General features: G+C 40.4%; 3 protein-coding genes and 2 long non-coding RNA genes across 7 annotated transcripts; 3 read left to right on the top strand and 2 right to left on the bottom strand.

The window, feature by feature from the left end:
- Positions 1–10,947: 10,947 nt before the first annotated feature.
- LOC144589354 (uncharacterized) lies at positions 10,948–12,300 on the top strand. The gene is made up of 2 exons (XR_013545445.1): positions 10,948–11,170; positions 11,955–12,300. It is a non-coding gene; the product is annotated as an uncharacterized LOC144589354 (long non-coding RNA).
- A 70,114-nt stretch (positions 12,301–82,414) lies between these two features.
- On the bottom strand, positions 82,415–95,911 carry XKR9 (XK related 9). The gene is made up of 3 exons (XM_072999028.2): positions 95,543–95,911; positions 85,398–85,627; positions 82,415–83,666 (listed from the first exon to the last, which is right to left on the bottom strand). The coding sequence occupies exons 1-3, from the start codon at positions 95,803–95,805 to the stop codon at positions 83,038–83,040; spliced, it is 1,122 nt and encodes a 373-aa protein (XP_072855129.2). The 5' UTR covers positions 95,806–95,911; the 3' UTR covers positions 82,415–83,037.
- A 2,049-nt stretch (positions 95,912–97,960) lies between these two features.
- Positions 97,961–99,210, bottom strand: LOC144589353 (uncharacterized). Its single transcript, XR_013545444.1, has 2 exons — positions 99,087–99,210; positions 97,961–98,096 (listed from the first exon to the last, which is right to left on the bottom strand). It is a non-coding gene; the product is annotated as an uncharacterized LOC144589353 (long non-coding RNA).
- Positions 99,211–105,012: 5,802 nt separating this feature from the next.
- LACTB2 (lactamase beta 2) lies at positions 105,013–117,763 on the top strand. Of its 3 annotated transcripts, none has more exons than XM_072999024.2 (7): positions 105,013–105,228; positions 106,798–106,961; positions 108,537–108,663; positions 111,768–111,946; positions 113,172–113,320; positions 114,673–114,754; positions 117,176–117,763. In XM_072999024.2, the coding sequence occupies exons 1-7, from the start codon at positions 105,107–105,109 to the stop codon at positions 117,217–117,219; spliced, it is 867 nt and encodes a 288-aa protein (XP_072855125.2). In that variant the 5' UTR covers positions 105,013–105,106; the 3' UTR covers positions 117,220–117,763. The 3 variants fall into 3 exon arrangements, with proteins under 3 accessions (XP_072855125.2, XP_072855126.2, XP_072855127.2); XM_072999025.2 differs by lacking the exon at positions 117,176–117,763 and adding an exon at positions 115,746–116,995 and having other exon boundaries at positions 105,044–105,228; XM_072999026.2 differs by lacking the exon at positions 105,013–105,228 and adding an exon at positions 105,269–106,009.
- Positions 117,764–122,684: 4,921 nt separating this feature from the next.
- TRAM1 (translocation associated membrane protein 1) lies at positions 122,685–140,921 on the top strand. Its single transcript, XM_020812612.3, has 11 exons — positions 122,685–122,937; positions 126,455–126,518; positions 128,041–128,162; positions 128,467–128,583; positions 129,600–129,658; positions 130,001–130,085; positions 132,424–132,494; positions 134,472–134,576; positions 135,857–136,000; positions 139,243–139,400; positions 140,359–140,921. Exons 1-11 carry the CDS (start codon positions 122,815–122,817, stop codon positions 140,430–140,432), a joined length of 1,122 nt encoding a protein of 373 aa, XP_020668271.3. The 5' UTR covers positions 122,685–122,814; the 3' UTR covers positions 140,433–140,921.
- The last annotated feature ends 3,258 nt before the right edge of the window (positions 140,922–144,179 follow it).

Genomic DNA, 144,179 nt, shown 5'->3' with positions numbered 1-144,179 from the left:
ATTTCAGCTCGTTCCAGAACTACTCTATTTGGAACTTTGTCTTGCCAGGTGATACCAAAAATGCACCAGTGACAACACATATGGAAAGTGTTCAACTTCCTCTCCTGCCATGCACAAATGGTCCATCACTTCAGTACAGGAGTGTACTCAGGACACAGGCTCTATAAACCTACTACTGTATACCTGTTCAGTCTTTTACTAACTATACTGTCATGAACTTTAACATTAAAATGCTAACTAAGGTGTGAGATATAATTATTTAGTTTTTTGCAGTTTTTCTGACCATTGCACGGTCTGACCTTGGAGTGAACTTGCTTGGATCTCTCCACTCCTGGGAAGATTGGCAACTGCCTTGAATATTTTTCATTTGTGAATAATCTTCTTCACTGTAGAATGATGGACTCTAAATTGTTTGGAAATGGCTTTATAACCCTTCCCAGATTGATAGACAGCAACAATTGTTTCTCTATGCTCATTGCTGAAGTGTTTCCTCATTGGCATTGTGTTAACACACACCTGAAAGCTCAATATCAGCAAACTGCTAAAACTTTGGACTTTATAGAAATTGTCACACTTGGTAATGATCAATTACTCGAGGACATTTGTTTATCAGCACCTAGCTGCTACTTAGTCTTTTAATTCCTATGCAGGCAGTATGGGCGTACTTAGTTTTTCACACATGGCTTCTCAATTTTGGCTTTATTTTTGCTAAGTAAATAATGACATGGTGTCATATGTCATGTGCTGTTTATCTGAGATTGTATTTACCTAATTTACCTGCTAAGGACCAGATGATTTTTATTTTCTCTCAATAAATAAAACTATAGGATTAGTAGATGCCATCTGGTTTTTTTTAGAGTTACTGCAATTGGTTTTAATATTTTTAATTTTATTTTTCTTTTCTATTTTATGAGTTGTAACCTGCCCAGAGTAGTGCTGTGACACTATTGGGAGCAGGATACAAATTCAATCAATCAATTCAAAAATGGTGTAATTTCTTTTTCACGTGACTATAAGTGGGTTTGGGTTTGTATCCTTACTTCATGTATTTGTTTAGTGAGATACTTCTGTTTTGCTGTACAGAGCTCTAGAACCAAACTTCAGAGGTATGTACCAGAGCTCTCCAGCTGATAATTCACTACAACAGAAATACAGTGGTGCCTCTCATTACAACGTTAATTCGTTCCAGCGAAATCACTATAGAACGAAAATGTCATAATGCGAAATTAAAAAGCCCATAGAAATGCATTAAAACCCGATTAATGCATTCCTATGGGCTTGAAGGGGATGTGGTGGCGCTGCGGGCTAAACCGCAGAAGCCTGTGCTGCAGGGTCAGAAGACCAAGCAGTCGTAGGATTGAATCCACGCAACGGAGTGAGCTCCCATCGCTTGTCCCAGCTCCCGCCAAACTAGCGGTTCGAAAGCATGCAAATGCAAGTAGATAAATAGGGACCACTTTGGTGGGAAGGTAACAGCATTCTGTGTCTTAGTCACACTGGCCATGTGACCACGGAAGATTGTCTTCGGACAAACGCTGGCTCTATGGCTTGGAAACGAGGATGAGCACCGCCCCCTAGAGTCGAACATGACTGGACAAAAATTGTCAAGGGGAACTTTTACCTTTACCTTATGGGCTTGAAACTCACCATCCAGCGAAGATCCTCCATAGCACGGCCATTTTCGCTGCCCGTGCAGTGAGGAATCCATCCCAGAAAAGAGCGGGGAGCCATTTTTTTACCCGGCGGCCATTTTGAAACCGTTGATCAGCTGGCCGAAAATCATCATTTTGCGAGAATCAGTTCCCAAAGCAGGGAACTGATCATCACAAAGCGAAAAAAACCCATTTAAAATATCGTAAAGCGAGTGCTATTGCGACTGCAAAAAGTTCGTTGTGATGCGATTTCGTCGTTAAACGGGGCGCTCGTCTTGCGAGGCACCACTGTATTTCATTAAACTAGAAATCCCAGAATTCTATTAAATGGAACCACAGTAGTTAAAATTGCATTGCTGTAAGAGTTTTGAATTTTGCTTAAGTCCCTCTAGCTGCACAGCAGAAGTGCTGGGACTCAGAGAACAGAATAGCTTCAATTTCCCCACAGTAGTCCACCCCTTTTTCTCATCAACTGCATTTACAGTCTCGATGACTCACTCTGAGACATTAGTAGTAAAACAAATAAAAGCATTTGCTTACAGTGAACAGATAACAGCAAGCTGAAAAACAAAGAGACCTCAACAAAACAACTGACTTCCAACAGACTGGCTAACTCCAACAGACAAAAAAGAGGGGAAAACATGTTTAGTAGAGAGGCCTGGCCCTCTTGACTTCAGAAGCAGGGAAGGAACTATTTATTGGTTAGTGCTGGATAGATGGATAGTCACCCGAGCCCAGGAAGGTTCCTCCCAGCCGCATCCACTTGCAAAACTCCAATAGTAAATGGGTAGAAGAGATACACCCTCTGTTCTAGAAAAAAAATCTGGATTAACAATACATTACATATCCCTTCTTCCACCCTAATGATGTTTCTAGGAAGCTCCAGCAAATCTGCACACAAAACAGAAAAAAGAAGATAAAAAAATGAAAATAGGTTTCTGAAGGTATTTCCAAACATGATCTACAAAAAGAAAAAAATTACTTTTTTCCTTGTGTTTATAAAGCTAGGGAACTATATACCGAGCTTTTGAAATATAGGGGCACTTTAGTATATATTTGCATGCCCTAATGTCTAAAGTCAGAAATGGTACCCTCTTTTTTTCTTTTAAAACTAGTGCACAGGTAGTGTTGGGTGGGAAGGATGGAGGAGCCAGGTAAGAGCCATGAATACAATGACTCCCACATCTCTAATTCCTGTATGCTGGGAACTTTGTAGGTGAGAGGAAGTACGCAGCCAGTGAGTAGAGATGGAAAAGCTTTAGCCAAGAGGAGAGGAGGAGTTTGCTTCTTGATGGGCAATGGAGAGGGCCTCCTCAGTGGAGGTTCTCTATCAACAGCCTGTGAAACAGAAGGCCATAAAAAGAGGAAGCATTACCACCTTGAGGATGTGGCTATCTTTAATGTATACAACAGCTCTTTCAAGATGCAAGTCCTTTTGCATGCAACTTCAAACGAGATTGTACCTTTCTCTAAAAATAATGCACGAATTAGGCGGCACAATGGCTTCGCTACACTTTGGACTGGCATATAATATTACATTTGAAATCTTTCATCCTACTCATGTTAATATGTATTCCTTTGTAGCTGATTAATAAAACCAATGGCTTCCCTTGCTGGTTTTAATAGATTTTTACAAAAATGATTGCAATAAGACTCACTTTAAGATTTACGGGTGGAAATTCCCTTGCCTTCCATTGTTGCTGTTTAGTTTCCCACCATCTTTGCTAGAAACAAATGAATGCTCTCCAATGAAAGCTAGTATTTCACTTCTCTAAAGCAATTCACTTGCTTCAGATACGTTCTGGTTTGCTGCCTCAGCTCCACACCAGGTGTTTTCAATCTGTGAGCAGAACTGCAGAAATTGAGTTCTAGCTTTCTAGTAGGCTGCTGAGTGGTAGAGAGCTCTGTTGACAGGACTGGTATCTGCTGGAAACCCTCATCCATCAGTCTGCCAAGACAGCATCTTTTGTCACTGTAACATTTATAGAGGAACATAGTTCTGAGGGATGAGAATTTCTAGCGGAAATGATTATTTCAGCATTTAATTTGCTACTTTATTATTAATCTGGATCAGGTAAAAAGGCAATCCTATGGCTAAATCAGTGCATGGTGACATATGTCCCACTAGCCTTCTGTCAGAAAAACAGAAAGAAAAGAGAACATTTGCCACATCTTTTTGTTCTAATTTTTCCCTTCCAAAACACATAAATACTTTATTTCCCAGTATAAAAATGATGATATAGAATTCAGTATAGTGGGCAGAGTGATGGATTAGGACTTAGGAGACCTGGGTTTGAATCCTTACTCACCCATGGAAACTCACTATGAGTGGAACCAGGAAAACACTCCTCAAATATTTTACTTAAATATTTCACTGAAAACCCTATTAGAGTTGCTATAAGTAGGTTCCAACTTGGTGGCACACAACAACAAGATAAAGACAGTACATATGCACAAACAAATGATTTAACTGCAAGAAATGCAAGAGAAATATTTATATTAATTCTTGAGTGCGTTCTGTTCTGTCAAGTTGGGAAGAACTCATAGTGATCCTAGTGAGATATCAGTGAGATATTTAGAGAGTGATTTTACCAGTTTCATCCTCTATGTCAATTTCCATGGCTGAATGGGGATTTGAAACATGAACTCCTGAGTCCTAGTCCATCTTTCTGTCTTTCCTCCTCATAAGGCTTGGTTTCCAATATGCCAGCAAGTTTGGAAAACCCAACAGTGGCCAGAGGATTGGAAAAGATCAGTCTACATCCCAATCCCAAAGAAGGGCAGTGCCAAAGAATGCTCCAACTACTGTACAATTGCACTCATTTCACACACTGGCAAGTTTATGCTCAAAATCCTGCAAGGTAGGCTTCAGCAGTATGTGGACCGAGAACTGCCAGAAGTACAAGCTAGATTCCGAAGGGGCTGAGGAACTAGAGACCAAATTGCTAACATGCACTGGGTTATGGAGAAAGCCAGAGAGTTCCAGAAAAACATCTACCTCTGCTTCATTGACTACTTTGCACTTATCCCTGCTGAATTTCATTCTATTGCTTTCAGCCCAGTGCTCCATCCTGTCAAGGTCACTTTGAATATTGTTTCTGTCTTCTATGGTATTAGCTATTCCATTCAATTTTGTATCATCTGTGAATTTGACAAGCATTCCCTTCACTCCTTCATCCAAGTCATTAATAAAAATATTGAAGAGCACCAGCCCCAGGACTGAGCCTTGGGGTACCCACCAGTTACTTTATTACTTTTACTTTATTACTTTTATTAGACTTTTACCCCGCCCCCCTAGACAAAGTCTACTCAGGGCGGCTTACATACATAATAAAACACAACAGTATACGAAGCATAATAAAATCCTTCAAAGCTAAAAACTTAACACTTATTTCTAAAAGCATTACCAAGATGGACTAGTTAAAGAAACAGAAAAAGAATCAGTTAATTGACTGGAGGGACGGCCTGCCTAAAGAGCCAGGTTTTTAAATGGCTTTTGAAAACACCCAGTGAGGGAGCCAGACAGATTTCAGTTGGGAGGCTATTCCATAGCTGAGGGGCCACTGCCGAGAAGGCCCAGTTTCTTGTTCTTTCTTTCCGGGCCTCTCTCGGCGTTAGTGCAGGGAAATCGCCCCAGAGGGAGATCACAGCTGCAATACAAGGACATCTGCAAGCGGGATCTGAAGGCCTTAGGAACAGACCTCAACAGATGGGAAATCTTGACATCTGATCGTTCAGCCTGGAGGCAGGCGGTGCATCACAGCCTCTCCCAATTTGAAGAGACCATTATCCAGCAGACCGAGGCAGAGGCAGTCCCGGAAGCAGCAAAATCAGGGAGCTGGACAGGGGACAGATTGGATTTGTCTTCAGTGTGGAAGGGATTGTCACTCTCAAACTGGCCTTTTCAGCCACACTAGACGCTGTTCCAAGTCCTTGATACAGAGCACATTACCATAGTCTCTCGAGACTGAAGGATGCCTAAGAAGAAGAAGAACTAAATAGGAATTGAGCACTTCTGCCTTTTCTTTGTCCTCTGTTATCATTTTTCTATTTCCATTACAGAGCTGTGTCACTATGTTTTTTGTTTTTTGCTATCCACATACCTAATCGTTGGAGCCCAAATACCCCTGACATTAAAAATGTTGTTTGCAGTGATGTATGGAAAAAAGCATGTGGGATAATGGTCTGAATTAGGGCCACCATGCATTGGAGACTTAATATGATGAAATAGGGGAGGGGAATCCTCTGTGTGTGTGTGTGTGTGTGTGTGTGTGTGTGTGTGTGTGTGTGTGTGTGTGTGTGTGTGTGTGTGTGTGTGTGTGTGTGTGTGTGTGTGAGACTCTTTATATTAACTGTACAGTGCCAAGCACTAGACAGACAGCTTTTTGAAAAGGAATCTCAGTAGAGCCAATTCAAAATACATACTTGTTCTCTTTCCTGTTTTCAAATATGTGGCTACATAAATCTCATTTTGTCCATGGAAAACCTATTATATTTGTAGGATGAGCATGCCTGATGTAAGGCTTTGATCATACTGATCAAACACAGACCAGCGATCAGCCTTATTTAGCACCACTACTGTTAATGTATGCTCCCAATATTTTTGCCATAATCGCTACCAGTCATACAAGTTGAGAAAAAGACAAGGATTGTAACAATTAAACATATGGATTGGAGCCAGACATTTAAATCGCATCATTATTTGCAGTGTGCATGTGTGTGTGTCCATGTGTGTCCATGAGTGTGTGTGCATGTGCATGTCCATATACATGTAAGCATGTGTATGTGTGGGTGCATGTTTCTGCATGTACCCACAAAACAAAAGTGTTTAATTTTTCCCCCAGGAGTGCAATGGAATGCTAAGTGAAAAAATGACAATTTCCATGCTAATTCACCTCATATATTGCACAGACTGAAAAGTACATCTGTTGCTGATTGTCCAGGTTCTGTGCTTCTTGAGCTTAAATATGAAAATCAAGAAGATAAAAAGGCAAACAATTCTGCCAAAAGTTGAGAACAGAATTTCCCCCTCCCCAACCATTCAAAAATTATGGTGGTGATGGTGATGGTGAAAGACAGACCATAGCTCTTGGGCAGTATCACCAAATGTTTACAATGTTGTAGGGTTTTGAATCTCTGGTAAAATTAATTTTGCTACACACTAGAAGTACAGAAATTCACAAAGGACATTAGCTGCAAGTTCCCCAGATAGCCCACCCCTTTCTCATTATCTGGCATTTACAGTCTCAATAACTCACTCTGAAACTTAGTAGGAGAAAAAATAAAAATGTTTCATTACTTACAGTTGTGAAAAAATCAACATCAAACAAACAAACTGCTTCCAACAGACTAAAGAAAGGGGGAAAGAACACTCAAAAAAGAGGCAAGGCTTTTTTTGAATCCAGAGGTGGAAGAGAACAATTGGTTAGTGCTGAATAGATTGAAAGCCCCCTCAGCAAAAAAAAAATGTCCCTTCCAGTCAGTCAAACCACAGGCAGCATGAGAGGCTGCAAAAATTCCAACATCTTGTTCCTCTGGATTTATATTAGAATGAAGGCCCCTGCATTGCTAAAATTTTCTAGATCCCTGCCCTCTTTTTCGTATAGCTCTGGCTGACACAGAGGAGATAGCCTTGTTTAGAAGGGTCTCACTTCTTCACATTCTTGTTCCTGTCAATCCAATCCAGACATGACACTTCTCCTCCAGGAGGAAGCAGCAAAACCACAGCTGCATCCATGTCAAGAAACACAGTGCCTCTTTTCCAAAAGCAACATGAAGAATTGACCATTAGCTTGTGAGAGGAACAGATGGATTGCTCATGGCTAGCTAAAGGTATTTTATTGTCTCGGCCAATGACAAAGACTTACACCCCAACTGGACTAAACATCTTGAATTGATTTCTGATTGGTTAGTCAACATTTATGGAAATCCTCTTGATCTAGTTGGAGCTATCAGTTATATTTCAATCAGGATATCTCCATGTTCCATATACAGGACAGAAGAAAAATGAATCGGGTTCAAGAGGCAAGAGGACAGCACCCTCATGTCAAACCTGAGGAAAATAAGTTTGCATGAAAAGCAGATACACACATCCTTCTAGCCTACCAACATATAGAAAACAAAATCCCATTGCATGTTTATTCATGAGCCAGCTCTGTTCAGCAGTTTCCTGCTGCACTACCCCTTTAATTAGCAGCTTCCTCTTTGCCGCTTCTTTCTAAAGCAAGGGTTATATTGCTTCCTGTTCATTTCTTTTATCTGCAGAATTCCTCACTTGCATGTAATGTGATAGTTTCTGTCCTTGGAGCTGCCTCTTAACAAGAACTGATTACTAAATTATTGATTTTAAATTATTATCACAACTGCACAAGTATCTCATGACTGTAACTGTAAAATTGCTATCATAAAAATAAAATAACAGTGATTCATGTGTAATTATTCTGATTGCAAAGAGGAAACTGGTGACTGAAGTCATTATTCTTTGAAGGCATGAAGGTGTTAAGATATATATTTTTTCCAAAGCTAGACCAACTATTTGTTCATATTTTTAATTTCATTTTTATGGATGTAAATCCATATTTACAATGATTAAAAACTCAAATAAAAAATGAACAATTGCTCCAGCTGCAAACAAACACATATAAATAATTATAGCTGCTTTCCAAATTAATTAATTAAGATTTGTTTTGGAGTACCATAGACAATGCAGGAAATGATTACATAAGTGTTTTGAAATAAAGGGGGCATGGTAGAAACAACTACTTCAAGGTTCATTTATTAAAAAGAGACTACAGAAAAGAAGGTTTTTTTTAAAAAAAAAAAAGTGAGACTGGCATGAGAGTTTGGGGGAAAAAAATTAAGGGATCATATCATTGCCTGCTGGCAATTTTTAAAAAGTGACTTGTTAATATAGATGTAAATCTTCACATATTTTATTATTGTATACAAGAATGAAACATTTGAAAAGTTCCTTCCCCAATTGCACTAGATGTTTCTTTTGTTCTGTTGATGCATTTTTCATATTTTGTTACTTTTTGTGAAAAACTGCACAAATGTTTTTTGAACAGCCTAAGGATGCTAGAAATTACTTTAGACTATCCTCACCATGACCTAATTTTATGCCAGGATAACAGTGGCAACCCCGAGCAAGAGGATATTTGAATCTGGCATAATCCAGCTCCTTTTTTACGCTGCCTCTTCACAAAGAATACAGTACACTGATAGCCCACATATTCTTTCATCCACCTCTAACTGTCTGAGAGCTGTGGCTCTTGAATTACATGTATGTTCCAGACTTCTCTTGCAAATAGCACAACTCATCTTTTAAGACCCTGCAAACTTTTTGAATCTCTCTGTCTTCTTCTTGGGAGGTGGCAGAACAGGAAGCCACTCTTTGTACTATGTAGCGACAGTTCTACTAGGAGACCAAGACATAAGTCCCACATAAAACCAGCGCAACAAAAAAAAATTATTGGCTACAAAGCCAAAAGTTGCATTATTTTTTCCACAGGATGCTCGGTGATAAGCAATCAATATCAGGACCATACACATGACATCACAATGAATACCAACACAGATAAAGGGGACGTAATTCAAGTGATTTTTCCCCCTGATTGCTGCCTTCATAAAAGTGGCCGTCTAATAATAACCATACATCACATAGCCGCAAACTAAAGGCTTTCCCTAGTACAGATCAAAAGCATGCCTTAAGGCAACACAGCATCCTCTAATACTGTTAGTACAATAGTATAGTCACTTGTGGGATCTTGATGTTAGACTTCTTGGCAACCCTGAATGGATTTATTTAATCACTAATGCTTAGAAATTTAGTCTCAGCTCAGTTCCCACTGCCCTTCTTCAAGCCCAGTCGCCACATCTTCATAGTAGAGTCTCTGCAGTAGAGAGGCTGAGGACTAGATGTGCGAGTCAGTTCAATCCTCTGATTTCAGTCGCAAAGAATTATGAAATTGTAGATTTAGGAAGATCTCCGTGGATCAAGTCCAACCTGGTTCTGATGCAGGAAATCCACAGCTAAATCCTTGACAAAGAGTTATCCAACCTCTGTTTAAAAACCCCCCAAGGAAGCGGTTCTGCCACCTTCTAAGGTAGATCATTCCACTCATGGTATCCTTCCATCATTGGAGGGATACTCCCAGTGGTGGGATTCAAATAAATTAACAACAGGTTCTATGTCCTAATGATAAATAAATAAATAAATAAATAAATAAATAAATAAATAAATAAATAAATAAGTAAATAAGTAAATAAGTAAATAAGTAAATAAATAAATAAATCAATAAGTCAATATGTAAATATGTAAATATGTAAATATGTAAATAAATATGTAAATAAATATGTAAATAAGTAAGTAAATGCCCAGGACAGTAGGATCTGATGAGGATTTCTTCCACAGTGGTCTCCCTACTGCCTATTATCACAACTACTTCTCACATAATTAAGACATCTGGATAAGTGCATCTGTTTGGGCATACTGCTGCTGTTACCCTCATCATGGGCATGTGCCAAAAACACACACACAAACACACACCTCACAGTGGGTGCTTATGACCAAGTTTGACAGAGAACTGACACATCTCTCCTTCCCTTTACCTCCTATTTTGCCCTATAGCTCACCAGTAAAAATTGCTTCCCTCCCCTTTCCTGCTCCTGAAATTACTGATAGCCCTGTTTGTTGTTACCTGGAGGCAGCCTTTGCGCACCTGTTGTGGAGTTCTTCTCCCCCCCCGCTTCCTTCTGGCTTGGAAGGTATGTTCCCTTTTCAGTCTGTCGCCACTCCACCTCACCCCCACCACCTCAATCGGTCCTTCAGTTACTGACTCCTCTGAGGTCTCCTCCTCCTCCATCTTTCCCCTCCACCCCGCACCCACCGCTTCTCCTCGTCAGTCGCTTTGGGGGTGTTGGTGTTGTTGGCGGCGCTGGTAGTGATGATGGCTTCCCTCAGAGCCCTGGCAGCTGCTTCCTCTTCTCATATTCCACTTTTCCTTCATGCCACAGTTTCACCAAAAACATAAGACTCCCCCCCTCCACTGTCTTCCCCAAATTTCCACCTTCCATTTTCATCTCCTCTGTCCTCCTCTGCTGCCCCTTTTCTCCTTCAGCCCCACACAAGTCCTCAGGGAAGAGTCCTAAAATACAAGCCTTAGTTTTCAAGGAGAGTGCTGTGTAACCCCATGCAGTGCAGGTTTAATCTCTATTCCCTGCTCTGGGGAAACAAGGAAGGTAGTTGTGTGGGAAGAAGGGAAGGAAGAAGAAGGAGAACCTCACTTGCCATTAGGGTCATCTTGAATGGCACATAACACACATGTAAAGCGAAGATGAACTTGAGAATAACTCTCAAATTCTCTGACCCCTTCTGAAAAAAAAAGTTCTTACCACAGAGCAACAGTAATAGTAATAATGAAGCTTTTTCTGTAGCACAAGCAAGAGAGGGCTGCCACCCTGGGATGTGAACTGGTCTCTGAACAATGCCACAATCATTTAATCCCTCCCCATTCCAGGTTCTGTGGAAAAGTCCTACTTCGGGCACATCATGAGAAGGCAGGCATAGATTGAAAAAGATCATAATACTGGGAAAGATAGAAGGCAGCAGGGAAAGAGGAAGGCCAAATGCAAGATAGACCTACTCCCTAAGAAAACCACAAGCTTGAGTTTGCAATAGATGGGCAGGGCTGTTGAGGCCAGGCCATGTTGGAGATTGCTCATTCCTAGGGGCACCCTAAGTAGGGGGGAATTTGATGATACATAACAATAACAGCAACCTCAGGTTTTGTATGTATTTAACTGCCAGTTCCAAAAAGTTGAAAGGTTATTCCCTTAATTGGTTGTTGTGGGTTATTCAGGCTCTTTGGCCGTGTTCTGAAGGTTGTTCTTCCTAACATTTCTTCCAGTCTCTGTGGTGAGACGTTAGGAAGAACAACCTTCAGAACACGGCCAACGAGCCCAAAAAACCCACAACAACCATCAGACCCCAGCCGTGAAAGCTTTGCAAATAAATGCCCTTAATGGGGGACTACAACTCCCAGAATCCTGCACCAACCACAAAGACAGGGTTACGATCTCCCTCAAAACAGTGGCCAGAGAAACCCATTGGCCAGTTATTTATTTATGAAATGTATGCTTTTTTTGCAGCTTGTGGGTTCTGCTCTTTTCGTCTTGTTTTCAAATGAGTCACTTTTTCTTACAAAATAATTGTAAAAACATGTTGACTCAATACTAGGCTGCCACGCAAGCATCTCCCGCCCACTCCCCAATTCACCAACATTTAATCCCTCCCCATTCCAGGTTCTGTAGAAAAGTTGGAGGCAACAGGAAAAGAGGAAAACCAAATGTGAGATGGATTGACACCATCAAAGAACCCACAAGGTTGAGTTTGCACCAGCTGTGCAGGGCTGTTGAGGACAGCGCAAAGGGGCAACGTTGCAAAAACAGAAGCTTAAAACAGCATGCTGACATGTGGCTCTTCAAAGAGGACTGTCCCAATTAACAAAAATTCAATCATCTTTGCAGACACCCTTGGCCTGATCGGATCGTATGGCAGATACCCTGGACTGCCAAAAAATATGAGTAACTGGGTTCTAGATCCAATTAAGCCTAAATTATCTCCAGAGGCAAAAAAAACACACAAAAACCTGAGGCTGTACTACTTTGGGCACATCATGAGAAGGCAGGCATAGATTGAAAAAGACCATAATACTTGGTAATGTGGAAGGCAGCAGGAAAAGAGGAAGGCTAAATGCAAGATGGACCTACTTCCTAATGAAACCACAAGCTTGAGTTTGCAATAGATGGGCAGGGCTGTTGAGGCCAAGCCATGTTGGAGATTGCTCATTCCTAGGGGCACCCTAAGTAGGGGGGAATTTGACGACACATAACAATAACAGCAACAACAGGTTTTTTATGCATCTAACTGCCAGTTCCAGAAAGTTGAAAGGTTATTCCCTTAATTGTTTGTTGTGGGTTTTTTTCGGGCTCTTTGGCCGTGTTCTGAAAATTGTTCTTCCTGAAAAACCCACAACAACCATCAGATCCCAGCTGTGAAAGCCTTTGCAAATAGATGCCCTTAGCCACTTTTAAATTTTTTACAATCATAATAAAATATAATACCTGATAGAGCCTGGTTCCCCATTAGTTTTTCCATAGATCCTAAATACTAGATTTCCGCATACCAATGGAAAAAGTGGCATGTTCCCTCCCTGAAAATCTAAATAACTAATTAATCACCAACAGGCTTCTGACCTTTTTTCTCCAAAGTTCAGGTATTTATTTCTTTCAAAAAATAGAAGTATCAGTTTTTTTAAAACCCTGGCGCCTTGGGTTGTTTGTTTGTTTATTTTTATTTTTAACCCATCTTTCTCCCTGCAGAGTGTCTCCAGTGGTTCACAAACCCTGACACAATGATAAATATTTTTTTTTACATCCCACTATAAGGCAGCATAAAGATGCAATAATACATAAATGCTAAAAGGTTCTAAAGGGAATCCTGTTGAAATAATTTTGAAAATATATTTTACATGATAAAAATTTTAAAAAGCAATCCCATTTCATTTCCCTCCCTCCATTTCTCCACAGCAGTTTACATGTTAAAAAAGCCGACCACAAATGTCTTTGCCTGCCAGAGTCAAGACTGCATGGCAAACAGCTAAGGCAGGGAAATATTTAATAAAAAGCCAGCTTTATGCTCAAACATAGTTTGCCTTTTATGTATTATACTTACTTACTTGAATAATCTCAAAAATGAAAGCTTGAAACTTAAACCTATCTCAACACAGTCCTCTTGAAGATGCTGGTCACAAATCCTTGATTAGTATGCTTTAGTCCTCCTCCTCCTCCTCCTCCTCCTCCTCCTCCTCCTCCTCCTCCTCCTCCTCCTCCTCCTCCTCCTCGCAGTCCCTCCAGCCCCCAGCCTGAATGTCTGGATAGTTTCGATTCCGCTTTGATATGTTGATCTGCTTTCTTCAACCCTGGCCTGATGGTAAATCTTACTAGTGTTAAAAAACTGATAGCTGTCTTCCTGTTTTTGAGTAAGCCTGCCATTTGTCTCCTCAAATTGTCAGAGCAACAGCCTTAGTTGTCTTTAACTTGAAAAAAAACACATAGCCCCCCTCCCTCCCCCGCTCGTCGCTGGTCACCTGGCTCCTCCGGCTTCATTCATCTCAGGCCAGTAACCGGATCTCCGAACTAAAATAAAAAATAACAACCACCTCTATGGAACCGGTGCGAACCGGGTCAATCCCACCTCTGGATACTCCTCGAATTCAGGGCTGCAAAGGCCAGATGGCATAAAGGAGTGGGCAGCCTCTGCATTTGTGGGTGAGTACTCCTGTTGCACTGGTTCCTTTTTGTCTTTCCTTATCAATTGGTGAGTTCCTATACCACTGTCCCAGTTTCTGCTCCAGTACTGATGTACACTCCAGCAATGAACTTACTAACCAACTATTGTTCCACAGGCACTCTTTACAAAAAATATATAACCGTTAACAGCCTTACAAGCCTTTGGTAAGGTTTGGGAGATACTACGTTAAGCAAAACCTTGTTCTTACCTTTACTGTGTGAAGAAAAACATTAATAAAGAAAATGACCCAGAGTGTAGATATGGGAGAGAGATCTTGCATCCACACTAGCTTCTGATATATACATGCTGTGTGTGTGTGTGTGTGTGTGTGTGTGTGTGTGTGTCTGTGTGTCTGTGTGTCTGTGTGTCTGTGTGTCTGTGTCTGTGTCTGTGTGTGTGTGTATCTGTGTTTGTGTGACCCAATTGTTTAAGAACTGGTTTCCTTTTAGCCCTCTATTACTTTGAAAAGCTTGAAAAAGTGAATATTGTTGCCTAAGGCCATTATCAACACCACAAATGTGAAACAGTCATTCATTTTGCAGAAACAATCTCAGTTCTGGAGTTTTTGTGATGGGGCATTTTTGTATACAGTTCTCAATATTCTCATTAGGGGGTGCATTTCAGAATTGTCTTAAAAGTTCAAAAATGAGACTGTGCAAGGGTGTTTGGGCAGTTCCTTAGACATCTGCATACCCTCTTCCCATATAACTCTGGTCAGCCTGATCATCCAGTGCTCCAGGACACACTAATGTCCATCAAAAATACTTTCCCTTGTTTTTCCAAACCTTAAGTTGTGCATCAGGATTGAATTAGAGGGTTAAGTACATTAAGTACTGCTGCATAGTGTGCATAATTCATTCCGAATGCGTAGAATTTGTGTTTTCTTTTTGGCTGCAAGATTTGGCTTGTACTACAGAAAACTGGACTCTAGCTGCTGAAATACATCAAACCTCATGAACCGAGTCTGCAAATTAGGATGGCCACCCATTCATAATTTGTTCATATTATAGATTGTCTGTGCGCAGGGGGGCAGGGCAGTGTTGAAGGCAGCATATGAAGTCTTCATTTTGTTCCCTTCATGTATTAGTAACTTAACAGTCCATAATTGGCCAGATTGAAAGAAATAAAAATTTGCTGCTGTTAGGTCAATGCTGCCCCTACGAATAAGCAAAATGGCTGTCATATCTGGTCTCTTTTTTGTTGATCTTTCTCATAATGGCTGACATAAGGAAACACAGCAACCAAGGCCTGTACTGAAACAGCTACTCCACTGATGGTCCCAGGGTCCCACTGCTATTTATTGTCTCTGCCTATTAATTATCTTGAATGAGAACTGAGGAAACAAAATAGGGGAAAAATAGATACAACTCAATTAGAAGCAGAGCTGACTTAACCAACAAAGAACATGTAACTATGCTCTATTGGCAAAAATCTGATTGCCAATTTATGTTTGTGTAAGTGAAAGGGTGTTAAACTGTGGCAACAAATTAGCAACAATGTGCTGGTTGCTTTCCTGGACACATGCCTAACCCTGCAATTGTGTGCATGCAACCAGCACCTGATTAATTAGCAGCAGTTGGCTGTAATTTATGCCATTGCTTTTGCCCATTGTCTTTGACAGTTCTACAAGCTGAAAATAAATTACTAATTTATTAGGTGATTGTTCATTTAGACAAAACAGCAAGCCCTGTCTGCCTGTTGATTGTGCAAATGCAGCAGCTGTAAAATTATGGCTGCCTCATACTTCCAAATTGGGAAGCTGTCCTGAAATTTGAATCCTGAAAGAGAAGACATTGCCTGCATATGCCGTGTCCTCTTCCTTCTTAAAGGTGCTCAGGGCTAATAGGAAGGGTCACTATGGTTGCTTGGGCTACAGGCAAGAGCTTACATTACAGCAGGGAGACCATTGGCAGGAGCCCGCAGATGTGATTCTCCTCTTCAGCACTGCAACCTGCTTGCTTTATTCTCTTGATCTGGTCAGATGTTGATGGAGTGAAAGAAAATGTCACTCCTATTCCTCTTTGGCTCTGTTTGGCAAAAAAAGAGATGCAGGAATGCTGAAGAAGAGAATCCAATATTATTATTATTATTATTATTATTATTATTATTATTATTATTATTATTATTATTATTATTATTATTATTATTATTATTATTATTATTATTATTATTATTATTATTATTGCTGCTCCAATCCGGCAATCCTAAAAAGCACATATCAGCATTCTGCTTCTTTTTTATCCAGCCATTAAATTAATGTACTAGACTAGTCCTCCGTTCAACCTAACCCTGTTGATTTGATAAGCAAAGTATTTATGGCCTCCACCAGAGTATTGTAGATTTATGTCAGCAGTAGTCCTGCAGGTGAAAATAGAAACCACATTTGAAAAAAGAAGGCTTTGGGACAGATTGGGCTGTGAGGATAACAGCACACCAGCAACATGGCTGACAATAAAGAGCAGAACAGAAACAAAATTCACCCCTGAAAGATTTGTAAAGTGACACAGAAGCAGCACATATTTAGTTGATCATCTGGTCTGGGGATCTGAAGCTCAAGACATCTGCATTCAGCTTTCTCATTTAAATCGTTTTCCACAGAAGCAAAACATAACACACGGAGTGAACAAAGTGCTGGCAGCTGATTAACATCTGTTGGTTTGATTAAGATTGTATAGATGGCGGATTTTCAGGATCCAATAATTCTCTGGCTTGCCTTTTGCAACAAAGGGACACATTGTGTAGAAGGCTTGCTGTGGCTGTAAAGGCTCATATGCTTTACATTCCCGTTTCACACCTGTAGCTGGGGCAGAAGCCAGGCTGCCTGAATAGCTTGTGTAAATTCCCTTTTATGTTAGACCAATAAAATATATTAACAGGCATTCCAGCTACTGTCGTTATTGCATAATAATGGAGTGGAAATTGTAGACCAGCATACCTCAGCTGATAGATTGGATTGTGAGTTCAGCATAGGCAGACAAGATTTATTTGGGAGATGGGTAGATTTCGTCTTCTTCTGAAAACTATAGTCTGTCCTCTTCACCTGCTTAAGGACTGATCCTGGGATCTTAAGGCTTAAAAAGAAAGAGTAATTTCTTCTCTTGGTTGTTGTGGGTTTTCGGGCTCTTAGGCCGTGTTCTGAAGGTTGTTCTTCCTGACGTTTCGCCAGTCTCTACGGTCGACATCTTCAGAGGACAGCACTCTCTGCTCTGGTGCAGTTTGTTTGGGAGTTGAATATTTATGGCTGTGAGATCAGCTTTTGTCCTTTTTGGGAGATGGGTGATTATGGTGATCAGTGTGTTTTTGTTGTGGGTGTATTGTTGTGATAAGGAGGAGAGATTATCTGTCACTGCGATTGATGGGTGTCATTAGCTGGTCTTTTGTGTGTAGTGATCACCGGCCCTTGTGGCTGGGTAGTTTGTTGACCCTTTATAAATAAATACTCAACTCCCAAACAAACTGCAGCAGAGCACAGAGTGCTGTCCTCGAAGATGCCAGCCACAGAGACTGGCAAAACGTCAGGAAGAACAACCTTCAGAACACTGCCTAAGAGCCTGAAAAACCCACAACAAGCATTAGATCCCGGCCATGAAAGCCTTTGCAAATACAATTTCTTCTCTATTTGTTATAATTATATTTACAATAATGTGCATGAAATGTTTTATGTAGATTTTCCATTGACACAGGTACACAGTTAAACTGTGAAACTCACTACTACAAGATATAGTGATAGCTACCAACCCGTATAGCTTTAAAAGCAAATTAAACAGATTTATGGAGAATGAGGCAGTCTACAGCTACAAGTCACGGTTGTTGTATATTGTCTCCAATTTAAGTATCAGAATATATCTGAATATAATTTGTTAAGGAACATGAGTGGGAGCATGCTATTCTATTCAGGTCTTGTTTATGGGCATCCCTGAGGTAGCTCCTTAGACACTGCAGGAATAAAATGCTGAGCTTAATAGTCCTGGCATGGTCTTTTTTTAAAAAAAAAAAACCTTTTAGCACCAATTGGATCATGTTACTTCCCTTCCCCCCATTTTTTGCTTATAAGTAATGCTATACATTGCTCTTCATCAAATAGATTCTAGAGCAGCAAGCAGCAAGTATATCATAAGACATTAAATATATAATAAAACCATAAGATTACTTTATACTAATTGTTTTTAATACGTGTTTGTGAGCCGCCCAGAGTCTAAATGGGTGGCATATAAGCTCAATCAATCAATCAATCAATCAATCAATCAATCAATCAATCAATCAATCAATCAATCAATCAATCAATCAATCAATCAATCAATCAATCAATAAGATTAACAATAAAATGAGGCTAATAGCAAATGACAGGCTGAGGCATTTCTCTGATTAAAATGTCTAAGAACATTCAGATATCTTAAGCTGGCACTGAAAAGAATCTAAGTGAAAGAGAGTGAAATATCACTGAACTGACAAGTAAGCATTTGAATTACAGCTATATTAATTTGGTGCTACAGCACTAAACTGTGAGAAAAATTATTTTTATAAAACACAATTTGCAAATCTCAGGCAGACAAAAGGAGTAGGGTTCACTCCCAAATCCCACTCTGAGCATCATCAATGATGTCATCTAGACATGCCCAGCAGCTGCCCCAAAGGAACAATATAGGCAACTGCAGAAGTCAAAAGTAAGTCAAAATAATGTGAGTGGAAAAGTTACAGAAAAATACAATTCCTGGCCTATACCATTTACTCCTATCAAAAGTTCAAATATACTTGCAGTGAACATTGAGGAATGGGACATATTATATCATCCGCTTATCACCCACAGACAAATGGGTTGGTTGAGAAGTTTAACGGGGCTCTAATGAGAATGATTCGTGCATATACAGCAGAGAATCCAAATGACTGGGACCATAAACTACAACCATTATTATATGCCTATATGTCTGTGCCCCAAGAAAGTACAGGATTTAGCCCTTTTGAATTGTTATTTGGACGGAAAGTTAGAGGACCCCTAGATCTACTCTGCCAAAACTGGGAGGAACATAGGGAGGAGGATCTTGAATTAGTGGTCCAATACATAGATGCATTGATGAACTCCTTACACCAATCTCTTGAGTTAGCAGCCGAAAATTTAAAAAACAAGCAAACCAAACAAAAACAATGGTACGATGAAAGAGCCAGGTAAAGAGTGTTTAACCCTGGAGATGAAGTGTTAATGTTAAGACCCATAAAAGGGAATAAACTTCAACTAGCATGGATGGGTCTATTTCGAGTAATTGATAAAATGAAGGACATAAACTATATAATTCAGGAGGAAGAATTAGTGAACCTGAATATCATAGAGGGGGATAAATTGCATTTGGCAGGAGCAGTATTTGTGAGTTTAGTGCAGCAGCAATGGAGGGATAAGAAACCTATTCACTCTGCAGAGATAACAGCACTTAGAACCTTGAAAGACAAACCCCAACCTAGTAAAGCAAATGAGAATCTCAGAGTATCAAAAATAGACCTAGTGACTAAGAAAGTACTCCAAAGAAACTTGCCAGTAAATACAGAGATGACCTGCGATAGTAGTTCCACTCATAGGGAGACCATCTTAACAAAAATACTTATAAGTGAATTGCTAGATGAGGAGGAAAGCTTAAGCTATAAAAACACAAAGAAAAATACAGCCACAGCCATATATGGTCTAGAGAAGGGGAAGAAACTACCTGTTCTTTCCTCAATTAATAAAGTAAAGCCACAAGTCATAAAGAAAACAGGCTTTATTAGGAAACAGAGACTAGTAGAGGTCGGATGGACATCAAAGTGCCCAGTGATTGATGAGCCTTGGAGGAGAGCGCGGACATCAGGATCTGTCCTTGTGATGTCAGAATACATCTGAGAATTCATTGTGAACATTGAGATGTCACGCGGGGAGTCGAGAACTGTGCTGTGCCAAGTGGAGGACAGAGGGAACCTGTACCATGGGACTCTGATCAACAAGAAAGATCGAGCAAGTGAGAGACATTTATTTGACAACTTGAAGGTGAGATTATCGATTGATTGGACATTGCAAAGACTGAAACTCTATGTGAGGTTACAAACTGTGAAATTCAAAAACAACAAACTTGCAAGAGGGGCACAAAATCTGAAAGACCAATTGTGAGACCCAACAGAAAGACTCAAAATAAGATTGCAGATGCCTGGTCTCGAAGACCCAATAGATAACAGAAAGTAACGAGATGCGTTATCTCAAAGAGCAGGAGACTGAAGAGTGAAGGAGAAAAACATGTCATGACTGATATTAAAAGTAATACTGTATCACATATTCTGGTTATGTTCACATGTTGAAATATAAAGTAATGCAATGCCATGTTAAAATTAATGGTAAGTAGCAAATAAATGAAAAAGTAATGTAATTTGAAGTAATTAATGAAAAGGGTTATAAGTAGAATAAATGCTTAAATGTGTAAAGTAATAAGTTTAATTTAATCAAAAGAGAAATAGATAACAGGCTATATGAATATATGCTATATAAAGGAAATATATGTATGTAAAATTTTGATAACAGAATATATGAATACATGCTATATAAAAGAAATATATGCATGTAATATTTAACATAAAAGAGTGAAAATGTGCTATTGCATTGTTCATGAGGGTAAACAATAAGGTTTCCCCCATGAAACAAACATTTCCAAGGGGGAGGTATGTGACAGATGCCCAGGTTGCTACTGTCAATCACAGTGGAACCTCATGTGCATAAGCCAATGAGAGGACAGGAGAGGCAGCGCAGAGGTTTGTCAGTTAGTCAGTTGAAGAGTTAGAGAGAAGGACTGAGGTTTGCAGGGAGAGGGAGAGAGAGATAGTCAGAGACAGAGAGAGAATTGTTACTAATAAATATAAACTGGTTAACTTGAAAATAAGTAAACAAGAAGTGATCTAGTGTGGAAGGTAAAATATAATATTTCAGTGATCGTGATCTAATGAAAATGAATAAAGACCATCAGTGATTCTGAGTTACCCTTTCATACCATTTAATAAAACTAATTCTTTTGTTGGCAGCAAGTCTCAGAGTAAAGTTCTTTATAGTGTGGATAAAAGAAATCCACTGGTGGCAGCAAGAGAGAAAGAAGGAACGTCGTCAGCATGGACCCTTGGGTTGAAGGAAACAAACAGGGGCGCGGGGTGTACGTCACAGGCAGTTTTCCATTTTTCCATGTTTTCCTTGAAAAACCTCTGAATATTTTTACTGATCCCCCCCCAAAATTAAGCAGGTGTTAAACCATCTGTGTGGCAATGAGTCAAGTGCCTTTTTGTAGTCTATGTTAAAGTCATGTTAAGATTTGTTTTTTGTCTTTCTGCATTCTTTTGTATCATTTCACTAATAAACAGCTGATCTTTTGTGTTGTTTGACTTTTAAAGTTTATTTTCTGTTCAGTTTGTTATAGGGAGTTTTCAATTAAGTAGTTATATACTGTATTGATCTTGCAAGTTCTCTTGTGAGGAGCTTGAACATTGTTGGAAGGCAAGTGATTGGTTGATAATTACTGGGTTCATTGCTCTTTTGATCTTTTATTATCAGAAACGTGCAGCCTGTTGTCATCCAATCTTCAGTTGTAGAATTTTGAACTAAGTGATTAAACTGCACTGCTATATGTTGATGGATACTTGTTGAATACTTTAACCAAAATCTATGCACCTCATCTGAACTAGGTGCATTCCAATTTTTCACAGCCTTTACTTGCCTCTTAATCATTTCACTTGTTATTACAGTATTATCCATGTTTTCCTTGAGTTTCTTTACTTTTTTTTTATTATTATTATTATTATTATTAGTAGTAGTAGTAGTAGTAGTAGTAGTAGTAGTAGTACAACATAAGACCTATCTGATTTTTAAAAGTAAAAAGCAAAGCGTGCTGCTTATATACCACCCCATAGTGCTTCAAGCACTCTCTAGGGGGTTTACAAGTTAATTATGCAGGCTACACATTGCCCCCCCCATCGACCTGGGTACTCATTTTACCCACTGGTTCTTAACCTTGGGTTACTCAGAAGTTTTGGACTGCAACTCCCAGACAGCCTTCACTACCAGCTGTCCTGACTGGGGTTTCTGGGAGTTGCAGTTCAAAAGCATTCGAGTAACAAAGGTTAAGAACCACTGATTTTACCGACCTCAGAAGGATAGAAGGCTGAGTCAACCTTGAGCCACTACCTGGGATTGAACCCCAGATTGTGAGCACAGTTTTGGCTGCAGTTCAGCGGTTTAACCACTGCGCCACGAGCAATGCTTTTCTCCATGAACACACTACCAACCTCTATCATTCTTCTTATAGTAGTTTCACAAGAAGATCTCTGCAGCAGTATAGTCTGAAGAATCCCAGATGGTACTGTTCAAACACAATTGGACACAGTCTTTATAGTAATTGCTGAACCTACGTTTGCCTAATTTATTTGATTCTGGAGGGTTTACTTTTGTTGTTCTTTCAGACTTCTAAAGTCAAACAGCATCTGTTTTTTACAACAACATATCACTTTGAAAAAGAGCCAGGGTAGCCTAAAAAAGATACTATGGATCTGGAATTACTGCTGTAACTTCCTTTGCTCTTCAGAGCCACAGGGTGAAACTTACAAGAGTCATCCATGTGTGAGGAAGAGACCCACCATATAGCTTATAGTCATCAGTGGGCTTTGGGACTCTGTGCGTGTTTGTGTGAAACTTTTGTAATGATATGAAACAAGCAGGCTGTAGTGTATTATTAGAACATCCTTCTGAGGAAGGAGATATCAAACAAATTGATTATTATTATTATTATTATTATTATTATTATTATTATTATTATTATTATTATTATTATTATTATTATTATTATTATTATTATTATTATTATTATTATTATTATTATTATTATTATTCTTTATTACAGTCTCAGACCAGCAAGATTATAAAAAGACAGAACATACAGAAAACTCCTCTATGGAGTATATGAATCCTTCTTTCAAGGTGATTGCAACATTTTCTCTCTAGTTCTCATAGCAATCAATAAAAATTTAGACACCCTGTCAGTAGTATAAGTGGACGCACTCTCTAAACAGGACAGTAACAAATCTGTAGGGCTACCATGGAGAGATATGCCTATTAGTAGCGATATTAACTTATTTCTGAAATACAAATTGATTATTGCTGTTATGTGCTATCAAGTCACCTCCTACTCACAGTGAACCTATAAATGAGCTTTCTCCAAAACATTCTATCCTTGACCACCCTGCTCAGGTCTTGCAACCTGAAACCCATGGTCTCTTTCAGAGAGTCAGTCCCTCTCATATTTGGTCTTCCTCTCTTCCTGCTGCCATCTATCTTTCCCATCATTATTATCTTATTGTCTTTTCCAGGGAATCCTATATCCACTTGAATATGTGTCTCTGTGTGCTAACAAATCACATCCAATGCACAGCAATTCAAATAGCATTTTCAAGATAAATAATATATTTGAGTGCTTTGCTAGTACGACACTCCTGTGAGTTTCCATGGCCAAGTGGGAATTCAGACCCAGATCTCCTAAGTCTTAGGTCATCACTAGGTATGGCGGTAGGGCATTCTGCGAGTTATAGTTCAGAAAAGTAACTTTTCCAGGCTCTGACTGGAGCATATGCATAGCCCTTAGAACAAACAGATCCTAATACAGAACATATTGCTAAGCACAACAGCAAAACAAATGTAGTGAACCAAATGCCACACCAAACAGAAGCAAGCTAATCTCCAGTGCAGACAAAGCTGTGGCCCAGAAAGGAATAAAAAAGGAACAAACAAGATCTCAACACAGCACTCTCTCTCTCTAAAGGAATGAAAATGGAGAATTTAACGAGGGCACTGTTGAAAACAGACCATCAGGCATGGGTGAAGCTGACAAGGTAAAGTAAGGGTCATCTCCAATTCAATCTGCATCACCTTAAATGCTTTTGAAGGCAGCTGTAGGACTGTGCCAGAAAACCAACTGAGCAAGAAGCAGAATGCATAAACAATTGGAAACTAATCAGCAGAGGCTTTCCACTTTCACAGGTGATTTCTTCCAGTTGCATTATGCCAACAACGTCTGAAAATTAAACATTTTCAACTGATCAAAATGAGCTCTTCAACAAAATACACTTAGTAACATCTGCTATCTAACTATTTACATATTTGATTGATTGATTGATTGATTGATTGATTGATTGATTGATTGATTGATTGATTGATTGATTGATTGATAACCTGACTTTATTTTAGAAACAAAACTTTAAAAACATAAAAAATAAAGATGCAAATAGTTTTTTTTAAAAAAAATTGGGTAGAGCAAAACTGTACAGTGCAGTTAAATTAACTCTAATGCTAAAACACAATTAAACTGAAAACAGTTTTATAACGCAATAAATTTTAAATGTAGTTTTTGATTGTTGTCAAATACAGGACAGATGGCTGACTCTGGTTCTTTAGTCTCTTCAGTTTGATCAATTAATGACTGGTAGTTATTTTCTTGTCAATTTTAACACTTCTTACGCTGTACTAACAAAATATAACTTACAAGGCTATAATCTTCTTATTTTAAATGTGTTGGAAAGGGGACATGTTTTGAGCATGGAAAAGTGATCTTGGTATTAAAAAATATGTTTATTCTGTAAAATGCAAAGGACAATGCAAATATGTATATGTCTAAGACAGCAAGTCCTATGGACTGTGGGGGACTCCTCTGCCCTCATATGTTGGTCTCCTGATGAATAGGCTTGTGATGACTAAAATATTGGATAGCCAGGTGATGTAAGTCTCTGACTGCAGAGCCAGAAGTTGGGAGCTTAATTGCTCATTTACCTCCTTGACAGGGGCTGGACTGGATGATCCACAGGGACCCTTCTAGCTCTGAAGTTCTAACATTATTATTATTATATGCCATAATAGACTGTACAGCATTTTGGCTGGTATATGTGTTTGTTGTCTCTCTTCCATTACTTCACAGTAATGGAAGTAATGGAATTACTTGTTCACAGCTGTACTTGGTGAGAGCTGTGAACAACTCTCAAAACCTGTCCTTAGATTCCTTTTTGCTCAACCATAGTTTTGAATATAACATGGCAGCCCTCTCTTCCTGGGTCGAGTTTACCATAGAAAAATTCATTTTCTCAGGCATGAAGCAGATCACATGACTGAGCTCAACCGGCTTGCTGATGGTGGTGTTTGGTGACTGTCTGAGGAAGACAGCGATGCTCACAGCCAGTTCCAACTTCAACCACACATTTCAGAATGAAAAGTCAGAAATGCACACCCTGGTGACGAGAGGCATCCATGGCTGGTTCCATCACCCGTCCTACATGGGGTGGTTTTACTGGAGTATTGGAACCCAGGTGCGACGAAACCCACATATAGTTCTTTCGTGTGTGCATGTTCGTTTGTGTGTTCATGTGTGGAGTGGTGTTCCAACCTCAGAGACCAATACATGAATGCTACACATGGTTACAGTAAGCCAATAGCCTATTGTAGCAATGTGTTTTAGGCATTTGTTGAACACTTCCTGGTCTACTTGGGCTTTTCCTCTGCCATGAGGCAATCCTGGGTAGATGGGGCTCATTAACCTTGGAAGGCAGCCCATCTAGGAGAAGGAAAACTCCAATTTCAAGCCGCCACTGCTTTGTGACTATATCCATCAATGGAAAAGGCTTCAGGAGTAAACATCAAGGCAAAATCCAGAGCTGGAGTCCCGGAGACAGTTTGTGACTGTGTACAGTCATGCTCTGGCAACTCCTGCAACATTGCTAGAACCAGTTGTATTGGCTCTTGCCTTTCCATTGGACTATTTCAGTGACGTGGAGGGGGGGATTTGATGCTTGGGAGAGGCGGTGCAGCATGGCCTCTCCCAATTTGAAGAGACACTTGTCCAGCAGGCCAGGGCAAAGAGGCCGTCCCGAGACCAGCAAAATCAGGGAGCTGCCAGGGGACAACTTCGATTTGTCTTCAGTGTGGAAAGGATTGTCACTTTCAAATTGGCTTTCTCAGCCAAACTGTTCCAAGTCCTCTATTCAGAGCATGTTACCACAGTCTCTCAAGTCTGAAGGATGCCTACTAATAGACTGTGCTTTCTTTTTTAACATGCAAGTTGCCCATCTCCTGGAAGGGAGATTTGGAAAGGATTGTCACTCTTGAATTGGCCTTCTCAGCCACACTAGCCATTGTTCCAAGACCTCTATTCAGAGCATGTTATCATAGTCTCTGGAGACTGAAGGATGCCTACAAGTAAGCAAGTACTACAAGATGCCCATCTCCTTTGAATACAGTGTCATACATTTGTTGGAAAGTATACAATTTGAAGCAACCCTAAACAGAAAGAATCACTGTGACATCCTGCCCTTGAAGTAAACAGCTGAGCAACAATAGGATTGCTACTAAATTCCTTACATTAGGGAATCTCCATGTTGTGGAGGAAATGAAGAAATAGTGGTGAAGGCTTGGAAAAGTGGCAAGCACCAGTATGAAAACCAAGCACCACTGTATAGCTCACTTCTTTCAAAAAGAAAACAAAACAAGCTGGCAACACAAATAAACCAGTTTAAACCTCTATGGGTAGTCTGTTATGGGTCACTGGGTGGCTATCATAAATAAAGGGGGGATTACAAAGGGAGAGTGGAAAGGGAGAAATCAGAAGCGGGTGACATACATAAATTCCAGTGTTTCTCTAATGGCTTAAATAAAGACCAATGCTTCTTAGCACACTACATATATTAATAAGCTTGCTTTCTGTAATATCTCATTACATAAAACCAGTGTATCCTTCAACATACTGCAAACTAAGTAGCAAATCTTTGCATTTGAATTGACAACCAAACCTTCCTAGCAGAGAGCCAAGGATCTCCAGCTATGGCCTAAATTTTAAGTACTTAACCTCTTAAAAATCCTATTTCTAACAATACATTGTCACTCTATCTGATGTCTGTACTCTCACTCAATCAATACTCCCAACAGCTTGGGGTTACGTAGTAACACAGATAGTATATGTATTCCATATCTTTGAGGAATTGGATTTAGATCTAGAAAAGTTTACACTAAAATAAATTGGTTAGTCTTGAAGGTACCACAGTATTTGGTCCCTTGCTTCCCACCCTTTTTGTTTTTATTCCCCTCTCCCTTTGTTTTTCTCAACAAATCAAGAAGAAAAACAAAAACACTGGAGCTCCAGAAAAGAAAGAATACCAAACATGACAGGAATAGGGCAACAGTAACCCTTTCCAAGAGGAGGATGGCAGAAGACGAGATGGTTGGACGGTGTCATCGCAACTACCAACATGAATTTGACCAAACAAAACAGACAGTGGAAGACAGGAGGACCTGGCGTGCTCTGGTCCATGGGGTCACGAAGAGTCGGACATGACTTAACGGCTAAACAACAACAAAAAACTTTCCCTCCTTTCTCACCTATCCATCAGTTAAGCACAAATTTGTTTCCTTCACATTTTAGTAGTAGTTTAGCTAATTTCACACTTTCAAGACAATTAACAAACTGAAATGGTGAAACTTGTACTTCTCCAAGTCTGCTACCGAGTTACCTGGTTTTACGTTGAAGAAAGGGGCAGACAAATGTAAGTACATTTGCACAAGAAATTCAAAAATTATATGCAAAATTATGTCTATTAGATAAGATAGCACATGTACATGTATTAGGAGAAACGGGCTCCAAATCTTTATGAATTTTAATGGACAATGTTTTAAGAATTTCAGTATTCAGAACAAACCTGATCTGAGTTTTAAAAAAGGAGGCATGGAGAAAACTAAATCCGGTTTGAGCCTCAGCCAGAATACACCCATTGCATCTATTGTTAAATGGTATATCAAAACGCTTTTGATTCTAAGAATCTACTCTACTTGGGATGAGCTTGCAAACTGAGATCAGAATGCTGGACAGCATAGGGCTTTGGTTTGATTGGGCATCACTCTTCCCATGTCCATTTAGCCAAATATTGGCCCTAATCCTGAAGCCATGCACTGTTACAGATAATGTGTAAAGTAATAGATTAGTTAAATAGACGTTGTCTAGAGGGGTGGGGTAAAAATTGAATAAATAAATAAATAAATAAATAATTTAAATGAGCAGGAAGAGAACTTGCAGAATGATCATGGGGCAGAAATGGATTCTGAACTCCTGCTTCTCATTCATTGTAGTGAGTGTTCAAAAGGCAAGACTCCACTAGGCCTGTTAGAAACCCCATACAGCAATTAAAACCCTGCAATTGGTATATTTCATAATTAAGAAGTTTGCAATATACTACAACAATTTATAACTTCACTGTACGAAGTGTTAGGCTGAATATACAGGCACATTGACAGAGCCTTCCACCTCAATAAGGTTGTAGCAATTATATGATCTTGTGCTATGCAGACAGAGTGTAGATTTCAGTCTGGACGGTTATATTACATCCAGCCCAATTTGTGCCAAGAACTTAACTGAACTTTTATCAAAATTAGTGCCATATAGTGACTGGCTACAAACCTGAAAACTTTACAAAGTTAAAAAACAGTTACATCTAGGAAAAGTGTCAAAAATACACATAAATTGGATGAAAAGATCAGAATGTAGAAAAACCAACCTTGATCCTGCAGGAGATCCTGAAATGTCCCTCTGGTCTACACACGATTTGACTTGGTTACAGTTCAAACTGCAGTCCCAATGTGCTCTACTAAACTAACAAATAAATTAAAATCTGTGTTCCTGAAGGCATGTATATATTTATACTCAGCACATTAAACATGCAACATGGCACATGGCTGCAAACATGACTATTCTTCCATTGAAATAGAACCTGCAGTTGTAAATTCATTTACCTGTAGGTAAACTCCAGGGAACTTAATAAATTTAGTCATGAGTAGATATATAGTTGATTGCTGACCATAGTCATATTCTCTGCCTGAATATGCCTGCATAAAGTGGGACAGCGAAAAGAAGGGCCTCCATTATATTGTGGGGGGAAAGAATGAAATTATATAATCCAAAAATATAAACTGTTAAGTAGAATTTGTGCTTTGTTTCTTTGGAAACAGAAAACATACATTGTGACAAAATTTAAGCCTATGACTGCAATATTACGCAGGGCCCCTTGGCAGTAAATCCCGCCAAAACTTTGAGATTTACTTCCAACTTAACCTAAATCAGATCAGTTGCAACCCTGCAGTTATTCAAGAATAACTTCAAAATAAAAGTAAGGAATAAGCTGGAATGATTATATGGCACATACACATTTACTAAGTTCCCTGGACCCTTTGTGCATGGTACAAGAGGAAGTTGAATATGTTCCATACGCGTTGTCTCTGACACATTTTTTGGTATCACCTGGCAGGACAAAGTTTCAAGTAGAGTAGTCCTAGAACGAGCTGGAATTTTTAGCATGTATACATTACTGAAACAGCGATGTCTACGTTGGCTTGGGCATGTTGTGAGAATGGCCAATGGTCGGATTCCAAACGATCTCCTGTATGAAGTGTTAGTGCAGGGAAAGCGCCCCAGCGGGAGACCACAGCTGTGATACAAGGATATCTGCAAGTGGGATCTGAAGGCCTTAAGAATGGACCTCAACAGATGGGAAACTTTGACACCTGAGCATTCAGCCTGGAGGCAGGCGGTGCAGCATGGCCTCTCCCAATTTGAAGAGGCACTTGTTCAGCAGGCCGAGGCAAAGAGGCAGTCCTAAAACAAGCAAAATCAGGGAGCTGGACTGGGGACAGATTGTATTTGTCTTCAGTGTGGAAGGGTTTGTCACTCTCGAATTGGCCTTCTCAGCCACACTAGACACTGTTCCAAGACCTCTGTTCAGAGCACATTACCATAGTCTCTTGAGACAGAAGGATGCCCACTAGAGGACATGTACAGTCATCTACACAACATGGTCGTTTTTACACAATCTTAGATAAGCAGTGGAATGTGCATTTATTTCAGAATTCTGTGAATAATGTAAGACCTACTTAGAATTAAACATGCTTAGGACTGCACTGTAGATAAAAACTGAAACTGAACACTGAAAGTATCATTGCTAGACAGCCCCTTGGTATACTAGTGAATCATCAGGTCTGCATTCTCCATCTTGGGACTTAACTCATTTTATGTGTTAAAAAAATATTTTGACTTCCAAGCTTCTTTCCCCTTGTCCCTTCCTTTCCTTTCCTTTCCTTCATCAGGAGCTCTTAAGAAAGTGAAAGTCTGCACAATTGAACCAACCATAATTCCACAAGAGTGCAAGCTTTCTTTCTAAAAAAGGGGCAATCCAGCCATGGATTTTAGAGTCTGTTTTGCTCTCATAGACCAATAAAGCTTCTGTTGTTTAGTTTGTTTGGGGAAAATATTCCATTTATCTCAACAGCTCATAATGTACCACTGAAGAGAAATGGCCCGCTACCACTGAAAGAGGAACTATATTAACCAGTAGGCATACCTTCAGTTTGGCATCAGCCAACTCTTAACCTGATGCATCTAAAAGATACCTTCCACCTTTACTTATCCATGGACAATGCTGGCTATTGTACTTTGTCTGTGTAACTTACAACAAACCTGTGTTTTTCACCTAAGACAAGAGATACGTCTCTAGGTTTCATAAAGCTCTGCAGTGGGGATTCCCCCTCCCCCCATTTTCTCTTCACTTTCTCCCCATTCTTCTCACTATTGCTAGGTATAAAATTATCTGTCTCATTAGTTTCTTGGCTAAAGCGTCAGCCATATTTTTTTTCTTCTTCTTCCTTATTGTTTTTACCCTCTTGTCTGGTCAAATGTTCTGGAGAACTCAAAAGCCTGTCCACTGTTGTGGAATTAGAGTAAATCCTCATGGTAATACTGTTTGCCTGCAGCCTTTGGCTTTTGTTTTGCCAGATTTAGTCGTTTAAAGGCTGCTGTTCAACACAAGAAAAAAAGCGATACAAAAAAGTATAATCAGCTGCTCCCCGAGCTTGAAAATGTTTCTTCTTTTGGATCACAACTCTTAGAATTCCCAGCCACTATGGCTGTAACTATGCTGTCTGGGGATGCTGTGAACTGTTGTCAAAAAATCAGCTTATCCAAGATCCGATTGCTCCCAGAGAATGTTAGACTAATCAAGAGTTGGTGTCCATCTAACCCAATATGGTCGATTTTGAACAGCAGCAGCAGTTTTCAGTGTTCTCAAGCAATGATCTTTCCTAACCCATCTATGGTATTTGGGATCCTTTGGAGCTGGAGAACCAAAGGACTAAAGATGGCACTTAAAAGGAAGTGCTCTTCTGATGAATTTGGCCTCTTCCTGGAAAGTGGAAATAAAATTCTTTTTTCTTAATAATCCTCCTATACAAACTTAGTTGTTCCACTGTTGATCCTTACGTAGCTAGCCAAAATAGTGCCGTCCAAATACAAGAAAGCTCCGACAGGTCTAGCGGACTGTCATGTTTTCAGAAATGAAAAATTCGGACGTAAAAATAAATAATTAAAAGGGGACGCTCCTCCCTTTTTGATTGCAGGTTCCACAACTTTGAAATCTTTTTACAACCTCTGTATTACCCATACTCAGAAGATCAGGGTTATATCTTGTGCAACATCTCTATACACCTTGGGTCCAGGCTACCTGAAGGACAGTATCCCCCTATATGTTCCTTCTCGGTGATTAAGATCAGCAGAGGAGACCCATTGCCAGCACATGCACAGCTGATGGGGACACGGGAGAGGGCCTTCTCTGTGGCAGCTCCCAAGCTATGGAAAGCTCTTCCTCGGGAGATCAGGATGGCCCCTTCCCTTTTATCCTTTTGAGAAAAGCTAAAGACCCATCTCTTCAAGTGGGCTTTTAACAGTTATAACTGAATCCCTGAACCCCATTTTAGCAGATAACTTTAATCTTTTTTTATGCTTTCATATTTTAATCTTTTAATTGTATTTTAAAGCACATATTGTTTAATTTATCTTTCAATATTTAAGTTATTGTGTTTTAAAATTGTATGAATTTTAATAATGTTGTGAGCTGCTTTGAGTCCCTTGTTGGGAGAAATGCTGCATCATCATCATCATCATCATCATCATCATCATCATCATCATCATCATCATCATCATCATCATCATCATCATCTTCTCTATTACCAGGTTATTTTGTCTCCAATAATGGTAAAAGTGAATAAGAACATGAGAAGAGCTCTGCTGGATCAGGCCAAGGGCCCATCTAGTCCACCTTCCTATATCTCACAGTAGATCGTTAGTCAATATTTTGTATTGTTTTGTATTTATGTATTTGTTTTGAAAAATAATAATTTAAATTTTTTTAAAAATGAAAAGGAGCAGAAGGAAAAGGGCATGGTTCTGGGGTTATAAGGAATCTGAGGCAAAAATAATGGTGTGTTGTATATATTGGGGGGACACAGTGTGGTGCACTGGATAGAATGATGGACTAGGGCTCTGAAGGCCAGGGTTCAAATCTCCACTTGGCCATGGAAACTCACTGGTGGTGTGGAACTGATAAAGCCACTCCTTAAATATCTCTCTTACCTTAAAAGCCCCATTAGAGTTGCTATACGTTGGTTCTGACTTGAAAGCGCAGAAAGCAAAGTATATTTTTTGGCTTTACATGACTCAAGTGAGCACCTTCTCCAAGACATTCTAGATGCGGTGTGTATGTTTTGCCTTCTAAAACGTCCCACGTTTTGATGCTCCCAGATGTTTTAAGTGATAGCTCCCATCATCAACAACAACCAGGTGTGCTCATGAGATTTGTATACTACATCGTTTGGAGAATATCCAGTTTGGGAAGGCTGTAATCAGTCATAACTCTATCCCTTGGCTAGCACAAATCATCTCTCAGCAAAGTGAAACACACACATTTAAAACTTTTCATGTTATATCCTCCTGGGATCACATGCCCACTTCTATGCAGCTTGTTTTACAACACAGCCCTCTAACCAAGTGCTTGTCTGAAGATAAACTTCTCTTTGCATTTTACACAGTAGCTTCAAAGAAGATGAAGATCCCCAGGCAGGCTCTCCTCCCCTCCTCACAGGATGACTGTAGCAAGGTAACCCAGTATTCTTTGAGTTGTGCATTTTAATGCTAAACCACAGACATCTAAAATCTCTCAAGGTGATTTTTAAAAAGTAAAGGGGGCAGAGAATGGAAGGTGGACAATAGCCCCACCGGGGAAAAAAGCCACCCTAAAAGAAAGAGGACTCATCCAGCCGAAGGCTGGAGTACTGCTTTCAAGAGGAAACATTAAAGAGGAACTTTGACAAAGTCTTCAGCTATCAGGTGAGTGAGGGGGGAAGGTAGTATAAAAGTGGTCTGTGCAGCTTTTGATGTGGAGAGCTGACATGCATCCTGGAATCAGTTCTAATTTAATAATGGAGTTTGTACTCATGATTCACATGTCATTGCCTCCTCTTCCTCCTCCACCTCCTCCTCCCCCCCCCATCTCCTGTTGAGCCTTGTCAATATAAAAGAAGATAGACCCCGAACTGTATGTCAGCTCATCAACTATTGACAATGGAAAAGTCTGATTAAAAGCCTTTGGGGCTTGCTACGCTGCTGATCTCACAGAGTGCTCATAAACTTATGCATCTTTGGAAAACTATCATGTGTTTTTAACTTCCTGGAGAATTCTTGTAAAATATAACTTAACCACATTACCCTTTGTCCTGTGCTTTTATTCCACTAATGGACAAATTGGGAGGAGGCTGAGAACAAATGTGCTATTAATTACCCAGATGGCTTTTTAATAGAACCTTGGATTATTGCTCAGCCACGAAACATTGTCCAGAAATTTCTTAATAATGCCGGTGAGTGCTGCATTCCTTCCAAGAGAATAAAGCTGCCATTGACCAGGAGGCAAGGCTATGTCAGGTTAGTTTAAGAGATAGCAGACAAAAAGAGAGTATTGTATAGGTGGAATGACAAGCCATATCCTAGCTGTCCAGCTTCTCCTGCAATGACAGATTTTCTAATTCACTGCAGATTCTCAGAAAAGTGGGTGGTCAGCTCAGGGGAAGCCAACAGTGCTTCTATTGATACTGGGTGGGAGAGACATAATTCTGAATTGACCTGGATTGATTTAATGCAGCACAGAGTCTTAGTATCAGGATAAAATTAGTATTAATGCATTAAATGTTAGGTCAGGATGTTAAGTCTCATTGTTGAAAGACCTACACGCACTAAGTCAAGGCTTAATGCAAACAGGTAATTTACTTTAAGTTAATTATTGGTGCATTTGTAATGCCTGAAGAGAAGAGGAGAGGAGAGGAGAGATATATTGTTTTTAGTTTTTTACTTCTAAAGTGATATACATAAAAGTTGGGGAAAGAGACTGCAATGAAACATAAGCAAAAAGTTTCGGGGTCTTTCTGCTGATTTGCTGTTTGTCATACTTTGTTTTTAGTCATATATTTTTGGAAGGTTACAGGTGAAATTTTGCAGCCCACAGGATGATGATGACAGCAACAACAATATCTCCCTTCTTTTCTAGTTTTCCTGGAACAATCCTGTCAGAGGGAGACAGTGCCATCTTTTCCAAATAAAATCCTCTTGAATGTTTCCAGTGCATCCTAACAGCTTGTTGTTAATTTCATTATAAGGTATATGGGAAACCACCACTTTCACTGTATTGTGTATTCAAGTCAGAATTCTTGTTTCATTTTATTACACTGTTCTACTGCAGGATTCTTTGTGAATCTTAAATTTAAGCCAACTGACCCCTTGGGAAGAGCCATAGTTTGGAGATAAAGCTTCCATTCCTGACAGTCCTAGGTTCAATTCCTGGCAACTTGAAGTCTGATTTTGAAAAAGCCCCCTCTGTCCTACATCCAAAAATTCTGTGACAGTTAATAGTTCCCAATACTTAGATGACAGATGGCAATAGATACCAAGTGCTCGTCATCCACAGCCAACATGGCCTATGTATAAGTATAATAGGAGATGAACGCCAACATCATCCAGAAAGTGAATACTGGCAACTGCAATGTGGAGGTAAATTGATCAATTGACCTTATTTAGTAGAAAGTAGCTTCTCTCTTGTCTTCTTGGGCTCAACCCAACCCAATAAACTTGGTACCAAAACTGTTAAATTATTAAAAGGAAAGGCATTTGATATAGGGCTTCAAAGTGGTCAGACTCAGGCTGTACAGAAGCCAGGTTTAGTTTCTCCTTCAAGAAATGAGGAGGGTAAACAGGAAAACTGATTGCATTGGATTTAACCAAGGAGGGAATTTTAAAAAAACGAATGTGACTTCTGGTCATTTGCAGTTTTAAAGAATCCTCCGGCCTAAAACAGGTCAGGCGAACATAAACTAGAAGATGTGAGAAGCTTTTCTTAAAATGGGGATGTTGTGAAGCATGGGGGACACAGTAGACCATATAAGGTCCAAGGAGGACATGTGTATCCCACAGATATTTGGAATTTGCCTACACCTAACTGCTGCATATAAGGACATCTAGTTGTTTAGATGCAACCATCAGCTTCAACATGCCAGGTGAAAAGTTTTGATTCTTCCTTCCTTCCTTCCTTCCTTCCTTCCTTCCTTCCTTCCTTCCTTCCTTCCTTCCTTCCTTCCTTCCTTCCTTCCTTCCTTCCTTCCTCAAAACCCAACTCAGGCTATACTCAAAGCTGCTTTTGAAAGTCCCCTCAGTATTCAGAGCCATTTCCAATATGACAGTGTGGAATGTAGTTCATTACAATATTAAAAATCCCTAGTTATAAACTTTTTTGGCTGTGGGTGGCACTTCAGCTACAGAATGCCCTGTGGTGGGAAAATTTACTTTTATGGACTGGATCTCCCAGAATCCTATAGCCACAAGCTTCTGGGAGATGTCCAAAAGACATGGGCCCATCTCTTGATGGATTTACTACACACTGAATAACAATCATGCAAACTGCTTTTTTCACACACAGCTGGTCACGTGATTGGCTGCACAACTACTACTTAGCCTGACATGCAGTGAACAACCCACAAAATGCAATGAAAAACTACTTACACGATCACTGTTCCATGTGTTCCATTGTTCCAAATCCAACTGGCCAGACTTTTTCTCACCTAACTTTTTCTGTCTCTGTTCCATGCACAGATGTTGGTGCCAAGCAAATACTTCATACTCACCAAGACATTGGAAGGATTATTCATTTGTGAGTTTCTTCTGTTTTTATCTCCATGTTCTCATTTTATTGGAGTTGGATTTCTAATTATTGGCCAATATCCTGTTGCTTAGCATAAACCAAATTATAGCTTCTTGTCCTTTCCTCCTTGGTAAACAACTGTTTCCTGCCATGATTATTGGGCCATGTGAACTCATGTACCAAGGCAGTGTGCATCTGCATCCCAGGGAGTTGTAGTAGGGAAGGTTCATTTACTGGGAAGGAAGCGAATGGAAGTTATGATTTCCCTTACATGAAGCAAGAGGATCTTGACCAATGTGTTACTGGAAATCACTGTGGAATAAATTTTGATAGTGTATGGTATAAAATAATTTAGGAAGATAAAATATATGGGCACAATCCTTTGAATCCGGTTGAGGTGTCTGAGTAAGATGTGCGTAATGTGTTTCATTACAGATGTTAGATGTTGGAGATAGGTTCTTTTCTTATGTCCTCTAGGCTTTAAAAAACAAATTTGGTCCTCAGCACTAAGATATTAATAACACAGTCCTATATATGTTTACTTGAAATTATGCCACATTTCACTCAGTTGATCTTGATTCTGAGAAGAGATATGTAAGATTTCACTATAACACTTCCTGCTGAAGATTTCCTCTTCTTTTCCTTAATGTTTTGCTGTCTGAAATCTTTATCTCTTGCTCCCAGTGCTCATAATGAGTTAATATGAAGGATGTGTTTTTAGAAAGACACAGAGATCAACAGCAAAAGGAAAAGGCTCCAGTTGTGGAGGTGGGCTGGAACATCGTTGTTGTCATTTAGTTGTGTCAAATTCATGTTGGTTGCTTCGATGATATTGTCCAACCATCTCATCCTCTGTCATCCCCTTCTCCTCTTGCCTTCACACTTTCCCAACATCAGGGTCTTTTCCAGGGAGTCTACTCTTCTCATGAGATGGCCAAAGCATTGGAGCCTCGGCTTCAGGATCTGTCCTTCCAGTGAGCACTCAGGGTTGATTTCCTTTAGAATTGATAGGTTTGTTTTCCTTGCAAGGGCTGGAACAACAGATGGTAAATACTAAAGTACCTAAAACATTGTTTAAATGCTACTTTTTGGCTGGAAATGCCCAAGGGTCATTTGTGATGCATCCACAATATATGCAGTCATATTTTAATTTACGTGAAATAACAGGAAATGGCTTGAAAACAGTACAGACTATGGTTTTGTATATCAAGTGAACTGTGCCAATGCTTGCCATATCTGCTCAGTAAATTAGGGGAAATAACACAAAGTAATATTTCAGAGGGTAAAATTGTTGCCCCAAACAAACAGAGAGAAAGTTGCCTAGGTTTTAATAGTCTGTCAGTTGGATAGCTCAGTGAATTAGGTCCCTGTCTGCGGAGCCAGAGGCCGGGAGTTTGTTTCCTACTCTGCATCCCAGAAGAGCAGCCTGTGTGACTTTGGACAACCTATACAGCCCCAGAGCACCCCCAGAAAAGGCCATGGTAAACCACCTCTGAGTACTGCCCACCCAGAAAACCCTGAAAACATCACCACAAATCAGAGATGACTTAATAGCACACATTTACATTTTTAGTAGCCTAATCTTAACTGCCTATAGAAATAGCTAGGGTCTCTCCCTTAGACCAGTTTGCCATGTAGTTTGCCATGTAGACCAGCCGCCTAGAGTGGTCATAAGACCAAATAGGCAGGATATAAATAGAATAATTAATTAATTAATTAGTTTACAGTCATCTCAGTTTAACTACTTGCCTAGAGATCCATATGTATTTGTTGTTACATGCTGTCAGGTCAATTCCAATTAATGGCAACTGTTATAAGATTTTTGGGATGTGTGAAATGTTTGAAGGGTTGCTTACCATGAGCTTTTGGGGCTGAGTGTGGATTTGGCCCCAGGACTCTTGAGCCCTAGTCTAACACCCTATCCATTACATCACACTGGCTGCCCATGCCTAGCTTTATACAGTGGATCCTCAACTTACAGACGACTCGACTTACAGACTTTTCGAGTTACAGACTTCTCTGGCTGCAAAATTTAGGTTCGACTTGCAGCCGGAGAATCGACCTACAGACCAGAAAAAAGCCAAAATGGAACAAAAATGGGGGAAAAAAACGGCCAGTTAGAGGGTTAATCAGTTTTCAATGCATTGTAGGTCAATGGAGCCTCGACCTACAGACTTTTCGACCTGCAGCCACTGTTCCAATACGGATTAATTCCGTAAGTCGAGGGTCCACTTTACACTATTAGTTAAAAACAAAACCAGGTACTGGTGTTGGACCTTGGCTGAGGAAAACCAGGGGAAGGCTTTAGAATGGTAAGCCACAGATGGCAGGACAGTTTATGTCTCCCCCAAATACATGCTAATTTACTATAAATACTGTATTCAATAAGCCTTGAGATGGATGCCCAGAATTCAATTTGCTTTTTGTTCTAACATTTTGGGCAAACAACAAAATTTTAAAAAATTGAAAAAACAACAACAAAATGCTTCTGAGCCATAAAATTTTCCTCACCATGCAGTTCCTCACCATGCATTCCTCACTATTGTTAAATCCACTCAGTTTTATGGCTGTTCTCTAATAAATGCTGCCTCCCATATATTTCTACACCCCTGCCCTAAGATCATATATAGTTGCCCTCACCCGAGTGCCCCTTCATTGTAAGGTTCAGAGGGTGGTTGCTATAGAGACTCTTTCTTGATTGTTTTCCCCTATCATACAGCACTGTCTCCAGAGAAATCCACCTGGTGTGGCCCTTTTCTGTTTTCTGGATTGTTATAGAACTTTGTTATTTTAATCTCCCTTGTAGATTGATGGTTTTAACATCTTTGTTATTCTCTGGTTTTATTTCCTGATTTTTATTTTCATTTTAAAATGTTGATTTGATATTATTATCATGCTGTCTTTGTATTTGCCTTTGTATCTTTGTCCTGTTGCTACTGCATAGGGTTTTTAAAGGTTTTGCTGTTATTTTAATATATTATTCCGTATTAATAGTTTAATGATAGCATGTTTAGAGAAAGTGTTTTATAGCAACCAAATAAATAAATAAATAAATACTATGTGTATGAGGACATTTAAGTCTGTAAAAGAAGAAAGAAAGAAGCCATATAATCCATAGTGCTATGGGTTCAGTACAAAATTGTAATTATTATTGTTATGAGTCAAGATTAATTTCATCTATTTGAAGCTTACCCTAACTGTAATGAAAGAGTGGTTGCTTACATACATGTCCTCCATACCTATCCTCTGTATTATCCTTGGGATTTTCTCCCACTCTACACTAACTCTGGGTCATTAACATTCCAAGAAGGATCTCATTTATTCAGTTTGCCTTATTCAGGTCTTCAACTTTTGGCACCAGCCAGTATTCTTTAGACTAAACCATGTGTTTCTCCCTTTGGGCCAGTGATCATATTTAACAATGTGAGATGGGGTATCATTTACTTGTAAAACACAGATTTATTATTTTTTTCACACTTACGTAACAGCCCTATTCGGCGTAATATAGACAAGGCAAGCGGACATAGTTGAGGAAGCTCACCTTGAGGAAATACACCCTTGTGATCAGGGCACTCTTCTAATACGGCTGTTGTATATGTGCTGAAAGCATGAATAGGGCCCTCAGAGGTATATTCTACAAAGATGGTCTGCTTATGCACCGAGTTGTTCGAGGTTAACAGTGGCTTGCTTGTTGGGAAAACGAAGCCTCAAAAAGTATAATTTTTTTGGTCAAAAATTAAATAATTGCAGTTCAAAAAAAGCAACATTCCTAAATTCTACATATAAATACTTTTCTCATGCTCACAATACAGTGGGTGTTGTTGTTGTCATTGTCGTCATCATCATCTTGCCAAAAATTCAAAAATTCCTAAGGTTTGCCCATATTTGGAAAAACAAAGTATGTGAAGTTTGGAAATTCAGAGACAATCAGTAGCACATTTGCTAGGACTGAAATAATTGAGGATCAAACTGGTTTATAGATGTACTACATTTTTGGCAGAGGTGCTCCCCAGAGGTGAATTACATCTGTTTGCCATAGCATGTGCTTTCCCTCACCTATACATCTTGCATTCAACATGCACTTTTTTCTTTTCTTTTCTTTTCTTCTTTTTTGTGACTGGCCATTCAAGTTAAATAGAGGCTTAATTTGCTGATCAGACTGCTGAGGCATTTACCTCTGAAAACATCCTGTTGTGAGAAGGAAGTGGGTTGATTTCATTGGCAATTTGCATTCCCATTAATGTGTAGATTGTCTCACAGCTTGCTAAGAATGAAGAGATTGTTTCCTACACTTTTCTTTGCTATCCTGTTCATGAGCCAGTAAGAATATGTCAGGCTTCCAGGGCCAAGTCACACCAATTCATTACTGTGATCAGCAAGCATTTCCTGGACCAAAGAAAGAAATCTTTATAGCTCTGCTACCCTTGAACTAGAGACTAAACCTGGAAGGTACATCTGCATACAAAGCAAATCCTGTAAAAGTTAAGGCAGTCTATGGACCAAGTGGGTGGGGACCCCATCTGGAAGCTGCTGGGTGTGACACTCTCCTCTGCTCAGACCATAAGCCCCTGATGTCTAGTATACAGCTTTATGTCCTCCTCCCAGAAGGTCCTCTGATATCTGAGTCATGTCAAACAGTTGAGGAACCCCCCCCCCCGGTCTTGAGTCAGCAGCATACAAACATTTAATGGCTGCAAAGAGCATGGGGTGGATCCTTCACTGATGTGGAAAATGTTCTTCGTAGCGACATTTGGAAGATGGCACTGAACTCCCTATGCATCATAAATTGTTTGTTTGTTTTTGTTTGTTTGTTTAAAACATTTATACCTGCCTTTTTCCTCAAGAGGACTCAAGGTGGCTTACACTATTAAAACTAAGATTCATTTTTTTTAAAGCAAGCAAACAAGCTATGTAGTACCTCGGGCAGCTGGCCACTGAGGGAAAAGCCTGCCTGAAAAGAAACATCTTTGCCTGTTTGCAGAAGGACAATAAATAGGGGTTCTGTCTGGCCTCTGATAAGAGGGAGTCCCACAGCTTGGGAGCAGTGACAAGGAAGGCCCTCTTCTGTGACCTCATGAAACACACCTGTGAAAATGATGGGACAGAGATAATGACCGCCCTGATGAGTTAAAAACCTGTGCAGGCTTATAAAGGGAGACACAATTTTTCGGGGAGCTTGGACCTGGGTTGTTTAGCACGTCATAGATCACAACCAGCACTTTGAATTGTGCTCAGAAAGAGGCTGGCAGCCGACAGAGCTGTTCTAACAGGAAACTTATGTGTTTTCTGTAACCAGCTCCAGTTAATAATCTGGCAGCTTCATTATGGATCCACTAAAGTTTCTGAACACTTTCCAAAGGCAGACCCATGTACAGCACATTACAGTAATCAAAACAGGATGTAACTACAGTGGGGTCTTGACTTAAGAACGGCTCGAGTTAAGAACATTTTGACTTAAGAACCAGTCTCATAGGAAAATATTGACTTTCCTATGGGAAATGCAGATTTGACCTGAGAACTTTTTGACTTGAGAACCGCCTTCCAATACAGATTAAGTTCTCAAGTCAAGACCCCGCTGTATAGTAATTTCACCATCATCATAATCCAAGGTCAACATTATTTAAATTTTACACATACGTGTAAAAGATACCCATACCTGTCTGCCCAACACTGTGTGTGAGATAATATTAGTATCTTTCAGAGGGCTGCTGTGGACCTTTTTACTCTGGAGTCATCCTCTTAATGGCTATAGTACCTCCTTGCAGAAAGATGTTCTAAAAAAACTACCCTCCCTCAATTGTTTCATATGCCTATTTATAGCAAATCCATATGCATTTTATAAACTAGTCTTTATGACTGGCAAAAGATATGTACTGATGTTGCTTTTTCTTAGGTTAGATTATGTTCTTTTCATATGTTTTTTAACAACAGCTAGGTTTTTTCAAAAAAAGTTTTTTTAGAAAAAAAACTCACTGGATAATAGTTATAACTGCCTTTGAATATAAATGAATTCCAGTCAATTGTGTCTATCTGCAGTGTTGATGCTTTTTTTGAGAGAAACAGGAGATTGTTTTCAGTCCACCACCCCCACCTGCCCACCCTCCCTTGAAGGCAGTGACAGAAAGCAAGTTAAATGATGGATGCCCACTTTAAAGTATTCAGTATATAGAGTTTCTTCTCAGGCTCATACCTTGACTCTCTCTTTGAACCCAAAGCAAATGCTAGGAAATCAAGCAGAAAATAAACCTTTGCAAGAACACAGAGGGACTCAAAAGAAAGAAAGAAAGAAAGAAAGAAAGAAAGAAAGAAAGAAAGAAAGAAAGAAAGAAAGAAAGAAAGAAAGAAAGAAAGAAAGAAAGAAAGAAAGAAAGAAAGAAAGAAAGAGAAAAAATTGACTACAACTTCTAGACTCTTGAGTGGCCAAAAAGTAATTTTCTCAAGGTGTTTCCTAAAAGCAGTTGCAATGCAGCAGATTGGTGATTTGGAAGAAGACTATGACATCATGTGTTCGGTTTGGGGGACAACACATATTTGGGTGTCTTCTTGTCTTGATTCATGAGTCATATCAGTCCTTCAGAGGCCTCAAAGCCACAAAAGGGCAAGGGCATTTACTTTCTTCCTATTACATGGTGCATGCTTAATTGAAAGCTTTCTGAGGAGCATCTTTTTAAAAAAAAAATCTCATCACAGATCTCATCCTGTTGTAATTCTGAAATGACAGCATGTAACAACATTTTAAAAAAAATCTTTGAGTTGCACTGTGGTGTAGAGCTCAATGGTATATGGGTAGTGCTACGGTGTCCCTTAAAGTCCCTTCCACCAAACCTGCTCTTCCTCTGACTAAAACTGTTAAGGATTTATTCCAGCACAACTGTAATTGCATGAACTGTGGCTGAGAATTACCAGTGAATAACAAGTTGCTACTCACATTCCTGCTTGCATGCCAGTTGGGCAACTTATTGCTCAACCAGAAATGCAAGTAGCAAATCCTTAATTAGTAGCAATTTTCCAGTATGACTTGGACAATTACACTAGCATAAATCCCAAATGGGATTCTGACTCATCTTTTTAGATTCAGGCCTACCTATAAACCTAAAACCTTTTAACATGGATATGTGACAAATGTGTTTCATGTGACATATAGTGATACTTTCTTCTTGGAGCAAGGATCCTTGCTAGGTGTCTGCTGAACAGACAAATCCATATTTGGCTCTGACTGATGTGGGAAGAAGCTCCTGGTGCATTAAGCAAAGACTTTTCCAAGGCACGTCATTTATTATACTGTGCCTGCAATTCATGTGAGTGAAGCCATGAATATTGCATGGGCCCTCCTATGTTGAGAAGCCCTTTGTTGTTTTTCATAAACAGCAGTGCCAAACTACTATACAGTCATAGCTATTTTATCTCTCACACATGCACACACAGGGTTGTGCACCCATGCAGTCTCCGCCATGCACACATTGAGAATAAAAACAACTTTCTACACATTGAACATATTTTTTTCTCAGGAAAAAGACTTGCTTGTGTAATAAGCCAGCAGCAAACCTGGTTTTTTGTCTGCCTCCTACTAGGAAATACCTGTCCCCGTATACTCACATTTTTTCTTGTTTGGTTTTCTTAACTTCCCCCTCCCCCACCTCTCCACCCACCCGCCCTTCTGACTTTTGGACATATTTGTGTAATTGCTTGTCTTCAGGTACAAAGATGCTTGCAGGAAGTCATTAATCTTTCATGAGCCTATTCTGCCATTTCTTAATTCCTAACGATTAAAAAAAAGGCTCCGAGGGGCACGCATACTCATGTCAGTGTGTGTTTCAAGGGAAAAAGATGTTTTAGGGCAAGACAAATCTGATCAAACGATAGGGGAGAGATAATGAAATGGTTGTACTAAAGAGAGCAGAGCAACAAAGCACAGGAGGGAGAAAAGCGGGGGGGGGGATGGAGAAGGACACCTCGGCTCCATTTTTTTCTTCCCCTAACCCCCAAGTATGGGAGCAGATCAGACTCTGAAAACATGACAGATGTAGTATGATTGCACCAGTCTTGGTCTCATGTGTTTACGCATGCATGCATATGTGCATGCATGTGTACACATACACATACACAGTGGGAAAACCCTGCCCCTGTGTAGATAAAAAGGCTCTCTTTGTTTGCTCTATAAAGCAGGTGTGACAGGACTAAATGGAGAGAAGAGATCCAGCTGGAGTGGCCCATCAGCCAGCTGCTCATGGAAGGCAGCTTAGAGAGGTGCCACCTGTTACTGAACACAGGGAGGAAGGCGGAGAACAATAGCCACATCACAAAACTCAGCTCATTTTTTCCCTATTGTTTTGCTTCTGGGTGGATTAGCTCCCCATCCAACATGAGTTTAAGAGGAACTAGCCCATGCAGTTTGCCCGATCTAGTGGCAGACCAAGAGAAAGGAGAAAACTAGGGGAAGAGGCTAACTTGTCTTCATCACAGAAGCATATGCAGGAGTATGGGCTGTCAAAAGACCGCAGCAAACTCTAGAGTCAATATTTTAGCATTCAGAACCAAGGTGTGGATCCATGCCCATGCAGGATCCAGTGAAAGAGTCTGACAAAATTAGGAACGATGTATCTTTAGCACAGTTCAGCACCACTCCTGAAATACTACGAGCATATCATTGCTATGAGAGACTCCAGATGTTAACAGAAGGGAGGATGGATTGCAATCTGGACCAATTGTGGAGTGACATTTTCCTGTGATTGCATGACATACAGGAAAATGCACTCCAACACAACCCGAGGAATCCTGATTAGCACAGCTAGTGGTGAAGGCTTTTGGCAGTTTTAGTCCAAGAACATCTTGTGGATTCAAGATTGGGAAACCACTGCTTTAATGATTTGTAGGGACATGCTGCAAACCAACCTGATGGCAACTGGGTGCTTCCCAAACATGATTGCTACAGACCTTCATGACCAAGAAATGATACTTACATTCAAATGGCTAATCACTAAACAATGCAAACCAATTTGCAGCCAATGAGATGTGGCAAACAGATATTTTCAGCACTTCGAAAGTTTTGTCTGCTAATACCAAGCTATCTGTAATGTATAGTTTGGCCCTCTGGGTAACCTTTCAATGGTAAGTCTTGGAGAGAGAGTTTTTACAGTTGTGCCTCACTCCAAGATTTGGAATGATTTTCCTAGGAGAACTAATCCAGCACCCATATCTTTATACAGTAGAAAGAGGCTACGGCTTTTCTGTTCTATCAGACATTTTAAGCACCTTTGTATTATAATACTTAGCATCCTATTTATATCATTCTGGTTTGTTTTCCAGCTTTTGTGCCTAATGGTGATTTTAGCTTTTGTAGTCTGTACTATATTTTTCAATGCTGTACTGGTACATAATATTTTTGCAGCAATACATTTTATTGCATTATTATCTTCTAATGTATCATTATAGTTTTGATTTTGGAATGCTTATGAAAATGCTTCTTAAAATCATAAATATTTTATTATAATACATGTTTATTGTAATAGTTATTGAAAGTTACACCCAATTGCTGGTGTAAGATATTTCATTAGGAGGCTCTTATCTTGCATTTTAAAAATAATGGCATCATTGAACAAGAGCAGCTTGCCAAGTTCTGCAGAAGGAAACTCCTGTAAAATTCATATATTTCATGGGAAAGTTGGGGCAGTGAATGGGCATGTAGAACCTTCTGACTAGTTAGAGCCTGGATGACAAGAAGCTCATTAATTTGCAGTCTGAGATCTTTTGCGCTGCAATTCCATATATGTCTACTCAGAACTCCTGTTGAGCTCAGTGGAACATAGAGTGTTGTGCTGCTTATGTACTGCTTCATGGTGTTTAAAGCTCTCTCTGGGTGGTTTGCAATTTAATTATGCAGGCTGCATATTGCTCCCCCTGTGAGTTGGGTACTCAATTAACTGGATGCACTGTTGAGTCAACCTTGAGCTGGCTACCTGCGGCTGGGACTGGACTCAGATCATGAGCAGAGTACTTCACTACAGTGCTATGCCCATTCACCTTGGACTAAATAAGTCCCATTAAATTCATCTGAGTAAACATGATAGGGTTGCATTGTCATTGTCAGGCATGTATATATAGGATTTCAGCCCAGGTTTCCATACCAGCACCAGTCTACTCGGCACTAACCTTGGTTGATCTCCAAGGGATTTATTTCTAAATAGGCATCGGTTTTGTTACCAATATAATTTTGGGAGCCTTTTTTGATTGTGCATGTATATGATTAAAGAAACTGGCATCAAACAGAAAAAAATAATTAATAAATACAATTGTGTTTTTAACATGTTCATACTGTGTTTGCAGGAGGCTAGGCATTGAGGCCAGCCCTCATGATTCACAAACTTTTCTTCCCTCTTTACAGGAGCTAGGATTTCACTCAATATGACATAGAAAGATTATTTCCAAACAGACTGTCTTTTTGTGTTTTCTAGAAGTCATCAGGGCTTCTTTAAAATAAAAGTGTCTGCCAAGAGCCATCAAGCTTTGAACATATTTTTGGCTTTCTTGAAAGTAATTGGCATGCTTCAGCTGCTGTATTTGAAACAGGCCTAGCTTTGAGTGAAGGAACGAGAAAGACAAAATAAACCCTCACCCTAATAAAAACAAGCAAATGAAGGTTACAGTCCCATGTCGCTCACTAGGGTAGTAAGTCCAACGGAACGTAATCAGAATGACATCCAAGTTGATGTGCATACGATTGTGTTGTTAAAAGTTATGCAGGCTTTACAAGTGACACTGAATAAAATAAAATGAATGGCTTTATTTTATAATTGTGTACAGCCTGACCTCCATCTTGTCTGAACTCATCTTCTTCATGATGAAGTGTGCATAATGATCATCTTGGCAGAGAAACACAGTACCAAACTTTCTGGTTGCTGATATGGGAGAGGCAGCAGTCACCTCTGAGAGTGCTGTTCCATTAGTGGTTGTCAAGTTATCTCTGACTTACAGCGACCCTATGAATGAGTGATCTCCAAAATGTCCTGTCCTCAACTGCCCTGCTTAGCTCTTGTAAACTCAAGTCTGTTGTTCCTTTAGGGAGTCAGTTTGTCTCGTATTTGGTCTTCCTGTTTTCCTGCTGCCTTCCACCTTTCCCAACATTATTGTCTTTTCCAGGGAACCTTGCTTTCTCATGATGTGCCCAAAGTAAGACAACCTTACTGTCAACATTTTTGCCTCTCCAGATTGTTGAGGCATGATTTGCTCTAGGACCCACTGGGTCATCTTTCTGGCATGTGTGGAGGGGAGGGGAATATCTGAACCTCCCATGGGAAGGAATCCAGCCTATTGAGGTTCTAAATACGGTCTCTCCCTGAAGTCCTTGTCCCTCAAGATGGGAATTTGCTCTTCTTCATCCTTTCGTGGATCAGAGATTATATGATCCCAGTCTCCTGAATTCCCAGTGAAGAACATGGGGAGGAGTTGATTATATTTTCTATGTAGAGAGAGGTATGAGGGGGTACCTAAAATGGGGAGAGGCAAATAAAGTTAACAAAACCAATCCCCCCCCCACACACACACACGCTTGCTTTAGTGGAAAACCTCTTCTACAAACTGTTAAAAGTTGAAGGACCTTAACTTTTTCTTTAAATCTGGCAACCTTATTATGAAATCTGTTTTTAAAGCCTGTTTCTTTTAGGTGAGAGAGTTTTTAAATGTATTCTTATTAGCAGCTCTCTTCTCTGTAGAAAATGCTATGCCAACCTACAAGGTTTTTATTTGCCTTAGTCAATGCTGAAATTCTTGTATTCAAACAATACTTACAAATAAATTGTCTTGTACTATGCTAGTCTTTCTGCGGGAAAGGAACAAAACTCCTTAATGTTTCTTTATGTATTCTTCTCTATGCCACCTTTCTCCCACTGCAGACACCAAGGCTCTCACAAAGAAATACAAGTTAGGTTCTGGTCCAGTCTATATCCGGGTTCAAGTCTTGATAGGCACTGTTTTCTGGTTCAGGTCAAATTCTACCTTCTGCTGGAAATCCAGTAATATAAAGTCTGATGATGTCATCTGTCACAGCCACATTTTTTGTTCAAGGGAAGCCTTTGGAAAAAGTAGGATGGATCTTTAATGTCTGCAAATCACTGCCACAGCTCATGTTGAAGCTGCCGGGAGCAGCAGTGGCTATTTTCAGATGTTTGAAACTTCCCACTTCAGTCCTGCTGTTCTGAAAGCATCCCCAGAACCAAAGGGACCCTAGGAGCCTTTGAGGTGGACAGGAAATAATTAGTCACCAAAATGTGGCCATAGCCACATATAGGCAGATTTAGGCAGCCTAACTTTTATATTACTCGATATCAGCCACTCAGTGACTATAAGAATATGAATCCAGGGATGAGTGTCATTTATTTTTTCTGATGATTGCCAGGTTCTCCCCATGAGGAAGCAAACAATACACTGTACTGGTAGACTTCTGAGTTCCTCTGTTAAATAAGGCTGCGTGATCTTTAGTAAAGATGTTATTCTGGCACATAATGATAGAGAAAGGTGAAATGTGTCCAGCACAAGCCAGGGTAATCCATTCCAGACATATGTGTAATGCAGGGGAGAAAACAGGTGCAAACAATTGAGCCAGCTGTCAGTAAGCTCTAGTGATTGCTTTTGATAGCTTAATCGTTAGTTGATCCATGTGCAACACTGGCAACATCACTGTCATAGTTGACTGCCTCTACAGATCTGTAACCTTTTCTAGGTGCTTCTTGATAGGAGTGGAGAGTCCACCATGTCCTGACATCATGGTAAGCTAAATTAGTCATGATTGCTGTCATTTCTGTTTTCCTGCTACAAAACACAGAAAGCTGACAAATGTCAATAACAGCTAATAAGTCATGAGCCACTACTGTTTGCCACCTGCCATGCAAGGCATATAGAAAGATCTGTGCATTCCAGTAAACATCTGTCATAATGGAGAAGTTCAGGAATGCATGTGCTGATAAAGAAAACATTCTCCTTCAGTTCCATCCATTGACAAGGATTTCCATGTGAACACATTTTCTGCTCTACTTAACTTAGAATGGTTTCAAGTGAGATCCTTCTCACACCAATACTCTGCCTCAGTCACTGAATTTTAGGGAGCTTCACATGAAGTCATTGTCTATTCCTAATCCTTCCTTGATTTTCTACCACTTACTCCCTATTGTAGAAAATTCATTCAGGAGGAAAAAATGGACTAGTTAACTGGGGGGGGGGGAGTGCCTGAAAACACTCATTGTCTAACTGTATCACTTCTTGACTGTTATTGTTACATGCCATCAAGTCACCTCAGAATTGTCGAGCCTATGAATGAATAACCTCTAAAATGTCCTGTCATTAACAGTCTTGAGTAGCTCTTGCCAAATTCAAGGCTGTGGCTTCCTTTATTGAGACAATTCATCTCATATTTGGTATTCATCTTTTCCTGTTGCCTTCAACTTCTCCCAAAGTTATTGCTTTCTCCCACCAAATCTTGTCTTCTCATGATATGACAGCCTCATATTCTCAAAATATGACAGCCTCAGTTTGGTCAATTTTGCTTTTAAGGAGTGTTCAGGCTTGATTTTATTTAGTAGCCATGTATTTGTCCTTCTAGTAGTCCATGAAGCTTTCTTTGAATGATATTTTTCAAAGGCACCAAATTTTTCCTGTCAGCTTTCTTCACTGTCCAGCTTTCGCATCTGTATATAATAACTGGGAATGATCTTGGATAACATTGGTCTTGGTCTACGTTGAGAAGTCCTTGCATGATGGTCTTAAGTTCCTTCATAGTAGCTCTTTTGATTCTCAGTTTTCTTAGCTGCAGTCCCTATTTGGACTGGAAGACTGAAGTGGGGAACAGAAAATCTTTAACAATTTCAATTTCTTCACTATCAACATTAAAGTTATGCAATTTTTGTGTGACAATTCTTCTTAACATTCAACTGTAATTCTGCTTTTGCACTCAGTTTTTTCACTTTCATTGAGAATTGCTTCAAGTCACTGCTATTTTTGAACAGTTATATGGTGTCATCTACATATGTTGAATGATTGATGCTCTTCCAGAACAATTTACCGGTAACTTCTCCTGGATTGCAGCTAGACATATGTATACTGTTAGAGATCACATTCTTATCAAGGCAAAAAGCTAAGAGTTGAAACACAATTTCCACATCCCAGAGTTTTGCACATAATGCTCAGGCACTGAATGTAATCATCATCATCATGTACCATCAAGTCCATTCAGACTTATCACAACCCCTTTCAGGGTTTTCCAGCTAGAGAATACTCAGAGGTAGTTTATCATTCCCTTCATCTGTGGGTATTATGAGACTGTGCAGCTTGCCCAAGGCCACACAGACTGGCTCTAATAACAGGGGACACAGTGAGGAATCAAACTCCCAACCTCTTGCTCTGCAGTCAGATACCTAAACCACTGAGCTTCAGATACCTAAACCACAAGGAAAATTTTATTTTCCTTGTAACTGTGTGTAACAGTTTGACTACACTTGGATGAAAATTTAATAGATCAAATCAAATTGTTTGAAGGTAGAGCTTCAAGTAGCATCTTTGTTCACTTCAGATTTTGTTCAATTTTGTTGTTGTTGTTATTTTGGATTTAAAAGATTATAAGAGCTACATTAGAGCAGAAGGAAAATCACTGTCTCTGAAAGATTCCAGAAGAAGCAGTTCCCCCTTTTTGCTACACACAAAAATCAGTGAGTGCTTCTGATGGCCTTGGGGGTTGAGAATTGCCCTGGGCAGCCTGTGAGCCATAGGAATCCCATACCTAATTTGTCTGATATTTTATATACTGTAATAGATTTACTTGTTTCTCGATCCTAGTATCTCATAGCAGGATATATTGTTCTTTTTCAAGTCCACTGATCTCTGTCTAAGAGTTTACAATTAAAGAGTTTCTTGAGAGATATAAGAGGCCACTTTACAGCTACTATGATGGTGAAGGCCTCTTTCCCAGGAATCCTTGGATAGATCATCTAACACTGTAAGACTTGCTTCTAAGGAAACATGCACTCTCAGCCATTAGTCCTGATCATATTTTCCCTCACACACATATGTAAACCATAACATCACATGCTGATAAGAAAAAAGAAAAGAAAACAGGACAATTGCAGCACATGGTAAATTATCTTTCTCTCTTCCATTCATATCTGGCAATATTCAGATCTATCCCACCCAGCGGTATACAATATTAAGAAAGGGAATGCCACTCTCCTGATGAAAGAAATCTGTAGTCAAACAGAATTCTGCAGGCACTGGACTATTGCTTCACAAATGGGAGCCTACCACGTTTCATAATAAACCATGTGGAAGCTGAGAGGAGATTCAAAGGCACTTTGATATGATACAGCACCATATGCAACTTTGTATAAAGAGGCTAGATAATATAGCTTTTGGGGCTTAGCAACTATAGCTTAACCAGTTTATGGGTTTTGTGTTTAAGCACATATGGCATATACTGTTTAAAGCTATTTTAAACAGTTTAAAATGGCCATAAACCTTCTACATTGTCATTACATATATTTTAAATAGTTGCAATCACCTAGTGGCATTTTATTGCTTGTACTCTGCCATGATATTCATGGGCTATATGGGGTGTAATATACATAGTTTAATTAACTTGATCAATTGATCTGTCAATCAATTAAATGTGTTGTTATTTTGCAGGAAGTCATGTCCTACTCATAGTAACCCCAATAGGGATTTCAAGATATTTAAGGAGTGGTTTTACAGTCATTTCCCCCCCCCCTCATGAGTTTGCTGTTGCAAAGTTTTGAATTTTTGGTTAAATTCCATTAGCTGCCCAGCAAAAATGCAGGAATTCACAAGGAAGAGTGAATAGAAATTTCAAATTGGCTGCTAACCACCAAGTAATAGCCTGGCTAGTACCACTCAGCTCCTTCATGGTCTCCAACAGTAGTCACTCTACCTAGCCATTCTGGTATGTGAATGTAACCTCAAAGTGCCTTCCTTCTCCAGCCTCCCATCATCATTTCTGTCTTCCTTCATTTTGTGTCACTAAGCCATCCTGAATATTCTGCTCGCTCTCTCTCTCTCTCTCTCTCTCTCTCTCTCTCTCTCCTTTTCTTTTCTTTTCTTTTCTCTCTTTTTTATGAACATGTTTTTAATGATGTAACTCCTTGGGTCCTTTGTAAGAAAAGCAGAGTAAAATATTTTAAATAAATAAATAAATAAATAAATAAATAAATAAATAAATAAATAAATAAATAAATAAATAAATAAATAAATAATACATACATACATACATACATACATACATACATACATACATACATACATACATACATACATACATACATACATAAGTTTCAAATGCTTAATAATAATGATAATTAATAACATTGTGAAATAATCAATGCAATTCTTCAGTGTATTTCCTATAATATTCCCGCCTGGCAGCACCCCTATTTTTCATCGGTAGGAATCTTCAGGATAATCTCTTTATCCCTGTGTTCACAATCATTGCCACTGTAGTAGCAGCTGCCCTCCTGAAGAAATCATGGATTCAGTTAAATTCTCTCCAGGCATCCCGAGGCCTTTAGGCATGTGCTGTAAATTTAAACTTCTAATTATAGCCATGAGCAGCAGGAATTACAGTCATGAAAAGCAGGAACAAATGGGAGAATCGTTCACCAACTGAAAGAGATCAGTTTTGCCCTTCCCCCCCTCCCCTCAGGCATATCCTCTCTCTAGGGTCTCGTGATGATACATCTGCCACCCCCTAACAACGTGAACCCTCCTGCCGTCAACCAGCAGCTTAACTTGTAACCCTTCCTAACCTGAGAAGGGACGGGCCTTTGATACATAGCGTCTGCTTGCCACTGTTATCTGTCTTGTGAAAAAAGTAAATATAAAAGTGACATCAAGAAGCCCTACCCATTTCTGGTAAGAATTATTCACAGTAGATATTAGTTTCCTGTCATGGCACGGAAAGAATACAAAACAAAACCTTTTGAGATTGGTAGATGAAGATAGTCTAAATTGTAGTTTATTTTTAAAATATCAGTTGAATATCAAGTTTGTTAGACAAGTTTAATGCTAGCCTGGGTTAAATTTTTATGATCCAATATAGTTATAGTCTGACCAGGCCATCGTGAGTGCAATGTGGGAAGCAATGTGGTTTCCAGAGACCATAAAGGTTAATCTAAATTATCCTGGAGATTAGCTCTGAGACAGTGCACGGTTCCACAAACATGACTGCCTGGTGTCCTGACCAGTGATCTGATACGCTTTGCTTTTGCTAGCATTTGCAGGGAGACTAATCCCAGAAAACTCGGGTGAGGTGAAGACATAATTTTATAGGCGAAATTGTCAGTCCCCTTTGGTGAGTTATGGGACTCTGCTGACAGTGGAACAGTAGCATGCAAGTTGCAGGTCAAACCGTTAGGAACAGGATCTTTCTCACTGAATCAACTGATCTGAAAAGCAAAACCTTGAAAGGGCAGCCTCTAAAAGATAAGACAACAGGAATTGCCTTTCAAAACTTGGCCATTGTTTACCTCTCATGGGCTGATTATCTGAACAACGTTTCACGCGCCTGAAACAAACTGGCAGACATGAAACATTTGCTGAACAACTACAATACAGTATGTGCTGTAAATATAGGACTTGGAAACAAGGGAGGGAGGTGTTTCTATAGTCCCAGAATCAGCCAGCCAGCCACAACCCACAGGTCCAGCACCACTATGTAGCACAGATCCCCACTATATTTTTGACATAGAGGGACAAATATCCCCACAGCAATGTATCACTTCATTATAGTTCAGTTTCTCTCACGGCTTATCACTGGTATTGAACCAAAGTGGATCCCCCAACAATGCCACTTATCCATTCAAAAGCCAAATAAAAACAAACAAACAAACAAACAAAAAACTACCAGCTTTTTCACACTTCTTTGCAAAGAAGGAGAATAGAGAGGACTACCAAAGTGGGATCTTTTTAATTATTATTTTTTTCTTTAGATTCTAGCACTATGTCACTTACCTGACAAGGCAATTCAGTGGTATGTCAGTTCCCCTAAAAAGTTTTTTTTATTCCCCTGTTCCTTATGGAGGGAGAGCCAAAGGATGCTGGAACATGGAGACTGGGGTGGGGGAATGGGTTAAATAAAGCTAGTTCAAGGTGCAATGTATTTTCCTGCCCTGAAACTACACCATATTTGCATGTGGATGCCAAGATAATTCTAAACCTCAGCTTGCACTTTTCAAGCAACTCTGTTCAGTCCACTTCAGGTTGGGATGATTCCACTGTCTAGATGCACCCCCAGATGATAAAAGACTATTTCTGTGCACCACAAAATTCTTGTCAATGGTCAAAGATAAGCCTCTTGAAGTGTTTCGAATGGAAGACCCATGCATACCTAATATAATTGGGTCGGCCAAAAAGGTGGCAGGACATTTTCACCACAGTGTCCGGGGAAATAAGCTATTGAAGCAGAAGCATGAAAAAAATGTGATTGCCATTACACCACCTAATCCAGGATGTGGCAACTCAGATGCCTGAATTAAACAGCAGGGAATGGATATTAAGCAGCAGCAGGGGAGAGGCAATGACAGCTAACTCTCCATCACAGGCAGCAGCAGGTAGTGAGAAAGATCCAGCTAACGCTGAGGAGGTCACACAGAGCATAAAGAAACTTGCAATGTTCATAGCACACCGATCAGCAGTACAAGCAGCTGTATTCTCGAATGCAAGTTCCCCACTCCAGCAGCAATAGCAGGGCAAGCTTTCTGGGACGCTGTCTTGACAAGCATGGCAGTGGCCTGTCGTCCAGAGTCTCCTCCCCAGGAGAAGGACATGGTAGGGGCAGAGGTAGAGGCATACATGCAAGAGCCCTGCAAGCCGAAAGAGGCTGATCCCTTGTCAAGAAGGAGCCTGTTTGGGGAGGTATGGCCAAGGGGGCAAAAGGACTGCTGTCTTGTCCACCAACCAGTGTGGCCCAGTGAGAGGATGTTCTCCCAGTCAAGGGACATTGTCAGTCCACATCACTCATGCCTAGAACCTGAATCTGTAGAAAAACTTATATTCCTTAAGGTCAGCCTATCAAAGCCCCCTTTAAATAAAAGCAAATGGCACATTCAGCTCACAGTACTAAGTATGTTGTGCTTCAGTCTGCTGCCCCCTCCTGCCTCTTTCATTTTTCCAACTGCTACTCCAAGATAGTGCTCACTCACTCAATTGTGCTGTGCCCCCATGCTGTTGGCACTGTTCCCATTGAGCACCGGCTATCTGCTGTTCTAGTCTGGCTGCAAATGCTGCCCAGGGTATTTGCTCCCTCTTCAGTGAGACCTGTCTTCTGCTTCCCCAGTGCTGCTGGCATTTCCTGCTGGCATCCCCACTACAGTATTTAGGGTTCAATCAGTATGTCCATCATAGTCATTTTCTAATACCTAGGCTCTCCTGGCTGTTGATGTGCACTCTTTTTTTTTTTTACAAAGTCACTGGGAAGGTGTCAGAGGAGGCACAGAAATCCTTTTAAAATGTTTTGCCTGTTTGTACATTTTTAAAGAGGAAAATAATGACTATATAGCATTCATATTGACCGGAACAGAATTCCAGGAATTCTGAATTTTTGACATACCAAATTCTGAATTAAAAGGGGCTGTAATTTTGACTCTGAATTCTGGATTAGAATGTTGGTGCAAGTGCACATCCTACTTTCCAGTGTTAGGAGTTAGGAATTCTGACCTCCCTATTCCAGTTTCCTTCATCTGACCCATATCCCAAATTTTCCCTATTACTCCAAACAAGTTTTCTCTTCCAAAGATATTGGCTGCTAAATACATCCAAATTTTATAAAATGCAATCAACCAAGGTTAATTATAATATTTAACTAAATATGTCAATTTTTTCACATCTTTAGCATATGTTGATTTGAGGGATTTGATTCTAGTCCCAACTAGGCTTTGAAATTCACTGAGTGATCCTGAACCATCCTCTCTCTGTTTCTCTGGCCTCTCTCACAGGGCTCTTATGAGGATTTTGTAGACACGTTGTCCACCCCTAAATAAATAAATAAATAAATAAATAAATAAATAAATAAATAAATAAATAAATAAATAAATAAATAAATCTGCTGAACTCCTATTGAGGCTGGTGTTAGATAAAGTTATGCTAGGAGAATTGTGCAGGGCATTGTGCCCACAAAACTGTACAGGGCATTATGCCTAGGCCACTTGCAGCACACAATATGATTGCACAGGTTGTGGTGTGAATACTGTACGGCATACCTGCAGAAGATCTTTGTAAATATCCCTCTACATTGGCTCATTTCTCCCTCCTAACTCTAAGTTATGCGTACAGAGCTCAGCAAGAGGATTTCAGCCATCATGTCTTCTCTTTTATTACGTAGACTGATGGTTGCCAATCCTGGCTCTCCAAACATTCTTGGACTGCAACTCCCAGAAGCCTTCAACATTAGCTGTGCTGGCAAGGGCTTTTGGCAGTTGCAGTCCAAAAATATTTGGGGACCTACAGTTGAGAACCACTGATCATTCCATTGGTTTATGTGACTTTGTAGAGTATTATAAACTGATTTTATCTGCATTTTAGAAATTCATGGTATAGAAATTCTAATAATAAATAATTTCAAGGGAGTACCAGTGTGTTTCCACCAAACTTTCTACCCTGAGATGCTTCTGCTATCCTATTTTCTCATTCTGTGTTTATGTTTTCCTGCCCTCTTTCTAGTCATAGCTTGTGAGGCTGTTCACTGGACACTACCAAAATCAGTTGCTGAGCACCAGTGTTCAGGCCACCTTTTTAATGATGAGAGGCAGTAAATTGAAGCAGGAGCATTAATTCATCACCATGGAGGTATGCAAGCATGGAAGGAATAGTACCACTCAACCTGAGTGTGCACCCACTATGCAAGCCATCCAAGCTTTTCACTGCAACCTACTCAGCTATATAGTGGCAAGTAAATGGCTATGCTGCCCCCCTATGTTGCCTTAGTTACACTTCTTGTATCCTTTCTCCAATGAGCTCATGGCAGTAGGTATAGGTCTCCTCCTGGTTTTATCCTCACTACAACCTGTGAGGTAGGTTAGACTGAGACAGAAAAAGAGGGACTGGCCCAAGGCCACCCAATGAACTTCATGACTGTGTAGGGACTCAAATCCGGTTCTTCCAAATCTCAGGCCAATGATCTTTAACCACTACATCACACGGTCTCTCACACATGCGTTAATGCAAATAGTAGGTGTTGTAAAGAGACACGAAGTGGAGTTTAGAAGGTCCTACTAGAACTTGTTCATTCAGAGCAGCTATACACATTGGTGTCATTTGGAGTTTTCTGCCCAATGCCAGTGGCAGTTTCAAAGTAGCGAGTTTCATAAAGACCACTGTAGTATGCAGGATTTTAAATTTCATTTCCCACCTGCTCTAATCCTGATAATCACTAGTCCTCCCTGCCCAGCAGCTATTTTGGCTTTCAGTGGCAGATGTTGGTAGCGTCAAACAATCTCATGACTGCTTTTTAGATATTGCTAATTACTAATGCAGAGCCATTGTGACCTCTTCTGCTCTTCTGCCTGAAACTTTGGGGTGAAGTGAAGAAATCATAAAATACATAAAATGCAAAGGTCTAGAATATTTTGGTCAAGTACTGAGAAGTGGAAAGTACAGATTGTTATGGCTGATCATTCACTGTAAAAAAAAATTGGAAAAACAGTGCAGGAAGGGAACAATCCTATTGGCTGAAGAACCTGGAAAATCAGTTTGAATGACCACAACTTACTTACTTACTTACTTACTTACTTACTTACTTACTTACTTACTTACTTACTTATTTATTTAATTAATTATTTAATTATTTAATTATTTAATTATTTATTTCTTTATAGAAGTACCTCGCTTTATGAAAGCCTCGGTTTACGTAATTTTCAGTTTCCGAATCAAAATCCATAGAAAATAATGCTCCAGTTTACTTTTTTTCCCTTTCTTTCTTTCTTTTTTTCTGCTGTACGAAATGGTTTTGCCAGGATGCATTGCACTTGGAGGTTTCTAGCGCCACCCCCATTCCTAGTGCAATCCGTGTATCAGTTTACGAGATTTCCACATGACGTAACTTCCTGGAGGAAGTATTAATTTCGTAAGCTCAGGTACACCTGTAGTATTATTTCTAAGCCCTCCTTCTCCCAATGAAAGAATCCAAAGTGGCTCACAATGTTAAAGCAGATAAAACTAAAAACACAATAAATTACTGTTTAAAAAGCATTTAAACTGCTTTACTAAATACAAATTCATCAAGTAATTTTAAATACATTTAAAAATGTAAATGCAAACTTCTAAAAGCAAAAGACATAATCCAAGGACTTAGTCATAGTTATTAAAAGAGTACCTGAAGAGGTAGGTCTCCAGCTGTTGGCAGAAGGGTAAAAGGGAGAGGGCTAACCTAACCTCCTGAGGGAGAACGTCCTTTGTGGAAGTAGCCACAGAAAAGCCCCTTTCTTGTGTCCCCATCAAATTTGTTTGCCATAGTTTGTGATTTTTTAAAAAATTATTTTTAAATATTTGTATATATACTGTTTTTAGCTTTTAAACATTGCCTTTTAATAATGTAAGCTGCCTTGGGACCTTTTTAAGGAGAAAGACAGGGTAAAAATATTTTAAATAAATAAGTTTAACAAGCTGCATATGGTAATTCACAATAGGCCATGTGGACAACTGAGCATGGATTAACAGAGAACATATGTGAACAGCAATTATAACACAGTATTCTCTGATACATGTTTCCTCAGCTACAATAGTTTATCCAGAATGCAATGTTCCCTCCTGTTCTTTGCAAATAATCTACCCTATACTTGTTGAACGGCAAACTTGAAAGCATATCTACTATTGCTGCTAACAGCTTTGGAAAGAGAAGGGGCCTTGAAAACTATTGCTTAGGCCTTCCATTCTGCAAACATTTCATGTACTCCCAAGAACTCAAAAGGCCAGGCTTTAATCCTCTGTGGTTTAGGAATACCTAACACATGCTATCATCCCTAACTCCAATATACTAGTTTCATAACATGATAAAAAAAAAAAACAAATAAAAAAAAAAACACCTCATGCAATTTATTGTGTGTGTTTGTGCCTGTGTATGCTACAGTGAGTTCATAAATGTGTTCCTGGATCTGGATCTGGATATACAGACAGATACAGATAATGTAATGTTAGATTTCACAGATGGATTGTGTGAATTCTTCATTTCTTCTTCTCTTTACACCAAGTGGATGGGCAAAGTGGGGGTCTAGAGTTCCATGTGTATCCAGGTTTTTCAGCCCCCCTCCATCCTTCCTCAGTTCCCCTTTTTCCAGGAAAAGGGGTTAATTCCAGCTTCTAGAAGCCTCCAACAGAGAAATTCCCCCTTTAAACAGGTTACAACCCTACCACAGAGAGAGAGAGTTTAAGATCCTCAGAAGATATTTTTCAAAGACAGAATTGGACTTCTGCACTCCTTCAGCTTAATTCTTTTCCATTCTTGGCAGTCTGTGTGCCCTTCTCCAAGGGTACCAGGGTGAGAAAATTGGTCCCCAGAGCCAGCAAATTGGGCCAGTGCTACTTTACACTGTGTGGCACAGCTATGGACCTTTTTTTCAGTGAAGAAGTGTGGCATGCAGGCATACCGTTTTGATACCTCTGATGTGGTAGACTATAGCAGCTCCAGCTGTGGAGCATCAGTCAGGAGATGTCTTGATTGTAGAGGTTCCAACTGTGGGGAACATAAAAATTATTTCTCTCTGGAATGTGTCGTGTGGCTTGTGTTTTCCCATTTCAACCTTAACATCAACAGTATCTGTATTTGGTTAAGTCACGCACACACACACACCCCACCTTCTTCACCGCCAACTTGTCAAGATGTTGATGACCCTCCTTTGAAGCCATCATTATTTACAGCCAACTAGGTAACACACTGCTCTGATCCAGTCTATTAATTTCCTTATGTTTGTTAACTGTTCCCTAAATGCTGGAAAACTAGCTCATTCACAGCATTATGGTCTGTAACACGGTTCATTTGGTATAGTGTGTGTTCATTCATTTGTTTTATTTGGATACTTAAAAGATCAAAAGGGATCTTGTCCCATCAATCTGGAATTCAAGGTGCTTCTCTCTGGATTTTTGTTTTGGTTTTTTTTTAAAAAAAATAATGAATACTTTGTTAAAAGGAAAAAAACAATGCTTGCTGTCTACATTTTCAAATTTGAGTGAACTGAATGTAAGTATGGGCTAATATGAACAATGAAACTATTCTTTTTTTTAAAAAGAGTAAATGAAACCTGTCTTGTCAAGGTCATTGTACAAAGCACCAAAGTAAACAATATAACCCATGGCTAAAAGCTGACGTGATTTGTTCATCTCGGTATATTAAAAGGAAAGCTAGGAATGTTCAGAGCGATGTTTGACCTTTCAGATGGCATTGTGCGTGGACATAAAATGCTGAGTTAGAAAACTGTCAGATAAAATATAGAGATGAGATAATAGTCCGAGAGATAATGTTAAATGGGTTCCCAGTATGTTAAAACGATCAGGTTTCTTTGAAATGGCATGTGACCTCACTGGGGTATCGCTTTCTTTTGTGTGCAGTGGTGTTTGTTTTGATCCACAAGAAATGCATGCAGATGTAGTGCCATCTGCTGGCATTCCCCTGAAGAACAAGAGTCCTACCTGCTGGCTTATTTTCACAAAATATGATTCTGTTTCATCCGTGACTGTCCACATTTTTTCTTGTTTTCTTGGACTCTTCCTTGTCACATGCTCTTCATTTAGATGAAACCAGGAGTACTATGCCTCATGCTTTGAGGAGCGCATCGTTTGAAGCAGATGGAAGAAGTCTTGCGTTGAGATGTTGAACTTCATGTTGAAATCTGCCTTAATAAATAGTTAAAGTGCATTGAGGGCTGGATCCAGAGATCTGACCACAGACGGTTGCAAATGGAAAATGATTTCCCCACCCAACGTTTACTACCTACCAGTTCCCCAAATTCCTTCAAAATGCTTCCCCAGATATTGGGGGATTGTGCTGATTGATTTGGGCTGTTGCAAAGGGAGGTGAAGGTGGAAAGAAGGACTTTACGGGAAAATGAGACAAAGATACTTTCCATCTCACCCATCTAGACCAGTGGTTCCCAACTTTGGATAGACCAGGTGTTCTTGGACTGCATCTCCCAGAAACCTTCACCATCAGCTGTGCTGGCTGGGGTTTCTGGGAGTTGCAGTCCAAGAACACCTGGATTAGCCAAGATAGAGAACCTCTGACCTACAATATCGCTGTTTCTGCAAAACCCTTCTTTTCTTTCTACCTTCTGTGCTGCAGATAGCCTGTTCATAACAAATGTGTCTAATACTTGGTTGAGCATTTCTTGAAGATGTCGCGAAGGCGGGAAAAAAACCAGCTTCTGTCCATCCATTCTTGCAGCTACATATCCAAATACAACCCATAACAGAGACCTGTTTGTGAAATGGAGTTTGCATGAGCGTCCAATGAGACAATAAACATGTAAATCTAAAATCAGTGTTGTGAACAGTAATTTGGAATGGAGAAATGGCAAACGCAGCTGTAATTGTGGTGATGTGGACTGGAAAGTATTAGACTACCTATAGCTTTTCCTACCCATGCTTTCCCTGCTTCAGATATTCCTATCACAGTTTCAAAATGTGATATCTAAATATTACTGTGATGTGAATACAGTACGTATTTGTGAATAATATGTTGCAGAGTTTTGAAATGTTGGTTCTTCCACAGCAGAAATGCAGAAATTTACAGAAGAGAATAGCTTCAAATTCTGCATAGTAGATCACCCTCTCTTTTCTCTCTCTCATCAACTGGAACTTACAGTCTCAGTACTGTAACTCACTCCGAAATATTTGTAAGAAAAGTAATAAAGATGTTTCCTATAATTACAGATCAACAGCAAAAGCAAACTGACAAATGTGACTGCTTTCAGCAACAGATTTCATCAGACTAGAGAGAGAGAGAGACTCAGAGCAGAGAGGTTGGGCTCTTTTTGAACTCAGAGGCGGAGGAGAAACAAATGGGTGGTGCCACATAGATTGACAGTCACTCTGGCCCAGAAATGTCCCTCCAAGCCCCATCTTCTCCAGGCAGCATGTGAGGCTGTAAAAACTTGAACATAATAAGTATTTTCACAGTTTATGTATGATAAGAATATTCAGTCTTCTCTAAAAATATATTACTAACATTAAAATTCATAATAGCAACTCCAACAGTAAGCTGGTGTGTCCTGGTTTGGTCTTAGTTTGCTAGTAGATAGACAAAAACAGAAGGGGTGGGCAACTTCATGGGGCCATACTTTTTATCCCAGCCCTCTGAGGTAAAATTGTACCTGGCTGAGAAAATGTGATTTTACAATAAATAAAAACAGGTTTGTTGTGTTTAAATGTTGTTGCTTTTAATTTGGGAGGATAGATCTTAGGGGACTCCCAAGGTTCCCAACGGAAATTGAAATTTGTTAGTGACAACATTTTAAAAATATTTAATGGTGGAGCTCTTGGGGAGCTTTGGAGGCTGAAATTTTTCCCTTTGTTATGTGAGCAGAAGGCAAACAGGATAACATTCAGTCACTTCTAGCTGATAATTAATGAGTCCCTGCTGGGATTCTTGAGTGTATGCCATGCTAGTTGGCATACACTCCCAAGCATCCCAACAACAACTCATTAATTGCCAGCTAGAAGTAACTGAATGCTTGCCTTTCATTTACCTTCCACATGTGTGACAAAACAACATAGTTTCAGCTATCAAGTATTTAAGGTAAAGGTAAAGGTTCCCCTTGACAATTTTTTTTGTCCAGTCGTGTCCGACTCTAGGGGGCGGCGCTCATCCCGCTCTTCAAGCCATAGAGCCAGCGTTTTTGTCCGAAGACAATCTTTCCGTGGTCACATGGCCAGTGTGATTTAGACACGGAACGCTGTTTACCTTCCCACCGAGGTGGTCCCTATTTATCTACTCACATTTGCATGCTTTCGAACCGCTAGGTTGGCGGGAGCTGGGACAAGCGACGGGTGCTCATTCCGTTGCGTGGATTCGATCTTACGACTGCCGGATCTTCTGACCCTGCAGCACAGGCTTCTACTCCCAAGGAAATGCATTGTTACAATTTTATTCCTTAGACACAGCATACCATCTCCAGCCTTGAGTATAACCAACCTTGACTTGTAGTTAACAATATGTATTGGTCTGACCCTACACATCCTGGAAGAGCAAGATTGTCACTCTTGCTGTGAGCTTCTAAAAGCATAGGTGATTGGTTACTCATTTGCTTACACCTTCTCAATCTTGCACCACATTATCACACACTTACTCTGGTCTAGGAAGGACATTTTCTGTCTCCTCTTTGAAGCTGCCACTCACCTGCCATGTTATCACTTCATGTCCCTGCCCTGTAAAACCAATGCTGGTCCTGACAGCGCCATTTGAAGGCTCTTTGGACACATTGATCAGCTAGCTCTGCTCGATAAAGGGTTGACAAGAAGCACTAGCGGTGACAAGAAGCTGCAACTGGAGAAGAGAACAGTAGCAATGTGGGCCATGGATGTGGGCTGGGAAGAAAGGGGGGCTGTTAACAGCTGTGTCCAAGTGTCTTCTCAGTGGGGGTGGCAGAATGATTTGCCATTCCTGACATCCTGCTACCCCACCTTGCCCAGTGGTATGGCTGGAAATTTTCTGTGCCATAGCTACTGCTCTGCAGAAGAGCTGTCTCCTAGATGGAAGCAGAAGGAGCTGTAAGAGGCATGGGTGGGCTGGGAAGCTGGATCCTCCCTTCGCCCAAGGTTTCTTCAGATAACATCTGCCATTTCATAGGAGACATGGGAGGCTTGTTGGGGCAGGGGGCAGAGAACGAAAATGTTGGTGTGTACAGAAGCTGGTGCTTGGTGTCAAGTTATCAGAAACCATCTTAAGTGAAGAGAAAACTATTTATAGGGAAGTTGCATATCTGAAAAATAAAGCGTGGGACCCGCTGATTATAACTACATCGCTAAGAAGGAGTCAATTGGCCAAGGAAGCAGGGGAGTGGAGAGTGGAAGTAAATTTAGATATGAAGAAGCTCATGCTACCTCCTGTCTACTGCTCAGGAGATAACAAAGATGGCAAATAGAAAGATGTGTAGGAATACAGTACTTGGTATTTATTTTGCCTAAGCACACTGACTTAGTGCTGATCTTGTAACTTTAACAGGACCAACTATTCCACAAACTGGTAACTAGGCAAAAAGATTAAAAACATATACCTTATTTTTTTTCAGGAAATATTTTGAGGAATAGAGCACAAGCAGAATCCATAGTTACAAAAGCCTTTAGATCTGCTTTCCAGGCATGTGGATACACTGATAGCCATTATAGAGAGCAGATGTGAGACTGTCTTTCTCTGAGAAAAGAGAGCAACAGTAGAAATAGGCATGAACCACTGGTTTGGCGGTTTGGCGCTTTTCGTTTCCCAGCTGATCCACGGTCCAGCACCCCACCCCTTCCAATGTGTGCCCACTAAGCAGCAGAGCCCTGCCCCACTTCCTTTGGGTGCGGCTGGATGCTCAGTTTATATCTACATCTATTGGCCCTGGAGGCATAGAGTTGCTTGTATAGACCTTCTTGCACTCTTACTCACTCCCAAGAATAGGTAGAGCTGTTGACAATAATCATCCTATGGACAGATGGTATGGGGAGGATGTGCTTTGCTTTCTGCTTGTAAGCTGTGTCAGCTAATTTTTCCAGTTATCTAAGGGAGGGAAAGTACTGTAATTCCCTTCTTTACTTGGCAGATATTCAAGGCCAGTTGGCATGGAGCTTCTGTGTGTTCAGAAGTGAGAAATGATTTCCAGGATCTTCCAGGACACCAAATCTCAGTGTTTCACCAGGAAGGACACTTTGCCATCAACCAACAGCATTCTTTACATCCTTACCTATCTAGCTTTTTTTAATTATTTCTATTACAATTATGATTGTTTTGAATAGGATCTAGATTTCATGTGCTGCCAGTAAAATTCATTTGATTTCTAAGAAAGGGACATCTTAAGAATGGAACTACAATGGTGGGGAGGGGCCCATCCTGATCATCATTTATATAACATTTTGCTGTACTCATCACATACAAGTGGTTGGCAGTGAAATAAAAATGTTAACCACAGAACATTTGATTCTAGCCAAAGCTGGATCATAGCTCTCTGGGAAATGAATTTCTGTTCTGTTTTGTTTTTCTGTTCTGCCTTAACTCAGAATTTCCTTTTATCACTTTTGTGTTTACGGCAATTTTTCATAAACCCAAGTGCAAAGTCTTTGAATATCTTGCAACCATATTAGGCTGTGCCAGCCACACACAGTGAAGAGTACATGTCCTCAAGTGCCCCTGTGGAAAAGCGTAGTTTTCCCAATGAAGGCATACATTACGTAGCAAAAAACAACAACATCCACCATTGAACATGCTGAGATGTTTACATCCAGGACCCAAGTACTGTGGGTGTTGTTCATTGGAACAAAACACCTTGTTGGCAGAAGGTAAAAGTGTACAAGGGGCACTGAAGGTTATCTCAAAGGCAGTGCAGTCAGCAGCATCTATCTTTTTTTTTTCTGTGACAGTGTACAACTCATGTGGTGTGGTGAGAAGTATGGCAGATGCTTGGTGTGCTGAAGATCCAAGATTCATTGTATCTCCAATTGAGAAGTACCGTAGCTCCCAGGACTAGAAAAGATCTCTGTCTCTAGCTTTGGATAGATGTCATCTGTCAGATAGTCAGTAGCAAGTAAGATAGGCCAATGGTCTGACTTGGTATAAGTTGGTTTTATCTCCTCAAGAGATTCCAAGCCAATAGATAATTTGAGAAGTTGGGCAAAATTTAGGAACTGGGTGAAACTGTAAAATATACTAGGGAGAGTTGAACGTGTGTCCTCTGAAGCAAAAGACTAAATAGGTTACATGCTTTCATTCATAGTTTTGGCTTTTGAGTCTCCTCTTTCCTTTATAACCCTCAGCTTCTTCAGCTTTCTAGTCAGAGCTTGGAAAAGTTATTTTTTTGGATTACTGCTTTCAGACTCTTCCATGCAACATGACTCTGTTAGAGGGAAGTTAGTTGCTGGTTGCAGATTGGACAAGGGTTTTTGTGAGATAATTCAATGTCGTAAAACCAGTGTCGCATTAGCTTCTTTTTCTCCCTATGAGATTTTAGCTAGAAACTCTGATGACTCCTCCAGCCCTGCTTCCTCTATCCTGTGACTGCTTTCACAGCAGAATTCCTAAGCCACAATACAGTATTATAAAAGGCTTTTATGTGTGGAGAATTTGAATTCTGTAATTGTTTGGTAAGCCTCTCTCTGTAGTATACCTAAAATAAGCAGTTCCAAAATTCTGTCTCTTTATCAGGCATGAGAGGCCAGAACTGGCACAAAGAATTTACATTGCAGCAAATGGCAACTGGTTCAACTCATGCCATACATGTCTTTCCATAAGAAGTGGAGGAAAGGATGGAGGCTGTTTTGTAGGGTGGGTGGGTTCGTTGCTGTTTCTCTCTCTCTCTCTCTCTCTCTCTCTCTCTCTCTCTCTCTCTCTCTCTCACACACACACACACACACACACACACACACACACACACACACACACACACACACACACACACACACACAAATACACACACCCATCTGGCTACCAAGGCCAGATGGGCAGTTCACAACATAATAAAACAACACATAACACTTAAATAAAATTCACAAACGTAATAACAATATATGAAATCAAATTAAACATACCAATCAACTTAAAACTAGGAAAAAGACAAGATGAACGTGTAAAACAATTTTAAAAAGACAAGGTGGTGAAGCAAGTAACTTAAAGACTGAAAACACCACTATATGCTGTCAATATAATATCCGTAAGAGCTTGTCTAAGCAGCCATGTTTTCAAAAAGTTCTTTAAAATTCCCAGTGAAAGAGCCAGGCATTTGTTGAATATGTCTTCCAGAATCACCCATTGAACATGGCCAGTAGGTTCTGGAATCTGTTGCCCAAAAAAGGCCCTGGTTCCAACACATGTCTACAGCATGTCTACATGCATACTAACATATGTACCTAACGTGCTTATGTGTGCTATATGTAATCAAGAACTGTTTTTTTTAACATTCTGAATCACATGGAGAGCTGCATACCTGCATGCAATTGTACACACTTATGCACACTGAGTATGTTAGCATAAGGAGCGGAGCTGACCAACATATGTATGTTCATTGTCCTCATGGAGATGAGCCCTGTTATCTAAACTTAGGGTGTATGACAAAGTCAATCAGGAAATCTCTTTAAAATACCCATTTATTCAGCATTATCTTTTTATTATCAATAAAGTTTAAATAATACAGTATTATATTGGGTTGCTAACGTGTTTTGTTGCTGAAACATTTTTTCCTATTTCTACAGAGTACATTGGTGTTTTGGAGAGCTGTAAATTCTTGTTATTGATATTGGGAATAAATCTTCAGTCCCCCCTTTGTGTTATGATATTTGCATTCTTGTTGCAAGGCATCTTTGAAGGGTTTGGCCCTCAAAGGTGACTGTAAAATAAATAATAAATTCTATCAAAGGCATGTTTTTGTGTATCTAATCTAGTTTGTCCTCATCTTAAAGTAAGATAGCTTTTTCTTCTATCTCAAACTCTTCTGTAAGGCTCACATTTGAAAACTGGGCTGAACTAATGTAAGACGGGAGTAGTGTTTGCATTGGACAAAGTGACTGTCTGCTTCCAGACACATCACCATGCACACCACCAGAAAAATAGTGAAATGACCAAATCTAGCAGCTAAAAATCTAGCATCTTCAGGTATCCAAAATAACATACCAGATTCGGGCTTTCACCACTTAGCTCCATTTTGCTATTCAGGCCTCTCTCCATGTCCTCTCAGGGAACCCATTCATCATTGATGCTGACATCTCTCTGGCCTAACGGCAGCTGCCAGAGAGTTTTTGTCATTTTAAAATAAATCTAATAGAAGTGTGTACAGGCTTTGAGGAATAAAGAAGGCTTCCCTGCTTTAAAATAAGTACCTATGAGTGCCAGAGTGACATGCAGTAATATAAGGCGAAGGAGGGAGGCGGATAGAAAAAGGATGAACAGTTTCCAAGTTCCACATAAGGAAGTGTGCTGATTTTTCCACTTAACAAACATATATTCCAAAGTTTTTATTCTCCCTTTCGAGCTTCTGTATAGCTGCTGCTAAACAAAGTTTTGAAAATGTTATCCTAAGTGCCTGAAATCCGTTTCAGAGATTTTTCCTCTCCATTTTCTAGTATTGAGTAGTTTATTAATTCACATTCAGAGTATCAGCAAACTCCTTTGCTAATAAAATTTTATAAGCAAGTAACTTTTGAAAAACAAACAGTGCTATTTCTTGGGCTTAAAAAAAAGAAAAGAAAACTAAAATAAATATTTCATCAAAGAGACTTTTATGTTTCACAGTGGCAAGTCTCAAATGACTTGCCTGATATCAGGTTCAAAACCTGTGACGTGATCCATTTTTACAGTAGATTTACTCTTATCACAGTTACTAATCAGATTAGTACTACTTTTATGTCTGACAAAGTTTTAAAACTTGGGTGTCATTAAGGAAGTTGCGTGTAACAGCAGAGAAACCTGTGTGCTCAGTGTTACTTTTCCAGATGTCTATTAACTGTTTTGTCTCTGAAATCAAGTTTCTAAAAGCAATTAATTGCCAGCTAGGTTACTTGGATAGGCAGCTGCTGAGAGAAGGATGGGATCTGCCTCTTATAGAAGGCTGGCTGGGCCTACTGTTAAATGGGGTGAGGCAGCCACCTCAGGCAGCCAATATTGGGTACCATGCCAGGTCAACAAATTGTTTTCTTGTTTAAAATTTTATCTCACTGCCAGGAATAGAGAGGAATGCTTGTAGGATTTCCTGACTCAGGTTCCAGAAGAACTTTCCTGGCTTTCGGTGCTATGAACTCTGACTTTTATAATCGTCGTCGTCATTGTCGTCTTAGAACTGCAGGGCTGGAAGGGACCCTATCGATGGATTCCAGTGCCTATCAAGGAAACACAGTGGGAAATCGAACTCCAAACCTCTGGCTACACAGCCAGATACCTAAATGTCCAGTACTTTGGAAAGTGGTGGGTGCCACTGGCTTTTCTGACTGAAGCAGTAAAATATCTTGGGGCAGCCTCTGTCCCAACATGCTCTGTTTCCAAGAGATAACCAGTCAACACTTGGCAGGAGTGATGAGACAGGGCTGCTCACCTCTAAACACAGTGTTGGTACTGATAAGAAATAAAATGGGGTTGTTTCAGAAATAGTAATAATATTGTTCTATTGATTACTAATTCAGAGTTCTATATCCTCCACTGCCCATCCCAAGCTCTCTTGTGAGAAAAGTTTAGCTTTCATTTCAATGGGCACTTGTGTAAAAACACATCTGAAACTGACAGGCTTTCTAATACACACCACATTCATCACTCAATTTCTGATCAGAATTCTTAAGATAGGGATGGGCGTCGAAGCAAGTGATTTCCAGTAAGTGTTTGGTTACAGCTAAATTTTGAGTCATCCTTTTGGCAAAGAGGGATGATTTAGAATAATATAACTTCTTTGATGTTGTGGTCATTGCAAACCACTCAATAAATAAACAAATCATTGTGTCTCCCTGTGCGCAGGAAGTCCTTTCTGGGAGAGAGATGCTAAGTCTTATCAAAAATCAGCTTTATCATTTTGGATGGATGGATGGATGGATGGATGGATGGATGGATGGATGGATGGATGGATGGATGGATGGATGGATGGATGGATGGATGGATGGATGGATGGATGCATGGATGCATGGATGCATGGATGGATGCATGGATGCATGGATGCATGGATGGATGCATGGATGGATGCATGGATGGATGCATGGATGGGCAGCATATAGGTAGGTAGGTAGGTAGGTAGGTAGGTAGGTAGGTAGGTAGGTAGGTAGGTAGGTAGGTAGGTAGGTAGGTAGGTAGTTAGATAGATAGATAGATAGATAGATAGATAGATAGATAGATAGATAGATAGATAGATAGATAGATAGATAGATAGATAGATAGATAGATAGATAGATAGATAGATAGATAGATAGATAGATAGATAGATAGATAGATAGATAGATAGATAGATAGATTTCCTTTATTTATTTATTTTAACTATTCGTACCAGGTCAGTAATGGATAACATCCTTGGTTACCTTTCAAGCCAATTATTTTCACATTAATTAATCTTGCATTCCAGTATTAATTACATTTTCAGCTCTGGGCTTACAGTTTCATTTGTGGTGTCATCTTCCCTGATGGTATCCTTATGTTCAAGATGATGTGACTACACCAAGATCAGCCAGCAAACATAATACTGTACCTGGGCAGGACTGTAAACACACATACTCCCAGTGAGCCCAACACTCTAAACCAAGGGTGAAGAACTTCTGGGGCCAAATCCAGCCCTCCTGGGGTTTCAGACTAATTCATATCTTTCATGCTGCTCAGGACAGTAAAGAGACAGCTGCTGCAATTTTCACAGAATACTCAATCTCTATCCCAGCCCCATGGGTGCGATTTTTGAACAGTCTTCTTGTTTCTTAGTAGCCAACTACAGTAGCCAGAACATCAAAATTCTGTTCCAAACAGGATGGTATTTCAGAGTGAGTTACATTCTTCACTTGTCTAACAGGCCACTCCAAAGTAACTTCCATAGCAGAGCTTAGGCTACAACTCCCAGAATTCCCTAGCTTGCATGGCCACTAGCCATGTTGTCAGGAATTCTGGGAACTGTAGGCCAAAGAAGCAACTTCTCCAGGCTTTGTCCAATAGTTCACAGGCAGTTGCTGGGAAGAACCATTTCTGGGCAGAAACAGTGCAAAGGAGCTATTGGCTTCAAACTGGGGGGGGGGAGGGTGCGGGGAGCAGAGCAAGTGGCACCAGCTCCTACTGAACTCTACGCTATGGCAAGAATACAAGCCCTCCCTCTAGGAGAAAAGAGGGAGTAAATATGGTGTTCCTCTTTTTTTAAAAAAAAAAGCAGAAAGTGAATATAACTGGGAGGTGTTGCTATTTTTATTTTTATTTATTTATTTTAAATATTTTTATCCTGCCTTTCTTCTTAAAAAGAATACAAGGCATCTCCAACCCCCCCATACTCACTAGTAGAGTAAATTCATGCCTGAATATTGGCATCCTCTAAATGTTGGCACCCTGTTGACCTGCCCTAGTCATGGCCTTACCAGTTTGTGGGCATCTGGTCAATCTCTGGAGGAACCAGTGTACTGGCCAAGATAGTTCTGATTCCCTCCATCTGCACCAGTGAGATTTTCTCTTTTTCTTTTTTGTTCTTGTGGGCCTTCCATGACGCAAAGTGTGTGGTTTCACATCATGCTACAGAGTTAAATCAGACAGATGGAACTCTTTTACGCCCACCAAGACTGATGGAGGAGCAGCTACTTAAGCAGCAGCACACAGACCAGTGATGGATAGAAAGCAGCCTTGCCCAGTTTGCTACCTCCAAATGTACTGCTGCTAGATGGTGATGATGGGAACTGTAGTCAATCTAGAGGCTACAAGGTGGGGGAAGGCTGATATAAAGGGCATCTCTGACAGACTGGTTATTGTGCTTTCTTTAGGAATTAACACTGGAAGACTTGATCTGAGGATTCAGTAGGGGTATCTCTACAGGCCTGCTTCTTATGGTGCATGATTTCCCCTCAATTTCCCTTTACAGCAGCCTGGAGAGGAAAAAGCTTTGCAGCTGTAACTGGAAGGGATGGGAAATTACTTTTGTTTGCTATCTGTCACCAAGGCAACTACACCTTACAATGCACTGTGGGGCCCTTTCCATTAAGTGCTGACAAGTCAGCTGTCTCCATAGGCAGTAAGCTAAATCTGCATTAGAGGGACTTTCAAATATGTGTTACAGACAGTAAAAACACTATAGAAGAAATTGTATATTCCCCTTTTCTTCTTCCCCTTCCTCATTTTCTTCTGTTCTTCTTTTCCTCCTCTTTCTGTAGCTTGTGTTTTCCATTTCTCAGAGTGGCATTAGTTTCTTTGCTTTTCTATTGCCTTTCAGTGATGTTAGATGCTCTTTTTTCTTGCATATACCAAGATCTAGGTCTATAGAGCTGTGTCCTGAGTACACTCCTGCACTGCAGTGAGTCCTGGACCCTTTGTGTATGGCAGGAGAGGAAGTTGAATACGTTCCATATGCGTTGTTTCTGACACATTTTTGGTATCACCTGGCAGGACAAAGTTCCAAATAGAGTAGTCCTAAAACGAGCTGGAATTTCTAGCATGTATACATTACTGAAACAGCAACGTCTACGTTGGCTTCGGCATGTTGTAAGAATTGCTGAAAGTCAGATTCCGAAAGATCTCCTGTATGGAGAATTAGTGCAGGGAAACCGCCCCAGAGGGAGACCACATCTGCAATACAAGGATATGTGCAAGCAGGATCTGAAGGCCTTAGGAATGGACCTCAACAGATGGGAAACATTGACATCTGAGTGCTTAGCCTGGAGGCAGGCGATACAGCATGGCCTCTCCCAATTTGAAGAGACACTTGTCCAAGGCAAAGAGGCAGCCGCAAAACCAGCAAAATCAGGGAGCTGGACAGGGGACAGATTGTACTTATCTTCAGTGTGGAAGGGATTGTCACTCTCGAATTGGCCTTCTCAGCCACACTAAATGCCGTTCCAAGACCTCTATTCAGAGCACATTACCATAGTCTCTCAAGACTGAAGGATGCCTACACATTCTTTATTCTTTAAATATTGTCTTTTAATGATGTTAACCACCATTGTGTACTCATTGTTTTCAACTTTAAATATTGTTTTTCACTGTTGTAAGCCACCTTGGGTCCTTTTCAAAGGGAAAGGAGAGGTAAAATATTTGAAACAAAGAGAGGGGGAGAGTGGGGGAAGAGAGAAGATTCATATGTTTATATATACTGTATATACGTATTGGCATAGGCTTATAACAGCTCTTCACAATAGAGAAAATTGTCTACATTTTAATTCTCAGAGCTAATCATATTGGTCTGTAATAGCCACGGTGCACACTTTCACACAAAGCTGGGCTGAAGAAATGTGATCTGAGACATAAATTATGCTTTGTTTTGTTTACATTTTAAAGCCATCATGTAGTGGCAGGATTCCAATTTGGACTGGAAGAGCAGACTGGATCAGTTTCAGTTTGTAACATCGGATGATGTGGCCAGGGTGCTGTTATGCTGCAGAATGGCCATCTCACTGCTTAATCCTTGCCCATCCTTGCCTATTTAAAGTTGACAATGGGGCCACAGTGGATTGGGCCATAAATAATATAAATGTATCACCAAGGGAGAGCTGCATGCCGCCACCATCACCTCCCATGGGAAGGAGACTATTATATGGCTCATCCTAAAATGGTTAAACTTAGCAACACGTAACTAAAGCAATTTTAGGCCCATCAAAATTGTCCCCTTTATGGGGAGTGTGTGTGGCTGAGCAGCTCCAGATATTCCTGTAGGAGGAGAATTGCCTTGATCCATTTCAGTCCAGGTTCAGGCTGTGCCATGGTACCAAGACAGCACTGATCACACTGCACAATGATCTGCTAAGGGAGGCTGATATGGGAGGAATGATCCTGTTGGTGCTCCTTGATTTCTCAGCAGCATTTAATACTGTCATCCATGGTATCCTCCTGGACAGGCTATCAGGTGGGGGGATCGAATGGCTGGCATTTAGCTGGTTCTGATCCTTTTCTGATGGATGCAGTCACAGAGTGCAGCTTGGTGAGAAAGTGTCAGCCTCATGGACTCGTAATTATTTATTTATTTACAGTATTTTTTTAGCCACACCATTACCAGTGGCTTCTAGGCGGCGTACAACAATATTAAAACTTAAAAACATTAAAAAGACAATATAAAATATCCTATATTAAAACAATTCTTAAAACATTAATATTAATAAGTCCTGCTGCTCATGTGGCCAGCTAGAGAATACTGTTTAATTAAAATGCTGGCTAAACAGAAAGATCTTTGCCTGGCGCTGAAAAGCCAAAAGTGTTGGAGTCAGACGGATCTCTCTAGGGAGGGCATTCCAAAGTTGGGGGGGGCAGCAGCTGAGAAGGCCCTATTTTGGCATGCCATCCCCCTCACCTCTTTCAGGGATGGCATCCTCAGAAGGGCCTCCTGGCCTGATCTTAGAGGACGGGCAGGCTCATATGGAAGAAGGCGGTCCTTTAGATAATTATGGGTTGCCCAGGGGTCATAGATCTCCCCAAGGCTTTTTAACATCCATGTTAGGCCACCGGGAGAGGTCATCTGGAAATCTAGAGTGTGTTGCCATAAGTACACCGACGACACACAACTCTTGTCTCTCCTTTACATCCTCTGCAGTGGATGCTGTCCAGATGCTAGAGTACTACTTGGCCATGATTCTCGAATGGAGTAAAACCAATAGTTTGAAGCTGAACCACGAAAAGATGGATTTCCTTCTTCTGTGGGGCCTCTTTAAACAGGTTATGGATTGTCTTCCTAAGTTGGATGGCATAACCCTCCCTCTTGAGGACCAAGTTCAGAACTTGGGCATGTTCCTAGACCTAAACCTTTCATGAAAGTACCAAATAATGGCTGTTGCTAAGACCTGCACAAGAAATCAAGCCTTCTCGGTTGTGACATCATCCTTATGGAATGGGTTCCGATTAGAGCTTCACCAGACCCTTTCCCTCTCAGTCTTCAAGAGAAAGCTCAAGTAAGTGCTGTTTAAATAAGCCTTTAAGGGCATCTTTTCTTAAGTCATTACATGCTTAAGTCACCAGTCCCACCATCTTTTAGGTTTTAGCTCAGGTTTTACGGGTTTTGGGGCGTGTGTGTATTTCTCTTGTTTTATTATTTACTGTTAATTTTGTTTTTCGGTTTATGTTGATTGGAAACTGCCAAGAGTAGTGCTTGTCACTAAAACGGATGATATACAAGTATACTAAATAAATAAATATTAACCCTCCTTTTCTAGGTTTTTTTTTTTTTTTTTTTTTTTTTTTTTGAGATGAGCCACAAAAATGAGGGTGGGGGTTTAAGTGTAGTTTCAAGGACAGCTCAGATACCCATTCTTTCCTGCGGGGACTCTAGGCAAAGGCAAAGGTTCCCCCTGACAAATGTCCAGTTGTGTCCGACTCTAGTGTGCTCATCCCTGCTTCCAAGCCGTAGAGCCAGCGTTCGTCTGTAGACAGTTTCTGTGGTCATGTGGCCAGTGCAACTAGACATGGAATGCCGCTACTTTCCAACCATGGTGGTACCTATTTATCTACTCACATTTTTACACGCTTTCAAACTGGTAGGTTGGCAGGAGCTGGGACAAGCGATGAGAACTCACTCCGTCACGTGGATTCAAACTGCTGATCTTTCAGCCTTGCAGCCGAGAGGCTTTGTAGTTTAACCCACAGTGCCACCACATCCCAACGCAGGGAGTCTGACTGAGGCTATATCTTAGGAGTAACCAACTTTTTGGTGTTGCTGGACTCCACTGCACTTCTGCCACCATTTAAGAGTCTCAGTCGCCAAGAGTCCACACTTCTGCTGTCCAAACCTGTTTGCATTTGCAGTGGCTTGTTGCTCACTACATCTTAAATGCTGAGGTTTTTTCACTGAGAAAGCATGCTCTGTTAAACTCTAAAAGCAGCATATAGGATTAGACTCAGCTTTTCCAGCTGATCTTGCACTGCCTTTCCCTGCAATGGGACATATGGGGCAATGGGGCAAAGATCTCATGAAGCACAGAAAAGACAGTAAGCTTTTTAAGATGAGGAAATGGGAGACTTCAAAGTCCAGTTTGTAGCCGTCCAAAAAGCTGTCTAATTATCTAGACAATCCTGCTTTATGCTATCCCAGAGACTGAAGTCTTCCATGAACAGAAGCTGTGCTGTGCAGACCAAAGGCTGATTGACTCCAATATTATGCTCCCACTGTGGCCAGAAGTTTCCTCTGGATGCCTGTAAATAAGGCATGAGGACAACAGTACCCTCCAACTCATTTCCTCCAGTAATAATTTGCCTTCAGACATGCACCATCTCAGATCTTGGAGACAGTATACATCTCTCATGAATAGTAGCCAGAGTTGCTCTATACCAGTTTTCCAAACACAGAAATTATTATATTATACATTTAAGCATATTTATTATTTTCTTACCAATATGTTTCAGCCTTGGCATCATTTACGTGATAGTCACTAATCTGAGACAGCCAGGATAGTGTGAAGGTTAGAATCATGAATTGGAAGGCCCAAGTTCAAATATTTACTGAGTCAGAAAGATTATTTAGATTTCCTTGGGGAAATCACTACTTCACAGCCAAGCCCACTTTACAGGTTTAGGGATTTTTTTTTTGGAGATGAGCAAGGATGATGAGAAGCAAATTAGCTCATTAAAAACAGAATGAAACTGTTGTATTCAGTTTTCCCATCCACTCACGGGAACAGGCAATAATGCAGGGAAAAGTTGAAGGCAGCTGAAAGAGAGGAAGACCAGACAGGAGATGAATTAACTCAATAAAGGAAACCACAACCTTGAGTTAACAACAGCTGAGCGGGGCTGTTAATGACATTTGAAGGTCACTTTTTCATAGGATTGGCATAAGTCAGAGGCAACTTAAATAACAAGAACAAGGAATGCTGTTCAACATGGCAAAATATACAGACAACACTAACAATCTTTTCACACGTATGTCAAAATATGGATTGTTGTGATAAAGAGCTGCAATCCTGAGCAGACCTTTTCAAATTAAGTTTCTAGTAACTCCAGTTAGAATTATTTCCAAGCAAATACATCTAGGACTGGCCTGAAAAACCCACAGATCATAGAGCAGAATTATACCCAGCACTGATTCCATGTCCTCCACTTGTTGATGCTGGTATAAAGCAGTTATGAAAGTGTATGTAATGAGTTTATACAGTGCCTAATCCTGATTGCCAGATGGTTGTCCTTGCTTAAATATTCCTGTGTGCTTTACTAAATGATCTCTTGGCTAAGTAAGCAACTTGGATTTTAAAAATGGATGGATTAGGTGAAAAACAACATTGCTGTTGCATATGCTCAGATAGTGTTCACCTACTGTGAGCACAGATTTGGAAAGGCCAACTCAAATGGTTTTCTACATGTTATTCAGGGAATTGTTTTTCACATACCATGTCCTTCCTGACTGTTGTGTTATATGACTGTACAAATAATCGGGAAAGCAAGGTCAGTTCTAGTGGCAGTTCAGGAAACATTCATCTTCCAGTAGAGAACAGGGGAGATTATCTTTACAGGAGCCCTCTCTCCATGAGTGGCAAGAGCATAAAAGAATTTAATTTTCTTCCTAATTAATAATCCCTGAACATCAGGATTAACACTAAAACACCGACACGGGGGTCCATGACACAACTCCAGACTAAAGCCACAAATGGCTAACAGGTGATGAAAAGCTTGACCTAATCTACAGATACCTTCTGTTCTCCTCTTCTTCTGTCTGCTGATCAAGATTTTAGGAATATTGAAATAGCAGATATACAGAAAGTGTAGTGAAATGCCAGCACTAATTGGGAGTTCAATGAAGACAAGTCTCTCCCGAAACAAGAATGCTAAGAAAAACAGAAAGAAGAAGAAAAGAGGAAGACCTAACATGAAATAGATTGACTCGGTAAAGGAAGCCACAGTCTTTAGACTGGAAGACCTGAGCAGTGCTGGTAAAACTGCCAACGTGCATGTAGGACAAAATGCAATAGAATCTAAATCAAGGGTAGGCAACATACAGCCCATGGCCATATGCAGACCCCCAAGATGCCCCATAGTGTTTCCACTCCTCAAAGAAAAGGAATGAAAGGCTCAAGAGTCTGCATGGGGAAAATTCTGCCAAGTTTAAGAGCCCCCATATATATATATATATGGCTACTAGAGGGTACAAGGGCAAATCGGGCCCTTTAGGTCCTTCCTTGAATTAGAATTCCAACATTCCCTCACCACTGGCTATTCTGGCTAGGGATGATGAGAGCTGTAAGCCAAAAAGAAAAAAAGAAAAAGCCACCCACGCATACAGAGTACCACAGTTGCCCCCACACCGGTCTCTACTATGGAAAAATAGTTGGTTCCAGAGTCACCCTTACAGAGCAAATGAGCTTGTCATCTCAGGCAACAAATGCTGGGTGGCCAGAAGTGTCCCTAGCTATGCTTCCTGAGCCCACTGGCTGTTCCCGTCAGTTGGACAGCAGAAGAGGATGTGCTTCTTGACCTCCTCTGGGATCCCCAAAGAAGCTTTGTGTGCAAATTCCCTGCAATCAGAAAGGGACCAGAGACAAAAACCTGGTCCAACCACACATAAGCAATGTCCTTCCTAAATTGGAAAATGACTTTATCTACCTGTGAAAAATGTTCTGTAGCCTTGGAAAAAGATTGAAAGACAACAGTGAAAGGCATTTAATCCCAAACAAATTTATTAGAAATTGCCTTGCAAGCAACAAGGTGTCTTTTTATTTAAATAGGCTCAATACTTAAGGTCAAGTTTTCTTCCAGTTAAATCACTCTTGCTCGTTATTACATCCAGTCCTCACTTTTTGTGTCTTGCCTACCTTATGCCCTTAATCACCCACAAATTGCTCAGTAAATTATTTCCATTTTGAAAAATAAACTTCCATTTTCATGTCAAAACTTGAAAGAGTAAACAAATATCTGAGTTCAGAGTACAAGTTTTAGGAAGAGGAAGCATCAGCCCTAATAACAAGCATGTAGCAGAAATCCACGTTCCAAAGTTTCAAAATGAACGTTAGTCCTCAAGTGACCACCTTTCGGTACCTAGCCTTCATAAATTTTACCCCTTTATAGGGTGTTTTTGATGGCAGACAATTCTTTGCTGAAAGTTAAGTGCTCTTTTATATGAAAGTATAAAGCAGGCTTTGGTTTGAATGAGTACATTATTTTGACAAATGTTTATTGGAAAGCCAATTACAGCTTCATAAATCAGGTCTCTCTGTGCTACATCAGGTAAGCTCACCAGTGCCACCAGATGTCACAGCTGAGACTAGCGGGGTAATTAAAATAATTTGGTGGAATCGTGTCCCTCATCCACAGCTCTGACAGTAGTCAAAACAGGAAGAAATTGTTTATTATATTTCATTTAACTTATTAAAATACTTGCTGCAAGATGTCATGGCCATCCTGGAGCGGGAGAAAAAAATAACATTTGCTTCCAATTTGCAGTTAGATTAAAATGACAAGGTCAAGCACAATCCACAGGCTGACTGGCAGCTGAAATTTTAAGGGAGAAGGTGGAACTGTTGTACAAATGGAATAAACTGATATCCTACTATCATTTCCTGCTCTTAGTAGGAGAAATCCTAATGCATCAGGCTGTATGTGAAATACACTGAAATTTTATTCTTTTATTTTTGAGATACCGCTTGAAATAAAGTAATGTGATGCAGATATATTTATACAAATAGAAAGTAGTTGGAAAACTTACTTTTTTGAACTCCAGTTCCCAGAATCCTCCAACGAGCATGACATGGCATGCAGAAGGAAGATTCTGGGAGCTGGGGTCCAAAATAGTAACTTTTCCAGTCTGGTTATACAGTATAACATCTTTACAGAAAATGCCATCATTGCATTTCTCACTGATTTTGTAGTTTCGAATTCTTATTTCTTACAAAAGAGCCCTCATGTGGTGAAACAAAGAAATAACACGATGCCCAGCGAAATGGAAAGATGAGCTAGAACAGGGGTCAGGGAACTTTTTTACCTTTTACCCCCCCAAAAAATTTATATACGCCGACATTAGCCCCTTGATTCGAAAGGAAGGAAATCATACATAATTTGAATTAAAAATATTATTGAATCTACACCGGCTGTGTACCAAACTAGCAGGATGCACCAAATTTGATAAAGATGTGCACTATTTTTGCTGGAACACATTGCACTCCAGCCATGGTGTGGTATAGGGAGTAGTAAGGTGTCCAACGGTGCCTAGCAAGTTGCATTAAATTTTTGCTAGCTCGCAGAAGATTTAATCATCATCAGTGGCTGCCAGAGTGATGCTAGCAATGACATGCTTGCTAGAGACAGCCAATGCAGAATTGGGAGGGGGGGCTTTCCCTACCACTTCAATCATTCTATGTGTGGTGTGCAAAAAGGAACAAACCAGGCTAAAGGTCATGTCACCCACCCTGGTGCCACAGCCCAATACCAAAGGACCAGTGTGCTTTTTTTATCATCATCAATAGAAAACTCAGCAGTGGCTAGAGGATTGGAAAAGATCAGTCTACATCCCAATGCCAAAGAAGGGAAGTGCCAAAGAATGCTCCAACTACCATACAATTGCACCCATTTCACAGGCTAGCAAGGTTATGCTCAAAATCCTACAAGGCAGGCTTCAGCAGTACATGGACCAAGAACTCCCACAAGCTGGATTTCGAAGGGGCAGGGGAACTAGAGTCCAAATTGCTAACATGTTCTGGATTATGGAGAAAGCCAGAGAGTTCCAGAAAAATATCTACTTCTGCTTCATTGACTATGCAAAAGCATGGCAGAAAGTGACGAGGACTTAAAGAACCTCTTAATGAGGGTGAAAGAGGAGAGGGCAAAAAACGGTCTGAAGCTCAGCATCAAAAAAAATTAAGATCATGGCCACTGGTCCCATCACCTCCTGGCAAATAGAAGGGGAAGATATGGAGGCAGTGACAGATTTTACTTTCTTGGGCTCCATGATCACTGCAGAGGGTGACAGCAGCCACAAGATTCAAAGATGCCTACCTCTTGGGAGGAAAGCAATGATAAACCTAGAGAGCACCTTAAAAAGCCACCCTCCCCCCCCGCCGCCGCCTTAATTCAGTTTCTCTCTCTCTCTCTCTCTCTCTCTCTCTCTCTCTTTTTAGGACCTTGATATTTGGCGGAACGTCTGCTTCCACCAAGGTCTACCCAGATTACCCGCGCGAGTCAGGAGGTGAGGCTGAGGAGCCTGACGCCGAGAGAGGTCCGGAAGGAGAAGACACGAAACCGGGCCTTCTCGGCGGTGGCTCCTTGCCTCTGGAACAATCTCCCTCTGGAGATTTGCGCGGCCCCTACGCTGGGCATCTTTAAAACCCAATTAAAAACATGGTTGTTTATTCAGGCCTTCCCTCCAGCCAACTTTCTTTCTTTCTTTCTTTCTTTCTTTCTTTCTTTCTTTCTTTCTTTCTTTCTTTCTTTCTTTCTTTCTTTCTTTCTTTCTTTCTTTATTTATTTATTTATTTATTTATTTATTTATTTATTTATTTATTCTTTACTTTTTCTTTCTCTTACTTTCCCTATTTTTATTTTATTTTATTGTACCCGTTACTGAATTAGCATGTACTTGCCTGTGTTTTATTGTCCGATTTTGTATTGGAAGCCGCCTAGAGTGGACTGGTAGTCCAGATAGGTGGGGTATAAATAAATAAATAAATAAATAAATAAATAAATAAATAAATAAATAAATAAATAAATAAATAAATAAATCTTTTGCTTGCCTGCCTGTTCATTTTCACAGTTTTGAGTCAAGTCGCTCTCTCTCTCTCTCTCTCTCTCTCTCTCTCTCTCTCTCTCTCTCTCTCTTACACACACACACACACACACACACACACACACACACACACACACACACACACACACACACACACACACACACACACACACACACACACACACACACACACACACACACACATCCACCCACCTTCCCTCCATTTTCTCCCTCCATTTTGTACATTTAAATAAGCTTGATGAAGTGCTTGGTCTCTTGCACCTTTCTTCTCTCCTTTCCCTTGCTTGCTCCTTGATCTTCTCTATCCTCCTGCTTGTTTGCAGTCATTTCTGAAGGAAGCAGTTATTCGGAAGCCCCGGATTGATTGATTGCCTGGGGCTAATCCCCAGCTGTATCCAATTAGGGAAGCTTATCTCTGATCTGGAGCATTTAGAAGTGCCCTGCTGCAAGGAAGGAAGTAACAGAGAGAGGTAGCTTACAATTTGAGCGTTGGCTGCAGAGGGTGGGGGGTGGAGGGGGGTAGCACTCTGCTCATTACCCCCAGGAGTTTCACTTTTACCCCATTTGGGGTAATTTATCCCTGTTCCCTGACCTATGAGCTAGAAAGACTGAGGCACACGGACACCTCAAGTATTTTAATAATCATCTGTTGCTCTGCAATATTCCTGTTGACAAAATACACTTCCCCCACTTTAAATGTGAGGGGAAAGCCTCATCAGGTTGACCATATTCACCTTTCTTTCTGATCCTCATTGAACCAGGTAACTTGGGGAAATTCTTGCTAGTTTTGCAAGTGCTCGTTGTATCTTCTCTGTCTAAGTTATAAAGAAATGGAACTGTTCAGTGAATGTAATGAAGTTGTCCTGGATTTCTGAGTTTCAAAAGAAGCCCAAGTCAAAAAGAAATCACATTTGTCCACAGGCAAGCCTTGGAAAAAGAGATGGAGTGATCAAAAATAGGCTTCAGATAGACGATATTTGTTCATAGGAAATGCAAATTATGCAGGAAGGCCAAAATGTGACTTTACATTCACCTGTAAGTGGTAGGTAGATAGACAGACGTGCAGACAGACAGATAGAGTGAGCAAGCTCAGGGTGGCTATCTTTTTTAAAAGTTAAAACAAATTTTAGAAAACTATCTTAAATTATTAAATTCTGGGCCTGGTTTGGATTGGGTTGTTACAATGGGGCTTGGGGGCCCGAATGTTTTCCTTTTCACTGAAAAGGAAACACCAGACTAGGTGTTCAATTTATATTGCAAAATAATAACCCATTGAAGCAAGTGGAATGTCTAGCTTAGCTTGACATGTAGATGTGCATAGACTAGTATTTGTCTGTTTTCAGAATGAATAAATACATCTTTATGAATAAGACATGAAATTCCAGTTTTGCTTTGCTTTGTTGCTGTTTTTAAAGACAGAATGAAAATTACCATTTCTTGTATTTTATTGTATCAGGAATCTCCTTATTCGGCAAGTTTCATTTCTTTCATCTCCTCGTCCATCAACTACATCTTGTGCATAATAAATACTAGGATGAAAAAATCTATAATAAACAGAAAGAGAAACAATGCCTAATACTAAAGAAGCAACAACTGCAGCAATTACAGATAGGAGATAAATTTTCCCATTAAACAGTGATTTGCAGAACATACATGCACACAATATGGCTAAGGTAATAAGCACCCGGATGACATAATAAACACAGAGAATGATTTTTGTCTTTTCTCCCTTGACATTAAAAAAGGTAAATGTAAGAATGATTCCCACAATGATCCTATAGACAACTTCTGCTGCTTTAGATTTGCAAAGTGAGGTGTGTTGTCTGAGCACCCAGCTTATACCTCCAAGCCAAAGAACCCCAAGGAGAATGATGGAACCGTTGATGCTCAGCACCGTCACCAGCGCAATGCTAAGTATCCATGATGTTAAAGTCAACAGTTTGTAGGAAAAATATGTTATTTTGGAAGATATCATACTAAACATATTCTTGTCAGGAAGGGATTTCCGTAAAGCGATCTGATAGTCCACTGTTGCACAGGAAATGCTGGTGAAAGAGACAGTGATGGAAAAATCTAAAGAAAAGCAAAGAAAAATGTCTTAATTATATGAGGAGGGGGGGAACTTTGGGTTTTAAAATTAAATATTCTTCACACGCAGAAAGTGAGATGGAAAGTTTTCCTTATTAGAAGTAATTATTCCAAATATAATTGGCACCATGTTCAGCGCAAGGCAATCAGCTATGCTACTGTTATAGACTGTTCTTAACAACAGCGCTGTTGTGTTAGGCACCCATTTTGGCTTTGGTTCTTTAAAACAATATCAAGACAGGCAAACTACATACAAGTAATTTTGGCCATTGTATAAATAACATTTACTGATTATTAGAAACTTCCATGAAACGCAGACATAATGTCTTTTAAATAAACTTTTATCAATTTGTGCCAGATTATTTATACATACTGAGCCTCGTGGCACAGTGGTTAAAACGCTGTACTGCAGCTAAAAACTGTGCTCATGACCTGGGGTTCAAATCCCAGGTAGCCGGCTCAAGGTTGACTCAGCCTTCTATCCTTCCATGGTCGGTAAAATGAGTACCCAGCTTGCTGGGGGGGGCAATGTGTAGCCTGTATAATTAAATTGTAAACCGCCCGGAGAGCGCTTGTAGCGCTATGGGGCGGTATATAAGTCCAATAAATAAATAAATAAATAAATAAATAAATAAATAAATAAATAAATACACTGAGCAAGTGGGTGCTATCCTCAGAACTGATCTTGAACATCATTCAAAGCCACATGACACTGCATATGGGTTTAATGTGCTTTAAAGAAGAAAGTGATGCCTCTGAACCACTTTAGACATACTCAACGCTACAGATGGGCAATGTCAAGAGGCCCAGGAGTAGCATCCGAGAGAGCCACACCTAACACCAGTCAGTTCTACTTAGGGGAGGAGGAGACTTTGTGAGGTCCTGGGTGGGAAATGGTCCACTGTAGACCCAGAGATAAATCTATCTTACAGAACTGTAAATATTTTGTGAATCAGAAGCCGAAAGGAATTCAGGTCCACTGTATTCACCTGTACCAGATTGCACCATAGTGGGTCATATATGGAGAGTCTGTATTTTCACCATCTGCAATAAGACAGGAGGTGGCCAAAGAATTGCCCTTCTTTTGCTTGATTGTTACAAGGCATTTATGGAACTTCCTGCCCAAAACAAGTTCACTTGGAACTAGCATTTTTATCATTTTGGTTCCAGGTATACACTTCCAAAAAAATTTTCAGCTTTTATATATCAGCATTTTACCTTTTAAGATTGTACTTCTAATGATGTAAGCCACCTTGGACCCTTTTTTAAGGAAAAGGCAGAGTTAAATAAATAAATAAATAAATAAATAAATAAATAAATAAATAAATAAATAAATAAATAAATAAATAAATATTTTAACGTATTATACATTAATGGACAAAATCCTATTGTGTTTTTATACCAGTGTAACACAGCATAAATCTGGCCCATGAATTGCCACAAGTTAACAAATTAACATCTGTATTTGCTCTTGTGTGCTGAGTCACACAACTCAGCGCACAACTAGAATTTCCTTTCAAGATGTATGCCAATCACTTTATGCCAGCAGGTATAACTAATAATATTTTTGCTGTGATATTTTATTTTGATGTTTATTTGTTTTTACACTCATGCTTTTGTAAAGCACGTATAGCACTGAGAGTACTATTCAACCTTTCACATAAATCAGCAATTAAACATACTATCTTCATCATTTTGTCTATTAAGCCAACTTACACTGACTGAAGGTGCGAACATCAATGTCAGAGGTCATGAGGATGTAGATTTGAAGAATAAGCTGGGGTGTGCTTTCTAGGTATGTTTTAAATAGGCGGAGCATGCTGATATCAGCCATTGCATCAATGGCTCTTTTATGAATGAGGCTAGTGGAACCATCGATCAATTTATCTCCTGAGATGTTTGATTTATATGCAGCACGGTAGCCATATTTCAGTGCATACCAATACCTACGGGGAAAATCACACAGTCAGACATTTAGGATTAACCTAAGCATTGCACACTAGATCTCAAATATTTTGAACAAGAACAAAAGCAACCTTTGCTTGGAATTTAGGAGAAAGATGAGCTAAGGAAGGAGCTGCTTCACAATTTCCTTCCCCGCCCTTATTTTACTGCAGTTCTTCTCTCTCCCAGAAAAGTTTTTTTTCCCTGCCTGAAAAATAGACAGAAAAGCCCCTCTTTGGCTATTTCTCTGTCGATTCACAAAGCTACATATATCTACTTTTCATTTTTCTTGTTTAGAAAAAGCTTCTGTGGTGGTGACCCAAAAATGGTATTTTCCCGAGCTTGGGAAAGTTACTTATCTGAACTACAACACTCAGACTCAGATAGGCAACATGTCGACCACCAGATCAGCTCCAGGAAATTGAGGGTCCATCTAGAACATATTGGAGGGGAGAGGCAGAAAAAACCAAACCAAAGCAAAGTAAATGCACTGCTTACGTATTGCCCCACAGTGCTTAAAGCTCTTTCTGGGCAGTTTGTAACACAGTTATGCAGGCTACATGTCGCTCCACCCCAGCAGGCTGTGTAGTTAATTTACCAACCTTGGAATGATGGAAGGTTGAGTCAACCTTGAGCCAGCTAATTGAGCCCAGGATCGAACTCAGATTGTGTCCATTTCTCTTAATGTTGTGAAACACTTTAAAGAGCCCAAAAGCTTTTCAATAAACCATAAAAAGAGAACTGGGGATCAGCAGAAGGTAGGATCAGAGGAAGGGGGTGTGTGGGCTCTGGCATGGGTCAAACTTGGGGGCCCAGTGTGGACACTGGCACCAAAACAATCCATGGTCTCTGTGTGATCACCTGATCTGAACAGACGTTTAAAATAGCTGCAAATCAAGCTGCAGTAAAGCCAAACCACTGCTATTCAGCTTGCCTCTGTTTTGAGCAAACATGCAGAGAATTAAACTTAAAGGTATGAAGTAATTTCCTCTTAATAAAACTAAACATAATACTAATTTACACATGGTCAGGAAGCTTGTGTAAATTAAATTATATAACTCATTATGACATATTGCCACAAACTAACAAGGCTTTCGTTGCCTTATAATATCATGCTTGATGGCACAACTGTTGCTTCCATAGTAATATAACTGATACCTGTTCAGGTAGTAGCAATTCACTGGTTTAATTTACATACACATAAATGGCCAACAAGATTCTGGCCATTAAGTATTTTATTTACCGTATTTTTCCGTGTATAAGAGCCCCCATGTATAAGATGAACCCCACTTTTCTAACCCAAAATTAAGAAATCTAAATGGGGCTTAGCAAGTTTAGGGGGAAGTTGCAGGATCGCTTTGATCCTTGCTTTCTCCCTTCGTGCTAAGCCCTGCAGGGCTTAGCAAAAGGAGGGGGAAAGGGATCAAAGCAATCTCGCAACTGCATGATCGTTTTGATCCCTTTCCCCCTTATATAGCCACAGGATTGCTTTGATTCTTTCCCCTCTCCTTTTGTTAAGCCCCATGAGGCTTAGCAAGCAGAGGGAAAAGCAGGGAACAAAGCAATCCTGCAGCGCTTTGATCCCTGATTTCCTTTTGCTAAGGATTAGCAAGCAAAGAGGAAAGAAGGGATCAAAGCCCTGTGGGAACAATTTGATCCCTGCTTTCCCCTCCACTTGTTTTTGTACTCTCCTCAGCTTACTTCTGTGTATAGGACAACCCTCAATTTTTAGTCTAAAATTTTTAGACAAAAGTATAGTCTTATACACAGAAAAATATGGTAGTCTGAACTCCTTATGTCAAACTAGGCAATATAAGTACAGTACCAGGTTGTTAGAGGCTGAAAGTACTTCAGTGCTTTCCTCCAGACTTCATGCCTGAGCAACAGGACTTGCAAACAAAGCCTGTTTGCCTCCCAATAACCAATCACAGACCAAAGCTATCTGATTTGCAAGCTAAAAGACAGGGGAAACAAAAAAAAATCAAGCACCTAACTCCTGCTTTTTATTCTGTCCTGGCTTGTTTCATCTAGTTTGACCCTTATTTGCTGCACTTATATGTAATATCTCTTTTCTTGGGGGGAAATCCAATTTTTATTCCACTGTCAGTTTCTAACGTTCCTTTGGAGAGGATCAGGACTTCGAAGACAACATTTTAAGCCTTTGCTAAACCTGTCAATTGCAGAATCTCTGTTGGTTTAAGTGGAATTATGCTGATCTACAGTCCATCATTGAATTGTACCTCATTCTTTACATCATCCTTTTGAATGTGGGTCATATTTGAATATACACAAATATTAGTTTGTTCACTTTGCATGCACAAAAGGTTTCACAAAGCAGAAATTTCAAAAGGCACAAAGCGAAAAAGAGAGAATGTTCCTCTTCAACCATTCCTTATAAACCTTTATATTCTGCCATATCTCAAAATGACACAATGCGCTCTCGCTTCTTTTCAATTTGTTGTTTATAAAAGCTCCGCTTACAAAAACACATCCCAAGAAAAGGATCCTTCTCCCGCCCTATCCTCCCAATAACCTCTGAATGATCCGCTGAGGTTCACATAATGGCAGTTTTGTGATGAACTCCAATACACCCTGCCGACGCCTCTTGCCATTACTCTAGGGTAAGTTTACACATAAATATATTTCCATGAAACAGTGATGGCAGCCTCCACATCTCTGGTTCATCTCAAAATGTTTTAGTGGAACATTGACAGTGCAATCCTATCTGCATCTACAGTACTCAGAAGAAAGAGCCATTGAGTTCAGAAAGGCTTACAGCAAGCTAAGGTTATACAGGGTTGAAGCCTGAAAATAATCTTTTAGTGCTTGAACTTGGCAAATCTCATCAGCAGATTGGGGAGTAATTAGGATGTCCTTGCTCATATGATAATTATACTGATTTTAGAACTGCACAGCAGGAAGGGACCCTATGGATCATTGAGTCCAGCCCCTATCAAGTAGGCACAGTGGGGAATCGAACTCCCAACCTCTAGCTCTGCAGCCAGAGACCTAAGTCACTGAGCGATCCAGCATTAACCCAAAGGTAGCTGCTTTATACACATGGTGCCTAAAAGGTTCCAATGGCTTTGCTTATTCATGGAACTTTACTGATTTCATTACTGGACAATTCTTTCATTTGAAGGGCCAGTTACAATACTGTTGCTTGTGCAACTACTGCTGTTGTGCAAGCAGAGAGAAAAGGTGTTTTTCCCCCTTCCTGGAAATCACTACTTGTGGGTAGCAAAATATGCACAAGCAATCCCAGGTTATGACACTTAGGAAACTTTCCACTCAGTGAAAGTTTAATAGGAGACTAGCCTCCGGATGTGTACAATATGCAGATTAAACAGGTTGCCTCCTAGCTTGCTGTTCCCAGAACAAAAGGATTTCCCCAATTCATGAAACAAGAGGAGACAAAATTCCCCAGTAAGCCCTAGAGTCCCTCGCCTTGCCTTTCAGGTTGCTGTGGAAAGTCCCCCAATGAACCCGGACAGATTTTTAGAGGCTACAGGGCGCGGCAGGAGGAATGCCTGATAAAAATCACCCTCTCCCTTCCTCTAGCTGGCATTAGCAGATTGTCACCAATCATCCGTCAGGATCCAATCCTATACATTCAAAATTATCTGATTCTGCAATACATGATCATCCATTGCAGTGATTCCTATCCTTCTTGGTATCACAGCCCTTTTTTAATTTCTAAGAAACCCACCATGCTTCTCCACCTTTCCCCCCATTATCCAACCCCTTTCAACAAACTAACACCAACAACAATGTAAAACTGAAAATAAATACAAAAGCCTACTTAAAAATATATTTAATTAATTTTATGATATGGAATTTGAAAATAAAAAAATTAAGTGGATATAAATGTGTTTTTATTAAAACACCACAGTCTTGTTCCCACTCCCATTCTCCAAATTCCTTCCTCTTGGCTGCTACCCTACTGAAAAAAATCTGAGACAATTAAACAAATTAATTATAATTTATCACTCGGCTGACTGAATGTGCATAAAAGTACACTGGACCAAAACAACAATTTTGTTGGAAAAGCACACTTAACTTTGATCTTAAGATGATGTATATATATATACTGCAGCACATATCATCTTAGAAGATGCCATCTCTCTCTCTCTCTTCAAGCAAAGAAAGAATGCCTCCTCCAAGATGATGCTGGTGCCCTATACCTTGCTTCCTTGCTTTCTGCCTGCCTGCACAAAGACTCAAAGTAGTTTACTAATGGTAAAAATACAAATATTAAAGCAATCAAAATATAAAAATCACATTGTTAAAAATGATTTAACATGTTAATTATTAAAAACCACAGAACAAAACCCTCCTGAAACCACTTAAAAGCACACATCTAAAACAGAGAAAAGAGTAAGTTTCCCTTTAAAATAGCTTCCTGAGCAGTAGTTTATATATTAATACCTCACTGAAAAAGGAAGGCATTTCCTGGGCAAAAGGACAGCAGGGAGGAGGTCACCCTGGCCTCCCATGGAAGGAACTTCCGTAGACTGGGAGCAGCCACTGAAAGGGCCCTCTCTCATACCTGCACCAAGTGTGCCTATGAAGATAGTGGGGGTGAGAGAAAGATATTCTTCCAGTCAGAACAGAGGGTGGTAGGAAGAGATATGCTCCCTCAGATAACCGCAATTAGGTCTTTAAAGGTTAAATCCAGTACTGTACTTTGAATTTGACCTGGAATTGGACCACTAGCCAGAAGAGCTGTTGTAACAAAGATTTTCTGTTCTCCCTATAACCAGCTCCACTCAAGTTAGCCACAGCACCCTGGACCTACTGTAGTTTCCAAACACTTTCCCAAGACAGTCCCACAAAACCACATGTTACAATACTCTAAACAAGATATAACTAAGACATGTGTCACTATGGAGAGATCAGATTTCTCAAGCAATAGAAACAGCTGGCACACTAATTAAAACTGTACAAACACACCCCTGGCCACTATTGAGACCTGGGCATCCTGGCTCATGGATGAATCCAGGAGCACACCCAAGCTGCAGACGTGGTTTTTCAGGGGAGTATAATCTCATCCAGTACAGGTTGCATCTTTATTCCTTAATCAGCCTTTTAACTGACCAGGAACATCTCTGTTTTGTCTAGATTAAGCTTCAGTTTGTTTTGCCCCATCCAGTCCATTACTCATCCCAGACACTAGTTTAAGACTAAAACAACCCATCTGAAATCAGATGGAAAGGAGAAATAGAGTTGGGTGTCCTCACCATACTGACAGCACCAAATCCAAAACTCTGGACAGCCTCTCCCAGCAATCTCCTGTATATGTTAAATAGTAAGTGGTGGAGAACTGAACCCTGAGGTTAATGGCCAGGGCATCAAGGAATACTTCTCCAGCACCACCCTCTGAGCTCACCCCCGCAGAAAAGACAAGAGTCACTGCTAAACAGTACCTCCAGGCCACATCCTAGAAGAACAACTCAGAAGGATATTGTTGACAATGACCGTGAAGGTTCTGAGAGGTCTTGCAGACTCAACAGGGACATATTCTTCTGTCTAGTTTCCAACATAGATCGCCTACCAAGTCAATTGTTTCAGTACATTAAGAAGACTTAGCAGCAACAATCTAAAGCATCAAGAACTGATCCCTATCCCTTTGAGAATGCTTGCAGCACAGACAGAAACCATAGACACCACATTAATAGCTTTGAATTTAATATGTGAAAACTAGAAACAATTATGTCTGGATAGGATTGCTTTCTTGAATTGTGCTCACACACATTTATTTTTCCAAATGACAATAGCCCATAAACATCTTCAGCTGAAAATACGAAACATCTGGTTCTTGCATCCCGTATCTGGGCATCAGTATAGTCCTTGTATTTTCCAGAAAATATGCTAGAGTGAATCAATCTGTTATTCACGCACACACTCATCCATCTAATCCTGAGTTTATTCAAGCTGTGTATTGGGCCAAGCTGGCTGCCTTACATAAATGCTCCCATGTTCACAGCTGAGAAGTTTGATAAAGTGTGAGGCGACTTTTGGACTTCCGGCAAGAATTCCCATGAAGTAAGGTGCTGACTGGGATTCATAATTTACCGAAGGAGAAATTGATGGGCTGCAATCAGCTTACAATGACTTCATGGGTGTACAAATATAAACTTGTTCTTCAACTTTGTAATTTAGAAGAATTTAAAGGTACAGTATTAATGTTTTGCTTTTTTGAAAGCCTGATCAATTTATAATTGGAAATAAAGAGGAGAATTAAATAGAAATGAAGATCAAAAGAAGTTTTACAAATGTGTCATTTTAAATCTGGACTGCTTTATGTGCTGTTGTTATATGCCATCATATAGTCACCAATTTATGTCAACCTATGAATGAGTGATCTGCACAATGTCCTGTCTTCAACATTCATGCTTGGCTCTTGCAAACTCAAGCCGGCAGCTTCCTTTTGAGAGTCAATGCATCTCATATTTGGCCTTTGTCTTTTCCTGCTGCCTTCAATCTTTCCCAGCATTCTTGTCTTTTCCAGAGAATCCTGCCTTCTCATGATGTGTCCATAGTAGGACAACCTCAGTTTTAACATTTTTATCTCCAGACAAAAAGGCTTGATTTGATCTAGGACCCCCTTGTTTCTCTTTCTGGCTGTCCAGGGTATCTGCAAGGCTCTCCTCCAGCACCATACTTCAAACAAATCAATTTTTTTTACTGCTAGCTTCCTTTACTATCCAGTTTTCACACTCACACATGGTGATTGGGAATGCAAGAGTGTGGATGATCTTGGTCTTGGTCTCCAGCAACACATCCTAGATTTGATTATCTTTTCTAATTCCTTCATTGCTGCCCTTCCAACTCTCAATCGTCTTCTCATTTGTTTGCTGCAGTCTCCCTTTGGGTTGATGATTAACCCAAAGTACACAAAATCTTTAACTATTTCAATTTCTTCATTGTCAACATTAAAGCTGTGTAATTCTTTCTGTAGTCATGATTTTCTTAATGTTCAGTTGCAGTCCTGCTTTAGCACTTTTCACTTTCATTAAGTCATTTCAAGTCATCAATCATAGAAATTGTTTCACAAACATAGACTCCTGAGCTCCACTCATCCTCTTCAGTTTTTGAAGTGGAGTAGATATAGAATGTGTATCTATATAATACAGTCTACGAGCAATAAAACCTTTGATCCATGCCAGATTGCAATCTACTGTAGCTGCTCCACATTTTAGATCTCAGTGTGTATGTACACTAATTTTAAAACAGCCTTCAATGTCCACTGAAATTCAACGGGCATTTTTATTCACTTACTTTACCCTCCACTCTGTTATGTACAACAATCCCAAAGCTGGGCACCGCTGTTAGCTGAGTATGTTCTGCACTCAGAACATGGCAATACCAATGTCTGATAGATTAAGTAACTGGGGTATGAATCAAATAGTACATGAACTACATAAAGAACACCATCACTGGTTTTAGAAACCAAATGGGCTATTATTTAATTATTCTTTGTTCAGTCTTCCAGCTTGAATATGGGTGATGACCCAGCCTTATCTTCATGATATATTAGTCCAGAAGTCAATTTAGACCACCACTAGTTGGAAATATCATGAAGTGTAAATCTGGACTATAATCATGGTCAAGCTGGTCAACATCTAAGAATAAAAAGTAAGAATTAAGACAGCTGCCTGGTTAGTAAACTCCCCTCATCACTCATATTAGTCCTCTGCTGCTGAGGACTAATATGAGTTATAGTCCAATAACACCAGCTTTCAGCCTGGCTGCTCCTAGATCATACACTATGTTCGCACGGTCTAAATTTCATCACTGGCTAGAATATGATAAGAAATAGGTTTAAAATAATAGTATGCCACATTGTTACTCTGGAAAATCATGTGACCAAACAGGCATTACAGTGGACCCTAGACTTACGGAATTAATCCATATTGGAACAGTGGCTGCAGGTCGAAAAGTCTTTAAGTTGAGTCTCCATTGACCTACAATGCATTGAAAACCGATTAATCCGTAACCGGCCATTTTTGTTCCATTTTGGGGTTTTTTTCCAGTCTGTAGGTCGATTCTCCGGCTGCAAGTCGAACCTAAATTTTGCGGCCAAAGAAGTCTGTAAGTGGAGCTGTCTGTAAGTCGAGGGGTCCACTGTACTACTACAGTACTTTCTATTGGAAATGGAAATGACGGCAAGCTGTTCCTCAGCTTTGGAACAGCTTGCCATCAGAGATCTTCCTGGCACACTCACTGGGTGTTTTCAAGAGCCAATTAAAGACTTGGCTCTTTAGGCAGGCATTCTGTCTATACTTGACTCTTACTTCTACTTAGTCTTTTGTTCTATTTTCCATCTTGATCAATACTAACATTGGGATAAAAATCAAATAAATAAATAAATAAATAAATAAATAAATAAATAAATAAATAAAGCCCTATTAGGTTCACTATAAGTCAGTTCTGACTTGATTGCACAGAACACACACATGTACCAGTGGTGCCTCGACTTATGCATGTCCCAACTTACGACCATTTTGAGTTGCGACCAGCTCCAGCTGCAAAATTTTGCTTCGACTTGCGACTGGAGCTTCGAGTTGCAACCAAAAAAAGGCAGGGAATTCAAATTTGCTAACTGTTGGTAGGCAAAGGGGATGCTTCTTTGTAGTTCTTTCGCCCTAATGGTTAGAGTGAGTGTGTCGGAGGAGGCTTCGGGACTGCCTGGAGCTGCTTTCTTTACTTTGTTTTGAAGGGTGGGTTTGGGTTTGGGGGGAGTTATGTTTCTATGCTGTGATGTTTTTTGTGTTTTGGTGTGTTTGTTTTTCCCAGCCACATCGCGTTCGGGCTGGCTGTGTGTGGGAGGGGGGTTGTTTTTGTATTTTTTTTCCCCAGCTCTATGGCGTTCCGCTGGGGCTGGCTGTATGGGTGTGTGTGTGTGTGTGTGTTTTCCCAGCCCCAGGGCATTCCACTGGGGCTGGCTATGGGCAGGGAGTTTGAGTGTTTTTCCCTAGCCCCATAGCATTCTACTGGGGCTGGCTGTGTTTGTTTGTTTGTTCGTTTGTTTTGGGTGTGTTTGTTTTTTCGGCCCCAGCATGTTCTTAAGGGGTTTGCAGTGTTTTATTTTATTTTTATTTAATTTGGGTTTTTTTTTTCTGGCCGGAACGGATTAATGGGGTTTCAATGCATTTCAATGAGAAATGGTGCTTCGACTTACAACCATTTCAAGTTACTCCCATCTTCTCGAATGGATTATGGTCATAAGTCAAGACACCACTGTATACTGTATAGTCTCTGGTTCTTTCTAGTGACCAGTTCTACTAATATACCTTGGAAATGCATATTTCTGGAGGGATTTATTGAATATTTTCAAACAGCAGGTATTTGAAATCGTGGGTACTGATCCCACAGATGCCACAGTCCTATTATATCAGACATGTGATATAAGTCCATTAAATTTCCAAAATCTTTAATACACATGAAACAGATAATTACAGCCACAGATGTGACTAGGTATTTCAAAAATTCAAAATGAGAAGCATTTCCCTCTCACTTCTGTAACTCTGGAATGTAAATACTTCTCATGGATATCAATTATGTTTTCTAGCTTTCCATCCCACTCAGTGTCATTCCTCCCACCTTCTTGTCTCTTCCTTCCTTTTGAATCACTCCACTTTCCTTCCTTCTTTCTTGGATCCTGACTTTTTCGCTTGGGTGCTTCTTTCCTAGACCACAGTTTCTTCTACCTGTCCTTCCTGACCTCCTCCTTCCTAGAAACCCAGGAAGTAAAAACTACAAACCCTTCTGTTGGTCACAGCCCTGTATCAAAAGAAAGTTCAACCAATCATAAGATGAAATGTCATCACCCTCACACCCACTGCATGAAAAACCACTTTACTGTACCATTACACAGCCGAATATTCTTTCTATATCTCAGGTTTTGTACTTACCTTGTAAATATTCCACCATGCAAGAAATGTAATAAGAATAAGGTCCAATTCAATTGTTCAGCATTATCTTCTTTAAACCAAATGTAACTGAAAAACTGGACAACTACTGATGAAATAAATCCTGTGACCAATATAATAGCACACCATAAATATTGCTCTCCACAGAAATAAGTTTTTGCTACCCAAAGATCAGCTCCAACATCAGCTACATAAACCACAATCCCCAAAACCATCATGACAAAATCTTGCTTCATAAATCTCATTGTCTTGTTTTCACCACTGATAATTTCATCTCAGAGATTTTTTTTAAAAGTTAACTTTTTGGTGTAGTTCTCTGTATAAAAGGAAGTGTGGTTTGTATTTGTTGGAATGGTGGGTCAGAAGCACAAGTCTTCATGTAGATTATGAACTCATTTTCACTCCTAATAATTCATTTGGGAAGGTGTCCATGTGCACCTTAAAAGGCCATGGGAAGTTTAATTCCTGGTGAGCCCTGAAAAGAATTAATAATTATTAATGATCTAATTCAGAACAGCATAAAAACATCTTATCAATATAAATGTTGGCTGAAATCCTGCTGAGTAACTTACTGCAGAAAGGTGGTGATGTCACCAGCAGAGGACAGATTTCAGTAATTAAGAACTTCCTACTTCTGTCCTGCAGATTTCTGACTCCTATGCAATTCTTTTCATTGTGGGGAAGCCATAAGAGTTCTGGGCTGGAGGGAAGAAGTTTTTACTGAAAAGCACCACTGCAAGATGACATCACTGGTCTTTAATTTTGGTAATTAATTGATTATTTCATTAATTTTGGTCATTAAAGACATCCTCCCATGGCTTCCACAATGTCTAGACAATGAAAAGGATTACATAGAAGTCAAAAAAGCTGTGGGACAGAAAGAGAGTTATACAATCTGAAAAGCCATAGGACAGAAATAGTTTTCATTAACAAAAATCACCCCCTCCTGATGACATCTTCACCCTTCCACAGAGGCCAGTAACATAACAGGACTTGAGCCATTAGGTTGGCAAACTTAGCAGTGCAGTTTATGCAAGTTTAGTTATTCAGTTGGATTTGTTCTATATTTAATATTTAATTTGTTCTGTAATGACATATTAAATAAATAAATAAATAAATAAATAAATAAATAAATAAATAAATAAATAAATAAATAAATATTGGCCGAAATCCTGTTTTGTAAGTTAGACCATGTAAATCTGATGATATCATCATCCCCCTATGGCATCCCTTTTATCATTTGGAAGCCACTGAGGGCTGTGGAACTAATTATTGAAGAGACAGAAGTTTTTGATGACTGAAAATTGCTATTGCAGGGATGACAGCGCCAGCAGCAGCAATTTCATGTAAGATGTCTTCCCCATCCTGCAGCCCCTTGCAGCCTCCTAAAAATGAAGGGGATTCTACAGGAGCTTCAGGACCTTTGCCAGGGAATTAGAAATGTTTTATTTACAAAAATTTGTTGGGTTGGGGCTGATGACATCATCAGACTTATGTGGACTAAGTAATGCAACAGAATTTTGGTTAGAATCCTATTGTGGATTTTTGCTGGTTTTCATATAATCAGTCTGAATCATGTTAGTTAGGTTCAGGATTTCAGATTTGTTTGAGTCTAGTGCACAACCATAATTGTAAATAAAAACTGCTGAGCCAAAAAATTATGTTGAGTACCAGAACTGAACTGAACTCACATGCCCTCCTGCTAACTCCAATATTTTTTTTCTTTTCAACATGTTGGCAAAATTAAATGAGGGAGAAGGGAAAATAAGAAAAAGCAAAGACAAAACAATGCAGTGTTTTAAAGACTATCACATTTGTTTCATTGTGAGCTTTCGTGGATCAAAATCTGCCTCCTTGGCACTAAAATTTGGGGCAAGAATGAAGTGATTTTGCTGTTGCCATGCTTAAAGAATTGGAAGTCATCTAATATACCGCAAATTAAAATCCAGTGCGATAAACAGAATATCAGACTGCAGCTCAAGAGAGCTGGGTTCAAATCTTCACTCAGCCACAGAAACTCATGGTGGGAAGTGGGGTAGGCTGACAATAGTATCACCAGTCTTTGAATACCTCATATCTCACATACCTTAAAGCAACTTGACATCACATAGCAATGACAATGACAACATGCTTCTACAATAACATGCTACAGCTTGATAGAATACTACAACAGCAGCAACAACATGCTACAAGAGATTTACCAGTGGCTCAATATATCTGCTTAGCCCCAAACAAGACATGCAAACACAGAAGCAGCTGTATGAACAGCAGGGGGCATCACACTACAACGGCACTTACCTCATACTGCACATGTGTTTATGGCCTGCTTGCCCCCAAAACTGACCACCACTGTTATAAGTAGAAATTTAATTTCACTGAGAACATTATCAGCTGAAAATATTTTCCTCTGTGATAACACTTTGTTCTGACAGCATAGGTCACTAGCAGTGAAAGCCATATAGAACAATATCATTACATATAAGGGTCTTGCTGCATGAATCTTTTTCTTTAGGACAAAAAGAAGTGAGGGTGCAATCTGTGAAGAAAAGAAAGAGGGAAAGCATTCAAAAGACCCTGGCAAGCAAATAAAAAATCTGCTATGTGTTTTATGGAGAGATAGTTGTTCATTATATTCTACTCCTTGCTGAAATATTATATTTAGGTATGTTTACTACTAATATTATCATTGTCTGCCCCAGATCCTGCTTAGAAGTCTGGGCTGCTAAAATGTCCCAACAGTTACACAACAATTATACACCATTTGGAAGAATGAGGTGACAGCCCTCAGGCAGCCCTCAGTGTGACAAATACACAAATTTTTGTTCAGACAGTCACTTGCCTTAATCAGTCTGGATGAAAAACTTTTCAAAGAGACATTCCCATATGCATCAGCTCCTTTTTATGCCACCTTTGACTGCAGACAATTTCACTCTAGGGCATTATTCTAAAGCACAGGATAAAAAGCACCCTGCAACAGCCTTGATTATATGCTATTGGGTTGTGCATATGTGTGTGGTTAATACAGAATAGAAAGTGGGAAACGATCATTTTGAAAAAATGTTGTTTCCACAAACTTTTATATAAATGCATTGGAGAAATGTGGAAAGCAAGCCACCTGTTTAGAAATGCCGTAAGTATACATAGATATTTAACCTGATACAATAACATCTTCAGTAGTGTGATGCTGAGTATTTACTAAGGATCTGTATGAAGAAATTTTTGTTGCTTTTCCATACAGAAAAGTTAACTTTCTTCTGAGCTCTAGGTAAAAGAGTTTAACAAGATGAACAAAGCATCACAGTTCTACTGTGTACAGGGAGAACACAAACTTAATACAGTATATATCATTTCTGAAATTCATATCAATCTTTTCCTTCCCTTGTGTTAAACCCATTGAAACCATGCGACAAATCCGTGTTTGACGTAAGCATGCTGGTTTCAGCATTATCACTCTAAAACAATACAGTAAGGCGTTATACTTAGATTTTTAACTGCCGGCACCCACACTGACATAAAAAAGACTTACCTATAATTTGCTGTTTCTGCAAGCATTTAAACTGACAATCCATGAGAGAAGCTTTAAAGTCATTGTTTTGCACTGTTGTACTGTGACCCTCTGTAGTCTGCAACTGGGAAACGCGGAAGGGTGTGGAGTGCAGAGTAAACTGAAACTCCAGTCACCTGTGAAACATATGACCTGATTAAAATTTTTCTAGTTATAGCATTGCTTCAGCTGAGTCATTTATTTACTTTATTTGATTATTCATTTCCAGATCATTCTATACTTGCATTTCCATATTATGTAATACAAATATGATACAAAATATGGTACAAAATGTGCGCAAGTTTCAAGATCTGTGATAATATTCTCAAATGCCTGAATTATTTTCTCAAATCACTAACTTTGTTCCATGATGTTACAAAATGACACAAGAAGGAATCTTGTAGACCATCTTGACTGCTGTCAACATGCAGGCTGCCCTTTGCTATGTAAAGCTTGGCATCCTTTTTCCTGCTGGCAAAACAGGCACAATATTGTGCAGCAATATTGGGCTATTTTCTGGTGTTTTGAATCATGGGTACAGAAGCACAGTATCGCGGATTCATAAAAGAGAATTTTTTTGAATAATTGATGACTGAACTCCTAACACTTCATAAGTATCTTAAGGCGCCAAAGATCATTTGCCATGGGTGGCAGGAGCAGGTGAGAAGTAATGGCTATACAATTCCCTATACGGTTGAAGCGCTTTTAAGTCTCTTCACCTTAGTGGGAGTCAAGTAAACATGGCTATTCCCGATCTGTAAATATTCTTAGCTTACAACACTGTACTCTTGTAAATACACATCAGGTCTTTAAAATGAAGAAATATGCTCCACTTTGGTTATGACAGAATTTCTTCAGCTGTTGTTACTGCCATCTGCCGACCAAATATATCTTCACAGTCTATTCCACACAACCATATATAATTTACCAGAATCTCCCTGGCTATGTAAATGCATGTTTACATAAAGATATCCCTATTTCCAAGCAATGAGATGTTGGCAGTGTTCCAGTACTTTCTTAAGTTTCATTTCCCAAGGAAGAAAATCCCAGATCGCTTGTAGTGTTTCTGTGACAAAAAAATTAATTATACATAAATTTAGTTTGAGCATCAGATGAGAGGTGACAACATTAGCACTCCAAAGGATTTCTGTTCCTTACTAAATTTCTCAGAAAATTCAAACTGCTACGTAGAACATTTCTCAGATAATTCATACTGCAACTGAGAGGAACAAAATCGGCTTTCTGCCTCTATAAACTGCTGGTCACTTGCTTGACTTGTTTGTTGCCATTTCAGCAGTGTTAGCCTGTTTCAGCATGTACATAAAAAATAAATGCATTTTGGTGCCTGAACAACTAAGAAATTCTTTTCAGTGTGAGCTTTCATGGATTACAATCCAATTTCTCAACACATGAAAAAGCCTGAAGAAGTAGGTTATGATCTACAAAAATTTAGAGTGAAAAAAAATATGTTATTCTTTAGAGTAAAGGTAAAGGTAAAGGTTCCCCTTGACAATTTTTGTCCAGTCATGTTCGACTCTAGGGGGCGGTGTTCATCCCCGTTTCCAAGCCATAGAGCCAGCGTTTTGTCCGAAGACTATCTTCCGTGGTCACATGGCCAGTGCGACTTAGACACGGAACGCTGTTTACCTTCCCACCGAGGTGGTACCTATTTATCTACTCGCATTTACATGCTTTCGAACCGCTAGGTTGGCGGGAGCTGGGACAAGTGATGGGTGCTCACTCCGTCACGTGGATTCGATCTTACGACTGCTTGGTCTTCTGACCCTGCAGCACAGGCTTCTGCGGTTTAGCCCACAGCGCCACCACGTCCCTTTTTATTCTTTAGAGTACCATGATTCTTTTATTTTTATTTGTTTATATGTCTATTTACTCTACATGCTCTCTTTGTTCTTATGCTCAGATGTAATTAACACATTTCTTGCATTCTGAGGGAGGAATAAGCCCAATTCAAAGACAGCCAAAGATCTGAAGGTGGCCATCGAGACTAGCCCTCCCATTAGGGGGATATCTTGCCTCAGGTAACAGAATGCCAAGAGCTGCAAATGGCACCACTGTACCCCCATTACTCTTTGGTGGGCCATCTCCACAGATGAGTCCCCAGACCCAAGACACTGTTGGTTGTATACCTTCTTGAAGATCACCACCACACCCACCATGCTAGCTCTGAGTACCTCTCAGAGACAGACTTTGGTTCCTTGATGACCTTGTGGAACATAGCACCAGGAATTTAGGACTGCCATTGGAGATCTCTAGAGAGGAAGGGCAGCAGCAATGGTGAGGGAGGAAGGCAAGAGGAGGGTTGAAAATCAGTGAAGGGAGGAGAAATGGGCTAGTGAAGCAAGATGGGGCAAAGAAGGAGGGGAGTGAGTGAAGCAAGAAAAGAGAATGAACAGGGCAGGCAGGCAAGGTGACGTGGGAGGCAGTGGGGGGCAGTGACATTTTTGCTTGTATTTCAGTCCACAGAACAATGTAGGCTGCCATTGGTGACCAGTTAAACCAAAGCAACCAGTTTGACTTACTCTTAATAGCCTTTTTTCACCACCAGACACACGAAGTTAAGGGATCTTGAAAGATCATTGCAAACTTATGGTAGCATTTTCATATGCCCAGTGGCCATATTATTTACTCTGCCACAGTTGTGTTTCAGCTTAAGACTCAGTTGAAAAAAGTGTGTTATGCCAGTATACCAAAAATTGTAGGAAATGGGGTGGAATACATTATATATCCTCAGAAAATGGCTGAGCAGGTTATCTGAAACTTGGCGATGTAAGAAAGGTGCCAATTCTGTGGTTAAAAGGCTGGTTACTTAAAGGGATTTGAAATCTGATGAGTAAGCAGAGCCCATTTCATCACTGGAAAAATAATACTGTATTATTGATAGGAAACCTATAAGATCAGGGCAACATACATGGTTCTCTCTCCCACCCTTTATTTCCTTTTTTTACTTGCAAAAAAATGACTGGGAATTTCTGAGCCTAGGTTTCCTCATTTCCAGTTCCAATAATCTAACTGCTACACCATACTAGCTACTGTATACTGCTCTGGCTATCGCAGCCTGTTCAAAAGTTGATTGAATGTCTGTAAAATATAGTGTGCATATATATGTAATAAAGAATGCTCCAACTACCGTAAAATTGCACTCATTTCACACGCTAGCAAGGTTATGCTCAAAATCCTGCAAGGTAGGCTTCAGCAGTATGTGGACTGGGAACTCCCAGAAGTACAAGCTGGATTTCGAAGGGGCAGAGGAACTAGAGACCAAATTGCTAACATGCGCTGGATTATAGAGAAAGCCAGAGAGTTCCAGAAAAACATCTACTTCTGCTTCATTATGCAAAAGCCTTTGACTGTGTGGACCACAGCAAACTATGGCAAGTCCTTAAAGAAATGGGAGTGCCTGATCACATTATCTATCTCCTAAGAAATCTATACGTGGGACAGGAAGCAACAGTTAGAAGTGGATATGGAACAAGTGATTGGTTCAAAATTGGGAAAGGAGTACGACAAGGCTGTATGTTGTCCCCCGGCTAATTTAACTTACATGAAGAATACATCATGCAAAAAGCCAGACTGGAGGAATCCCAAACCGGAATTAAGACTGCCGAAAGAAATATCAACAACCTCCGATATGCAGATGATACCACTCTGATGGCAGAAAGTGAGGAGGAATTAAATGAGGGTGAATGAGGGTGAAAGAGGGGAGTGCAAAAAATGGTCTGAAACTCAACATAAAAAAACTAAGATCATGGCCACTGGTCCCATCATCTCCTGGCAAACAGAAAGGGAAGATATGGAGGTAGTGACAGATTTTACTTTCTTGGGCTCCATGATCACTGCAGATAGTGACAGCAGCCACGAAATTAAAAGACGCCTGCTTCTTGGGAGGAAAGCGATGACAAACCTTGACAGCATCTTAAAAAGCAGAGACATCACCTTGCCAACAAAAGTCCGAATGGTCAAAGCTTTGGTTTTTCCTGTAGTGATGTATGGAAGTGAGAGTTGGACCATAAAGAAAGCTGACCGCCGAATAATTGATGCTTTTGAATTGTGGTGCTGGGGGCGACTCTTGAGAGTACTCTGGACTGCAAGGAGAACAAACCTATCCATTTTGAAGGAAATCAACCCTGAGTGTTCTCTGGAAGGACAGATTCTGAAACAGAGGCTCCAATACTGTACTTTGGCCATCTCATTAGAAGAGAAGACTCCCTGGCAAAGACCCTGGTGTTAGGAAAGTGTAGAGGCAAGAGGAGAAGGGGACGACAGAGGATTAGATGGCTGGACAGTGTCATTGAAGCTACCAACATGAATTTGACCCAACTTTGGGAGGCAGTGGAAGACAGGAGGGCCTGGCATGCTTTGGTCCATGGGGTTCCGAAGAGTCGGACACGACTTAACGACTAAACAACAACAACAAACAAGAAAGTAGTCAAGTTGCCTGAGACAAGACCTGCTACCAGTGTACTGTACATGCAATAGCCTCAGTGTGGAAGTCTTAACGTATCATCGAATTTATAAACAGAGTATATCATGGAAGAAAGAGTATCTGTGACCCTTCTCCATTCATGTCTTTGCCCTCACTCCTGCTTCTGAAGAATTCTTGAAGAAAATGTTATTAAGATTCTCTAAACAGCCAGAGATGTTTGCCTTTTCTCAACCAGAGGGGAAATTTGGAGTGGGAGGATTCCAACTCTCAGAATGACCAGATTCCAGGAGTGGTAGCCTACACAAAATTTCCTCATGTTAATTTTGCTTGTGTCTAATTCATTCCTCCCAAAGGAGTCTATATGACCCAGCTCTTTGCTCAGTTCACTCAGCGAGTGACAGACATGCACAACTGGCAGGGCCTTTGTCGTAGCAACACCAAGATGATGGAATTTCCTGTGGAAAGGTTTAATGGAGAGCAGGTGAAGGTGGCTGTCCATGTTGCAGATGGCAGATTATGCAATCAAAAGTCAAAGGACTTTTGTGCTTCTAAATCAACCAAATGTTTTTTCCCAGTGTTGTTGACTAGCACATCTCTTATTGAAATGTTTGGCTGTATTCAGTCATGTACAGATTATGGCTCACTAAACAAAATGTGCATAATTATCTCATTGAAAAAATATGATTGATATAAACATTATCAATAGAAAAGCAGTTTGCTATTCTGCGTTCTCACCTTTTTTGTTGACAAAATTGGTTGATTATTGAACATTAAGACTGCAGAAAGTTAAGCAATCGGGGAATGTGAAGTACTATCATATTGTGGAGCAAAGTTCTGGTTTAGGTAATACTTTTACTGGATCACTAATTGGCTTGTGAGGTTTTTCCGATAATGTTTTTTTTTTCCTTCTTTTTTGCATTGAGTTTATAGCTTAATGCCGTGACATTTCGTTAACACGAAAGGAATTGTGCAATTACAAAACAGCCTAATTCAACATTGCTTCTCTTATTACTGCAAGACACTTTTAAACACAGCGCCTGAACTGCGGCTCCTGCTTAGAAAGTGGCAAACAGAAAGTATAAAAAAATGTATTCTCATTCGCAAATGCTTGGTCACGCAACGGTCAGATTCCGGGTTAAGTTTGCACGGGCGCCATCTTTTAGCCTTCCGTGTCTCCTGAAACGACGTACTGTACTGTAGTTTGGAAAATACGTACAGCGTTTTGGTATAACTATACAGTAGTTGGATAGTTGTGTGACCCTTCCCCGTTCACGTCCGAAAAGAAGCAGTAACACAACGCAGTGCCAGAAGCACAGTCCCCACCATGACGGCAGGAAAGACACGCTTAACAACAAAGATATGCTGTCACTCTTCGATACTAAACCAGTATCGAAAGCGTCAAGGCGTGCTGTTTTTCCCCTCTACTTTTTCCTATCTCTATGGCGCGGGCCATTTCTCCTCCTTCCACCCACCCACCCCCCGCCTTCTTCTTCTCCTCCTCCTCCTCCTCCTTCTCGGTTCGCCGCCCGGGGAAAGGGGTTTCCTGGCCGGAGCGGCGATGTTGTCGGTCCTGCCGCGGGTGGAGAAGCTCTCGTCGAGGGTCGTTCGCGTCCTGGGCTGCAACCCGGGGCCCATGACCCTGCAGGGCACCAACACTTACTTAGTGGGCACCGGGCCCAGGTAACGTGCGAGGGAATCCCTCCCCCCCCCGCTCCCCAAAAGGAAAACGTTGCTGCCAACGGGTGTCTCCCACTCCCCCCACCCCGCTCTGCTTTTCTTGAATAGGAGCGGCGCTCCTCAGGCAGCAGTTCGTCGGGTGCGCGTTCGGAGGGGTAGTGCAGGATATGTTTTGAACTCGCCAAAAGCGACCTGACTGGAGGGAAGGGGACCTCGGTCGAAGTCTGTGAGGGGAAAACAAGGGGCCACTCTCCCATCACAATTTTATTTGCTTTCATGAACACAAAAGAGATGCTTGGGTTGTGGTGGTGTGTGCGGATACATTATTATGCAACACAGAATTCCCGCGCACCCCTTTTTATGGGGTGGTCTTGTTGTTAAGAGCCCAATGTGATCTGCTGGCAATCAGTCTGGCATAATAAGACAGGAGGCCAGCATAAAAGCAAACATGTTTACTTTTTACTTCATTGTTGTTAGGAAGGTGGGGTGGGCAATATCCTTGAGATCCTATCTATAAATTCTATTAAATTTAGATTGGATAGAAAATTGCCTCTTCTACCCCCACTGAGGTGGCCGCTGTAATGTAGTGGCCAGAGTGTCAGACTAGGGCTCAGGAGATCTGGGTTAAAGTTCCCACCCATCTGTGGATACAGAGTTCAAAAATTCACTTGTGAAGAAGAGCTAGACGAAAGACTGTTTTTAAGACTATTGAGCAGTTGTGGAAGCAAGTGCTTTGGAATGGAATGCAGATGACCCAACTGAGAAGAATAAAGAAGCAAGAAGGGCAAGTGATTTATTTGTCTGTCTATTATGGTCAATTTAATTTCATTATCTTCATGTTGGCTTGGAAAATATTGGCTTTGAAAATGTTAAGGTAACTGTTCAGACCAACACTTGTATTTCTTCCTATAGGGGATGTAAGGTGGCTCACAGACTGTTGAAACTATACAGTAAACATCATAAGAAAGATAAAAGTTTAGTCTACCTGGAAATAATTCCTGCCGAATTCAGTGAGGCTTACGTGTGGATAAGTGTGTACAGGATCTAGGCTTAATGTTCTGTTTGGCAATCAATAGTGGAGAGTGGGGGAGTCCGGCTTCTCTAGAGCCTTGTTTGCATAACCTGACATCTACACCTTGGTTCCCTTTTCCCTATTCAAAACCAGGCGAATCTTGTTTATCTTATCACCTTTCTGCCTCTGCCATGTCACCACCCATAAGGATCTCAGCTTTTCTCCATATGATCACTTATTTATAGTAGTAATTTTCCATTCACTGCCTTGCAGGTTCTGCAACTTCTGCTCCTTTCTTCTCTTGGCATGACTATTTGCGTCTGTTGTAATGACAATTTCCTTCTCTCAAGCTCAAGCTAGCTGCACCGTAGAGTTATCAAGTGTTTAAAGAGGGTAAAGAAGATTCTAATACAGAGCGACTGATGTTTTGTAATTGATTAATTGATTCACGTTGTCATGTGAGGTTTGCCACCCAGAATCCAAAGGTAGAAGGTCATTGGTAGCCTTGTTTTTTGGTTAACTATTTGTGTGATTTGGGGGCGGGGCTTTCTTTAATACAGAAGGATCCTTGTTGACACAGGCGAACCATCTGTCCCTGAATATATAACCTGTTTGAAACAAGCGCTCAATGAATTCAGCATCTCAATTCAGGAAATTTTGGTAACACACTGGCACCATGATCATGTTGGAGGAATATCTGATATCTGTAAACACATTCCCTCTAGTAAGTACTCTTGATAAAATTAAAAATAATAAATTCTGTATTACTGTGTACATAACTTATATTCAAAACAATTTATTAGCAATTGAGTCCAACAAAACTCTAGATTAATGTTTTCTGTCTGTTACATGGCAGAAAACTGCAGAAGGAATAACATTGCTGGAAATGTTGGGCATTTGATTGTCTAATAAGATTTATTCAGGGAAGCTTGTAATTATGACAATTAGCATCTAGCTGAACAAAACTGGGAAACATTTTTTTACAATGGAGACATTATTTGCAAGACTGGGACGTTTGTTTAGCAGGAAGAATCGTGTCACCTGGCGGTCGCCTTGTGCTTCCCTGTTCCCTCTGATTTTAACTGCATTCCTCATAGTCACCATGTAAAGGAAATGGGTTTTCTCACAACTACATATTGTGAGTTGTGCTTTTTGGGAAGTCTGGGTCTTGATGAAATGTGCAATTCAAGCCCATTCTTTGTACAAAAGTCCTACACTTGATAACTGTGAAAACTGCCCAAACTGTTTTGTTGATACCAATCAGTAAAATTATCTGCACGTTTGGGTTTTCCTTGTGGGGACAGAAGTATTACAGTAAGCATCTACATGTTTACCACTACAACACTGCCAGTGAGATAACTCTTCAAGTATTATTAGGACACTCCATTTGTTGCATTATATTATAAATTATGGCGATTTAATTAATCAGTTTTAAATAGACTGAGCCTCTTTCTAGCTGACCCTTTGCTCATAAAAATCTTTTCCTCATTGACTTATGGGTATTATCATAAAGATACAGATACACAGAACTCTGTGCCCTAATCTTCTTTGTGTTTCTACCTACTCCATTTTTCAACCATACTTGCCCCATGTACAATTCATTTCTGTTAATGAATCACACCCTTTCAATACAAATGGGAAGAATTTAGGTGAAGTTAGAGTCAATATATAACTCCGTAGCTGCTGCCTCCATGTTATCACATATCAGTATTGCTCTTAGTCTGAAAGTTGCAAAATTGCCTAGTGGTAGAGTGGAAGATTGATCTTTCAAGTTCTAGCTTATGTGTTATCCACATCCATATTTTCATTTTGAAACTAAACAAAACTTGGGAGAAATGGTTAATTTTAAAGCTTTTTTCTCTCTTGCTTTGTGCTGTATACTTCTGGGTGAAGAGTCCTAGAACATTTTCTTTCTCTTCTGAATTCTGGTAAGAAAACAGAATACTTACATTGCATGTGTAAGTTTGTAGATCATGAAAGCCCAAATGGCTTTTTCAGATCTACCTACGCACAGATTTTCTTGAAGGGCAAACATTTCACTGCTGCTTGCCTTTCCATAAAAGATGGTGGGAAGAAGGAGACTTCTTAACACCTGGAGCTCTGGATTGTATATTTAAATAATGTTCCCTTAGTTGGCCCAACATGCACTGATCTAGCCCAAGTCCTGGATCACTGACTCATTGTTATCCATCCAATAAATTGATGGGCACCAAATTTGTATTTTGCCCAAGAGGTTTTTATTCTTGAAGTAATCACTATTAAATGCCATGTTAAATATGCTGTTCATTTTTAAAATTAGTGTCTGAATATTGCATAAGTAAACTTCCACGTATCCCCCATCGTGAAGAAGTAATAGGAAAAGGAGATCAGAAGTATACATACTTGAAAGATGGAGATGTTTTAAAGACAGAGGGAGCTACTCTCAGGTAAATGTTGATTTCTGCACATTGATTGGTATATGAGGTTAAAGACCACCAGTACTGAATAGTTAGTTGGACAGTGTTACTTAGCCTGCAGTGTAGATGTTGAATTCTTAGTGGGTGGGGAGTGTTTGGGGAATTTTTATGTGTGTGCATGTGGGTCTGCTCTCTGGGTGCCTGTGTGAATTTTGTTGTATGGGTATACCATGTATATACTTACAATGACAATATATTATTATTATTATTATTATTATTATTATTATTATTATTATTATTATTATTATTATTATTATTATTATTATTATTATTATTTATTGACATGACATTATTGACATGACAGTGGTTAAAATGCTGTACTGCAGCTAAAACTGTGCTTACGACCTGGGGTTCAAATCCCAGGTAGCCGGCTCAAGGTTGACTCAGCTTTCCATCCTTCCGAGGTCGGTAAAATGAGTACCCAGCTTGCTGGGAGGGCAATGTGTAGCCTGTATAATTAAAAATTGTAAACCACCCGGAGAGTGCTTGTAGCGCTATGGGGTGGTATATAAGTCAAATAAATAAATAAATAAATAAATTATTATTATTATTATTATGCTTTCCTTCTTGAGTCAAGACTTCAAAATATGTATTTTATAACTGCAAAACAACATGAGGTGATGCAGATAAAGTTGAAGTTATCAACTCATACAGATGCCTTGGACATTCACACAGTGTGTGACATGCTTGTTAACATGTTACATCTGTGTTGCCCAGTTCATGCCTATATAGCCCTACTCATGAGTTTAAGAGCTAGAGAATACTGCCATGTAGATGAAAGCATTTTAGCCATACCTCTCCTTGTCCCTGGTTTTGCTGCTCCCCTACTTGTGGAAGGCAAAAAGTCTAAAGAGGGAAAGCCCCACTATCTTTTACAGGCTTTACCTCTTCAGTTGCACTGCCTTCAATATATAAGGAGTAATGAGAGATGGGGCAGAGCTAGAATACTCCCCTCAATGTTTCAGTATTTTCTAAAGTTTCAAATGCTTCAATAGGCTGTATGAGTTATTTAGGAAAGAATGCATGGAACTTCAGATGGTTCTATTTCTGTCTATAGTTTTTTAAAATGTATGTCTTCTTGTCAACCTCTGGCATGTATGACTTTTTGGACCCAGGCATAGGTATGTGGCATCCGCTGTAGGTGTATGTTTCAGAAATACAGTGGTGCCGCGCATAGCGACGTTAATCCGTTCCAGGATTAACGTCGCTATCCGGAAACATCGCTAATCGGAACAAAAAAACCCCATAAGAACGCATTAAACCCTGTTTAATGCGTTCCTATGGGGCAGAAACTCACCGTTCAGCAAAGATCCTCCATAGGGGCGGCCATTTTCAGTGCCTCATAAGCAAGGAATCCGTCCAGAAAACAGCGGGTCGCCATTTTGAAACCGCCAATCAGCTGTTAAAAAAGTATTGCTTTGCCATGATCGGTTCCCCAAGCAGGGAACCGATCATAGCAAAGCACTGCCAGCCAGCCAGCCCAGGAGACACCGGGCGTCCTTGGGCAGCGAGCGAGCAAGGGCTTGGGAGGAGGGCCACCGGAACACCCGGGCCTTGCCCTGCCTCCCGGCTTTCCCTGGGCCACCCCTCAACCCCATCTCCGCTGCCGTCGCTGGGAAGAGGGCCGCCGGGAACACCCGGGCCTTGCCCTGCCTCACAGCTCTGCCTGAGCCACCCCTCACCCCCGTCTCCGCCACCGCCGCTGGGAGGAGGGCTGCCGGGAACACCCAGGCCTTGCCCTGACTCCCGGCTGTGCCCGAGCCACCCCTCACCCCCATCTGCACCGCCGCCACTGGGAGGAGGGCCGCTGGGAACACCCGGGCCTTGCCCTGACTCCCGGCTGTGCCCGAGCCACCCCTCACCCCCGTCTCCACCGCCGCTGCTGGGAGGAGGGCCGCCGGGAACACCCGGGCCTTGCCCTGACTCCCGGCTGTGCCCGACCCACCCCTCAACCCCGTCTCCACCGCCGCCGCTGGGCTTCGGAAGCCACTTCCGAAGCCACTTCCGAAGCCCGCCGGCAGAGACGGGGGTGAGGGGTTGGGAGGAGGCTTTCCCCGAACCACCCCTTACTCCCATCTCCCAGCGGTGGCAGCGGAGACGGGGGTGAGTGGGTGGCTTGGGGAAAGTCAGGAGGCAGGGCAAGGCCCCGGTGTTCCTGATGGCCCTCCTCCCAGCGGAGGCTCTCGCCCAGCTGAGCAGCGGGAGCTTCCGAAGGGGAAGCCCCCGCCAAGGGCCTATGGGGGAAAATCGCTTTGCGATTTTTCCCCATAGGGAACATCGCAATGCGGTTGCTTTTGCGATCGCAAAAAATGAATCACTATGCGGATTCTTCGTTAAATGGGGCGCTCGTTATGCGAGGCACCACTGTATCAGAACAAGCCATGGTGACTCATTCCTTTGTTGTGTTTTGTTTGTTTTGACATAATGCATACCACATGGGTCTGCCTTCTTCTTACCATTTTGTAAGGTGCCTTGGGTCCCTGAATTGGGAGAAAGATTGAATAGATATGTAATAAATAAATCAAACCAGACGTATGTGACTCCATTCTTCTAAGAAGAATGTCTTGATATGTTTTGTAGACATATTTTGGGGTAGTTAGCTTTAAAGTCCTAAAGGGTTTGAGACCAGGTTACCCAAAGGAGCACATTTCCTCATATGAACCTAACTAAATTCTTCAAGAAAAACCCTTCTCCAGTCCTACAAACATCACCAGTGTGCTGGTTAAAGACACAAGACAGAGTTTTCTCAGTGACTGCATCTAGGTTTTGGAACGCTTTTTGAAGAGAAATCTATTTAATCTCATATCCGCTAACTAGCCTTTGAAGCCATGTAGACAGACACTTGCTACATTAGGTTTTATATATGCTATGGATTATTCTTAAAGTTTCTATTAAAAATTATATGACCAAAAGGTATTTTATTAGTTTTTAACAGTAAAAAGAATAAATTAAAATTGCCTTTTATGATTTTATTGCCTTAGTATATTTGTAGATTTTGCTAGCTGCCTTGTAAACTTTACTGTAGAAAAACATGGTAAAATTTTAATGTGTTGACTTTTCTATCATTTTTCCAGAGTTTTATATACACCTGGTCATACAGATGATCATATGGCTTTACATCTCATAGAAGAAAATGCTATATTTTCTGGTGACTGTATTTTAGGCGAAGGAACAGCTGTGTTTGAAGACCTTCATGATTATATGAAATCATTGGAAAAGCTACTGGAAATGAAAGTTGATTTAATATATCCTGGTTAGTGACACCTTTAACTTAAGTAATTGCTGTATCACGTATTATCGTCCCCTTGCACAATTCCCGCTTCCAAAACTGCTGTTTTGCTCTGCATAGCCAGAACCATGTGATCCCTTTGTTAATCATTAGCCCTGTTCAGGCGTTACAGACAGGGCTGTCACCGTCCATAGAGAGGGGAGTTTTCAACCCTTCCCCTCTCTGTTATCACCTAGAAAGTGACATGTTTAAAGTGGTGACACTACAGCTCATGTCTAGGCTCTGTGTGTCGATTACATGTAAGCTTTTTGGTAGGCACATTGCCAACAACAGAGGGAGGGGGACTTAACATTTTTGGATGAAGGCGAGCAACCTATATAGTAACATACAAAGTGATCTGTGGAACACCTAAATCATGAATAGTTTTAACTAGGAAAATAATTAACTCTCTTCTGGCTGATGAATTATCTGCTGAATACAGTATTTATCTGCTGCAGCTCTACACCCAACAGCTTTTAGATGTAAACATTTATCCAGGAGGCAAGATCAGTATCATGAGTACAAGGAAGGTTGAACAAATGCTCGGTATAGGTGGACCTAGATAAATGAACATGTGCTGATTGGCTGAAATCCTGCTGCTTAGCAGAAGAAAATTCGTAACTTCCCGTCTGTTCCTGACCACCAAATGTGCAGGCCTTGTCATAATTCTTGCAGCACACAGATATGTACCAATCCAGTGTGCATGTGGACACCCAATAATCACAGCAAAGACTACAGACTAGGAACAGGCAAAACCTTACTATTTTCTTACACTAAGCAAGATTTCAGCCACACTGTATTAGTGAAAAGTCCTTTGACCACCAGAGGGCAATCATCCCCATATTATAGAAAATATTTTTATTCAGAATTGAGTACAGTACTTGGAAGTCCTGTGCAAGAGATCAGGAACAGTAAAGATGGAAGTAGTGGGATAACACTCTATGATATAAAACTACTTTAAATTTTTACATTCTAAATTCTGGCATTGTGAGTTGCTGATGGAAAGAGCTTCATGTAACACATAGGTTAATTGGCTATAACACATCCTATCCAATCAGAAATTAGAGATATATGTGACAACCATGCCACTTACTTTGGGCATCTTAATAAACAATATAATCTGCATTTAAAAGGTATATTTTTGGCATCAGTGTATTCTCTTTTTTCCACTATTTTACTTATATACATTTCCTTCCCCACCCCCTTATAGGACATGGTCCAGTAGTAAAAGAGGCAAGAACTAAAATTCAAGAATACATTTCTCACAGAAATGCACGTGAACACCAGGTCCTAAATGTTTTGCAAGAGAATGCTGGAAAATCTCTTACATCAGAAGAACTTGTGAAAATTGTATACAAGGTAGCTGACATCGATTTTTAAATTAGGAACGAATCTTCATTTTGCTCAAAGCAGTAGCATTAGAAATAACATCTCCCAATTAGCAGTTACTATAAACAAGATAAGTGATGTGTACATGTGATCTTTTAATGGAGAAAGCTTCATTAGCTGGTTTCCTATCTCCACACTCTTAGTTTGATGAAATGTTAATATGCCAGTTACTTTTTTCAGAATCAATGTTGTTTCCACACAGCATTTTCTAAGGAAAACAGTTTTTAAACCTGCAATGTTTGCAAAATGCAAAGCCAAAAAAAAAAGAGATCATGTCATACCTGCAGAAAGCTTCAAATGTGCAAAATGGACATTCAGATTATGAATATTTAATCTATACAAATTTATACTTAAATAATATGATGCCTTAGCTGATTCAATATGTGGCCTACTTATGGCTGACAATATACAGTACATTGCACCAAGTTTTACATTAGGCATTGTGGATATTCTGAAAAATAGCAGATATAGATTCTCAAAGTTCAGGATTGCTTTTGCTGACCCACCCTGTAGCGGTATATAAACCACAAGCAAGGATGTGAAATATGCTAGCTTTAAAGCAGTGTGACCACAGGGATAATGAAGCAAAACAACTAAACATTAGGGTACCCAGAAAATACCTCTTCACTACCAGTTAACCTAGAAAGAAAATCTGAAGTATTGTTCTTGCTATGATGCCAATAAAAAGAAAAATAAGTGTGCATTCTAGACATACACACACAATGGCAGCTTGATACAGTACTAGTAATCTTGACACTGACAAAATTAAGCAATACTGTGACAATCACACACAAGCATGTCAGATGCAAAATTTGCGGAGGGGGGAATTAATAGTAGGATGTGGTGAGAATTGTCCTGCATAGCAACATTGACTAGAATCACTCATTTTTGTCAGCCCAAGAGAGCACTGGACCCATGATTTCTAATATCCTTTAGCTTCTTACATGGCCGCATTGTTCGCTGCTTCTGAAACGGAAAGGAATCTTTAAATAACAATTTGTGATCTGGTATAGAGGTCAGATATTCAAGGTGAAAATGCCCAAGATCCCGTTAGCTCAAGCCTCTTCTGTGACACAAAGTAGATGTTTTTATCTTCCCCAATGAACACAAAAAGAGCTACTGTAATGTTTTGGTCAGGAAGATAAAAATCAAGTTTGTTTTAGTTTGTTTAAATCTGTCTCGGTTCTTTGTCTTGGCATTACAATACTTCTGTGCCTTTTTAAAATGTCCTGACAGAACTTACAATAATAGAGTGCCATATGTTTTTAAAATGTTGACATTTTAAATGATTAATTCATATATTTTTACTTATTTTAATCTAGGACACACCTGAACACTTACATAAAGCTGCAGAAATTAACCTCACACACCACTTGAAGAAACTAGAAAAAGAAGGAAAAGTGTGTAAGTAGCCTTGTCCTCATTGAAATTTTTGCTGCGTTCTGAAAGCGCACCTGTATATGTTTTACTCCAAGACAATCTGATACTCTTCTCCTGGCTCTGATTTTCACAGAGCAGAGTTAAATATGTCATGGCAAGCAGTAAGAATATAAACAGGAGTTGTGTGTTCACAAGTAATTGCAAGCTAGAATTCAAGCGAATGCTAGATTCATGTAAGTGATCTTGGTGCTGCTCAATAGTAAGAGTGACAAAACTGACCAGAAAATGTGTAATCTAAACTGGGTCTCCTGGCTTTCAAAGGTGAGATTGCAAGCAGGACATGTTGTTTTAAAACTGTGACTTGTTTGCAGTCAAAAGCCAAGAGCCCTGGTTTGGGTAACACATAGAGACCTACAGCCAACGTCCCTACAGCTCCAGCTCAGTGGAACTTTCTTCTCCCAGCCTAGCCACCAGTGCTACCCAAGCCTTGGTCCTCCAGATTAGGTTTCTGGGATGCATGGGGGCTTTAGGGAGAAGGGAGGATCACATCCCCAAATCCCCTGAAGGAACCAGTTCCATATGCTGATGTTACTTGGTGGATTCAGATCTGAACTTTCTAGTTCTGGTTTGTTTATGCACAACCAAGAGGAGCAAAACAGAAGCAAAGAGCCACATCTGTCATAAAATCGCTTTAAAAAAAATATTCTGGTGGTCAGTTGTGTAGCAGATATTAACAAAGGAAACTTGTACCTACCTATTCAGGAGTCAGGCTTGCTGCTGTTGATGCAACTTTTTCCTAGCACATGGATATAAGGTTACAGCCTAAGGAAATCGTTTCGAGTGTCAAAATCGTCCATCTAAAAATTATACAATTTAATAAAATAGTCCTTAGTCATTTTCATATTAAGTATGCTGTTTTATACAGCTCCACTTTACGATTATCGGTTGGTTCCAGAGACAAATGACTAGAACTTTGCTCATACATCGAGAATTTCTTGGCTGTTCTCCCCACCAGTACCCCTGTGCCACTCAAAAGATTGATGGACTTGCTGAGTCTGCTTTTGCTGTGTGTTGAGGGACCCCTCTGCAATGACATTAAATGTGGTCTCCGAAGATGCACCAGAACAGAGGTAGCTACATGATCATACAAAATGTATGTCAGAGATATGAGGTCTGGGCCTACACTTGGTCCAAGTACAAAAGAACTGCACTTTTCTACACTAAAAATCACTGTACTTTTGTATCTTGCAAACAGCAACCTCATACCATCCCACAGTCAACTGTATTTTTATTTTATTAGTGGCATTTTTATGCTGCCTTTTCATGTAAAATCAAATTCAGGGTTGTTAATACACAAATATATAAACCAAAACAAAAATGAAAAACAAACCTAAAAATAAAGCAAGGAGCGTAATCAAGCAACACCATAAACAGCATGCTAATATCTCATGTTAATACTATGATAAAATTCAAAACCACTTAACTATTTGACACTGACTTCTTTTTAACTTACCTAAAAAGTACTTTAAAAACCATCAGGCTCTTTGGATATTAGCACATCCTTTTTAACAATACAACTTAGATTTAAATAAGTATGAGTACTCAGTTATTGAAGGATACTGATGAAAACTACAGAAATAGGATAAAGTAAAGATTGCTATGATATCTAAATCTTTTAGTGAAATAATGCTTGATCACTGGTTTTCTTGTCCTGGTTTTAATTCAAACATTCATATGTTCATAAATAGAGGTGGCAAATAAAGGTAGTACTCTAATAGAGACTATAGATTAGCATGACAAATGTTTCATTTATTTAAATAACATATATCCCACTTTATCAAAATTCAAAGCAGTTAAAGGCATAACGTAAATATAATATCAAGCACTGAAAATAGGATACAAGGCTAAAAAATACAGTATTAACACAATAGAATGACTGTGAAATATATCTGTGTGCAAATGTAGCTCAAATGCCTCTATAGACACATTATTTTAATAGTAGTCTTAGATTATGGGTACTCTGCATCAAAATGGCCAAGTATAAAAGATGATACATACAAATAGTCTTAGTGCACATCCCCTGAAAAGGAAGTTCCACTAAGTTCAATAGAGCTTACACACAAGAAAGTGAGCACAGGACTGCATCCTGAATTATATAAAATAATTGAACATCTCTCAGTTAAACATTGTGAATTCTCTGTAAGTTTAACAGATGATTACTTGACTAAAAATATTTTTCTCAAATATAAAAATGGATATTATAATGGAAATTAAATTGTTGCCAGTCTTTTGAGTGATACAATATACTAGTAGGCCATATTGTACAATTTAAACCTGTTTTTGATCACTTGTTGCTTAATGTGTTATGATAAAAACTTTAAATCTGCATTTTAAATAACATTTTCATAAGCCTGCTTGTTTAGTTATCTTCTGCTTCTGTTTCAGCATATGAAAATTCTCCCAACCTCAGGTGGAAAAGCAATTTATAATTACAACATAAACCAAGAGTGATCCTGGTGTATATATGCACCTTTTGTGACTTTAAAGCAGTGAAATTAACGTTTTAAATGCAAAGTCAAACTGATGTTTTTTCACAGAATAATATACTTGGATACTTCAATAGAATCTGCTGTGAAAAGAGCCCTGTTCAGGTATTCCACACATACACAGGGGAGTGATGTAGCTTGACTTCCTTTTCATAGCTGTCTTTGTACAAATGTGATAGGTCTGAGATCAGATTGTATCCATGTAGGTTTTACATCTCAAAAGCAGAATACAACACTTGGAGTTCTGATTCTTATATAGAGCTTCCCCTGATCTGGCTGGGTCTGCTCCTCGCGTATATCACTCTTACGTGAAAGGAACTGTGGAGGTGGTAGTGCTAGAGCATTCCATTCTTCACATGGAGTGCACAGAGATAATGTCTCACATGGGGTATGCCCAGAAAGATAACACTTGAATAATCCTTACAAATCCCATGACATCTGCTTTTAAAAAAAGTGAATTAAATAAAGTACAGCTGTTGACACAGGAGCTGCTGTAGTATGTTCTTTCAAATAGCACTTCATAAATACATTTACTGATAACTGCTAACATTTTCCTCTCATACACAATTTTTTCCATGATTCAGGTGGTCAAGTTAGAAACCAATTAGAGAAATGATGGAAGATGGCTCCAGTGTTGAATGAGTGAATTGGTTAAAAAAAACAACAACCTTGCAACATCTTCACCCACATACAGAAGTTCATATACAGTAGTTGTAATATATGCATAATATGGTATTACACAAATACAGTGGTGCCTCGCTTAACGGGCGCACCGTTTAACCATGAATCCGCATAGCGATGAAGATTTTGCGATCGCATTGCGATGTTCCCTATAGGGAAAAATCGCTTTGCGATGATGGCTCCCCCCCCCCATCATCGCAAATGCCCCATTTTTGCACAGTTTGCGATGAGGGGGGGAAGCGATCCAAAAAAGAGCCGGGAGCCATCTTCCCTGCTCCAGCCCCTCCCCACCTTACAGCTGATCGGCGGTGCTCTTAGAAGCTTCCCCAGCAGGTAAATAGGCAGTGGAAATGCACTGGGGAAGCCTCTGAAAGTGGTGCTTTGCCTGGGTGGGTGGCAGGGATAGGCCTGCCACCCCCTCGTGCCCCCCCACGGCAAAGCGGGGCTTTCAGAAGTGCATTTTCACTGCTGAAAAAGCCCCAAGAGGCTTCCAAAAGCGATGTGAGGGGGGGTGGGGGGCGGGCCTGCCCCTACCACAGCCCCACACCCCACCCCAGCAAAGCATGCAGGAGAAGCCTGCTCAGGACTAGCATAGGCTCTGCAGGCTCCACATCAGCCACATGGACGAACTGACAAGCCATTGTGGATGAAACATCTGCCTTTGTAAACATGAGGAATCAAATGCATTTGGACAGCACATCTGATTGGTTAAATGAGGGCCCCCTCCCTGTGCCCTTGGAGGCAAATAAGCCATACTTTTATTGGCTATGACATGTTAGGAAAAGTAAAGCGTAGCATGATTTCACTTAACATCACTCCTTGAAACTTCAGAATTTGTTTTTTGAAGTAATTTGTTCCATAATTTGTTATGAAGTTTAACACTGATTATAATTACTTAATGTGTATTTTAAAAGTAACTCAAGAGTTTTGCCTGTCATTTTGCTAGGAAGGAAAACATAAGAAGGAAAAGAGAATGGTATGAAACTTGAAAATTTCCAGTTAACATGCCCTTTAAAGTTAGCTAGAATTACTTGTTATAACAATAAGCTGACTTCATTCTGCTTATGATATTAATTTCTAATCATCATATCCTTGTTACCAAAAAATATTACAGCTTTTTACACAGGAGCTGCGGTGTAATCTAAATTATTTCTACTGGTTACTCCCAAGCTCTGCTGTTTCTACCAGCAAGCTTAGGTGATGAAAGCGACCACAATTGTACCTGAGAATCCAGAAGGAAGTAAGGGTGCTCAGTAGCCAGACATAAAGTTGAAGAAAGGAAAATGGAAAACAAGCAGGAAAAAAATCTTTACCTGCTTAAATTCATATGTGAGCTGCCTTGCATCCTGTACTAAGGTGGGATGTTAAACATCTTGCATTCCTTTTAGTAGGAAAGGTATAAAGCAAAACTTTGCATATTCCAGGGTAGGTTTGATTTAAATCATGATTTAAATCAAAAATCAGTTTTTTAATTTAAATTGTGATTTAAATCAATTTGATTTTTTTAATTATTAATTTTTTATCCACCTTGGCATATTCCACTTTTTTCTTCTGATACAGAAATAGATCCTTTTAAGATTTTGTAAGTACACAAAAGTATAACAACCTTGCAAATGAAAGCTAAGGTGCAAAAGAAACTGAGAATCTTCATAGACTAGGATAAGAACTATCTTATTTGGTTGACTCTGAACAGTCAGCTATTTTATTGAGAATGTGGATTTTAAAATATGTAATCAACTACCTCAAGTTAAATGGGCTCCAACTGGTCCCGATGCTTTCACAGGTATAGAAACAGAATATATTTAGTGTGAAATGCTTTAAGCTTTTCAATATCCCTATAAAGCTGCCAGATCACTGGGAGGTTTTGGCTAAGGAGTCAACAGTATGGGGAAGGTATCTTTAAATAAAGATTGGGGGACAATTGGCTTTCCAGATGTTTTAGATTACAACTCCCAGTGCCCGGTACTACCGGCCATGCTGGCTGAGGCTTCTAGAAGTTGAAGACAAAAACATCTGAAAAACAAGTTCCCGATTCCAGCCTTAAGTCGATGTCTAGAAGTTGTTCTGGGATGACTATGGGCAAAGGAACTGAAACTTAATCTAGATTAAGACAGCAACGAACAGGGTGAAGGTTTGCAATAGATTGTGGTCAAGGTTACACGCTCCCCCAATTAAAGTACACATTTTAGAAGTGGACTTGATTCAACAATCTTGTGGCACACATAAGGACACACGTTTTTCCCCCACTCTACACATGCTAATTGATTTACCAGTCCAAGAATATTAGTACAGTGGTGCCTCGCTTAACGATGTTAATTGGTTCCAAAAAACCCATCGCTATGGGAAACATCGTTAAGTGAAACACCATTTCCCATAGGAATGCATTGAAAACCGGTTAATCCGTTCCAATGGGAACGGATTAACGTCCTTAAGCGAAAATCCCCATAGGAAACATCGCTAAGTGAAACAATGCTTCCCCAACAGAAAGCCATTCTAAAGCACTGAAGCCGGCTTCAGTGCTTTTGAATGGCTTTCTGATGTCCGTGTTTGCTCATTTTTAAGTGTCTTACAATGTTTGGAACATGTTTTAAATGGTTGGAATAGTTAGTCCACCTTGTGAAACCTATGCACACTTAGTTTGGCTTTCTTCTAAGTCTTCGTTAATTTTTGGTGATTTTTTGTTTTTTCCCTCATTGAAATCCATTGGACGGACAGTTTCCCTCATTGAAATCCATTGGAATGCCCTCCCAACTGAGATTCGTCTGGCGCCGACGCTGTTGACATTTCGGCGCCAGGTCAAAACCTTCCTGTTTCAAATGGCTTTTAATTGAAATAATATCAGCTGTAGGTCTGATGGCAATTTTTAGAATATATATTTTAATTGCATTTTAATTATTTTGCCCTTTTATTTTGCCTTTTTATTGTATTTTAAATGCTGTAAGCCGCCCAGAGACCTTCGGGTAGTGTGGGCGGCATATAAGTTAAATAAATAAATAAATAAATAAATAAATAAATAAATAAAATAATATAGTAAGCCAGCAAAGATATGTATCTGCTGAAGTAAACTGTAGGCAAGTAAATCTTAAGCCATAATAAAATCTTTTAGTCTCTAAGGTGCCCCAAAATGTCGCATCTTAAAGCCTAAGGGTGCCACTTGCTTTTGCTGCAACAGTGCGAGACACAGCTGCCATCCTGGAAAAACTGTCAAAGATACCTAGCAGCTCAGAGTCCTATGACTTCTTTAAATCCTAAAGCCATTAGGGCTCATCTAAATGGAAAACCTGTTCTCCGAAATATATCTGGTCACTGAAGTTCTCGTGGTTTTCTCCACTTGATGTAACGTATTTCTGACTTCCCATGTTCTCTGGTTTCCTCCTGGAGCCTGGTGTAAACCCCTTGCACTTTAGCAAAGGCTATAGGATGCCTTTGCCACCAGCGTTTATTCCTTGCAGGGGGGTGGGGAAGAGCACAAACCAGGCAGCTGTTCTTAAAAATATTCTCTTTCTCTGCCTTCTTAGCTTGGTCCTACTTCTTCCTTTTTTGGGGGTGCCCTTTCTTTTTTGCTCCTAGCAGAGCAGACACTTTTTTCTGAGCACTATCCTGCTCCTTTTCCTGCCTCCAAAAAAAAAAAAAAAAGGCAGGTGGAATTTGCGGTTCTCCAATGGGGTGGGGAAGCAAGGTGGGTTGTGGGTGTTTGCTTTGTTGTGGGATTTATTTATATTTTTAATCTGTGTTTATATTTTGCTTTTTGCATATCCAATAGCAAGGCTGAGACCGGCAAAAGAAGCGAGGGAGGGGGGAAGACTCCCCGCAGCCTTTTTCTGATAACACTTTTAGATGCAGAAGACAGAAAATAATTGAGCAAGGGGCATCTTGGCGATTTTTAAAAAGGGCCGCGCAAACTGGCCCGTTTTGGAAGGAGCCCCTATGCGTTGTACGGAATACAACCAGCGCCCACACAGACACAAAAGAAATTATTAAGAAGCAAACGTTTCAGGAGATGATCTGCCGCAAGTAATATCCCGGTGCCTGAGTCGTCACAGACATCGTCCAGCACTGGTTTTAAAAACAAGATCCCAATGGGGGGGGGGGAGAAACTAACCGACTGACTACAACACTCATGCCACGTAGCCGCTCGCGATACGGCAAAAGGAGAGCCCTCTCCACGGCCATTCGCCCTTCCCGACCCACCCCGCTCCTCCTCCTCCTCCTCCAAGTGGCGGGCGCGTGGGGCGGTCACGCTCATCCGCAAAGCGAAGAGGCCGAACTTCTTTGGACGCTCGCCCGACTCGGAACAGTTTCTCTGGCCCGGCCGCGTCACGCTCTGCCACAGGCTCCGCCCCCCGAAAAGCCCTCCTTTTCTCTCGGCCGGCGCTTCTTTTCGAGTCCGCACGAAGCGGCTCGCGACGACGAGCGCCTCCGCCCAACGTAAAGCAAAGCCGGCCAGGCTGGCGTCGTCAACACCCAAGGCAGCCGCGAGTCGCGACCCGTTTTTGGTCTTGTTCGTCCGCCTCCCCGAAAGAGGGCGCTGTGAAAAGTTCGCCGCACTTCCTAGCCTGAAGCGAGGAGGCCTCCGGAGGGGAAAATCTTCCTCGGGAACGACGAGCGGCAGGTTCGCAACGCCGGGGCTAGAGCGTCGAGGGAAGAAAGAGGCGGAGACCGCGTTAGGCGGAGCGGTTGCTCGGGCGGCTTCCTCCTCCTCCTCTTCTTCCCCCCCCCTCCGGGCCCCGCCGCAGAGAGCGCGAGCGGGGCGGTAGGTGGTGGTGGTGGTGGTGGTGGTGGAGCCGGGGCCGAGCAGAGGTTGACCGGCTGGGCTGCCTGGTCGGTTGGCCGGCCGCGCTCTGCTCCCCGCCCGCCATGGCGATCCGCAAGAAGAGCAACAAGAACCCTCCGGTGCTCAGCCACGAGTTCGTCGTGCAGAACCACGCGGACATCGTCTCTTGCATGGCCATGGTCTTCTTGCTGGGGCTGATGTTCGAGGTGAGGGGGGGAGTGGGAAGGGAAGGCGGCGACTCTTGTGGGCCCCCTCCCCATATACACACACACACACAGCCATACGCACGCACGCTCGGTCTGGGTCACTTACACCCGGTGGCTGTCTGGGTGGGGTGGGCACGTTGGTAGCTTCTTCCCCGTGGAAAGTGGGTCTGTATGTCGCTCTCGATCCTGGGGAAGGTGGAAGAAAACTAACCATTGGGCAAGGTGCTTGTCCCTGTGGTTTGTCCTTCTCGTCGCCTCCCCGGGGGGGGGGGGAACAGTATACACAGTAAGGGTCTAGCCTGTGTTTGCGTGTAAACGGGATACGTCTACATGTTGCCCCCCACCCCACCCCACCCGCCTCAATCCGGCCAGATTTCTCTGGTTGGATCTTAGCTGCTTGGGGAAGAGTTTGAGCTTTCCTTGCAGGCAGGCGCGCCCATGTGGTTTCTGGGAGGTTTAAATTTTTTTAAAAAAAAGCTTCCCTCCTAAGCCAGGGGTGAACAAAAGAGATCGGGGTAGTAGGAAATCATCACCCGGCCAACATCTGGCCTCGGTGGGTGCCTTGCGCTTTCTGCGGGGAGAGGAGAGGTGGAGGCAGCAGGTCCCCGTGTCAAAGGAGGAGGCTAGAGCTGTGGCCGCGTCAGCGACGCGTGTTGTGGGTGTGCGTGAGGACCGACCCGCTGGCCCCTCGAACGGTGGTGTTGGCGCATCGTCCTGCCGGGACGGGCAGCCGCCTTTCCCCGACGGATGGGGGGCTGGCTTCCCCGGAGCTCCTCGGAGCCCCATTTCTGCTATTATCCTTGGATCGGTTCTCCTTCCCCCGGTCCAATTAAGCCTGGCCCCTCTCCAGAGGTCTTCCGCGGGGGGGGGACTAGGGGGAGCGTCCGGGCCGGAACCAGGTTTCATAAAAAGCTGTCTGCACGGGCGTTTTAATGAAACCTGTTAACGACCGGACGCTGCACCGAGCCCCGGAGAAGAGAAGCCCACCTAAACGCCCCCCCCGGGCTGACTTCGGAGTAAACCTGCCCCGGATTTGGCCCTTGTGTATGGGCTGCGTGGGTGGGGAACGAGGTTCTGGCTTAGAGGTCCGCTTTTGCCGGCTTCCCTTCTGGCCGTACCGGAGCCCCCACCGCAGTAGCCCAGCGGGGCTCTTTCCCCCACCCCGGCGCCTTGCAGGAGGCTCGCTTCCCTGTCTGCGCCCGCACCGGCCGCCCAGTTCCTGGTCTCGGCAAGGTTACGTGGCACTCTGAGCGCAAGCAAGCACGGTGGCGAAGGCGGCGGCGGCGGGGGGGGGTTGGTTAGAGAGGCTCGCCCCCTGCCTCTCCGCTTAAAGGGGCGGGAAAGGCCAGCGAGGAGGGCTTTCATGGGTGGGGGTAACAGCAGAGGGTTTGCCTCGCTTTGCCAGCAGGCGGGGAGGAAGGAGGAGGGCAGGGGAGCGAGGGCTCCCTGTCCTTTGTGTGCCGCGCGCCGAACTACAAGCCCCATGGGGCGCTGCGGCAAGCCGCCCCTCCCCTGTCCTCTGCTCCGGGGAAGGTGAAGTGGACGGTGACGTGTGCAAAGAGAGCCCCCACGAGTTTGCCTCCCGGGGGCTTCGGAACGGCGGGTCGCTCGCCGCTTGTTTCACGCCCCCCCCACCTCCTCTCTGCTGTGACACGTATCCAAAGCGTGGAGGCTCTGAGGGGTAAAAGGAAAAGCTGTCTTCTGGCCCCGTTCTCTGGGCTGCTTTCCCCGTAAAGGAGAGCGAGAGAAAGAAAGAGTCTGAATGACTTGAGGATTCCCCCTTTCAACCCTTTGCTGCCAGTGACCCTCCCAGTTTGAATGGGCTGCTGTAGAAGACGGGCCCCAGTATATGGACACAGGAGATGGGGATGAGAAATAGGCTGGGTGTGCCACAGGGCTGTCATAACAATGACAACAAAAATAAACCAAAATTCAGTATATCTCAATCCCTGTGTCCTCCTGCTGTTGCGATTTCCTGGCTCCTATCAACTCTCCTAGTCATATGTTGTCCATGAGAAGGACTTTAAACATGGGGTGCCTGTGAATTATTGTATAGCTCAGTGGTTTAGGTATCCGGCTGCGAAGCCAGAGGGTTCAGAGTTTGATTCCACACTGTGCCTCCTTGACAGGAGTTGGACTCAATGATCCAAAGGGTCCCTACATTTCTAAGATGATTACTTTTATTATCATCATCACCAGGGTGGGACTTGGGTTCTTTGATAGAGTGATGGGAATTCATATAGAGAGCAAAGAATTTTAGTACAATTAAGACACCAGTGGAACCCATTCAAAAAGGGACAGTTCAAGTTCTTACTCTTTTAGGAAACAAAAGATTTATACAGTTTTGAAAGAGAATGCAAGTGAAAATAGCAGCTTTTTTTCCCTGCTGAGGAGTTGGTATGTAAATACCCATAGACCATTTAATTTGCACTCCACTGATTGAATTGGTAGCTTTCCTTGCATTGTATTTCTGCATATTTTGCTCTTTAAAAAAAAAACAAGTAATTGCACAGACTGGTATATCCCATGTTCACTTGCCTATGAGTGATGCCCTGGTGCATATGTCTCAACTCAGATTAATTGGGAACAGCTGTTTGAAAAGTAGGCTGTTATATTGTGTTATATGAAATAAGTACAGTGTTGCCTCGCTAGACAATGATAATCCGTTCCACTGAAATCGCTGTCCAGCGAAAAGCATTTCCCCATTGGAATGCATTGAAACCTGTTTAATGCGTTCCAATGGGGAAGAATCGTCATTGTCTAGTGAAGATAGGCCATAGGAAAGCCGCTTTGCGAACCACCAATAGCTGTTTAAATCGCTGTCTTGCGAACCTTAGGTCCCCAAAACACCTGTTTGTGAGCGCGGAGGGAGCTGTCAAAATCATCATCTAGCGAAAATCAGTTTGCGAAGCAGGGATCAAACATTGTCCAGCGAAATTCCCCCGTAGGAACCACTGTTTTGCGAATCGCTATAGCGATCGCAAAAGGCCAATGTCTAGCGAAAAAACGGTCATGCGGGGTAGCTGTCTAGCAAGGCACCACTGCATATCAAATGACTATCAGCAGTGAAGTTGCTTTTAAGTTATTTGGACAACCAGTCTTGTAACTACCTACCTATGCTCACCTGGCCATTTGGGCCATGTGAAAACTGCCTCCAGGTGGCTGGGCAGGAAACTTAAAAATGCTGGCTCTTATAAAACTTAATGAGCATAACTGGACAAGAAAGCTATTAAAACTGTTATTTGGACATATGCTGGCAGTCCTGGGCTGTTGCATAATAAACAATTATGGTAATAACCAGTTTCTTGTGATAGTATATGATATCTTTTCTGAAAACCAAGTACATAGCATTTCAAGTGTTGCTGAATGCTGTTATTTCACTTTAGAAGATATATATGCATTCAAATATAAATCTTGCTGAACATAAAGGTGCATTACAATGTGACCATAACAAGGGTTTGATCCCTTGATGTGTTCCTTGCCAACTGGATTTTATTTAGACTTTCTTTTGTTTCAGGTTACGGCAAAAGCAGCTGTTGTATTTGTTACACTTCAGTATAATGTTACTATTCCTGCCACAGGTAAATTTCTGTTGGATATTTAGGCATTTGTTCTATGGCAGAGGTCCCCAACCCCCGGTCCGCAGACCAGTGCTGGTCCGTGGCCTGAGCTGGACCGGGCCACAGAGACAGACCTCCCCCCCTTCACGCATGCATATGAGTGCCCCCGAGCACCGCGCCGCCCTTTACACATGTGCATGAGTGTGTGCACGCACACAAAGGTCCTCCTGCTCCTTCATGCATGCGTGCAAGGGGTGCCCCATTTTCCCCAACCGGTCCACGGGGTTGAAAAGGTTGGGGACCGCTGTTCTATGGCATAAGGTGAAATACCAGTATGTTACTATGTAATCTGATATGCCGGATTTAAGATTGTGTGCATCAGTAGTTACTATCTCAAGATCTAGCATACCAGTATTGGGTGCTGCATAAAGAAACCTGGAAAAAATCTAGAATATGCATCCTTTCTCATTACTTTGGTTCCTTCCTCAACATGGATTCTGATTTCATTCTTCCTGATTTGCAACCAACTATAGTTTACCATTGTTTCCCATCAAAACCATGAGGCTTGCATTTGCCCTTCAAGTGGGGATCAAAAAAAAGTGGCTTGATGGTGTTTTCCAGATCTGGGGTTAGGGGTAACACCAGTTTTGACAAAGTGTCAGTTTATTGATTTAAAGTCAGAGCAGTAATTCTAGAAAAGAAAAGAGCATGTAGTCCAGGAGTTCCTCATGATCTTGTTCTCAACTACCAATGAGTTCTGTGATTCTTACCTAAACTGATTTTTGAATCTGGTGGCTAATAACATATAAAAGTCTTATTTAAAAGAAAAAAAGATATTACATGGATTATCACGTAACCTTCTGCTTATATTACTAACATGTGTACTGTGGCTTTGTTGTTATTGGTCATTGTTATTGGTCAGTTTATGGGAACCCTGTAAACTCTCACTTTTCTTGAGGCAGTCCATCTAATGTTTAGTCTTTCACTTTTCCTACTGCTAACTTACGCCACTGTTACTGCCTTTCCCAGTGAATGTTGTCTTCTCATGATATGTGTCAGATAGGACAATAATAAGATTTCTGCTTGCTGAAACGATGGATTAGCAAGGATGAGTTTAAGTACGTGTAGCTCTTTGAATGGCTAACTGCAACTTTTATAAGCTTCAGCCACCATAACTGGTATTCCGCATCCCCGAGCTAGAAATATAGAAGCCACTAACATACAGTAAGACCTCCGTATCCGCGGGATCAGCCTCCGTTGCTTCACTTATCCACAATTTGCTGCAGCCCTATATACAACATAACGTGGCAGCCCTTTGTAGCCTTTGTTCCACTCCTTGTATGTTGTATACTGTATAAGGTTCCCTCATATCCGTGATTTCTCGAATCATGGAGCCTATCCCTCCTGGATACGGGGGTCCTACTGTCCTAACATAGTATTCATTAAATTGGAAGACTTTTTTCCTTTTTTGATGTCCAAGTGAAATATGGGTGAAAGTTGCTAAATTAATGTATTTTGCATGGTGCTGTTTTCCGTTTCTCAGAAAATCAGTTAACAGAAACTGTCACGTTGTATCACTATGGTGTCAAAGATCTGGCTACTGTTTTCTTCTACATGCTGGTGGCAATCATCATACATGCTATTATTCAAGAGTACATGCTAGATGTAAGTATTATCTCTGAGTTTTGCGATGTAATCTCACTCTTATGTCTGAGGACTTAATCTACTAAAAATCACACCAAACTATAGCAGTTAGTTTTTAACATTCTACAGTGTTTTTGTCTTTGTTTTTGTTTTGTTTTTGCTTAATACATTTCTGAGTTCAGTTAATGGATATTTCTACAGTAAGGTTTAATGGATTGCATGCAGGCATTGTAGACTTTACTTTAATTTTTTGCTTGACATGACAAATAACTTCTTATCAAAGGCCTTCGTGCAGATCAATAACACAAATGACTTTTTCCTACAGAAAATTAACAGGCGAATGCACTTTTCCAAAACAAAGCACAGCAAGTTCAATGAATCCGGACAACTCAGTGCATTCTATATTTTTTCCTGTGTGTGGGGAACAAGCATTCTTGTGTCTGTGAGTATCTAACTTTGTTACTAGGTTTTTAAAAAATGACTTGAACATTTGAACTGTTTAATCAGAAGTCACACTGGAACAATTTGATACAGTATTATACCCATAATAGTGAAAGCCAACATTTCACTGTTATTGCCAACAAATATTTCTTCAGAGTAGTGCGTTTTGGATCATGGCAACCAATATATTGGATTGGATTCTGGCTATTGAAACATTTGATGTGATACATTTATTTCAGTGGGGCATGTTACTTCGCTAAATTACCATAACAGGATGTGTGCCTGGACTGTAATAATGTACAGTATACTTGCCCTTATGTAGGAATAAGCGTTATTGAACTTACAGATAGTATCGCTCTGTGTGTCTGGGTGAAACCCCAGACATGCTACTTGTTGCCTAACTTGCTGCTTTTGTTATGTACATTTCTGGGAACTTTGAAATGATTCAAAAAGAGGTGTGCTTTTGTGGTCTCTTTCAAGGAGAACATTTCTGATAAGTTTTGACTTTAAAAAGAACAAAACATTTTTTTTCTGTTACAATCAGCATATGCAAGATGACAATCCTGGACTTCCGTCTTAGTACATAGGACTACTGATAGGTAATTTAGCCTCTCTTACTACAACATTAGGGTACTGAACATTAATTAGTAGCATCTTCTAGAGATGATGAGAATAGACAGGTGATAGAATACACTTGACTTGTCTTCTGGATGAGAAAGACAAGAGAAGTAATATTCTAGTTGTAGGTGACCTTCCACTTGGGATGTCATAAATGGCTGAAGAGTCTCTGTTTCCAGAATGGTCCCTGTACACATTTTAAAGCTATGCTTTATATGTAGCATTTGTTGAATATCAAGATAATGATATTCTAGCCTTTGACACTGAAATGATCAAACTCACAGGCTCAAAGAGGAGCTACAGGAGTGGTAATCCAATTTTAGAGGCAATCAGATTTTGCTGTAGCTATTTGACTCATATTTATGTCTATTTAAAAATACAAATACTGATCATTTTCAGGAAAACTACGTATCTGATCCAACATCACTGTGGAGGGACTATCCACACACAGCAATGCCGTAAGTTTATTTCATTATGTTTCCAGAGCAGGATGTGTCCTCAGTTGACAGTCAACTGATTGCAGACTTTTAGATCAATTACTAACTAACTTTCAAATACAGTATTCACATTATCCCATATTTCCATGATGTATAAGCATTTCATCTTAATCATCTGATGCAAGTTGCAGAAATGTTTCTAATACTGAATGTGACCAGCAGCTTCCTCCATACATCATTTTTGTTGAGCACTTCTGAAAATGTTTAGATGTGACTTTGTTGAATCGTCTAATTTAAACAGGATTATTTCAGAAGATGCACCAATGTGTTTAAAATTTAACTTCTTTCTGCTGCATTATGCAGGTTTCAAATGAAGTTCTTTTACATCTCTCAACTAGCATACTGGCTTCATGCTTTTCCAGAACTCTATTTCCAGAAGACAAAAAAGGTAAGTTCACATTTAAAGTCCTGTTCAGAAGCGGGGTGGTGGGGTGCTGACATTTAAATTGGATGTCAATTGTGTTTTTGGCAATTTTATATATGACATTTAAGATAGCAACCAAGATTTTTTTAGGACCTGATTTGTGTTCCCTTATGTTCTTTGTTATGAAAATTGGCTTGGATGGTCAATTCTTGGTTTGTAACCGTTTAGGCTGTAATAAAATGCCTGTTTATCTGAGAGTGAGTCCAGTTGAACTTTGTGGGACGTAAGAGTGATTTTGCATAGGGATATTTTTGTTACATAAGGAAGGGGAAATGTACCTGGCAAACAGGAGTTGATAAATAGGTTTCTGACAGAATCACAACATCTCTGCAAACTTAGAAACTAATTATAGAGTAGGACTAAATGAAATATGCAGAATCTGTGGCACTCCAAATGTTGCTGAAATACAACTTCCATAATTCCTATCCATTTACCATGTTGGCTGGGGCATCTGACAGTTATAGGATAACAGGTTCCCCATGCCTGCCATAAACCCATTGTTTAGCTTTACTTGCATGGGCAGCATCAAGCCTTGGACTTCCCTTTTATTTTCCAGTGTTATTACAAGGAGGAAAGTGGGAGCTTTTGCTTGCTATTTAAAGTAAATAGAGTCCATTGTGCCCTGCCCCACCCATGCTTTAGATGCAGTGGGACACTCCTGTTTAAAGAGAAGCAGAATTTTTCAATGTGCATCTTGCATAGCAATATATTGGCTGAAATCCTGTTGGTTAACATAGTAACTTGCTCTAGAACAGGCCCTTTTGACTCAGTGGAATGTATGGAGGAGTTGACTCACCAAATCCCCATGTTTCAATGGGCCTACTCTAATGTGCTCACTGGAAGGACAGATCCTGAAGCTGAGGCTCCAATACTTTGGCCATCTCATGGGAAGAGAAGACTCCCTGGAAAAGCCCCTGATGTTAGGAAAGTGTGAAGGGAGGAGGAGAAGGGGACGACAGAGGACGAGACGGTTGGACAATGTCATCGAAGCTACCAACATGAATTTGGCCAAACTCCGGGAGGCAGTGGAAGACAGGAATGGCACACTCTGCTCCATGGGGTCAGGAAGAGTCAGACACAACTTAACGACTAAACAACAACAACAACTCTAATGTGACTTACTATTCAAAGCAACAGGTTTTCACCCATTACGTTTTAGCACTGCATACAGCAGAACCATTTTGTAGTATTTTTCTGAAAGAATAGCATCATTAAGTAAAGGTCTCTCATTAAGTGAATTTCAATCATAGAATAATAGTAGTACTTGTGAGGCTTTTGTGTTATTTAGCCAGAGGAGAAAAATGTTAAAACTAAATGAAGTGAGTTTGCAAAACTGTCAGCTATGGTTTCTTGTTATTTCAGTGCAAAACTGAACAGCAGTACAAACACTGATGATTTCTGCCATTTCAGTCAACTGCATTAACATCTGAAAATTTCTGGGTAGCTCAGCACTTACTTTGTCAAAAAATAAAGCAAGAGTCTCCTTTTTACTTAACATAATTTTCCTGCTTGCTTGAACATACGTGGTTTGAATAGTAACGTAAGTCATTTCCACATTATGTCCTAAGGATGGCAAGTCAGCAGGCAGCAAATAAGGTCTTGTGTGACGCATATCAGTATGTTGTTATCACTCATTTGGCCATGAGTGGTTTTGCTGTGTCAACTTCAGAATCCATGCAACAGTGATATATTAATTGTTCGTTATGTAGAGAAGGGCCTAGGTTCTTACAATTTGCGACTTCGGCCAAGGGACATAAGGAGTATTGTATACGTTATGAACATCTTATTAATGTATGAAATTCCCTTCTCTTTTATACATGAATTGAAACGTATGTTCATGTGGATGGACTTGACTTCCATCAACCACCACAGGGAGTTGTTAGGGTGATGAGACATGTAACCCATCCTCTAGGAAGGGCTGTGGATTCCTTGCTTTCTGCTCTGGCATCTGTCTGCGAAAGGGAGTATCTTTTGATAAAAGTACCTGCTGCTAACAAAATTCAGGATTAGCATTTAGAAACAAAGAGCACAAGACGAACAAAAATTGTGTTGACTGCAAGGTTCTCATTAAGCTGGGTGCACACGTGCTTTCCTCCACGTAGCTCTCTTCCTTCTCCACTTAGTGATTGCGTTAGGTTCCAGCCACAATAGAAACTAGTGACGGGGGGCAGAGTTGCACTTGCACGCAGGGGCGAAGCCGAGGGAGAAAAGCGAAGAGGGTACATTGGTTGACTAACCAATAATGTTCAAGCATGCAAGAAGATTCCAGAAATAATTGATACTGATGTGGCTTTTTCCATAGGAAGACATTCCACGCCAGCTTGTTTACATTGGACTTTATCTTTTCCATATCACCGGAGCGTATCTCTTGAAGTAAGTGCCATATTTATTTTCCTGCTGTTCTGAACCTCCAAGAAGGGCTGGGGATACCAACCTCAGATGCAAGCCATACTGAACAGTGAGATATTTCTTGCACAATGGGACTCTTCTCTCCCTAAATTCTGCTCTGGGGGGGTCCCCAAACCCTCTAGGGATGATTTGGGGGGCAGAGAGGGAGAATTCCCCACCCCCAGCTCTATTGGTGAAACTCATTCCATCCATAGAAAAAGTGTGACTGTGTTACTTCCCTAAAACATAATAATAAACAAGATACATGACCATAATGCATTACATACTGCATTGTAATGTATTCTGCATTCTTGTTAAATGACTGTGGAAGTCCACCTAGACATCGTGCTTGAAAAGGGTGTTATACAATAAATGTACATACAAATCATAGTGCAGTGTTCAAAATATGTTCCATTTTTCTTGGTCCCTTTGAAAATAAATAAAAGCAACAAACCCACATTTAAACATCACCTATCAAACTAATCTCCATTGTACTTCCCAACTTAATGTCTAAAGTGTTAATTATATTACAAAATATGTTGCATTTCTGTCAGTTTTTGAAAAACAGGTATGAGGGTCAATAACTAGTCAGGATCTGGAATTATTTTGTACATTTCAATATTTGATTCCAGAAATCAGATGCTTCATCACAGTACACAATGCCTTCAAAAGCTTCCTCATCCCCTTGAAAAGCAATAGTTTAAATAACTAGCATATAGAATGGTATTTTGAATAGTGACACCAGCATAGGATGGATTAAATCATCAAATGTGATCTCTGAATATCATACATGATGGCTAAAAAGTCTTGTGTTTGTGCAAATCTGAGATGTGGAAGGATGGAACCAGCATGGAAGTCTCCTTCAAATAAAAGAAGTGCTTATATTTTATGAGGTGGCTCAAGGGCTGTTTTTACTCTCTCCCTCCCTTACTCCATTTATAGCTGGATAGAAAGTGGCAGTAGCTTTGTTTGGAGGAAACTAGACAACAGTTTGCAGGCACGGCAGCTGTTTTTTCCCTCTAGACAAAGTTCACGGGTGGGAATGACATGTTATCAGATGGGGGGGGTCCTTTTGCAGACACATTTTTGTTCATGGCAACTGCTGCATTCCTTCCCATTGTAAGTGGATATAGATGTGGGGGGGGGCAGCTTAAAGACTTGGACCAGCTTTTTAGCAGTAATGAAAAAAGGCATCATTTCTTCCATTAAAATGTAGGTTTAAAGCCAAATCCTTTTGCAGGTCATGTATCAATTCCTAATTTGTGTGTTAGGAGGGTTTGGACAAAATTCTGACGTAACGAGCTTTCTCCGACCTTTCTAACATTATCTTCCATTTTGAATCCTATTTTGATTTCTCATGTTTATGTCAAGTCCCTAAGATGTCGGACAGCCAGTTGGGAAAAAAAGCAAAACATTCATGTGTTTGAAGCAAAATAAACAAAAAGCGGTAGTGCCAGGAGAGCTAGCATTCAGAGTCTCAGGCTATCACACTTGTCCTTCCTAACAATGCTCTACAAAAAAGCCATGTTTTCAGTGCTTGAGAGAAGATAAAATGATGACAGAGCCAGGTAGGTCTTTCTTAGGAGGATGTGCTTTAACTGTTGCACCACAGCTGAGGTAATCTGTCAGACATGTCCATCAGCTGTATTCAGATGGTAGTATTACTTCTAATTGAATTCTTCTACTTGGAATTCTTCTAGCTTGGAAAGGCCTATAACAGGCCATTCTATTTTTTTCATATATATGGTTTTGGTTGAAAGCACACAGAGGGCCTGAGATAGTATTTCAGCTGGAGAGATGGGACTGAGTCTTGGATGAGTGTACTAGATTTCATTCAAAGTACTGACATTTCTAACAGCTGCTATGTAACACAAAGAACATCAAATGAATAGGTTTGTTTAAAGGTCTTGTATTGTTCTTTCAGGCAAAAACTTAGTTTATTTTCTTTTTTGTTTTTCATAGTTTGACCCACCTTGGGCTTGTTCTTCTTGTGTTACATTACTTTGTAGAATTCTTGTTCCACATCTCCAGACTCTTTTACTTCAGTAATGAAAAATATCAGAAAGGGTAAGTACTTTAATGTGACTTTGCATGTTTAAAAAATGAGTCTGGAAATGCCAGATGTGCATTTTCACTTAATATGTACGGATTTATATGGCAAGGGAGCATGTGCATATGTGCATGTTAACATTTTGGCTGTTCAGCAAATGGTATCCTGCTTCCGTATATACAAAGCAGGGGTGGACAAATGGAGTGGGATCTCCCACAAGTTGCACCAAGCCTCACAAAATAAAGCCAGATGTAGCCAGAAGTCTGGTTTTGTAAAACGTTGGAGATGAATGAAGAAAGTCACCTTGTTTTCAAAGAGAATAGCCATAGTACTGACCACATTATAAGTTTTCTCTTCAAAATAAAATTAGAGGTCTGTGATCAAGTACATCACATCGCTGCATGAGCTTCAGCCTGTTTTGTCTAGGCTTCCTTCCATTTTGATCTAGGTCTCCTAGGTGTCTTGATTTGTTCCCTTCTATGTAAGTTAAATCTTCTAGAGCAGCCATTCTCAACTTTTGGGAGGGAGGGCAAGGCCAGAAACACAATATGAAAGAAATATAGGAATCAAGGTTGTTTAAGTCCCCCATTGAGAATGGCTGTTCTAGAGTATCTTTCTGAAATAGATGTACTCTACATGTGTGTGACGTTTAACCACATGGCCCCTGCTTGTTTCACTAGCCCAAGGCCCACACCACGTTTTCTTCTTTCTGCTGCCATCAGTCAACACCCTTTAATTAGAAAGACTGAGGTCCAACACAAGTATAAAGTTGAATAACACAAGTTTATTGAATACAGTTTGCTTAAACAGGTTCTTCACAGACCTTAATGTATTCATTAGATTATTAATAACTTGTTTCACTCTTAACTCTTTCAGCTCTCTATAAGTTCCATACTCTTAACTCGGTACCCTCTCTAACTACCACATACTAACTTCTTCTGACTCTCACTCTCCTCTCACCAAACCAACTCACTAAACCCCTCTTATCTGACTCACCCCTCCCTTCCTGGTTTCTCTGGCTCTGCCTCCCAACAGCTCCCATTGGTGCAGGTTGATACCCTTACATATATGGAAAGGCAGGGTGTCCACTACAATGTGTTACACTAAAACTCCTAGCAGATTATGAGACTTGCAGTGCAGCATGTCTGGAGGATTGTAATAAACCTTGGAGAATGTAATAAAATCTTTAGCATGTAACAAATTCAAATTTTTTCTCATATGGATGGCTGAATGTTGGCTGCAGACAGCACAGTCGATTAAAAATGGGATGATAAAAATGTTCTCTTTTTTTTCCTAGGTTTTCAATCTGGGCTGTTCTTTTTGTTTTGGGAAGGCTCCTGACCTTGATTCTTTCTGTCCTTACGGTTGGATTTGGACTTGCTAGAGCAGAGAATCAAACATTGGATGTTAGTACTGGAAACTTCAATGTGTTGCCAATCAGGTATAATGCAGACATTTTCATGGAGAGGATCTTCTTAGCTGTGATAGCTGAACAGCAATTCCATATTCAGAGCTGAGCATGGAGGAATTAATTTTGGACTACATGTCCCAGAATCGCCAAGCTAGCATATCTGTTATTGCAGGTGTGTCTTACAGTTCAATTCCCCCCCCAAAAAATTTCTAATTGAGAGACGGCTCTGAACATGTGTTGCTGGAAGGAAAATGGGAGATGGGTGCTCTGTTGAACTGCCAAATCCACCAGTCTTTCCCCACCTACCATTACAGAGCTTTAAATCATAATTTGACAAGACGCTGGCATTCTTGAATAGTTTGTCAAAGTGTGAAATGTGTTTGATTAGAGTTGTAGAACCTTGCTTATAGAATTCCAGTTAGTGGTGCTAGCTTATCAGGCAAAATCCAAGGAAACAAAACAAAACAGAAAGACAAAAGCATGTTGTGCCTTAATGACTAACAATAATATTGTAATGTAATCTTTCGTGGACATGTCCACTTTGTCAGACATTAGTCTCTTAATATCCGATAACGTGGATGTGTCAACGAAAACTTACAATAAAATAAAATGGTTAGTCATTAAGGTGCCACATGTTTTTATTGTTTTGTTTTGTTTCTTTGGATTTTGCTTGATATAGTTGCACAGACTAACACGTCTACCTCTTCCAAAACTACAGTTAGTGGTGCTCTATATGTAACAACTGGATGAGGATGTAACAAATACTGACATGTTTTCTGTGAGAAATAATGCTGGTAAAGTAATCTGGCAGTGGTGATTTTTTATAGTAAAAGATTCCCTCCTCCTGTTCTTTGGCTTCCACTGGATGAAGAAGATTATTAAGTCTGAAAAGCCATGGGAGAAAAATGGGAAGCTTTCTATTACTGAAAAACTACTCCTGCAGATGATATGATTAACCCTCCACAGATATTTATACCAGGAGGATTTTAGGCATTTTAATTTTTGCACTAACTGTGCATTTTGTACAAAGTACATGGTTTTCTTCACAAACTGTAGGGATTTTTTTGCAGAAAAGTTCTGAAATGTGAAATGTGCAGAAAAGCTCATTGATTTAAATAAGTACAGTACTTTTATTGTCATGCTGTATGTGTTGTCAGGCTGGAGCTGACTTATAGTGACTCTCAAGGTAAGTGAGATAATTAAGAAGTGATTTTACCAGTGCACCCCATCCCCATTCTGAGTTTCCATGGTTAAGCAGGTGTTCCAGCCCTAGGTCGTAGACCATTACTGCCCACCATGGTTTCACTATCGTGTCTAAATCAAATGAAAGAGTTTGTAAAAGGATTGGATGCCTGTAACCTTCTGGATATTGTCAGATTTCAGGTTTCCCAAAACCCACCATGGGCAGGTGGTCAGGGATGGTAGACATTTCAGTACAACATCTGGAAGGATACAGGTTACCCAGCCCTGCTGTTAAACTTGTTGTCAGAACATCTTCAATGGCCAGACTTTTTAAAAAAATTGGTAGCTCAAATTAATGTTTTTTTCTTAAAGCAACACTTTTCTTGATACCATTGTTGCTGCTCTTTTACTAGGAATTTCTTCACTTGTATCTGACTGCCAGGAAGAGTCAAAAAACCACTTCAGTTTCACTTTCAGGATGGATCAATTCATTACACAATACTATGGTTATATTTATAGTCACAGGAAGGCTGCTTGTCACAGTGCTTTATGTTCTGCAGATCATAGGTGGCTGTTTAGCTACATGGTGCATGTCACAGTGATAGTGAAGATACTTGGTTATCTGTTTCAAGAGTACAAAGTGTACAATGAAAAGAAGCCCTTGAAAGATGACTAAATGAATTCTGCTTAGATTATCAGATATTTGTGTTCACTGTTGTAAGAGCGGAGTTTGGTTATTGCAAAAGAAAGATCTTACCCGTGTAGCATTTTCAAAGTATGTGTTCCTGTTGTATTATTATGGATATTGGATTTTTGTAGTTTTGCTTTCATTAATCATCATACGCTAAAAAATTTTTAAACCTGCATTGTAGGATATATTCATCCATTACAGATAATTCCATTGTGGGGTTTAAAGTGCCCCCTGTCAAAAGAAGTACTGTATTTTTCCATGTAAAAGATGCCCCCATGTAAAAGACGCCCCCCCTACTTTTCTAATCCAAAATTAAGTAATCTAAGTGGGGCTTAACAAGTGTAGGGGGAAAGGGATAAAAGTGCTGCAGAATCATTTTGATCCCCGCTTCCCCATCCACTTGTTTTTGTTCTCTCCTCAGCTTACTTCTGTGTATAAGATGACCCTCAATTTTTAGTCTGAAGATTTTAGACAAAAGTATAGTCTTATACAAGGAAAAATACGGTACTTGTATATGTAGAATGAAATTAGTTACGCCCAGAAGCAAAACATAAACGGGGACATTTAAGTAAAATAAGGTCAGATAAAATATATGTTCCTTGTATTGAAATCTTTCCTGGGTCCATTAAATTATGATACCCCCTCCCCATGGATGGAATGTTGATTTTGCCCAAGTGGGGTAAAGCTGTTGATAGTCAAAGAGGGGATGCCATTTCCTTTCGTGGATCGTGGTTCAATGAAAGAGGTAAATTTTTGCCCTAGTACATTAAAGGATTTGAATTCCCACTTGGCCATGGATACTTCCTGAGGAACTGGTAAAAGCATTCCTAAAATATCTCACTTACCTTGAAAGCCCTATTAGGGTCGCTATAACTCGTTTACAACTGGATGTCACAGAATATACACACACATTATGTTCTCTAGAGGAGAAAGGTGCTTTGATAGATTTTAGAGAGAATGTATTGATATAGCACATTAACCCTAACACTGTTATGTTTTTATTAAACAAAAAAACAATCCAGGTGATATGTCTAATTTTTTTTCTTAAGGTTAGATATGTTCCCCTGTTTAACACAGAAGTGACTATTTTAATGTTTAAACAGATTGTTTCTGAGCTCTGCTTAAGGGTTAAATCAATAGCTTGTTGGGACAGGGTTTTCATTTGTTTTTGTGAAAAATGAAATAAAACGTAACAGCTGAAATTTGAAAGTGTTTTTTCAGCTCAGAATGTAACAATATTGTAGGATGTGTACATTGCACATCTAATTCTCTGTGGATTCTGCATCAAAACATGACTGAGGGTGCATGAAAGTTGAGCCTTATCGGTGCACTTGTAACAAAACATCTTCCTAGATGGAGCATGTTTTTTATGCTTGTCGTGTCCCTTTTCTACTTTTAGAATCAGTGTGTTGGCATCCATCTGCTTAACACAGGCCTTTATGATGTGGAAGTTCATTAATTTCCAACTAAGAAGGTGGAGAGAACATTCTTCACCTCCCCAGCCAGTGAAAAAGAAATTTGTAACAACTAAAGGCAAGCCTTCCAGAAAAGAAAGAGGTTTGTTCTTTTTTTTCCTTTTAACTCTGTACACATTTAGTAGAAAAAGGGGTGTTGTTGCAGTATATACTTAAGAAGCTATAGCCACTGTAGTTTAATATTAGGGACATGCCATTCAGAACTTTTGTAGTATAAATCCCACAATTCTGCATTCCGGGAGTTTCAGCAGAAAGACACATAGGTGTGGCTCTTGTGAGAGAAAAGCTTGAGGGTTGTAGCTTGAAAGGTTTGCAGCCTAGCTCTACTCAGGCTTTCTGTTCAGAAAGGAAGCTGCCCGGTGCTAGCTTGGAGCTTCCTTTCTGAACAAGAAGCTAGGCTAGAGCTAGGCCACAAAGCTGTCAAGCTTAGGCCTTTCTCTCAGGTGGCACTCCCAGCATGTAGTATCGTGGGATTTTTGGTCCACAAATTCCGAATGACACATCTCTTTTTAATGTAAAAGAATGCTGTATTTCCTGATTTTCAGGATATGAGACAAATTCATCTTCTGTATAATTTATGTATCAGCTGAGTGTGTTCCATGCATGGCCTACCTAAACCTATAACTACCTGCCAGCCAGTGAAATACTGTAATACATTTAAATACTAAAATTAAATGTGTGTATTTTATTAAAGAGTAGATTTTAACTCCATTTTGTATACTGTTGCTACCATTGATAAAATACAATATTCCCATTTTAAAATACACTTTCACAGGGAAAGAATTTGGATGGAGCAAGAATGAACATAAAAATGAAACTGAAATACGAAAAGCTTAAACATACTGTGTACAAACTAAAGAGCTTTTATTCTTATCAAACATACAATCAACCAGAGGTGTTGTTCTGTCCTGACAGCTTGGTTTTTTTTTTCTACTAATATATTTTGAAAATGAATGTATTAAGATTTTGAGTCATCATGTGTTTGAGTTTGTATCTAGAAAGTGAGCTAACTGTGTGTTGTTATTTTTTATTATTTTTAGAAAATGGAATAAATGGAACATTAACCTCCAATGGAGCAGATTCACCTCGCAGCAGGAAAGAAAAGTCTTCTTAAAACAGAACTTTATTAAGTTAATTGACTAATATCCCCAAAGAGAACTGCTTTTTACTTTGAAATTCTTTCAGCACCAGAGTTCCTGTTGTGAACAAAAAATAAAATTAGTGCTTTTTTTGATTATTGCTACCATAATGTTTTGTTTTAACTTTTAAAAATATTTTAATTGAAAAGGGGCCAGATTATTTTTTAATATCTTTGAAAATATTTGAGTATTAATCAGAACTCAGTCTTACATTCTTCCATTCCTTCCAGCTTCGTAGCCGATTCCAAAAAGATGTTGTAAAGTTCTTGTTTTTAAGAACAATTCAGAATTGAAGATTAAATAATGCAATTTTTTAGATATTCTCTAACACTTAGGTGTAAATTTTGGTTTTACATTTCACAAGAAAATTTGTAAAGCAACAGAATAAAATTCATTACTTTGTAGGTGATTTCTACAGTGGTTCGAGAAAATCCCTTATTAAAACACAGTTGGACTGATTAAAATGTTACTGAGTATCTATGTTGTGTAGGAATCTCCTGCGTGGGCTTGTTGGATCCAAGCTGTTTGCAGCAAGGGAGACCATTTTTGTTGGTTTTCTGTTCACTGCCCCATGCTGTTCGGCAGGAACCCATTGTACACAGCTGCAGGCGGAAGGGGGAAATTGGTAATCGGAAATTGCCTGGCTCCCTCTCTGGGTGTCTTCAGAAGTAAACTCAAGACTTGGCTATTTGGGCAGGCTTTCCCTCCTGCTGTATCTTAAATTCACATGTTATCATCTTGGGTTTATTGCATGTTTATTGGTTTTACTATTTTTAAATTTGTAATGCTGCCCAGAGTAGACCTTTGGTCTAGATGGGTGGGGTATAAATCTAATAAAATAAAAATAAATAAGTAATAATCACCTCCATTCCCCCCCCCCAGGAATAATCATTTAGCAGAGTTCTCCTTCAGGCAAGTCTAGATCCAACTCATTGCTTTGCTGTCTGATTAGTTTGATTAGCAATCAAACTATTTCCTTGGGAAATAGCCAGTCTTCAATATTTCATTGGGAGACCTACCCAGACTTACAGTGCTTGGATACACCATGGAGAAATTATCTGAGAAATACAGATAAGGAGTGGATGGCACATGCCATCTCTCAGTTCACTATCTGTCTGTCTGTCTGTCTATTTTTATCCCGCCTTTCTCCTTGAAAGGAGCTAACTCCCCATGTTGAACAGTGTGGTCTGTTGAAGAGATTCACTTGCATTTGCACGATTGAGAATACTGATAATGGAGAGTTCCCAGTAATATTGCAGGTATGTTCAAGCAAACAAAAGTGTGTGCACTGCTAAGACTTCTGCTCAAGACAGAAAGGATGGGGACTTAAGAGGAGGAACAAGTTTCTACATGAAGATGTTTAGGGCTAAGGGCCCACATCTCTTACATGTGCTTCTATGCTTTATTTAGGCATACAGATTTGCATTTTTAAAAAATATTTGTCTACCTATTTTTGCTGGATATTAGTTAATTTCCAGTTGGCCAGAATCCACCATTATAGTGGATAGTGGGGATAAACAAAAGCTAGCCTAGAAGCCAAAAATTACTCCTGAACTTGCAGTATATTTAGGAGCAGACTATGAAATGCCCAAATATCCTGTCAGATGGTGGTAAGTAACTTCTTGAAAGAATGCTCACCTGAGTGTTTATCACCACCACTCTTTTTCCTGATGTGAAGATTCATATATTTATGAAAGGTCACTTTGGTACATTTTGGTGGGACAAAAGGCATCTTTCTGTACCTGAAGATAAAGATATAAATAAGGGCATGATGTGAATAAGCATTTTGAATAATCATTGTGACATTGATACTTTTTCCCCCAAAATCAAATTATCAGTTGAATTTAGTTGTGTTAATATCATTACCTGAAATTTGCTATACAGTACTTATAATGGATGGTGGGGATAAACGAAAGCTACCCTAGAAGCCAAAAAACTGTAATATTGACACCTAACAAAGTGTTGAGATATTTGACAACTTTTTGCCTCTTTGTTTATCTCATGGAAGAGTGGTCTCTTCGAAGGAACTTGCAGCCACCTCAGAAGTGGAGCCTCATGGCTAGCAGTGAAACCCTGCACTTCTCTAGAGCAGTAGTCTCCAACCTTGGGCCTCCAGATGTTCTTGAACTACAACTCCCAGAAGCCTTCATCACCACCTCTGCTGGCCAGAATTTCTGGGAGTTGAAGTCCAAGAACATCTAGAGGCCCAAGGTTGGAGACCACTGCTCTAGAGGATGCAGAAGATGCTCCTATATATTATACTGCAGAGATATTTGAGGCAGGGGTTTAAAAGCAGGGAGCAGCAAGGTCCTCTGAATTGGGGAAGGGTTTCTTAAGAATCCAGAAGATTTTTGCTATATGTTTGTTTGTTTGTTTGTTTGTTTCAGCATTAGTGAAGAAACACAAAATGACTCTTATTTTGATTTTTATGTTCTTTTATTGCGTTACAAAAGGCAGCCTCTTAAATACAAATACAGTGGTGCCTCGCTTAGCGAGTGCACCGTATAGCGATGTTTCCGTATAGCGATCCCTTTTTCGGGATCGCTATACGGAAACATACCTGATCTTCGCAATGGGGAAAACCCGCATTGCGAAGATCGGGTATTGCGGCGGCCATTTTGGAGCCGCCGAACAGCTGTTCGGCGGCTCCAAAATGGCCGCCGGAAGCCCGGAAATGGCTGCCGGCAGCCGTTTTCACGCCCTGCCCTCGCTTAGCGAGGGCGCGAAAATGGCTGCCGGCAAGGGGAATCCTCGCTGAACGGGTAAGTAAGCAAGGTATTGGAACGCATTAAACTAAGTTTAATACGTTTCAGTACGTTTTCCCTACCCGTTTAGCGACGATTCCGCATAGCGAGGGTTAATCCGGAACGGATTAACCTCGCTATGCGGGGCACCACTGCACAAATTAAATACAAATTATTTGAAAGAAAGGAATATGAACATAAGTGGGATTGTTGGCATTGACCCCCACCCACTGACAAGTGACTATCCTCCATGAAACATGAGAACAGGTAAGTTAACAGAAAAAGAATCCCCCTTTGCAAGGGAAAATTAGTTTGTTATTTCATTTGTGCAGAGGCCCAAAATGTAATCTGTTGCTATTAACATTACAGATGGGATAAATTGATGGCTTTTTTTTATTTTTTTGGTAGATTTTGGTTATTGCTTTATAGGGCCATTAAAGCTGAATCCTTCACAATTCTTTAGTTACTGCAAACAAAAGATTTATAAAAACAGCATAGCTGCTCCTGTTCTGAGTAGTTCAAATTTCAAAGAAAGCTTTTAGAAAATGATGTATCAGTGGTAGAGTATCTCAAATCTTTAAAAATAATATGCCGTGTTGGGGAAGTGGTCATTTAAAAGGAAATTGCCTTCATAGATTTTGGATTTGTAGAAAAATGCAGAGGTTTTGGGAGGTTGGTTGATGTGATTCAAGATAGCACTGGATATAACCTATCCAGTAGTTCTGAATTATGAAGACAAAAAAAAAGTCATGTGAGGACTGATTAGAAAAAGTATGGCAGATAGTTGAGTGGATAAAAATAACATGTAGAAGAAGAGAACTGCATCTGCAAGAGGATAATAGAACATTGGGCATTGTTCAGAAATAATGAGATTAGTGACACAGTTTATCCATCTAACTTATTTACTAAAATATAATTACAATCTGGGGAATAGGTGGGGATTTTTATTAAAAGGGATAGTTTACCAAAAGAATTTAG

This window comes from Pogona vitticeps, chromosome 4, assembly GCF_051106095.1.
Source record: "Pogona vitticeps strain Pit_001003342236 chromosome 4, PviZW2.1, whole genome shotgun sequence".
Classification (NCBI taxonomy): domain Eukaryota; kingdom Metazoa; phylum Chordata; class Lepidosauria; order Squamata; family Agamidae; genus Pogona; species Pogona vitticeps.
This window is presented reverse-complemented; position numbering and strand designations above follow the sequence as displayed.

What these genes read in the sequence shown, in the direction of transcription:
- LACTB2 (XM_072999024.2), top strand. Translation starts at nt 105,107, where the DNA reads ATGTTGTCGGTCCTGCCGCGGGTGGAGAAGCTCTCGTCGAGGGTCGTT. An exon ending in ACAGAGGGAGCTACTCTCAG is followed by an intron (nt 108,664 to 111,767) that starts GTAAATGTTGAT and finishes TCATTTTTCCAG; the next exon opens with AGTTTTATATACACCTGGTC. An exon ending in TTGTGAAAATTGTATACAAG is followed by an intron (nt 113,321 to 114,672) that starts GTAGCTGACATC and finishes ATTTTAATCTAG; the next exon opens with GACACACCTGAACACTTACA.
- XKR9 (XM_072999028.2), bottom strand. Translation starts at nt 95,805, where the DNA reads ATGAGATTTATGAAGCAAGATTTTGTCATGATGGTTTTGGGGATTGTG. An exon ending in CATGGTGGAATATTTACAAG is followed by an intron (nt 85,628 to 95,542) that starts GTAAGTACAAAA and finishes TTTTCCCCGTAG; the next exon opens with GTATTGGTATGCACTGAAAT. An exon ending in TGTTCGCACCTTCAGTCAGT is followed by an intron (nt 83,667 to 85,397) that starts GTAAGTTGGCTT and finishes GCTTTTCTTTAG; the next exon opens with ATTTTTCCATCACTGTCTCT.
- TRAM1 (XM_020812612.3), top strand. Translation starts at nt 122,815, where the DNA reads ATGGCGATCCGCAAGAAGAGCAACAAGAACCCTCCGGTGCTCAGCCAC. An exon ending in TATCCACACACAGCAATGCC is followed by an intron (nt 129,659 to 130,000) that starts GTAAGTTTATTT and finishes TGCATTATGCAG; the next exon opens with GTTTCAAATGAAGTTCTTTT. An exon ending in TTCAATGTGTTGCCAATCAG is followed by an intron (nt 136,001 to 139,242) that starts GTATAATGCAGA and finishes TTCTACTTTTAG; the next exon opens with AATCAGTGTGTTGGCATCCA.